Source organism: Indicator indicator, chromosome 31 (assembly GCF_027791375.1).
Source record: "Indicator indicator isolate 239-I01 chromosome 31, UM_Iind_1.1, whole genome shotgun sequence".
Taxonomy (NCBI): Eukaryota; Metazoa; Chordata; class Aves; order Piciformes; family Indicatoridae; genus Indicator; species Indicator indicator.
This window is the reverse complement of record NC_072040.1, coordinates 5633349-5777527: the sequence shown is the minus strand read 5'-3', so window position 1 is coordinate 5777527 and position 144179 is coordinate 5633349. Positions and strand designations below refer to the sequence as shown.

At 37.9% G+C, this 144179-nt stretch overlaps 1 protein-coding gene across 2 annotated transcripts; it reads left to right on the top strand.

The window, feature by feature from the left end:
- Positions 1-22994: 22994 nt before the first annotated feature.
- SNTG1 (syntrophin gamma 1) lies at positions 22995-133891 on the top strand. 2 transcript variants are annotated; one of them, XM_054394718.1, is made up of 17 exons: positions 22995-23021; positions 31219-31353; positions 38925-38981; positions 42281-42338; positions 45595-45638; positions 45747-45788; positions 61802-61904; positions 63348-63430; positions 64579-64709; positions 67984-68113; positions 86866-86904; positions 98718-98834; positions 103204-103275; positions 115122-115274; positions 119709-119801; positions 128888-128998; positions 133733-133891. In XM_054394718.1, the coding sequence occupies exons 1-17, from the start codon at positions 22995-22997 to the stop codon at positions 133889-133891; spliced, it is 1554 nt and encodes a 517-aa protein (XP_054250693.1). The 2 variants fall into 2 exon arrangements, with proteins under 2 accessions (XP_054250693.1, XP_054250694.1); XM_054394719.1 differs by lacking the exon at positions 128888-128998.
- The last annotated feature ends 10288 nt before the right edge of the window (positions 133892-144179 follow it).

Here is a 144179-nt window from a genome sequence, read left to right as displayed (position 1 = left end):
CAGGTGCCACTGATGTATGATGTATTTAATACTGTTTCTGGTGTTCTAAATAGGCATTCAAAGGTATCAAGTGAAGCAACTTCTCTCTGTGAAAATACAGCTCAATGTACTTGTGAGAGTAGGAGAGGATATTGTTACCTTTTCATCATGTCTCTCCTACAGAATCACATCGACTACAGTCCACTGAGGACTTTTTATGCTCACACAGCTGCCATTCTGGGAGATTTCTCAGCCTTCTTGCAATACCTAAGAAGTTTCTCTGAGTGAATTTCACAGTTTATTCAACTGCTGAGACCTCCTGTGTAGTACTAGTTGAGGGCCTGGTACAAATAGTTATCAGTAGTGTATGCATACATGCTGCAGAGTTGAGGATTCCAGATCACTGAGTTGCTGGGTGTGTTTAATATATCCCAGAGACACTGAATTTACCATACATGAACCAAATGTCTTTGGAGGAGATACAGAATGAATGTAATCCAGCTGTTACACTGTGTTTGCATATGGTTCTGTCTGAAGAAAGATGATTGTTGCTGTTCAGGTCAACTAAATCAGCTTAGATGCCTGCATACCATCTCTAGTAATTGTCTCCTCAAAGCAGTTTCTTTCTGGTTTTCAGTCATTTTGCCATAGGAAACAGGAAGCTAACATTTTTACTTCTTCTGCCCAATAGGTGGGAATTGATAACAAACTAGATTGTTACTGGAATTCTTGTTAGATGGACTTTTACTATAATTAGAAATAATCTTGATCTGAAACATGCAAAAAAACACCCCAAAACATTAAACTTATTCCTAGTTGCAAAATATTTGTTGTCAGTGACAGAAGTTGTCAGCTTTGGATGTGGCATATGAAGACTGGGACTAACTTAAGTAAAAGTACAGATGGAACCACAGGTCATCCTGCATTGTCCTTCTGCACACTCTCCTCTCCAGGACAGTGTTAATTGGCCAGTTATAAGTTTTTTTTCTGTCTTATCTTGTGAGTTACTTCATGAAAAGATCAGATTCCAGAGAGCTGTAGACTTCTGCAGCTTTGGGGCACTCAATCCGTCATCTAGGCCAAAAATATTACAGTGTTTGGCTTGCTGCATATAAAATAGTGATGCTCTCAGCATCAATACCAATTAATTTCTGCTTTCTCCTTTTCTCAGTTAAACTGTTGTCTTCAGATTATAAATATAATGCACTTGTAATCATTTAGCCAGTGATTATGGACTTTTCCTTTCTAGACTTCTGCTACTCATTTAAAAAAAAAAAAAAAGGTTACTTTATAATGGAGTAAGTGTGTTATTTTTCATAATCTTTTTCTATAGATGCAATTTTCCAGGAAAAGATCATGACTGGAAATAATCCAGGCCTGCTGGTTTTGAAGGTTAAATGTTTTCAGGGGAGATCATAATTAGAGATACTGGATTCAGAATTTTATGGTTTTGATTTATTTTCCCTTTGAGCACTTCTGTCTTTTTCTCAGGCTTTGTGAACTTCCTGTCTAAATCAGAAATTGGAGACATTGGATGGTGAATATGCATCGAGGCTCCTATATATCAAAACAAAAATCTGCTATGTCACCATTACTAATGAAACAGTGGTGATAAAGCAAATAATTTGTATTTTTGGAGTATCTAATGAAGCAATTTTTTTCTGTCATAACACCCATTTTTCCCTTAAGTGTTTTTTTTTGTTTTCATTCCTAGTGAATAATTGCTAACTCCCATGTGAAACTTCTTCAGCTCCAGTAATGGATTTATCTTTTTTTTCCTTCTGAATCACAGTAAGAGTTACCTCTGCTGGAGTTCAACCCTGATACATTCTGTCAGCACAAGGTCTGTGCTATGTGAAAGTCCTGTTTCAAGGGTGAATTTCACTCTTCTGGATAACATTTACATCTTGCAGCTAAGAAAACCTAGTCGTACTTGAGTACCCTTGTACATCTGAGTCATGGCACAGAGTGTTTGATGGAAACCTGCCAGTTTGATGAAGAGTAAGGACCTTGCTAAATGTACATTTTATAACACCACTTAAGCAAAAGACAGGAAGCAGAGGCTTAATGAAATGGTTTATCACTGCAGAAATAATTACACAAGTATTTCCTACAAGATGGGCAAGACCTTCCAAATGCACTTAAGGCTTTGCTTTTTGTAGATATCTCACCTTATTTATGTGAATGAAGCAAGAATAATGTAATCATCACCTCTTATAAATTGTCCAGAAGTCTTTCATCAGTGTTCTTCGCTTTCCTGTTCTCTGTCAGAGCAATGGACAAGAAATGGGCACAAATGGAACAAAAAATTGACACTGCCATGACACATCCCCCCCCAGAAAGGAACACAAAGCACATGGTGATGGTCTGATGTTAACACAAACAGCTTTGCTTGCTTTGAAGAGATGGTCAGTTCCTGGTTTTGCTTATAGGAAGTGAAACTTTTGGCAGCTTTAGTTGAACAGAGTATAAATATTCTCAAATTGCTTTTCAAAATGCTCTGTAGCTCCCTGCTTCGGTTTTTCTTCTCACTTTTCTGCATAAAAGCAACACTTGGGAACGTGATTGATTACTTTTTTTTTTTCAATTTCTTCTTCTCATGGAAATGAAAATAAAAAGATAAATCTGTATGCACAGCCTGTATAGAGAGTGTAGTAATATTTGACACAAAATCAGTGTATCACATAGTCATATTTTGAGGGAATGTAATGATGGATGATGTAATGATTTGATTTATCTGAAGTTTACCTTTCAAGAAAGGTAATGCTCTAGAAAAGAGAGTTGGAATGAACTTTGAGAGATCATTGTGTCCAATCCTTCCCCAGAGCATGAGATCAGCTGTACTTGAACCATTCCTGGAATATTGTTATTTAATTGCTGCTGTCACTAGAGGCGTTTTGTTTTTTCTAAGAAGTTCACAGCTTCCTTAGGCAGCTGATTTCTCTAAACTGCTTAAGGGTTTCTGCTACTGGAAATCTCTTTTTAGAGTGTAAGCTTAATCTTTCTCACTCTGAATTAGTCCCAGGGCAGCAGTTTGTTTCCATTCTCTGTTCTTTTTATGTGTGCATATATGTATTTGTGTGTATATGAAAATATATTGTTTGCTCTGGGCTAAAGTGACTTAAATGCTCACAGTCTATAGGCTATATTCTTTGGATGTGTGATCATTCTTATTTTCTCCCCTGAATCTACTCCATTTTGGTGTTTTTGATATATTGTACCCAAAACTACAAGCTATAGGACTCTCTCCTTGTGTTTCAGCAGATTGGGTGAAACAAATTCTCCTTTATTCTCTCAAGGCAGCCTCCACTGGCAGTGTAAGTCTGGAAAACCTTATTTCAGCAGCTGACAAAGCCTGAAATAAAAATGAAAACTTTACTAGTGACTTGTATTGAGGAGCATTAGAATCACACTTGAGTCTCTGGAGAACAGGAGATCTGTACATAGTAGCTAACAGCAGTGCCAATGGTATTGCAGGTGTTGCAGGGTTCTGAAGGTTACAGCGTCAAAGAGGAAAAAACCATCGCAGATATTTGGTACAGCACAGTGGGAACAGCTGTTTTCCTGTAAAGTACATTGTCTGTGCTCTCAGAACTAGTGTACTAGTCTGGCCAAGCCTACTGTTCACACATTCTCACAGATTAATAAGTGGAAGATACAGAGAGAGGTTTTTGAAGGTGAGATGGAAGCTAATGGAAATACCATCAGCTTTTGACCTTTCCTGCTGTCTCTCTAGGTCAGTTCACTATTGTGTCCATTTATTGAGATATTGATACATATGACAATAAGGAATATTTTTTTTCTCCTTGCAGTGAATGGATGGGTTAATTGTGGATATGGTTGTGTGACTGGCAGTGCACCCTCAGTAACTTCAGCATGTAAAATGCATCTCCCTTTGGCTTTATCTTGTGCTTTAATTTCTTTGTAGGTTTTCTCTAATGGATAAATCTCCTCTGCTGTAAAGGGCAGACATTTCTGCATATCCTGCTTCTATTTCTCAAGGACAAATGATATTGAGGAATATACAACCTCAGTGAGACTTTCAGTAAAGTCCAGCATTAAAAATCGTGATTTTGAGTCTATTGCTCTGATTTTTGGAATTTAGAAACCCAGAGCACTAAGCTAAGCTGCAAAAATCCACTCTGCTTGACATTTCCTGCTTATTGAAAAATCTCCATTGCTTTTATATGTCAAATATATTCCAAAATGGGCACATGTCATCAGAGTAATGCACATAATGTATTTTTCAAATGTGGATTTTTTTTTTCTTTTCTGTGGGTCTCAAAAGAATTCAAAGCTTGCTCCTAGGGTTGGAGGGAAACAAAACAAACCCCACAAACCAAAACACACACCCAAACCCCCTAAGAATAGTCACTTAACATTCTCTTCTAGTTTTTGCAGAATATCTTACCTTATAGGCACTTGTTTAGCAGCTTTTTGCACTTTGCCAGGTTGCCTTTCTTGATACCCCACTGATTTTGGTTGGACACTGTGCCAACACAGCAGCCTGCCAACTATGGGATCAGTGCTGCATGGAATTCTAGCTCTCTGAGGATAGGACTGCCTTGATAGTGTGTTAGGGAAGATGTAGAGAAACTGAAGTTAAGCAGGTTGCATTTAATGAGTTTAATTTAGTAGTAAATTTGGTACTCAGGTAGACTTCATGAATAGAAATCATTTAGTCTCCAGTTCTGGACCACTCAGTTCAGAAAGGACCTCAGGGTCCTGCTTGAATGAGTCCAGCACAGAGCCACAAAGGTAGTGGAACATCTCCCTTGTTGAGGAAAGGCTGTGGGAGCTGGGGCTCTTTAGCTTGGAGAAGAGGAGACTGAGGGGTGACCTCATTAATGTTTATAAAGATGTGAAGGGTGAGTGTCAGGAGGATGGAGCCAGGCTCTGCTCAGTGATGTCCAGTGATAGGACATAGGGGCAATGGGTGAAAGCTGGAGCAGAGGAGGTTCCAGGTGAACATAAGCAAAAACTTTTTCACTGGCAGGATGACAGAGCCCTGGAACAGGCTGCCCAGAGAGGTTGTGGAGTCTCCTTCTCTGGAGATATTCAAAACCAATCTGGATGTATTCCTTTGTGATCTGCTCTAGGTGATCCTCCTCTGACAGGGGGGTTGGTCTTGGTTATTTGAGGTCCCTTCCAACCCCTAACATTCTATGATTCTGTGAGAGGCATATGCAACATTAAAATAAAATTCTACAAACATCATTGTAGTGAAGTTGATTCATCATTAGTGGCCATAAAAATGTGAAATATTGTTTGGGGTTTTTTTTGTCACCTGTTCATTTGTGCCATTTCCTGATTTCACTGTCTTAATTTCTGGTTATTTAATGTGAGGGGGTAAAAAAAAGATAATTTTTAAGCATTTTGTTTTCAATATTGTTACATTTCATCATTAAAGACTCACAATGAATGACATTTTCTTTTGAAAATCAGAACTTGTTATTTCTGCTGAAGCATTTTGGCGAGCAAGGCTTTTTTTTTTGATGGGCTGTAACAGATGCCCATTCCATTTCTATGTAAAGAAGGTGTCATTACTGTCAGTTATATAAGTGAAAACATTAGTTATGTACTGTGATGTGCTTTGTATGAAGATAGATTGTGAGGCTAGTGGATTGTTAGTCTCCCAGTGAAGGACAAATGCAGAAGCCTCTTCTCAACATTAGTCCCTGTAACATGTTCTCATGAGGTGTTGGTGTAAGGAAAGCTGTTGGGGTTTGGTATGGTGATGATGCCACAGTGTAGAATGCCAATCTGTCTGGTGGAACCAGAGGTTTGGGGGTGATAGTAAATTATTCTTTGTGTAGAAATAACATCAGGGAAGGCTTTACAGTACCTGAAGGGGGTTGACAAGAAAGCTGGGAAGGAACTTTTTACAAGGGCTCGTGATGGTAGGATGAGAGGGAATGGATTGAAGCTTGAGAATGGCAGATTTAGACTGGAGATTAGGAAGAAATTTTTTCTTGAGGGTGGTGAGACACTGGAACAGGTTGCCCATGGAGGCTGTGAATGCAGCTTCCCTGGAGGTGTTCCAGGCATTGGGCAACCTGGTCCAGTGGAAGGTATCCCTGTCCATGGCAAGGGTTTGGAACTGGATGATCTTTAAAGTTCCCTTCCAAGCTAAACCATTCTATGAATCTGTGAATTCCTAAAAAGATAAATTTGAGACCAAATGAAATAGAGAACAATTTAATTATCAGTTTCCAGTTGTAAGTTAGCCAGGCTTTCTCCTGAATGTCTCATACTTGACTATAGATTTTATCTTAACTTCATCTGAGTTCATAAAATGGATAGAAAATTATAAAGCATGATCATTGCCAAAGCAGTATTTCAAAGCATTAAATAGCCTCTAATGTATGAGATGTACCCAGTTTGTTCCATATTCACACTCAGTCTTATTCCTTATGAAAATTTGGATATATAAAAATAAATGCCTACCAGTGTTAGACAATGCAATATAGAACTTGAAACCTGGCTATGCTTTCAGCTACCTTGCTATAAGAGACAGAGCTGCTTTATTTTTCATACTGAATGCTCTGTTTTACAGGAAACTTTAATATACAGCATCTATTTATAAAGCAATATTAACACTCAGCTTTGGGTTTACTGTGCTCAGTCATTATTTTCCCTTACCCAGTGAAACTGGGCAGTGTTATTGGAGTTGTAGGTTTCCATTTGTGAAAACATTTTTCTTCACGTTGCTGCTGCAGGTTTGTTTTTTTTTTTTTCCTTTTTAACAGCGGTCACAGAAGTCAGCTTGTTCATAGGAACAACTTTTCATCCAGTCACTTGTGCCACAGCTGGCTGTACTAGCCTTGCATTTCAATGGGGAGACCTCACCCCATTCAGCTCCACAGCACAGGGTGTAAGGGGTGATTATCTTTCTCTCTGGGGTGGTTGTTTCTGTGGCATATGAGGAAAAGGGCAATGCACTTGTGTAAGTTAATCTGATTGAACATTTGGAGGGGGAATGGAATTATTATGTAGCATTTACATTATACTGGTGCTAAAGGCACTGAGCCATCCTCTGTAATTGTAGCCATAACTCCAACTGCAGCAATATGTTAAATTTTATAGCATATGTGATACCTTCAATAAAAAGGAGAACGATTAAAAATACGCTTTTGGAACAAGCTGTATGATGCAGCTTGCATAGTTAAAAAAAAAGGTAAATAAATTTTGTAATTCCTAAATACAATTTAAATACTAGTTACTTTTTGTGTTGAGTAAGGAAGAAGTAGCCAACAGTTTAGTTTCTTACAGGCAACATAAAGAAATTTACTCATTGAGAAAGCTGTATACAAACATACATTGTTATTTGGTCTGGTTGGGTTCTCAGACAGATCCACGTTACTCCAAGTAGGAGTTTCTAGCTCGTGCTTGCTCCCTGTACACCTTAATGTGTCCTTCATAGTCAGGAGGAAAGGGATGGCTTTGCTGGGACACATGAGTGGTCTTCCCATGCTGAACCTTGGTGTGGCACTCTGTCAACCCTCTTTAAATACCCTATTTTGTCCCCTTGCTTTGAATATCCTCTATTTGAATTTGACAGTGTGGGAAGGAGGTGGTTGCTGGGGTGGTGCCCAGCTTCATATTCACCTCTGGATTGTGGCCCCAAGTTTGCTTGTTAAAAACCCAGCTGAATTAATTGGATTTTCATTAATAAAAAGAGAAGCTGAACCTGATCCAAATCCTACTGTGCCTAATTTCCTCTGCTGATTCCCTTTTATCTACAGCAGATGAAAGTGAACAGATTATTGTTCATCATAACTGAGATATTTGATAGTTGTAGAGCTGGTGGCCTTTTGCTATTGTTTAGGTGATTGTTGAGATAATTTAGTGTTGCTTTCAGTGTTCTAATGTTATCTGTTGTCTGCTTCTGATACGCATCAAAAAGCATTGCTCATTCTAACTGTATTCAGTGCAGCTATGTCCTGAGACACTTCTGCACCTGCTTCACTTGCCTTTTGGCATTTGGATTTTGAAGCTAAATGTTACATGCAGAGAGGAGTTTCTAATTATTGATTTGGAATTTATTTAACAAGGGAACAGCAGACAGAAAATGGAAGATATTCTTCTATAGCATATTAACTGAGATTAGAGTTCTTCACTCCCTGAACTCCACAGCAGAAACTGCAAGTGTTCTAAATAATGCATAAATGTTCATGTTATACTCTCTATATTGACCTTGTCTATTATGTTTTCTTTCCATAATTGGCTTTATTTTCAAGAGAATCTTCAAGAAAGCTTTGTTTAATACTAGCTTTTGCAAAATACTTTTATATTAAAAGAGCTATAGGTGATCCTACTTTGGCAGGAGGGTTGGACTAGATGGTCTCTAGAAGTCCCTTCCAATCCCTACCATTCTCTGATTCTGTGATATTTAGTTCCATTTGTATACTCTATGGATGCAGTTTCAGAGACTCTGAATGATCTTGAAGGACTTCATATCAGCCTGGATTCCCAGGGTAAAAAGAGTATTAGGTGCTTGCTGAATGTGAGTGACATCAATTGTTCTCTTCACCTGAGGATCAGGAAGAAGCAGTTAGACCTTGTACTACTTATTGCTGTAGAGCAGAAGTGTGGATCAGTTACACCCTGACACGGTGAACATTTCAGCACTTCACATCTTCTCTCTGGAATTCTAATTCTGCTTCAGCAGCCTAGTCCTGACATGGCTTTGGGAAATGAGATAGGAGAGGTGGTAAAGAAAAAATGAAAGAGTGTTAGTGCTCTAATTTAATGGCCCTCTGAATTTTAATCTCCAAGCAGCACATGTTTCTGAGATGCTTTGTTCTATATTTTAGAACAGCATCTCTGAAGGTTTCTACAGGGAGGGTTACAAGGGGGTAAAGCCTCACTTTGTTCCTGATTTAACCAGCTTGAGGGCAGTTTCTCCAACCTGTTGCACTGGTTAAACCACAACCAGCTGTACTGGGTCATTTGGCAATGTACTAGGTGAAGGACAATTACCTGCTAAGCATTTCCAGGTTTATTATGCATAATTGTCAAAGAAAGATTGTGGAAAAAGAAGAATTTGGCAAAATGCCTGAATTCAAATAAAGCTAATAAAAGCTGAGTACATGTTTATTTAAGCAATGATGTCATGTTAAAAAAAAAAAAAATTATCTATGAGCAATAGTCTTCATCCTGGACAGAGCTCATCCATCAAATGAGCTGCTTGTTGAGGAATGTTATTTTAATTACTTTACACAGCAGACTCTGCAATGTATCACATCTCACAGTCTTTCTTCCTTTTCTGAAGCAGAACTTTTCCCTGCTTTACAGGGCAGTTTTCAAACATCTTCCCACTAATGTTTGTTCACTTAAGTTGCCTCTCTCTTAAGGGTGTAAATTTTTCCAGTCCAAGCTTTTGAATGTTTGTGTACTGTAGTACATGCCTAATAATGCAGTCTAAGAATTGATGTTCTTAGGCCTATCATACACCACATTTAGCATTTCTTACATAACTTTCAGTCATACATAGCAGGAATTTGAGTTTAGGAGGAACACCTGCAGAAACTGGAGTAATATTTACAGGCTATGCATTGTCCTATGCAGCCTTGTAAATATGAAAGTTCCTGAGCTTTTCTCTTAATTGCTCTTATAGTGTATGCCAGCGGTTCTACTTTACATTTCTTATGTGCAGGGTGGGTTGAACTTAGATGATCTTTAAGGTCCCTTCCAACCTAAACCATTCTATGAATCTGTATGGACAATTTCTGATGCTTGAAGGTCCAAGGGTTTGTTGTTATTCCACAAAGGTGATGTGATATCTTTACAGCATGCACTGGTAACATTTATTTTTTTATGATATCAAAATTGTAATTCAAATATTAATATCAATTGAATAAGTTTTATGGAATCTACTACTTCTGGAAGTTGGCTAATCCCAAAATAATTTTAGCATTATAACTTTTCTACATATAGTGAGAAGAAAATTCAACTTGAGTCTTAGTAGATATGAAAGGTTAGTTCAGCAAGATATTTAAATGTGTCTCTAAATGTATTTCTGTGTGCTAGTTTCATAAAGCTGTTTCTTGGCTAGAAAAAGGAAAGAACTCCTTTGCTAAATCCTTGGCTTAAAGTGAACAGAAGGTAATTAAATGTTGTCTTTTTACCTACTTCTTTAGAAAATGTTGTAAAGCCTCGAAACAGTCCATCAGATACTATGTTATGGTTAGAGTAACACAAAGTAATGCATCTTTACCTTCAAACTTTATGTATTGATTTCCAATCTTTATTTTGATCTCATCATGTCTCTATCCGACTGTGATTGTATCAATTATATGAAATTCTCCCTGGCTCTGAAAGTACAGATCACTCTTTTGAAAGCCATACTGGTTTGTTAGGCAGTTTTGGAGTATGAACCCATATGTGACACAGCAGAAGGGCCAGAGTTATAAATCCTGTGTTGTCAGTTACAGTGGAAAGCAGATTTTTGAAGTGGAAGATCACAGTTCTGGAAAGATATATGGGGAAAACCCATATGTTCATCTCATTCCTGCTTGCTATATGAGAGGCAATGCATGAACTGTTTCCTGTATTTCCCCTAATGGCAGAGTTACTTGGTTAAAGAGTTATAGGACTCCAGAGATGAATATCAGAAAATGGGAGCAAAAGCTGCAGGCATAGCCTAGTTTTTCTATGTAAATCTTCTGAAAGTCCATGTGGTTTGTGAATAACCACCCCAGCTTCTCATCCTCTAGAACCTGAATCCTAACCCTCCATTAAAAGCTGGACAGACTTCTTTACATGGGAAAAGATCTCTGAATAGAAGTTATTTATTATCCTGCTGTGGTTGTGCAGAATTGGTGTTGGTGAACACACCTGGGGGACACAGCAGCTGTTTCCCAAGGAAATATGGGAAGATGGTCAGAAGCCATAGCAGAACAGACTTCTAGCTGGAGTGGTGTGAGATATGCACAGGCAGTGAAGGAGATCTGAGAAGCCTGACAGCGTAACACAGTTTGCATTGGTTATCACAAGGTTGGTGTCTGGAGGGTTTACAGCAATGAGTCTGGGGACAGAGGAGTTCTTAAAGCAGCTGAGTGTTGTCAAATGCAATGAAAGACTGAGTAGTCCCATGATTCTGGAAGAGACTTCTTTTTAACCTGATTTTTAGGCTTTCTAACGATGGGATAGGCAACTGAATTCTTTGACCGAGCATGGCACTGTGTTGTGTACACTGATGCTATTCTTTTTAAGTCAGGCTCAGTTATGCTTTATGAAGAATTCCTTTGAAATATGATCAAGTATCACAGATACAAGGAGTCCAGAACAATACTTCTGAAACTGGAACTGTCACAAAGGGTTCTCACTCAATGCTGGAATTTATACTTCCCAAGTTGTCTGTTTTTTGGTTTGTTTTTCTGATACGGTTTCAAGCTCAGCTAAAACTGCTTTGATACCAGGATTTCCTAGACTAGCTTGCACTTTGACACGTTTATTAACTGCCAAACGAATGTATATTTTAGGGACTCTGGGCAGCAGCGTCCTTGACCTTAAGTTTACAGAACTTCTGCTAAGCTATCATTTCACATTGTCCTGTATATGTCTCAGATTTAACTTGTCTGCTGTTTACTCTCAGCATGTCCTTGTAGCTTACCCTGATGGCATTGCTGTCACTTACACTGAAAGAGGCCACTCTTTTCCCTGGGCTATGTGGACGTCAACAGTTTCTAAAAATAGGCCTGTGTTTTGTTCTGCTGCACAATATTAATTTAGCTGAGCTTCCTGCCTTAATCATTCCTTGGTGACAGGTTTGCCCAATCCCAGATCCTCGAGCATGCCGTGCAGCCCCACAACACCCATATTCATTTCCTGCATCAGTGTGGTGTGCTAACATTGGCTTAATTTGCTTTAATTCAGTCTGTCACTTGACTTTTGTACAGGGCTTGTTCTCTTTGTATAGCCCTCTTTCACTTCAGTATTTCTAAAATGATAAGGAATGCTTTTAAACACTTGTGATTCAGGTGGTACTCAAAGCTCTACTTCAGTGATTTGTTTTTAGTAGGCATGTTGTAAAGCCATGAACTTGGATCGTTTTGGTAGTCTTATGAAAAGAAAATGAAAATACCATAGAACTGTTCAGGTTGTAAGAGACCCTTGAGATCAAGTCCAACAACTCTCCTAGACTTTAATCCCATCACTACTGCTAAGCCACTGCCACTAAACCTTGTCTCTATGCACCACTTCCATGTGTCTTTTAAACACCTCCAGGGACAGTGACTCCCACTTCCCTGGGAAACCCATTCCAATGCTTGATAACCCTTTCTGTGAAGGGTTATCCTTTGGAGGCTATAGGACAAAATCCAGCAGACTCTTCCCCACTTTCGCAGCACTGTTGGCCAGCCTTCTCTTCACTCCCAACCTCCTCCCACAAGGTGGTCAATGGCTGCACTTGGCTTCCTCCCACAGGTCTTCTCCTATCCAAACCATTCTATGTTTCTGTCATTCGCTGAGAAGTTCTTCATGCCAAAGCTCTCCTCCTTGATCAAGCTGTGATAGTCTAGAATAATTTTCCTATAGGATTTATCTGTAGCCAGATGCTTTAGATGAAGCTGAGGAGGTCAGTTACAGCAGAGGTATTCCAGTATGTTAATCCCTTTTATGCTGTCTTTGTACTTTGGTTACTGGCTTTTTTAATGATTATTGTAAGGCTGTTCTCATACTACAAAGGGGAAATGCCTTGCTTCTGCAGCTCAGCTCCCCAGATTTGTCAGGGCTGGAGCTTTAAGCTGTCTTATGCAACTACTCCCAATGTCAGAAGCTAGTTTGATAATGATAAGCAAAGAAGGAGCTGGAAACTCACTGAAAAGTGGCAATTACACCTGCTACATGAACTCAGAATGACTCTAAAGTTTCCAAACCACCTGTGAGACTACCAGAAGATACCTCATTATGGGTCACTTTTTGCATGAACTTTTTTTTTTTCAAGTGGCTTCCAGTGGAAAATTCAGATGGTGATTGTGTAAGTGGGACCTGAGTCGTAGTGTTCACTCAAAAAGATGGTGACTTAAGTTTGTGTAGCTATGCTTGGTTCAAATATTTCCTAACTTACCTGAAAGATTTTGAATGGAAGTCTTGAAATCAAATGGGGCTTGAGTTAAAAAAAAGCCACTGATGTCTCCAAAACTCATAGGTACAGTAGGTGTACTTCTATATTGGTGCACTAAACAGTGCCAGAGGACTTCTGCACTTCAGACAAAGTCACTGAAGCAAAGCAGGAGTTTTGCTCTTCCTTTTAATTTTCCAAGACAGTCAAGAGAGTAGGGAAGAGGACAGAGTTCAGGTCACAATTCGTTTAAAATCTATTTCAGGGAATAGAAAGGTTATAGTTTAAAGACTCTGTCCTCTTACCCTGTGGGGATAAGGAACTAGAGGGAGGTATTTTGAGCATGCTTTTTCCGCCAAGGTAATGGAAGTAGAGAAGAAAAGTCCAGCCACAAAGTGTGTGTTAGTGAATGTAACACAGTGCCAGTCTGAGAAAATGAAAGGGGGGGAGGGAAAGGCACAAAAAGGGGAGAAAAATACGTGATATGAGAGAAGAGATTGTTGATAAGAAGGGTAACAAAAGAAAAAGATGGAGGTGGAAAGATGGAAACGTGTTTAAAATCATTTGCCTTTCCCCTTTACACACTGTTTTCCTAAACTGTTCTCATACCAAACTCAGACATAGAAAATCTTATGTACTAAGATAAACTCTAGGGTTTTGTTTCATCAGTACTATTCTGTATCCTGACTATGACTGGTAAGCTGAAGGGAAAGTGTTTTAGGTATATGAAAAAACCCACAAATTTCTCCAAATTACATGGAGTGTTTTATCCCTCAACCCTCAACAGACTTGGGAAGCAAAAGATTAAATTTAAAGAAAGAAGTAATATAAGGTTTAAGGATAAGCTGACTATAAGCAGTAAAGTTGAGAAGAGAGGGTCAGAGATGCATTGAGAGAAGCTTCCTTTACATCTTCAGCCCCCTGGTTATGGTTGTGCTGCATTTTTTCTTTTGGCATAAGACCAATGACTTTTTCTTTATACAAAATATTATTAGTCTTCTTTGTTGCATTGTTTTCAAAACCAGATCTCTTTTGGCTATATTATTGCATAAAATCTTACATCCTAGGAAGTTTGTAATGAAGAGGTTCAAGCCAAGCAATTCAACTGTCAAAATTAAAATTGAAGGGTTGGGATGTGAAAGGCAATCATAGGAGTTGCTGTTATTAGTCCCAGCCATGTTATTAGAGAACATCACGAGTGTGTCCAAGATTTTACAGACAGAAAAATTTCTTCCAACCTCCCCTTTTTGCCATCCTGACTCTAAATGAGCTCAAGAACACAAGTAAGCAACAGTGAATTAGGTAGAAAATGAGATAATCAGTCACCTCATGGGAATTACTCATTTTGATTGTGTAGGGACGACACCTAGAGCTGCCCACCTATGTCTGCCCAGCACAGGTGGCAGCTTGGTGTTCCTGGACCAGCATCTTTTACCAGTAGCCAGGCTTTGCTTAAACCTACCTCAGTTTCTGGAGTTGCAGAGCAGACTAATTGGTGTCTCTTTGGAGCTTCCTGCTGTAGCCCTGTGGCAGGAATAACAACCTGTATGGACAGCTGGGATGACCATTTCACCATCCCAATCCAACCCTGTACAGAAAGGTTTCCAGGAAGAGATGCTTCTCTCAGAGGGGTGTTTTCTCATTAGCTTTAAGTGTTTTTCACTGGCTACTTAACTTTGTTTATTTTAATTTTACAGTACTGTAAGTGCTGTGTTTTCCTATGTGGCATATTTTGCATATCTCAAGTTCTCTTTTTATACGTTTTGACAATGTACTACTGCAGGAACAGTTTGACAATAAATAAGCTTGACTTGATGATATTACAACAGCACTGCTACAAATTCCTGCTTTCTGGATTCCAGAGGAGTTAAAGAGGCTTTTGCTGCAATCATATAAAGATTGAAGTGGAAGATCTAATTATGTTGATTAATTTTGAGCCAAGTTATTGGTGTTTATTTTCTGTAAGTATTGCTGAACAACCCCAGCTCCCTCAGCCTATCCTCATAGCAGAAGTCCTCCAGCCCATGGATCATCCTTGTGGTCCTCCTCTGTACTCACTCCAACAGTTCCATGTCCTCCTTATGATGGGGACACCAGAAGTAAATGTAGTATCTGAGGTGGGGTCTCACAAGGGGCAGAATCACCTCTCTTGACTTGCTGGCCACATTCCTCTTGGTCCAGCACACTTCTGGGCTGCATGTGGGCACTTGCCAGCACATGGTGAGCTCATCACCCAACACTCCCAAGTCTTTTTCTTCAGGGTTACTCTCAATCCTCGCTGCATCCAGCCTGTATTTGTGCCTGGGATTGGCCCAACCCAGATGCATTTTGACTTGTGCAACCTCATGCTGTTTGTACTGGCTCACTTCTCAAGCCTGTCAAAATCCTTCTGGATGGTATTCCTGCCCTCAAGTGAGTCTACCACATCACACAACTTGGTGTCATCAGCAAACTTGCTGAGGGTGCAATCAATGCCACTCTCCATGTCACTGAGAAAGATGTTAAAGAGCCCTGGACCCAGGACAGTGCTGAAGACTGTGCAAACCATGGCCATAATAGCTCTGCAGGCTAGAATTTCCTAGTTTGTGCACAGTATTATTCTGCCTTGCTTCACTGACAGTTATTTGAAATAAATAATGTATTTTATAATTATTTATGCAGGATCTTAAAATGTCAAATATGTGGTATTAGACTATTTCCATTTACTGAAAGTGAAAACATGCCTTTTTTTTTTTTTTTTCCAAATGGCATGCCATGTTGTGGTACTTGGCAATTACAACACTTTGTAGTGTCATGTAAGTGACATTATAATGTTCCTCTTTTGACAGTTAAACAAAAAACTATTCACAAAATGCACTGTCCACACTCATGTAGTCATTGGCATAAAAGGACAATTTTCATATGCTAAGTGGATGCAAACATTTGAAGAATTTCTGGAAGGATGAGACCTTCTAAGAATTCGTAGAAGTCCCTGTATTCAGAAATTCATGGAGTAGTTTGGGCTGGAAGGGACTTTGAAGATCATCTAGTTCCAACCCCCCTGCCATGGGCAGGGACACCTTCCACCAGACCAGGTTGCTTGGCTTTGAACACCTCCAGAGAGGGGACATCCACAGCCTCCCCAGGCAACCTGTTCCAGTGTCTCACCAGCCCCACTGTAGAGAACTTCTTTAATCTCCAGTCTAAATCTGCCCTTCTCAAGCTTCAATCCTTTGCTCCTCTTCCTGTCACTACAAACCCTTGTCAAATGTCCCTCCCCAGCTCTCCTGTATGCCTTTCAAGTACTGGAAGGCTGCTCAAATGTCTCCCTGAAGCCTTCTCCAGATTGAACAGCCCCACTTCAGCCTGTCCCCACAGGGGAGGTTCTCCAGCCCTCTAATCATCTTCGTGGTCTCCTCTGGAGCTTCTCCAACAGTTCCATGTCCTTCTTGTGCTGGGGGTATCAGAACTGGATGCAGTGCTGCAGGTGGGATCTTAACACGAGCATAAAATCTAATACAAGGTTAGGAGCTTGAGTTTCCCACACCAGTTTCACTAAGTGTATTTCACTGCTCTGTTATTACACATGCTGTGTATGTTTGCCTTAATATGAGCATCTATAAAACCCAAAAATGTTTTGTGTGCTTGTTTTAATTCTGTGGTCACCCTGATATTTTGCACTTTTGCATTTGGCCATCAGTTCAGCTCAGTTAGCATCAATCCAGCTTGCTTTATGTAGGAAAGATTTAGGAACTTTTGTGTTTATTTAAGTATACATAAAATGAGTTATTACTGTGCAGTTCTGAAGTCTAGTTTCACAAGGCTAAATATATGTTTAATTATATTAGCTGTTAAATAAGTGTCCTAACTTGAGAGTAAGTCAAGGAATAAACATTAAACTATGACCTTATCAGTAATTGCTATGTTACCTGCTTGTTAATTTGAAAAAGCATGTTTAGTGTTTGAAGAAGTGGAAGCATTTATTCCTGTCTTTAATATCCAAGCAATTTCCAAAGACACTGCAAATTAAATTGTGCTGACTATTTACAACTCTTAATTTATTTCCTGACTTGCTCTAGGAAAGTGGTGCAATGCCTTTTTTTTTCCCCAAAAAATCCTGAAGTGAAATCAACCTATGATATGGAAACTCTCACTCTAAACTCTTAGCATTGGGCATCATGCCAGAGACATGAAATTTATATTTGACTGTGAAACAATTGTATTGGCAGAGGAATGCCAGTACCTTTAATAAGGAAATTCTGTTTTGAGAGATAATGGAAAGAAAAGCTGGACTGCAGTGCCAGATAGACAACTTCTGTTTGCCTTTGCTACAAGGCAATGTTATTTATGTGGAACTGAGAAATTGTCTAAGTCGTGGCACAGCTCCTGCAGCCTCCAGAGCAGTTAAGAATTTAAGGAGACATTTAGCTCCTGCTTGGACCCCAACAACTGCACTAGCTCTCTTTGAAATTCAATACATAATCATACTGAGACACAGCTAGTGAATATTCAAAAGGTCACTTTGGAAAAGCAAAAGATGGGAGACCAGATTTTATTATTTTCAGTTGGGTTTTTTTAGCATTCCAGGCTTTGACCTGAAGTCAGACTTTCCTGTTCCCCTTTGCCATTTGAACATTTCACACAAAGACATGCAGTGGTAGCCCACTGGCACTTAACCTCACCATTTTCAGCTGAGTTTCCTGTAATACTGGTTTCTCCCTTTGAAGGACTGCATGTTCCTTTGGGTTTTTATTTTGCTATTTCCATCAGTTTTCTTCTACCAAGCCAGAACAGGCTGGGTTGTTCATTTAGTCATTTTGTGGGCATTTGTTTTGTGAGGGACCAGCTAATGTTAAGTGCAGTGATGGGTAAACAAAGAGGAGCCGAGGCTACATTCATTCACTCCATACTGCCTTGTGGCTCACTGGTTCTTAAAAATAAATAAATAAAAATGGGTTTGTACAGTGAATCCTTAATTTGGCTTGCTGATTAAAAATGGTTGCAATTGAAATTACAAGTTATGACTGGCAAGTAAATATCATTCTTGTTTTAACCCAAGTAAAAAATGAATTAAACATTAAAAACCCCTTGTTAGCTCCTAATTGCCAACTTCTTTTTTTTTTTTTTTTTTTTTGAAGCATGAGCTTTGCTAAGGGGTGGTGGTTAAAAAGCTTTTTCAGGTGATTATTTTCCTCACTGATAAAGAAGAGCACAGCTTTGAGTTCAAAGTTCCTCTCAGTCCTTGAACTGCCATGTAGATTGAAGTCCTTACAATGTAGGGATCTCCACCTTTATAAGCATCTTTCAACTTCAGTTTATTAAAGATGTAATTCTATGCAAGGGGTCAAGAGATCCCCCTTCATGCATTGAACTCAGTGAGGGAAGCATGAGGCTGTTTGGATCTAGAAACTATCTGTTCCCAACTCATTGGGAAATTTCTCAGCAGATGAGTCCAATTACTAAAAATCATTCTGTTGACTGGAAGTAACTAACTCACTGTTCAGACAAAATACACTTCAGGTGTGATAGAAAACAGTAACTGAATGGGGCTTTATTAATCTGTGGTTACAAAACTGCTCCTTTGATTTGTTGTGGGATCTGCATGCCTCTGCTCACTCTTCCAGTACTAAACACCTTGTGGCAAGCTGCATGGAATTAATGTGCCCTCATGGATTTTGGAATTCTTTTTTTCCCCCAAAATACTTTTCTTTCCCTTAAAGCACAAAGGGCCAGATGTCCTACATATAAGGATAATTTCAAAGCCTTTTCCCCCCTGTTTCCAGTAGAGATTGTTTTGGTAGGGTTTCTTTAATTACTGCTTAAAGAAAAAGAAACGCCCTGCAGAGTTACATATCTCCATGTTTCATTTCCTAACATACACCAAAATTGAAGATGTTAATTCTTTCAGATATCTCTAAAATGTAGAGCACAAAAGATGTCATTAAGAATGGAGGCAGGAGGGACTTGATAAGGCAAACACAACGTTTGGGTGTGGTGGTGTTGGGTCAGTGATTGGTCTTGATCTTAAAAGTATGTTCCAACTATAATGATTCGGTGAGTTTAGTTGTGAACTGCTGTCAAAGTTAGCTGCAGATCTGGTGCTTGTGCCTTTGAAACCTGGTTTTAGTCTGTTTCCCAGTTAGCAATTCATACACTTCTCAGGCAATAAGGATTCCTTGTGACTTCTCTCCAGCAGTAGGTATACAAGCTGCAGTGGTACTAAATCACATTTGATCATGCAGCATTTCTCCATGATTTTATTTGTGCATACAATGTTGTGTTCTTATTTTGCACCAGTAACCTTCAAAATTAAGTATTCCCTACTGTTGCTTCAGCTTCAGTTTTATTTGGCTTGTGGCGTTCTCAGCACTTCACGAAGTGTCTCCTGTTCCTGTTGTGTGCACATGAAGTTTGCTTTTTGTTTGCTCTCATTTTATTAAGCATACTGGAGTATTCAGTGATGGAAGTATTTTGAAATTACATCTATTACACCACTGGAATATGACCTGATTTATTATGAGAAGATCACAGCATAGTTGAAGTGCTCAGTGCATTATCCCAAATGAAGCTTTGTCTCCGAGGGCTGCCATAGCCTTCAACTCTGCCGTTAGGTTTTAGCCATTGATTTCCCTTTAGAACACAAATGCCACAATAATATTGCTTGGTAAATGTTTCTTCACAATTGAATAACTGCTTGTTCTGTCAAGGGGGTGTCAAATTCTGTTCCAAACCTGCCTGTCATGTGTTACTTCCTTTACGTCTGTCAGCAGAGATGAGCTAAATGAGCTTGGTAACTCAGTTGTGGGGAAAGTGCAGATTGCAAATCAACTCAAAAGGAAGGAAAGTAACTTTTCAAAGCTTGCTTGTTTACATATCTTTGATTTGCAGCAGTTCCCAGCGCTTTCGGAGGAAGCCTCACTGCTATTGGAGCCATTCTATGAGCAATGCATGCTGCTCATGCTACCCCTGTGCTTGCACATCCTGCTCTGTCCTGACACTGCTGTTTCCTCTGCACATCCTCACATGGAAAACACAGGCAGCTCCTTTCTCATCTCCTGGGGTGCAGTTTGTCCCAAAACAACCTAATGATAGGGAGGGACAAATGAAAATCAAACATTGAGGCTGATGGGGGCTGTGGGCTGGTAACCAGTGTGCTGCCTAGATGAGACTGAAGGAAGCTCTTAAGAGCTAGAAAGGCTCTCAGCTGGAAAGTGTGAGCTGGGAGATAAGGAGGTTGCAGAGGCTAGCTAGAGGCTGATAAAGGATGTCTGTCAGCAGTGGGCTTCACAGATTATCATTTTATAAATGTTTTTAAAATTATTTGGTTTTATAGTTCCTGCCTTTTTTTATCATCTGTTACAGGAGGAGGTAGTTACTAGCAATTGGGGCATTTTACCAGCATTAAGATTGTAAAATTTCTGTATGATGCTTAAGATGTATTCTTGTAATTTGATCATCCATAGTGTTTGTTCAGGGTGTAAATGCTGGGAACAGTGGCATTGAGCTGATTTATGAGGTGCTGCACTTCTGCAATCAAACCTTCTATGTGCTGTTTATAAAATATCAAGTGTTATAGAACTGCTGATAGAAAAAGAACATTGATAATGGGCTAAAATTTGCTGTGTGCAGCTGCAGACAAGAATTGGTAGGGAACAGAAGATACAGAAGCAGTGGCAGCTATATTGCAAAGATAAGTAACTGAGTGATTGGGTGCCTGAGAAACAAACAGGTACACTCATTGCAGTGAGTATGATTTTGTGTTGAGAATGATGTAGTTCCAACTTTGCATTTCAGACATTTTAGCAGTAAAAGCTCTTATCACAGAACACAAAAAGTTGCCTCTAGCCAACTTTTCTAGAGGAAACTCTGTGTGTGACCTTTCTGTGGGAACCAGTGAAGTTAGTTTAGTAGGATCTGGATGTCAAGAGAGTATTTGTTGTATATTCTGTGTTACCTATTTGTAATTAAGCATGGAAAGGGGAAAAAACAAGTATCAGTAAAGTGATTGGCAGGTAGATTCTTCAATGATCAACAGGTAGTGGAAGACAACATTTAGAGGCAATCAAAGGCAACAAAGATGGTGAAGGGTCAGGAGAACAAGTCTTATGAGGAGTAGCTGAGGGAACTGGGGTTGTTTAAGCTGGAGAAAAGGAGACTGAGGGGAGATGTTGTTGCTCTCTACAATTCCCTGAAAGGAGGTTGTAGTGAGGTGGGGGTTGGTCTCTTCTCCCAAGTAACTAGTAATAGGACAAGGAGAAATGGCCTGAGGTTGTGCCAGGAGAGGTTTAGATACTAGGAAAAACTTCTTTCCTGAAAGAGGTCAGCGTTGGAACAGGCTGGCTAGGGAAGTGGTGGAGTCACCGTCCCTGGGAGTGTTTGTACACCCACCACTAAGAACTTGGATGATGCCCATGAAAGGTTGTTGGGCACCAAAGGTGGTGATATCTTTCTTTTTCTCTGCTTAACTCACCACCCCACCCACTGCCTCCTGCTGCCCAGGTTTGGCTCAGGACACCAGACTGTGACATTGTAATTTACTTATCTGGAAAGAGAGTTCATAAGAATTATAGGGAAATGTTTAATTCACAATGACTATCCCAGCAGAGAGAAAAGTCTGTAAGATTGCAACAGAGACCTTGTTTCTTCTGAGCACTTGAAGAGCAAAGATAGCTCTTTACTGGATTTTGGAGCACTAGTGAAGCTGGTAAGAAATGGATGATGATGGGTCCATTTTAAATTCCTGCTTTGTGACCAAGGCAACCTGGTCTCACTCCACTAGGAATTCATCTAGAGCCCAAGCTGTGAATCAGGCAGAGCTCAGGAAACAGAGAACATTAACCTCATACATGTGCATGGGCTTGGGTTTAACAAAACTGCATCCAGGGCAACAAAACAAATTAAGAGACTTAATTAAGACACTAAGAGGTTTTATTATTTTTAGGATGTACCTTTTTGTATTATGTGAGTTATAGTTTGTAGATTTTAAATTAAACTTGGGCAAATGGTGAAACTTTTGTGTTGGAGCTTTGACTACTATCTATACAAATAATTGTAAGCACACAATTAACACAGAATAGCAATAAAATGCTTGATGGAGAGGATTTTGTTGCAGGTTAAATTTCTCCAGCCATTCAATGAAATGGTTGTTTTGCCCAGGAAGTGTTTCCTGGAAAAGTTATTGGCTGATGCAAGAGTATTTCTATTGCAGAACCAGCAGCAGGACACTGTTATTATCCTCTGATAACAGCCTGTTCCAGTGGCTTTATCTCATAAATAAATGAATGCATAAGTGTGCACTGGGATGAATGCACTTTACTAAAGGCCAGGCAAAGTAATAATCACAGGATTTGGTGTGACATTTTGCCAGCACTCACACATCTCCCTGACTTTTCTAACATTTGGGTTTTTTTTTTCAACTCATAAATATCTCTGCAAAATGGGCACACTGTTAAATGACACTGGCTTCTTTGCAGGGATTAGGTATGTTAATAAAATGTGAGACAAAAGGTATTGATGCATAAGAGGCTTTAACTAGAGGAGGGGAAAAAAAACCAAAACCCAAGAATTTTTTTAGAAGAGAAAATGTATTACAAAGAGCAATACTTCATTGTCTCCATTTCTGTTACTTTATATTAAAAAAAAAAAAAATCCCCAAATAAGACATTTACATTTGCAGTAAGCAAAGTGGAAGGGAGGAGGTTGTGGGAACATAAACATTACTTTGAGTATATTCAGTGTAACCAGGCTGTGTACTTCATAAGAACCAGGAGCAATTTCTAACACTTTACACTTACTAATCCTGTTATGACTTTTATAATTTCTCTTTTTAAGCAATGACTATAACTGGACTTAACAGAGAAGTGCAATTGCTCAGCTCAGACATACAACTTTTATAGTTTTGATGTCTTTTTCATTCTAATGAAATCTTTCTCTCCATTTTAGACAAATATCACTTGCTGTGTCATAGCACATGGATTTCAGGACCACCTGTGAAGAGGTAGGATCAGATATTTCTTCTTCTCAAACAACAGTAGGATCAAACTTGGTGAACTTTTAATCCTTTTTATATGCAAAATCTTTTTTTCACACTTCTTTTTCCCCTGAAACACGATGAATTATATAATCAAATACAAGTTATTCAGCTGATCACTTTGTGGTTACAGACAGACTTTGTAGTAGAAGATGAAAGAATTTGCCTGGGTGTATTCATCTCTAGCCCTCACCTCTGTCCCTACCAATTTGCCTCTTTAGGCACAATGTAGGTGCAGGCAGCTGTGTTTTGTGTGAGCTTTGCTCTTAGTGAAGTGTTTATATCTGAAAGCCTGTACATGGAAAAAAAATAAAAATCAATGGAGTCAGAAACCTGTCTGGCACCGTTCAGCAAAATCAAGGGTGAAATGTAGAAGTATGGGGAAAAAGTGGGTGGGGAAAGCAGGGAAGCTATGAAGATGGCCAAGATGAAAAGCAATTCCATTCTGATTTGATGAGGTAAGAGAGGTTTTTTTGCCTTAAAATAGGTATAGTTTCATAATGTCAATGCAGAGTACTTCAGTCTCCCTCTACCAGAGATGGGGGAAGTAATTTGCTTTCTGTGTTCATAGTAACTTTGCCTGAAAGCAAATGAGATGGATTTGTAGATATTAAAAGCGACATCTAATTTACTCTGTGATTGTATGTGAACAGATTGGGTTAGTGCATTTTCACAACTTCAGAACCGTTTACACCAAACTCTCTCCTGAACACCTCCAGGAACAGTAACTCTACCACTTCCCTGGGCAACTTATTCCAATGCCTGATAGACAAGGGAAGGAGAGGATGACTGAACCCATCTTAAATACCAATAATTTGAGTATTGTAAGAAAGCTTCTTTAGCTTTTAGATTAATACAACTAAATGAATTCAACCCAGTTCATCTGCTTTGTGTAAAATGAGCTGTGTGCCACAGAATCAGTGGTGTCACTTCCAAGAAATTCTGGGATCTGTTATCTACATCTTTCCTCCCAAGCTAATCAAAGTTAATAAAATATGGACTCTTATCCTGCTTTCATCAAAAACCAATGTCTAAATAAATCAGCAGCAGCCTTATGCTTACACATGCTGTCATTTCAGCACTGTCATTGTTTCATCTACTTTGAGTTTTGTTTTGGGGAAGATACATTGAGCTGCATCTGAAAGCCCAGGAGAGGGAGGGTTGCTGCAGCTCCATGTGCTCAGATCCAGTTAGTAGTGAGAGTGCAGATGCATCCCTGATACTGCATATGTGTGCTCTGTGTGCATATCAAGAATCAAGAAGGTTGGAAGAGACCTCAAAGATCATCGAGTCCAACCTGTCACCCTAAACCTTATGACTATCTAAACCATGGCACCAAGTGTCACGTCCAATCCCCTCTTGAACACCTCCAGGGATGGGGACTCCACCACCTCCCTGGGCAGCCCATTCCAATGGCCAACCTACAGGAATCCATTTAGACTGTAGATGTGTGTATTTATATCTTTCAGGACATGGTCTCAGGACAGGACTTAATGACCATGGTGGTGTTAGGTTAATGATTGGACTCAATCTTAGAGGTTGTTTCCAATCAAAACAATTCTATGATTCTGTATGTATGTACTTAGGGGTGTGACCAGCCACATAGGTGACTTACCCAGAGAGCACCTGACTCACACAGACAGCACCAGCAGCCTCATCCTGCTCCCTTCTCTGACTGAGCAGGATGGAGATCCCCTTGGGAGAATACATTGTCTGTGTATGTACGGTGTGGATGCTTCCAGCAGAAGGGTTTAGACAGTCAGCCCAGCTATTAGGGCCCCAGTCTTCCCAGTTGCTGGCCAGTACTGATGCTCTCAGTCATGCCTTATTTTTTATTGGTGTCTGCTAGTGAGATTTGGTTTGCAGTTGGGACCCTGAAGTGGTCTGATCTGCTTCTAGGTACCTGCTTGTAGCCTTTGTGCTCAAGTTCCTACTGCAGGTGGTACAGTCAGTGAAGCCCAGTGAGAAATTTGGTTCTCCCAAAACCTGCTGCTCAACTCAGTTTCTCTTCTCTTGTTGTTGTTGTTGTTGTTGTTATAGGCTGTTGCCTGTAATAAGCATAGACTATAACCACCTATGTGTAGACTTACACCAAACTGGACCTGTCTCAAGATGATTCCAATGATCTTAATGATTATTTTCTGCTCCTAGGCATCTTACCTGTAGGATGTGCTGCTTTTCAAAGCACCTTAAAGTAGTCTTATTCTGCAAGAAAATACCTTCTGTGCTAGAAAATTCAAATGGACTACAAAAAGATGAGATCTTACAAACAAATAGATTTTTTTTTAAGGGAAACTACCAGATATCCAACAATGGGAACTTTATAGTTGGTTTGGATTCTGTGCTCTTTTCCTCACTGATCAGCAAAGGTATCCATTGTACTGGTTCTAGTACTTCAACAATTTCTAAACCAGAAGACTATCCAGCTCCTCTTTTAGCCTTTATCCTGAGCTTTCTGAACTTTACAAGAGCATAAATCATAGAGTCACTGGGTTCTTTAAATGCTTTCCTGTACTCACTTGACCTTATTCTATATTCTGAAAACTATCTCTTGGAAGATAGCCTCAATCTCTGACATAATACTGTCCTCTGCAGTGAAAATACTCTTGTGATGAAATTGAAGACTTGGGATGATTATAAAGCATTACAACACTTTCCTTCTTAGATACTGGAAGGTTTGGGGTTTTTTTTAAGTTGAAATTTTCCATGTATTTTATGAACAAGCTTCATGAGCAGCTTTGTAACTTTTGAGATCTTAATCCTTTTTTTGTATTAACTTGGCTGTTTTGTTTTTTTTTTTCTTGTGTAACTTCAAACTTTCTTAAATTTGTAAATGTCCCATTTATTTTCATGCCTTTGAAGGATTATTTTGAATTGATAAACTGTTTGTCCTCTGCCTTATGAATCTTACGGGCATTCATGTAGCCTTCACAAGCTTTGACACATTGTTCACAGGTCTAGTGACCTCTATTTCTGCATCCATCTTGTTGGGGAATTTTTGCCTGCCACAGATTGTGTGTTAATTTTTAAGCAGTATTTTGACTTCCTTGTGACTTTCTTTCATGTATTTAATTTTTTCTTTTTTTCTTTTTTTCTTTTTTTTTTTTTTTTACTGTTTCTAGTCTCCTTTATGTCTTTTTCAGGTCTTTTTACAGCCTAAAGCTGATCATTTCCTTTGTTTATAAATTCTATCCAAATGGCAGTGCTGGGATTTCTGATACCTTGGATTTGTGGTTGTTTTTTGTTTGTTTGTTTTTGTTTGGTTTTGGTTCTTTTTTTGTGTGTGTGTGGTTTATTTGTTGCTTGTTTTGTTTGTTTTTTAATTCCTTAAATCCATGTTTAACTCAGAATGTAATCTCAAAATGGAAAATGACTGGCAATTTACAATGTCCATAAGAATGTCATGAATTAAATCTGAAGAAACATGCAATGTTCTTGCAATAGCCTTCAATTTTCTGATGTCTTGCTTCTTGACCTTGACTTTAATAGTGATATAACCTAGTCCCAGTAAGGTCACTGGCAATTCAGACATAAAAGCTTGTTTCCTTTATAGCATTAGAAAATGAAAATTTTAGCTCTAAGAAAGTACCTTAGTTCAGTAAGAAGCTCATATATATATAAAAAGATGTCTATTTTCCAAATGTCTAATTTACATATTGAATTAATCAGACTGTACCCAAAAAAGGGAAATCCTCTGTAAGACTTTATTCTTTCCAGAAAATCCACTTGTGAGGAATACCATAGCCAAATACCTACCTCCAAAATCAACAAAAAAGATGAAGTCCAAGTTCAAATTTCCCTGCAGTTCATTCAGGCTGGAGTGTACTCATGTGCAGGAGTGAGTTTTCCATCCTTTGTATTGGAAAAGTTGGTATCTGATAGAAGAGGCTGTGAGTGACAAGCTGCAGGCATCTCTGTGTGTCTGGGCTGCATTCCAATTGTTGACAGGGTAAATGCTTTTCACTTATGCTGGCGACACCTCCACAGAATGAGTAGCTGGACCAGTTAAGAAACATCCTTGATGTGGTTCTGACACATTTCTACCCCTTGTATTCATGGCCATTACCACCTTAAACCTCTGATTGAATTTCCCTTTTCATTACTGTAATTGTGATTATAAAGCAGTGGCAGGCATGTCTCCAAGTATTCAGAGGTCAGCCTCAGGTGAAATTAAGCATCCAAAAATGTAGCTGTTCATCTGAAGTGAACTACATTACATACATCTAAGGCAATTTCTGCAATCTTCTCTTCTTACTGGTATCAAATTCTGGATGGCAGAGATGCATTTCAGGGCTTAAAGCTAAATTGCAGAGGTTTAATTTCTTTTAGGACATAACAGCCAAAGCAGGAAGTAAAAATTCAGGCCACTATGAATGAAAGAAAATGCGTTGAGACTTTTTTTTTGCTTTTCATTCTCTTCCTTTCTCCCACTCATTCATGGACTAAACTGCTCTGGGATATCTGTTGAAGCCTTCCCACTGGTGTTAAGGTAGAAGCAGCAAAGCTAAACAAATTGGCTTACTATCATAAGGGAAAAGAAATAGATACACTAACACAAAACAAAAAAGATGCAGTCACCTCTTGAAAGCTTCTAATGCTGAGTATTTAAACCTGCTGAATAAGTTTCCACCAGAACAAACTTTAGAATGACAAGGAAAACACAAATAGGAAAAAATGTGAATAAAAAAAATTCTTCAGCACAAAGCTTGCCAGTAGCCTTAGTTAGGCCAGATAAACAAACAAAAAAAAAATTATGTTGGAAGTCCTGCAGGAAATTGACTTTAAAATCAACAGGTAACTTTAAAGATGTTTCTCACATGGTAATAATTTTGCTCAGTGATTGGGAGAGACTCTGCTGCTAGCATAAATGTACAAACTGTAGTTTCCATGTGTATTTTCTCTGAAATGAGGTACTTGTGAAGGGCACAGATACTGCACCAAGCTGTTTATGGTATGCAGTGTTTCTAAATTCCTCTTAGGGATGTTATTAGGGCCAGAGCTAACACACAGTCAATATGCACAAATGTGCTGTAAGTCAGGGTAAAATGGAAAAAAGTTTTTAAATGACCTTTTTCACTGCCATGTTGTTGCTGATGGGCTGAGTGTGGCCATGCTCTTTGTAGAAGCAGCCTGCCTTGAGGGCTCTGCCAGGCTGTGCTGTTCTCTGATAGTGATCTGAAGCAGGGAGTTGAACACAGACTGGTGTGGCAAAGCAGCGAGGGCTCGGTGTTCAGCCCCTCTGTAGTTACATCAGCTCAGGAACAGCAGGCAGTTTCTAAACTCCTGCCAAGGACATCAGCTCTTGCTGCATCAGCATCCTTGTCTAACCCAGCTTAAAAAGGTGTAGAGTGAGATGACAGAGACAGAACTGTGCAGGTACCACATTCACTGCCTCTGTCGCTTAGGTACTGCTACCTTCCTTCATCACTGCTTGTGCTTGAACTCACTGACTCCTTCCCCATGTGGAAACAAATTCTTTCACCACTGCTTATTGTTTCCATAGCTATTCCTTAGCCTGCCTCATCTGCTTCATAAACATGGGCAACTTCTGACAGTTTTCTTGCCCTCTTTACAACAGCTGCCAAACTCTTATCAACAGGATGAAGAAAGTAGAGGTACAAATGTAAGCAGGGCAAAGTTCCTGGCCATTTGGGCCGAAATAAAGTCAAGGTTTGTCGGCTTAGCAAGCTGTTACCATCTGAACTGTGCTTCTTCATCCATGTCTGCTGTAAGGTGATACAGTTTTTCATATATTTAAGCACAAGAGGATGCCTTGCATGACCTCACACTGACAGTTACAGTGGCTTGGCTGACATGCCATATGCTGGTTTATAGCTGTAAATCAGAAAGAAAGGAAATTCTGCAATATTTCTTCAGGAGAAGAGATATTTTAGGACTGGTAGATGTTGATAGACTAGCCCCTTTTGTTTGACAATAGTTACTCCCAGCTCACTTTGTTCAAGTTCCATTGTCACTTACTGCTCACTTTAGTCCTTTTAGTCTGTAAAGCAGAAGTTGTAAGGAGTGGGTCAGGGGAATTTAACTGTTTTACATTCCCTTTATTTTAATGTCATAATATTTTCTGTACGATGTGAAAAGAAATACTTCAGTGGTACTGAAAACTCCTTTCATGACCCATTTGTTTGATTTGTCTGTCCATGCCGATTGGTTCCTATCTCATAGAATCATAGAACTGTCAGGGTTGGAAGGGACCTCAAGGATCATCCAGTTCCAAACGCCCTGCCATGGGCAGGGACACCTCACCCTACATCAGGTTGCTCAGAGCCACATCCAGCCTGGCCTTAAACCTCCAGGGATGAAGCTTCTACCTCCTCCCTGGGCAACCTGTTACAGTGTCTCACCACCCTTATGGTGAAGAATTTCTTCCTAACATCCAATCTGAATCTACCCATTTCTCTTTTGGTTCCATTTCCCCTAGTCCTATCATTACCTGACACCCTAAAAAGTCCCTCACCAGCATTCTTATAGTACAAGGATGTATGATATCTTACGACCAGAGCTTCCACTGACCTCAGTTTGAGTTCAGTATGTGGAACTTGCCATTTGTTCTTCTTTTTACTTAGTTTGAAAAAAAAAGAATAAAAACAACTTCAGAGCCACTTTCAAAGTTATGGCTGAGTTACACACATTTGCCACTGGTGTCCAAGGGAAAACAATTTCTTAAGTTCGAGTGTTGAACGTGGAGCAGAAGTGACAGAACAGTTTGTCAGTGGAGAACATTGTACAGAGCTATTTATAGATTGTCCTCGACCTTTCCACCTCTTCTAAAGCTTCTTGAGAGAGATTTAAACTTTTCTTCCGCCAGTTGCCTACTGGCAGTTCCATATTTGTGTTTGTTCTCTCCACGCAATGGATGTACCAGAGCACATTATGGAGAGATCTTCCAAATCCTCTTTTAACCTCTTGTCTGAGAAAGAGCCCTCAGATTGAGCCAGGTCAGTCTTGGCAGTTAAAATTCACAGCTAGACTTCTGTTTCCTTGATCTCATCTGACCTGAATGAAGACGATGGGAGTTTTGATATTGACACTGAGTCCAAGATTTTAAATACCTTTTTATGTAGGATTTTTTTTCCTGAGATACATGCAGACAGATGTATCTGTAGCCATGCAAATAGGTATAGGTGTCTAATAGTAGTAAACCACACATTTCTAAGCACAGTTCTCATACCAACAGTGTTCTACTGACATAACTTTCATCCATTTTATGAAATTAGATGAAGAGTGCTCTTTTTAACACAGCTTTCAGGGGCAAAAAAAAGGTAACAAATACTGCAGGTGCTTCCATGTACAGACTTTTTCACTGCTCAGCCTTGTGTATCATGTCCACAAAAGGTAGCACAGATAGGTGCCACCAAAAAGACATGAATTGTTGGAAAGTCATTTGTTGTATGTTGAAGAATCCTACAGATTTCTTGAGCACTTACCATAAATGCAAAGTACAGAAGTGGGGCAAGAAGCAAGTAACTAGAGGAAGTTACGTTTTTTCTCTCTTTTGTCTTGTTCTTAGCTTCAGCATTCTCGTTTGAAAAGGAACTTAAAGGCATAAGTCAGTGTTATACTCACTGCTGTACCAGAGAGAGCCTACAGTCAGTTCATAGAATGGTCTGGGTTGGAAGGGACCTCCAAAGGTCGTCCAGTCCAACCCTCTCTGCAGGCATCAGGGACATCCTCAACTAGATCAGGCTGCCCAGAGCCCTGTCCAGCCTCACCTTGAGTATCTCCAGGGCTCTGGGCTGTTAGTGCCCACATCAGTCTAGCTTGGAAGTGTTACTTTATGCACTTCTGAGTTAAAAATGGTGTAATATGTGAAACAGTAGCTTTTATTTCATGTCCGAGTGAGGCATCATCATGTAATACAATTGCTCTGAAGCAATTGAAAGGAGTTTCACAAATTTATCATGGGCAGAACAGTTTCTTATTATTGCAAACCCTGCCTTCACCAGTTGCTGCTCTCTAACCATTGTTCTCTTGTAGTCTGACACAGTAAATGGATACAGTGATCTTTGGTAAGGGTTTGGGATATTCTTTGATGTATTTGTGGTAACTGTACCTATTTCTCAGCTGTTCTGTTTCAAAGAATCACTTCTAGCAATGCAAAGTGCTAACTGAGAAATCTTTCTTTTCTTTATTCCTTCCTTTGAAGACAAAGACAGGGATTTGTTTGCTGCAGGATGGTAACCAGGAGCCTTTCAAAGTGCGACTGCACTTAGCCAAAGATATTTTGATGATCCAGGAGCAGGATGTGATCTGTGTGTCTGGTGAGCCTTTCTATTCTGGTGTAAGTAGTTTTTATTTTTCCTTTAAGATGTATTTTATACAAAGCAAGAATGCTCTGTGTGTATGTGTGCACAGCTACCCCCATGCTCTGCTATTTCATTTGATCCTTTTGCCACTAAGTGTGTTTTAATACCATCTTTTGAGAGTAAAGCTTAGCAATACTCATCTAAGAAGCAGCAATAAGTTGTTACATATGTGACCACAATATTTTTTTTCTCTACATTCACCCTTGAATGCAGTAGGAGAGACAAAAAGCAATGATTGTTGCAGTGAATTCAGACATCTCAATGTACTGACATACCTGAGTATTATCTGTGGAGCTGATAAAGACACCTGATGGGTAACTGTTATGGCAGATGAGTTATCTACTATCTTCTGTTGCTTAGGTTGCTTCATGTGGTAGCACAACTCCAGACTTCAGCATGCTGCAAGGGTCACTAGTTTTGCCAGCACATCATGGGAATAGTGTGATTTCTGTACTACTCTTTTGCGTGATGTGTCAGATTTCTTGTTCAGGCATCATGCTATATTTTGTGGATAAAAAATTAAGCTTTGTAGACAACTATTTGCAAGATCTGTTAAACATTATCTACAACAATATTGGAGGTTTTGGACTATTGCAATGCTAAGTTTTCATTTAATTCGAGGAGATAGCTAAGAAAAACAGAAACCATTTAGTCTTAATTTCTATGGACATTTTTATAGCTGCCGTAATTATATTTTGTAGAGATATTTTTAAGATTTATGGGAAGCTATCGTAAACATTCTGCTCTCCATTTGAGCTAAATAAAATTATCATAGAATTTCATGTTAAATCTTGTGCGGACCAGGAGTGTAGTATGTTTATGCAAATGCTATGTGACTGCTATTCTTTGTGTCTGCTTTATTAATTAATTGCTGCTGTTACCACATCCCTGTATCTCTAAAGACAAGTATAATAAAAAGATACAAAGCAGAAACCAGAAATAAATTGGTAGTGTTATAGCAGTGCTAACAGTGTAGAAGATTAATGGAAAGTGTATAGAAGAATCCATCTTATTGTTATGAATATCTCAAGGTGAACAGCTCTGAGTTTTTTCTCTGATACAAGAGGAACAGGCTGCCTGCACTGTCTGCATACAGGCTGGGTTTATTTGCATGACAAGTCTGATGTTGCCTTTTGACAGTTTCATGCTGTATAAATACAACTTATTAATAAAGGTCTGTGTGCTTTATATAATATAAAGATGCTCCTTTTACCAACCAGACTGTAATGTCCCTCAACATACAGGACACCTAGCAGCCGAGATAAAAAGAAGTTAGGAGTTCAGGTTCAGGCTGTAGTTGTTCAATCAGCAACACACACTGTGGCACCATTACTCCAGCAAACCCCTGCTGACATGATTCATTGAAAGGTTTTATCACTTAAAACTATGACTGCCATTATTGTGCTGTGGTGGCTAGTAGTTCTGCTGAAGCTGTTACTTAAAAGTCCTCCTGAACTGCATCTTTATTTTTTCCATTTCCCAACAAGGCTTGCTCTTAGGAGTTTTACCCTCTTTAGTTTTGCAGTGGCACTGTAGAAAATAGTGAAGGATTTGCTTCACCAAATACACTCCCTCTCCTCCATCTCTTGTCTGCATATTGAATGCATAATTGATTGATATTAGTGTGGTGATTAGTTTCTTTCCTCTTGGAGGTGTCATTGTTAGGTTAGTGACTTCTGAGCACTTTACCCTGATTTCCTCTAGGATTAAGACTAGGTCTAGAATCAGTAGGTTTATTCCAGCTAAGGATGGTTGACATTTCACAGCCAGTTAACTGTTCTTCAGCCACAGACAGTTTAAATCATCTGGAGTCATGTGTTTGATTGTACAGTAAGATCAAACAAGTCTCACAGGCTTTTTTTTGTTTTTTTTTTTTTAAACTCATTTCTATTCCTGATGTATTAAAGGCTTTTGTTTTCCTTATCTTTTACATTGCTTGATTGCCTTTATTTTGCTCTTTCTGTCATTCTGATGACTGATCACATCTATTTTTCTTACATGCATTCTGTGGAGCAAGAGCAAGTGTTTTTGTTAGCAGCTGACACTGAATGCCTGATGGAATAAACTTTAAGGAATAAAAATGAAAATTTGTAACTCACAAACAGTAGGTTTGTTAGATTTTCTAGACAGTTATTTTTAATCTGTTTAAAGAAATAATCTTCAAATCATTTGATTATAAGCTTTTTACTTAATCACTTCTGCACTGCTAAGGAAGGAAAGGCTATTACGATGTTTCTAGTTCAGAACAGTATCTCCTCTGTTCCTTGGGTCTGAATCAATTTGCATGCTCCTCTGTGCAGGACAGACTTTAAACAGGCACTTAACGTTCCAGTGGTATCCTGATCTGCATCCTAAGGAATAATCTAAATTAAATCAATGGCTCCTTAGGAATGAGGTGCTGCTTAATGTGGGTGGATGGGATAAGGACCTAGTTCTTAATTTAGAACATTGCCTTCTCAGTGGAAAACAGTTCTAGTTTTCCCCAAATTTAAAGAGATGCAAAGGAACCTACTTTCTTCTTTCATTGTATATGGCTTGGAGTATGAAAACAAAATGCATAAAAGATGGTAAGCCACATAAACAGCGTTAAACACTAAAAAAAAAAGGCAAGCATCTGTTTCCTTAGCAGGCTGAACAAAATGACAGTGTTAGTGAGGGACCTGTGGCAATTCCATAAAGCTACCAAAGATCATTCAGATGATCAGAGATGAGATTAGTCGCATTGGTAAGTATTGCAGAGATTTCTTTGTGTGCAACAAGGAAGAATTGCTTTCCAAGAGATAAACACAGTGAGTTCTGCATTCTGCTCCTAATGGATGTCTGATGCAGATCTGAACTCCAGGGTGAACTGTCAAACGTGAGGTGAGAATATTTTGTGAAACTCGGTCTAGAAGGCAGTGACCAAATTAAATCAAATGATTTTTGTGTTTTATCAAGAAAAGTAATTAACCTGTCTAGAGACTCATTTGTGGTTTGTTTTTTTTCTTTCCTTCTTTAACGGGTTTTATTTATTTGCTAATTGAGCTTAGAAATGTTTCTACCAGTGTATTTGTATGTGAGATGCATGAACCAAGGATATGACAGTGTACTATCTATCAAGATGGATGATTTGAATCAGCTACTGTTTTTCTAAAAGACTGAAAATAAACTATGAGCAGCTGGCAAATTGCTAAGTTCAGCTATTAGGGCAGTTTGCTTTCTCACTAAATTTTCTTAAAGGTCCTTTTAGAGAGTCACAGAGATGTTGCAAAATACTGCTAACTCACCTGGTGATGCCAGAGAGATGATTCTCCTTTCTTTCAAGTAATGTAGTTCTATGCTGCTGTGTAGTCATGCATTTTTAAATTAAACCTTAATATATTTCTTTTAGATTTGTTTGTTTGTTTGTTTAAATTATGAGTGTTTTTGGAGGACTGATCACAGAATCAACCAGGTTGGAAAAGACCTCAGAGATCATCAAGTCCAACCTCTTACCTAACACTACTGCCAACTAAACCGCTTTTTAGGAACACCTCTAGGGATGGTGACTCCACCACCTCCCTGGGCAGCACATTCCATTGACTAATTACTCTTTATATAAAGAACTTTCTCCTCACCTCCAGCCTAAACTTCCCCTGGTGCAGCTTGAGGCTGTGTCCTCTTGTTCTGCCACTGGTTGCCTGGGAGAAGAGACCAACCTCCACCTGTCTACAACCTCCTTTCAGGTAGTTGTAGAGAGCAATGAGGTCTCCCCTGAGCCTCCTCTTCTCCAGGCTAAACACCCCCAGCTCCTCAACCTCTCCTCACAGGGCTTGTGCTCAAGATCATTCACAATTCAATACTACTACAAAGTGCATTCAGGTTTTTGTGAGTTCATAGAGCAACAGCTCTCCAAGTACCATGGCTTTTGTCCAAGGATTTAACTGAGGTTGGTACAAATGTGTCTGAAAGTAACCTGTGGGCTTAATTGGGTTTTTGATAGCGAAAAAGCCTTCATCAATAAACACCTTTTCCAAGGTCAGAAAGTAACACTGACTTAAATGGTTGAACTGCATCCAGCCCTGAGTTCTGGCATTACTAATCACACAATCATTCTTCTTTTTCTTGTAAAGATAAGACCGTATTACATCTCACTTTTTAAAGTTGTCCTCTTGCTACTGCAAAAATCAAACTCTGCTGAAAGATTTATAGCCCTATACAAAGCCCATATGGTGTTAGCAAAAAATAAGTTGTGTTAGGGATAGCTTTTCAACTTACAAACTTTGCACAACAGCAAATAGTGATAAAGGTATTATTAGTTTTGACATAAAAGTTTATATTGAGAATGTATCAGTTAATTGTGACTTCAGATAAAGTCATGACATTTCCCTTCCTTGAGCATTTTAGAGTTTTCTAGACTTTCCAAGAATGAATTTTACATCTGTTCCATCAGATCATTCTCTGTTGAGAGTTTAAAACTTTCTTTTTGTGGTTTTGGTCTAGGGAAAACAAGTTCAATTAACATTAGCAATGTAAAGAAGAAAGTGAAAAGCTTACATTTATAAACATCTAGGGTTTACTTATTTTCTATATTTGTATTTATTTATTATTTTGATGTGGGATGGATTAGTATGAACAGTGCCAAAATGAAACTCCCTGTGCTGGAGAGAATTGCAAATATGTGGACAAGACAGGTCACCTTTCAAGCATTTGCCCATTCTTGTTACAAAGCTACCAGTAAGAAGTGTTTTGTTTTTTTTTTTCTTTCTCTGTCACATTGGTATCTGTCAGCTATTCAGTGGAGTGAATCCATTTTTTTTTTTTTTTCACAGAAGTCGTCAAATATCTATCAGATGGTAGTAATTTTTTTTTTCCCCCTGCCAATCTGGACAGCTGATGAACTGACAGATGTAAATATAATTATTTAGGGACAACCTAAACCAGCTTATTTTTTCTGCAGCTACCTAAAAGGCACTGCAGACTACTGAGGTTCAAACACAGGACTGCTCTTTGTAAAGCCAAATTTGAAAGAGCAGAATATTTATTTATTTTGTTTCCAGTGGAAGAAGGTTTTCCTCCTAGAAGAAGAAAAATATTGCAAGCCAAAAAACATTTTGAGGACCCAAAACACTGATCAATGGCAGGGTCTGATGTGAGGCAGAAGCTGGAAACTATAAGCTGTCATAGAACTGCAGACAGTGTTCATGACCAAGCTGGGACCATGGGAATTCAGATCATGCTGATTTAGGGTGTGGGTTTTTTTCTCTTTTATTTCTATTTGAGATTAATCCTGAGTAGAGTTTTTTTAATAAGTAAATATTTAGGTGAATGTTTCATCTTTGGGGCACATGCTGTGGAACTAGGAGTATTTTGAAGCGTGAGCAAGAAAAGGGTTGAGTGTTCTTGCTCGTTCCATCCAACATTAGCACTTTACACCACATGGCTGTTTGCTGTCCCCAGTCTCTCCAGCATGGCTGTAGAGGGAGGGGGACTTCAGCTGACCAGGCATTCTGCTGCCATCTCTTATTGCCAACCTTCTCCAGTTGTGTGGGAAACTGAAATAAACTTTGAATGTCACACAGCAGAGGTAGTTAGCAGAGGAGCAAGTTTGCTGGCAAGCCCTGTTAACACTATTAATTCCCACTGGAAATGTGACTGACTTGTGTCCTCTCTCCCTTGCACTCAGAATGAGTTGTAAAGTTTGACTGTTCATGTCAATTAGAAACAAAACCACAGCAAAACAAACAAAAACCAGTGTGAAAGAGCAAAGCACTGCCAGAAAGAGGACATTAAAATCTCCCTTCTTGAATATGTATGAAATAATTAGTTGGGGAAAGGAATAAAATCTAATGACATTTTCTCATTTCAAAATGTGGGATTTCTAATGGATGATAAACTACATGAGAGCATGGCCTGGAAGATGTTATGGCAGCAAATGTTGACAGGTTGATCTGTGAAGTTGTTGCCAATGATTATATCTTTGTATTTTATTTATGTTAAAAGAAAAAATTCATATTCTAGCATTTTCCTCCTTTTTTCTCCTCCACTTTTTTTCATGTCACTGTGCCATGCAGATTCCTTTCTGTGTCTGTTCCTCTTTTCCCATCTACTGTTTTCTTCTGCACCCATTTAGCTCTTTTCCATGTTCTTCCACATGGGCTGCACCTTGCTGTCCCATCCACTATGAAGAGAGGTCTTCTTTGTCTGGACTTAGACAAATTAATTCTTCTTACCTTTACTCCTGTGAGATGAATAACCACAGACACTGGTGTCTCACACTGAAAATGCAGTATTTAATATCCTGGTAAAAAAGGTTGACTAATGGACTAGAGAAGTTTCACAAGCTGTTAACTTGGTTTTATGAACAGTTGTAAAGTTCCTTTGTCCTTTTATTCAACTGCTATTTGGCTACTTTCATACAGAAATTTTTAGATCTCATTAGATTACTAAGCCTTATTGCTAAGAGTCAGCTTAGCAATTCTAAAGTTTCTTTTACATCATATGACAGTCAGTATAACAAATCTAACCCTTTACTGTGCCCTAAGGTATAATTGTTCAAAATAACATTAACTCTTGACTAATTATAAACAGTTACTGATTGCATAGGATTCTGATTTTTCCTTTCCTGACTCTTTCCTGTTGCTGTGTGCTTATGTGGTCATTCTTCACTTCTAACCTCATTTTAAGGTGATATTTCTGATCTTACAAATTTTATGTGTTTTTCTTTAGGTGAAACTTTAATACCTTTTAATGAAAGCCTAAGACCCATTGCTTCTGTTTTACTGAATAGCTTTAAGAATATTTTTGGCAAAACTCTTAGCTCTTCTTTCCAGTCAATGAACATATGTGTGGATGAGAATTTTCTGAGTTAAAGGCATGGAAAATGCTGACAGCTTGGCAGCAGCTTTGAGTTTTTCAATAAAATGATAGCTACTTTTTTTTTTTTTTCCCCCTCCTCCAGGAAGCAGCTTCTAAAACACTGCTCTGAATCTTGCATTTAAGGATCATAGGAGGAGCTCTTCTGACTTCTCCTCTGTTTGGTGTAATGTAGACAACAAATGTGATAATGGGATTCTAAGCTGGATCATGTACGCTTAGTTTCCTTTGGCTCACATCACTGAGTGGTCTTGGAGTACCCAGGCTGTATTCCTTTTGGATTAAAAAAATGGAGAATGTGCTACAGCAGTGCAGTTTATGTGCTTTTATGAGCAGGTAGTGTTCAATGCATGTATGGGACTAATTTGGGACTAGTTGAGATGCAGGCTTCTGGTATGCACTAATTGTTAAACTCTACAGTTCTGTTCTTATTTCATTGCACTACTTGCTAGTATGTTACAAGTTGAGCAAATGAATTTTGGTTGATTCAAGACCTCTGTTTCTCTTCCAGACTTTTTTTTTTTTTTTTGCTCTGCAGCATAGGTTTCATGGGATTTTCACGCTCAGGAATTGACAAGGGTATTAAAACAAGAAAAATCAATGTAGGATGGAAGCACAGAAACAACTTCATGAAGTTTGAATGTAGATGTTATGGCAAAAAAAAACCCCCAAATGTTAAACCTAACAAAACTTGGATTTATTTCATTTCCAGGAAAGAACAGTAACAATTAGAAGACAGACTGTAGGAGGATTTGGATTAAGTATAAAGGTAGGATTTTTTTTTTAATGGTCTATTATTGTGTGTTATACAGAAAGCATCTTTGTATGTAGTTAATGTTACTTTTAATGAGGATAAGGTATAATTTAGGACCAAAAACAAGAGAGCAAACAGTCTAGGATGTTAGATATTGTCACAGTAGGCAACCAGCAACTACACTGCTCTATGGAATGGAAGACAATGGAAACAGCATTTGCTTAAGTTTCAAGCTGAGCAATTGTAATAAGATTTGATAGGAGCTGAAAAGTGTTTGCAATTGCATAGACTACTTTTGTTCAACATCACTCTAAGTGGTTATTAATGAATGCTAAATTATAGTGGCAGGCACGTGGAGCAGCCAATAAATTCATCATCAATTCTCCTACCACCATCACATTAATTCACTGCAATTCATTAGCAGGCCAGAAGCTGTTGTATTGTTTTCTGTTATTGTTTATTTTACTGTAGATAAGCAAAGACAGAAATTTATCATGTGTGCCATATTTTTTGCTTTCTTCAGAACATGTGTTAAGTGTAGGTGGTGCTTTCTGAGGGAGAGAGGGGAGGAAGGTCTGATCTCAATTCACCTTTAATTTTATCTTCTAAACACAGCAGTCTTCAGTCTCAAGATAGTGATGGAAAAAAGCAAAGTGTGATTCACATGAATGCAAAGAGGCTTAAATTATGCATATAAAGTGGAAGTCTAGACTTTCCTGTGAACATCTGCTAGTACTGACCTTACAACAACTGACTCAGAAGAGTGATTAATGGGCATTTGTGTTGTCAATGATAAGAAAACTGCTGAATAGAAATACCAGTCCTTAAAATATGTCTTGGTGACCTTGCTTGTTATCTTGTTGACCCTCTAAAGACCTCAATTCAGGGAAATCTTAATAGCTGCTTTGTGGTCAAATTTGCTCATGAGTTTAGTTCACTAACACCCAAGTTATTTTACTCCAATATCATTACAGTTCACTGAATAATGATGAAATAGTGCATGTCAGAGTAAAGTCAAGCATAGGAGTGAATGAGGTTTTATTTAGCTGGTGCCAGAGAAGTATCTGGTTACACTAAGGTCTTCTGAGATTTTTGAGAGCAAATCTGAGGACTTTGGTGGTTCTGTGACTTGCAGTGGTGTATATCAGAAGGTGCAGTTTATCTGAGGTGTGAATTACAGCAGTACAGTGATTAATGATTCTCACTCTAAATATTTGCTGTGCCTTGATATGAATTTGTTTAGTTTTGGCATTCAGCCCCAGGCCATTATCAGGCCTTTTTTTGTGCTTCTTTAAATACTCATTAGGACTATTAGGACTCTCACATGGTCAGTCACCTTTTAACTTTCTCTAGAGTAAATATTGGAAGTATTCTGGACCCTTGGGATCTTTTACTCCTTATTAATTTTTTTTTCCCTTCCTCACCCAGAAAAGCAGAAGGTCAAAATGTTAATAATTCCAAAATGAAACTAATTATCCTTTGGTGACTCATCTGTGAGAGGAACTCTTTTCTTCTGTGTTACAATCTGAGTGTTCCAACTTGAACTGTAAAAATCAGAGATTTAGGTAACTGCTTAAAAAAAAAAAATCTGCTTGTGAGATTGATTGTTACACAAGACCTGAACTTAAGCCCTTTGAAAGATTGCTTATAAGCCACTCTTTGAAGGACTGAAACAACAAAAATCCTTTGTTTTATGTTTTGCTTTATTGAAGTTAATGATAAAAGTGTGACTGAATTTGAAGCAGAACTGATCTGGTTTGCACTCTTCGGAAGGAATTATTTTCATATTCATATAGTAACGTCTCCTTATGTGAAGGAATAGCCATGGAGTTAAATGGGGAAACTGATAAGTGTGGTGTCATATTTCAGTCATTTTTCACATCTATGACAAATTTGAGATGCCAAGATGTGGCAGAAGAAGCTGCTGAGTGCACGACCTCTGAAAGAACATCATGTGTCTCAGTATTGGAGTGCAGCATTCTTGCAGCAATAAAACTAATAGCTCATTAAATAAATTAAGGCCTGCAGTTACAGCCTGACTCTTGGCTACCAGGATCCTGTATAGTGCCATTTTGCTGCCTCTGTTTTGTTCATTCTTTTTAAACAATTAACAGCATCATAAATCTGCTGAGGTTTGGGTTGACTTTTCAAAGTTTGACTTCGTCCAAAACCAAATCTTTAAAGCAAGCATGTGCACCTGTCCTGCTCACATTTATGTGCATACCTAGCTGATTCTCTTACTCTTCATTCATCCTGTGATTTGGTTTCTATTAACACAATTTCTTGTGTGTAAAAACAAAACAATTAAAAAAAAAAATCTGAGGATGCTGAATTCTGACAGTTAGTCTAATTTTTTCTAGACTGTCCTGGTCCTTACACCAATTATAAAGGACCATGTTCAGTCCTTTATACATCCTGAGACTGGATGCCTGGACCCAAGAAAGCTGTTTCCAAAGAAAAATTATCTGCTGAAGAGTAAACAAACCCTTAACTAGAGTTCCTAGACAAAATAAGTGTGGCAAACTGTCATTTCTGATGATCTGAATTTGTACAGGTTACCTTCAAGCTCACACTCTGATGCTCTGCACAGATATAAAAAAATATTTGTCTCTGTATATTTGCCTTTTTCTTCCTTTGAGTTTCCTTTTTTATTATTATGCCTTTTAATACTTTATTCTAAAGCACCATGAATGTTTCCAGTCCCAACAGGATGAATTGAAAGAAGCAACAGCATTGAATTGTTGTCTAACTGTTGAAATACCTTCCAGCCTTCCTTTCTTTCCCCTGAAATACTGAACACCTACTGTTCCATTTCTTAATATTTTTTCCTGTTTCTTTTCACTTATCCAACTGCTTTGCTCACACTTTGTGCTTATGTGACAGAGATGGAAATAAATAAAGGCTGCTTTTGAGATGAAAAGTCCAAACTTGCTTTTCTTGGGCCTTTGTTTACCAGTTTCTTGCCAGTGTGAAAGCTAAGGGGTCACAGTGTGGCTGCCATTATACTGTGCTGGCCATTGTGCTTTTGTGGGACAGGATTTCATACCTTAAGCTCTCCAGAATTCAGAGAAACTGATGTCCTTTTACTTCAGGACTTGTAATTTTGAGCAACATTCAGTCCACTGCTTGAGCTGATGAGAGGTTATAAGGAATAACTCTACTTTTTAATTTTTTAATTTTTTTTTTTAAGGAGGAAATGCAGAATCAATTATTTTCTCAGTCTCTCAACTGCAGTTAGAGAAAGGGTAAACTGTAATTTTAAGCAAAAAGGTGTTTCCAGTGACTGACAAAACTGCCATTTCCTCTGTTTTCAGGGTGGAGCAGAACATAATATTCCAGTGGTCATTTCTAAGATTTCCAAAGAACAAAGAGGTGGGTGTCAGACTATAATACACTGTGTTTTAATGTGCTCTTTCGAGCAAGGTGCATCAAGCCTTGAGATTCTTCAGGAAGTGCTCAATGAATGCTGTTAGTGTTCCATTTCTCTCTTCATCTTGATGATCTGAGGACTGTTCTCTGAAAAAGTACAGAATTTATGTATGGAATATTTTGTAAATATTTTGTAAATATTCCATACATATGGAATATTCAGCATGGTTTTTTTTTTTTTGAAGAAGGACTGTTGTAAAGTGTTATTTGTAAGGAGGGGAAAAATATGAAGGTTTTCAGAGAATAAGTTTTTTTAACAAAAGTTAATGATTTTGTGGCTTTTAATTCCAGATGCTTATTGCCAGGAAGCTGTAGCAGGTCAGATGTTTAGCATGGTAACACTAGAAGAGAATGCATGTCCTTTTTTAGTGCTTGGTACTCAGGCAGGGGTGGGTAATGGCAGACCCACAACAACTTGATAATGCCTTTGCCATTTCAGTGTTAGGTGATGTGCTGTGTAAGCCATTGCAGCAACTCCTGCACAGCAAAACTGGCACTGCGGAAGATCTTTACCATTTTTTACTTTTAATACAAGCAGAGCTGGTGCTGAATCTCTGCACTGCTTTTAGCTGGAAATGTTTTGAAATTATTTTGAAATTATTATATGTGCTAGGGAGATGGATAATGGTTAAAAAGCTCATGATGTGTGCAATGATAAGAGATGGAAGTTGTGAATCAGTAATGGCATGGTGCATTTAGTGTCTCTGTTATGTTTGTGTACATTTATCTACTTTGTGTAAGGTCAGAAATGCAAACTTGGAAGCATTTCCTTCCATCTGTAAGGCAGTAATTTTGGAATGCTGCCTCTGCACAATTAAAACTTGCCAACACTGGGAAAAAAAAAAAAAAAGTCTCATCTTCACCCACGCAAATAGAGAGAGGTACAGGGGAGAGAGGTGCATTAAGAACTGAAAACCAGTCCTGAAAGGTGGATATGAGAGTTGTGTGTAGGGAGGTTATGGAGTAGCATGGAATGAGCCCCTAAGGAAGGCAGTAAGATTAACCTTAAGAAGTTATAGTTGTGACTCCATTTGTTTCATTCTGCATGTAAGTATGTAATACATAACAATGTGGCATATATTGCTTACCCTGGCTATTAAAATACTATTAAGCACTGCAGGAAAAATAAGAAAAGATAGACTTTAGTTTAATTGAGCACACTAAAGTGCACACTGGTTTCTTTTATTTTGGTCATTATTTTTTTGCTGTAGTAGCTGATGCATTATTTCTAACCTCAGTACCTCACTGAGATATAATCTCCATTACTGCTTTCAGTAAAATACTGCTGATTTTTAGAGAGCTCTTGGGTAGGAGATCAGTCTTGAAGTGTAGAAGGTGGCATGCTATGTGTCTGTAAAAGGGATCTGATACGTGAAAAGCTGTCTGACCTAGAGCCTGTGCCTCAAAACCATGCAAGGTTGATTCTTCCTTCCTTCCAACTGACTCCAGCTCATTCTTTGCAGCTTTGACCAGGAATGTCACATTTGATGCATGTAAGGTGCTTGATGGCACGTGAGGTAATATATGAGTTAATAGCACAGGCAGGCCCAGTGTCTGAAGAATATTGGAATGTGTACTTAAGAAAATAATAATAATAAAGTCTGTCCTCCAATAATTTAAGCATTCTTTGTTACACCTAGCTAATGAGAGCAGGCCTTCAAAAACATATTGGAGTATCCTAATTTATGTCAATATTGAAGACAGTTTTCCAAGTCATGTAAATGAGTTTTTGGATTGAGTCCAGTTCTAGTCTTTTCTAGACAGTGGCTTCTGTGATGTTTTGGAATGCTACGGATAAATGATCCCATATAATCTGTTACCATTCCTTAGTTTTCGTGTTAGGGATTATTTCTTTATAGATACCTTGATAATCTTTGTCACATTTCTTGTGTGTTTATAAAGTATATTTTTATTAGATAGCTCTGTAACACAACGTAGTATTTAAAAATTTCAGCTGCAGACTTTGTAAGGTCTCTTGTCATTTAGAGGGTATGGATTTGTTTTAAGAAGCAAATTGAGTTTGGCTGGTGATTTTCTACAATATACTGGTTGTCTAGCTCTCCAAGCATGTTGTTATCCACTGAATTTATCAGAGAAGTAAGATTAGAAGTAGCTTTGGTAAAAGCTTACAAGTTAACTTTGTCACTCATATGTAGCTCTGGAGTCTCCATGGTGCCTTTTTTCCTCAGAGCTTGTAAGAAATGATCTCCTGCAGGCAAATAAGTCTGAGTCCTGCTGTCAATTTCTATTCAGAAAAAATACTCCATAGCTTGCCACAATGGCCTGAAAGATGCTAGTGACTGTTTCATACTCTTGTGCTGGGTAGATATGCCAATATTTTGAGACTATTTAAAACAAGAAAGAAAAAAAAATCCAAATAATGCATTTAAAAAGTCATATAGATTGTTTGTGGTTTGTTTTTTTCTTTTATTTTTCTTTTCTTTTTCTTTTCTTTTTCTTTTCTTTTTATTTTTCTTTTATTTTTCTTTCATTTTTAGTTTTCTTTTTAGTTTTCTTTTTTCTTTTTCTTTTCTTTTTTCTTTTTTTCCTTTTTCCTTTTTCCTTTCTTTTTCCTTTCTTTTTTCCTTTCTTTTTTCCTTTCTTTTTCCTTTCTTTTTTCCTTTCTTTTTCCTTTCTTTTTTCCTTTCTTTTTCCTTTCTTTTTTCCTTTCTTTTTTTCCTTTCTTTTTCCCTTTCTTTTTCCTTTCTTTTTCCTTTCTTTTTCCCTTTCTTTTTTCCTTTCTTTTTTCCTTTCTTTTTTCCTTTCTTTTTTCCTTTCTTTTTTTCCTTTCTCTTCTCTTTTCTCTTCTCTTTTCTCTTCTCTTTTCTCTTCTCTTTTCTCTTCTCTTTTCTCTTCTCTTTTCTCTTCTCTTTTCTATTTTCTTCTCTTTTTTCTTCTCTTTTCTCTTTTCTCTTTTCTCTTCTCTTTTCTCTTTTCTCTTCTCTTTTCTCTTTTCTCTTCTCTTTTCTCTTCTCTTTTCTCTTCTCTTTTCTCTTTTCTCTTCTCTTTTCTCTTCTCTTTTCTCTTCTCTTTTCTCTTCTCTTTTCTTTTTTTTCTCTTCTCTTTTCTCTTTTTTTTATTAGGGTTTTGCTTAAATTTTTTAAAAGCTTGCATAGAAGCATTGAATCAAATAGGAATGTACAGGAAATGTAAGATGGTTTGGGACAAAATGAGTGAAAAATATGCTTTCTGTTTTCAGCGGAACTTTCAGGTTTGCTCTTTATAGGAGATGCAATTCTACAGGTGAGTCAAATTGCAAGTTCCTTTGTTTCTGTCTTTTCTAGAAAAGTGAAATGAAATCTATACTTATGAAATGTAGAGTAAGTCTTTTCTTTATCTTTTTAATAACAGATTAATGGAATTAATGTGAGAAAATGCAGGCATGAAGAAGTGGTGAGCTTTTCTGTTTCTTTTAGTCTACTTTTTGTCTTTTGTAGTTACTGAGATGACAGTGTACTCTGATAGCTGGTATCAGCTGTATTATTCCTAACCAGATATGACTGTACCTTCTAGCATGGCAAGCAAGATCTTTGTGAAGTCTGTTGTTCATAAATTTGTTGTAATTGCTGTTCTCAGGCTTTTTTTATATTAAAGATGATTATTTTATTATGCAGATTTTCTATTGCATATTCTATTCCAACGTTTCTTCTTCTGGCTTACAGCTATCAAATTTCAGCAGTGCTACACCTTTCTGGCTGTGTGAGGTCGTTATAATTTCCAAAGCTGTGGTTTGCACTATGTTGGAGTTTTGTTGTTTGGTCGGTGTTAATCCTATTTAAAAAAATGAAACAAAACTTTGTCTGCCTGTCATTCTATGGGTGTTGCTTATGTGGGTGCTCTCCTCCTTCAGTTAAGCTCTTATCAGTATGGGTTTAAAATAACGATGTGTTAAGGAGATTCCTTCTAGAGAAGCAATGTGTATTTGAGAGTTGCTTCCCTTGGTAAGTCAGCTTTCTACCTGTAGTTTAAAAATAGTGTAATGCTCTTGGTTTTGAAGGTTTACCTTTCTAAAATTTGCTTTGCCAAGCCAAAGATACTCATACAGTAATCTGTTATGTGATTGGCATCTTTGAACATAAGCCATTCAGGTACAGAAAGAAAGAGTTAGTGAAGTTCTAAAGAACAAGTTAGGGCAGGCTGAAAGAGTAGATCTCTGCACTGCTCCTCAGTGTGCTTTTGTGCACTTATTTTGCATTGGAAGTTTGTACTGCAAGTCATACTTCATGCTTCAGAACTTTTCATTGTACCACCCTTCCATAGAGTCAGGCTGACAGGCATATTTTTAGAGCTTTTAAGTCCTGTCTGTGCCAAAATGATCAGGTTGTAATCTTCTATAAACTTAGCACAGTTGTTTGGTTTAATATATGGCAATATGGTAAAGAGGCTGTTACAATTTCAAGACATGAGAAAAAAATATTGCTTAAAGTGTAGGCTTGCACACTCAAAGGCATATTGAAAACTAGTGAGGACACCAGGATATTTTTCTGCTGGGACAGTCTCTTAACTGACAAATTTATAATTGTAATAGTTATTTATAAAGTCATGGAATCACAGAATGTACCAGGTTGAAAGGAACCTCTAGAGATTATCTGGTCCCACCTCCTTGCAGTAAGCAGGGATATCCCCAACTAGATCAGGTTGCTCAGAGCCGCATCAAGCCTGACCCTGAATGTCTCAAGGGATGGGGCCTCCACCAGCTGCCAGGGTCAACCCATTCTCATGTTCCACCACCATTATAGTAAAGAACTTCTTCCTAATGTCCAATCCAAACCTATCCTTCCCTAGTTTAAAACCATTGCCCCTTGTCCTAGTGCTACATGCCTTTGTAAGTAATTCCTCCACTTCTTTCTTTAGGCCATTCTTCAGGTACTAGAATTTCAAGCTTCAATACTTTCACAGAGGAAAAAAAGAGATTTTTGAAAACTAAAAAGGTGCAAATGTCATCACACCTGGAGGTGTTCAGGGAGCATCTAGATGTAGTGCTTCAGGATATAGTTGAGTGGTCATGGTAGTTGGGTAACAGCTAGACTTGATCTTGGTGTCTTTTCCAACCTTAATGACTGTATGATTCTATGTTTATCAATGTAATCTGCTTCTCAGACTCCTTAAATATAATTCTATCTGAATTAAAAAAAAACAAAGTGTATCTTAGCAGTTTTGAATGTGCGTTTTCCTATGTGCAAGTGTTTTAGGAATTTAAGAAGCAGATAAATTTTAGGTAAAATCTTTATTCTAAGAATTGATAGTAAATACTGAGCCATATTTAAGTAAGATAAAATGTCCATATGTCATTTTATAAACTAAAATATGCAGAGGAGTTATAAATATGAAGTACATATAACCCCCAGAGTAAATGAACTCACAAAATCTTTGTTTGTTTTCAGAAGCACTCTAATATGTTATATATTAGTGGAATGACTCTGTTGCCAAGCCTGCTATGGTAGTGATAGATGTGGTTGTGTGCTGTGCAGTAATCTGGGGGTTTAGGCATAGCCATGAGTAAAGGCTAAGTACATTGACTGGTTTGCCAGTAGGAGTTATAGGTGGGATTTTCCCTGCAGCATGCCCATTGCAGGTTGAGTTGTTCTGGCACTTCTCTTTTGCAGAGTCTGTAACTCTAAGGACTACAGGATCTGTAACTCTAAGGTCAAGGTAACAGAGAAAATAGGAAGTGTGTGTAGCATAGTTGCTCACAGCAGGGAGTCAAACACTGGTGGAAACTTAATTTTCAATCCTTATTGCCTCTAGAGACTTCTCAAATGGCTATGCAAAGTACGTGAGCTTGGTGCTTTGTTTCTTTCTGATATTTTTTTTTTCTGTAAGTAATTAAGACTTTAGAAGGTGTCATATTATGTGAGAATATATTAGTGTTTTGGGTTATCTTAATGTCTTAGGAAATATTCCCTGTAAACCAGTATGGAATTTCTTTCCTTAGTGTGCTCCTATGGTGAAATAAATCCATACTCTCTGTGGTGAGGTATCAGAAGGTGAGGGGGGGGGGAAAATCCAAATCTAGCACTTCTCTTAAAAAAATCTCTCACCATTCCAGTGGAATGACCTGACACAGAATGTCCACATGCTATGTTCTGGTTTCTTCTTTTCTTTTGCCTCTGTACTCATATCATATATGTTCTATGAAACAGACACTTAGGAACTGCAGTTGTGTAACCGCAGTCCTGCGTGGCTGGTGAAACTCTTACCCTGATTCTTCGTTTTAAAGCTGTGGTTTCATCCAAACTGATTTTTCTTTTTCTTTCTTTTTTTAAGTCCCTGTTGTGAATAATTTTGGTAATGTTTTCATTGAAATGTGTTCAAGCAGAGTGAGTATATTGCATTTGTAAGACAGGACTGGAAAGCAAACGATCTGCAATCTCACTTCATCTTGACTTTGCAGATGTGAGTTTTGATAAATTCTGGTTTTATGTTATCTTTCTGGTTTTATGTTATCTTTGTTTCCTTAGTGGTGAAACAGACATAGACTATGATCATGTTGAGCTCACTGAATTTATATCAGGTATCAGGTACTTCAGAATCTGTTAAGGGATCTTTACATTAATTTTGTGCTGTTTGGTGATAGTGCTGATGACAAACTGCAACTACAGATTACTGCCTTCTGACAGTATGTGGCCAAGGTCCTGTACTGTATAACAGCACAGACATTAAATCTTTTCCCCTCTAGACTGACTGGTGACTTCAGACACTGAAGCTACATACTCAGTGCTTCTAAAAGAAGACCATAATTGATCTGCAATGTGTAACCTTTGACTTGAAAAATGAAATGTAAACTTTCTAGAAATCAAATATTTACTTCTTAGGAAGAGGACAAGTTGTTACTTTCTCCCATGGAGCTGCTGTTTTCTGTTTGAGGCTTGGATAATAGAAAAGTGCTAATGACACCTGGTACAATTAATGAAAACATCCTGTGACAATGTATTTGCAATGTCCTTATTGCTCATAACATTGGGAGGTAATAATCTGTCAAATATTTCAGCACTGATTTCAAATAAATATCCATCAAGTGGAAAAGAAGTTAGTGGGTGTAAAAGAACTTAGTGGGTGTAAATAGTTCACTGCCTTTTTTTTTTTCTTTTTTCCTGTGTGGAGAAAAATCCTTGTGTTAAGAATACTGCTCTGGGATATATCTTAACACACTGTTCTTATTTCAGTCACTTCCTTAATCTGGGTTCAGCTATGTTTTCTTCACTGTTTAAAAAATTAATTCTTTGTGCCAAACTCAGTAAAGACTTGCATTCATTCAAGCACTGTGGTGTTAGACTTATTTTAAAATAAGTTAGTGTGTTGCTTGTCTGCCTAATTGGTGTTTTCACATCTTTTTCTCAAGACACTTGTAGATCATGGTATTAAGATTTCATCTTTTAATACCACTTATCAGTACTACTGAGTTTTAACACAAGGGAGTAGAATATGCTGGCAGGAGTAATGCCAGGTCTATGTGATTAATATTGTTATTTTCTTATTACATAGCTATATTCCTCCAAGAAAAAATCCATTAGGATTTAGTGGGATACAGTGAATTCAACTGAATCACCAGTTAAGTTGGAGTGTCCTTCAAAGAGCTGCTGTTGGTTCCTCCTTTTTCATGCAGCTCTATTAAAGCTGAAAGCCTGAGCTGCAAAGAAGAGAGAGTTGAGCAGTGAATTTCAAGTGTGTACCATCAGACAGGCTTTGTTTGTGACCTTGTTACATTGATATTTTACTGTAAAGACTCAGATTTCTTTTCTTCCTTAGGAAGTGAATAGAATATTTTCATTTTTATTTATACATTTCTGTGTCTGACTCTCCAAAAGACTTTTTGAAGGATTTCACTCTTCACAGCATCTTCCATTTATGGATCTATGCCTCAGTTTGACTTTATAGGGACTCCATTTTGCTTCACTGTGCATAGATGTAATGTAATGTTCTACAATAGTTAAAAAGAAATAAAGAAACTAGGCTGGCTTTCTGGTAGAGGAGCAGTTGTAGTTGTTTTACATCTGTTTCTGTGTGGTTTGTATTTGAAAAAGCAGAGTCCACTTTGGCCAGGTGTTTGAATTTTGTGGTTTACTTGGATTGCCTACTGCATGCTAATGTAGTGAGACTGGACACAAGAATAACATAGAGAACATCCAAAAGGCACAGAAAATAAACATACACAAAACACTCCAATTTAAGATAGGAAAAAACAAAACCTACTACACCTTGAAAATTATCTTCTTTGGACAGTATTACAAAAACTTAATTTACTTAAGAAGGATTAGAAAATACTGTCCAACTGGCATCACCTCTGTTCTGTTTAAACAGATAACAGCCATGTGATGTAGACTGAAAACAAATGGTCACCTCTGAAAGGCAACCTCTTTATTTCTCATGGCTTGACATGGGCCCAAGAAAGCACATTGTGAACTGTTGTAGCTAGCCAGAAGGAGTCTACACAAAAGGTGTGCTGAAAGAAGTGCATATGTGCACATGCATAGAGTCTTCTGCCATCTGATACGGCTCTTTGGAATTGTGATTGTTTGGCTGTAGTAAGATCAGGGGGGTGCCAGGAGGAAATTTTTTATCCAGGGGTTAACACCTGTACATAATTACAGGTCTTTTTTCCTTCTCTACAATGGGTCTTTGTCTTTTGACAGTTTGCTCGGTGGAGGAGGAAGAGGAAAGGAGAATGGACTCTATATATTTTTCAATAGTATCCAGTGTTGGACTGTTCCAGCCAGATACATGGAGGTTTCCAGATGGCCCATCCCATACTTCTCAACCACTAGTATGGTACAGTATGGTACTGGTGTTTTGGTATCTATTTGTCAGCACTGGGCCTATTTCTAGATGTCAAGCTTCTTTCTTTTGCCCTGGGTAGTGCTGGTGTCTCTCTGCAAGTTCAGTTTGGTCCTACCTGCTTCCCGTTTGCCCTTTTGCAAGACTGCGGCCAGTAAAACAGCTTGCAGTAGTGAGAGAGGGTCACAGATGGCAAGAAAAACTTTGGTGCAGGTGTGGTTAGAGAGGAAAGAAACTCTTCATTAAAAATTACAGAGGTTACTCATTCTTTCTATCTAGTGCAGAGCTGTTGCCTTCCTGTGCAGTGAGTAGTTTTGAGAGGCAAATGGGAAACAGTCGCTGCTCAGGCTTGGAGCAGTGTTAGCAGCATAACGACGGATATCTTCAAATGAGCTCTAGCAGATCATCATAGCTCTGTTCCACTTCATGTGCCCTTGTCAAGCCACTAGTGATTCAGAGTCTTTCAAAGCTTCTAATTATGCAGACCTGTTAAGAAAAAAGTTCAAGGCAGTGTTCTACATCAAAAAACGCTCTGGTGTTTTAACGTGTTGCTGTGCAGTGTTGAGGATACATCTCAATCCTGCCTACAAAGTGTTATTTCCGAGTCACTTGATAGCAGAGAGAAGTGTGGGTGAGAACTAATATTTACCCTAATGAATGCTAACAAATAACTTGTTTTGGTTAAGCATCATTCACCCTGAAAGTCTGCAAGCTTTGACAGACTGTGTAAAGCATCTTTCCACCAGTCAGCAAGTGAGGTTGGAAAGTAGAATGAACACCTGCAAAAGAATGGCAGCATCAACAACTCTGTAAGACAAAGTAGTATTTTTTTTTTCCTGATTAAAACGCTTGGCAGTACATTTATTTTTTTTACTTCTTCTGCTATATCTATAGCTTCTAATACCCCAGAAGGAATCTAAACCAAGATCTTTCTATTTCAGCAGGAAAGTGTTATCTAAATGGGAGCATAGTTTTTTGAATTATCTTTTTGTATGGATGTTCTGTAGATAGCTTTGAGTTCTGTAGCGTCAGCACTGTTTTACTTGCTTTCTGATTTTTTTGTAGAAACCAGCAGCACAGCAAATTGCACAGCCAAAATTCTTAAGCTTTGAGGGACCTAGACTTTGTAAAAATGAAGCCTGAATTTTGTGCATTTGTTTGTGGTATTCTGATATATTCACTTAGCAGCAATGTAATAGAGTTCTATGAAACATTTTGTTCATATTTATTGTTGATGTTACAATTTTTGCCTCGGGAAACACGTCCACTCTATATACCAGTCTGTGAATTATGGTTTTATAGGATTTTGTATTCTCAAATGGTAATTAAATGCTGGCAAGAATGGTTTTCCATTGGGTTATTGCCTAATTAGGAAAACAAGAAAAGGTAAAATAAGGGTTGCAGTGGAATAAGTAGCCTGATCATTTCAGATGAATATATCAGGTTTATGCTTAACTTTGAAAGCCATGAAGACCTCTTGCTATGAACTGATTAAACCCATAATTCAGCACAGTTTTGTTGTTATGCTGAAATATAAATTAGCTTTTTTGCTTCATTGGAATTATATGTTAATCTCTTTTATTTCCAAAATAGCTGTGAATGTCCTCCAGTTAATTAATATCCGTTATGAGTACCTCCAAACTCAGCTTTGTTAAGACCATTAAAATTTAAATGCTGATGAAAATGATCCTTAATGTGTTGAGCCAATATTATTTCTGAAAATTTCATATTAGAGGATGACTGTGCTGGCTCCTAGTCCAGCAAAATGTAGATGCACTTGCACGTATTTTACTAAATGAGAGACTTCATATTTGACAAATATTTATGAAGAACAAAGTAATTTTTTCAACATCAGCTAGATGCAGTAAAGTTATTCTACAGCAGAGAGGCTGCCATTACGTTAAGTGGCATGAAAATCTGTTCTTGCATGTTTTCTCAGCTGGAAACTTTTACCACTGTGCATGTTCCCTAAAGTATCTTTTTCAGAGATTAGATCCTGAGCTTCCAAGAAGCTTAGCAGTGTTCACCACATGTATTGATCTAAAACATTGCTTCAAATACAGATTTGTCCAAGAATTATTCTTTGTGCCATTTGGAAGTTGATGACAATCAGAACTTGAACAAGTAGGAGTAGGCTTGTATATTAATATTTATTCAAATTTAGAATTAAAATTTGATTTCAAACTCTTTAAGACCATGTTGTATTCATTTTTCATGAGCATTTAAATGCTAGTGCTTGATTAGTGTGACTGTTATGAAAAGTAAATGTTAAGGTTGTATTTGCCAACAGCAGATTTGATATTGAATATGTAAATGTGAAATTTGCCACTGGCTATGTGTTTGACCCCAGCCTAGCAATGGGATTAGTGGGAGCAAATTCTTATTCTGGGATTGGTCTTTTTTCACCCAAAGCCAGGGCTCTGCTTAGTCAGAGAAAATGTTCAAGCCATGTTTTCAACAATCTGAGGTTTATCTCTGTTCATAAAAGATTTAAAAAACAAAAAGGGACTTAAATGTCTTGTCAGCTGGATGACTTTCACTCTTCAAGCATTAGGAACAGGAACAATAGTTGGTGTTGTGTAGTTTAGTAGTGCACATGGATTTTGAACATCACTGATGAGCTTTTCACAAATTGCCTACAAAAAGCTGTTTTGGTTTGGTAATTGTGTTAAAAATTTCTTATAGAATTGGACTGTGAGAGCACCTATTCTGGTACATTGAAGTGAGGGAACAGTTTGACTGAAGGAGCAGGAGATCCTTATATATTTAAGAGATAAGCAAGCAGCTTAATTGTTTTGTTAATAATTAGGGCTGGAAAATTCAGGTCCTGCAAGTTCGTTGCTATAATCACAGTATGATCAACTGTGAAAAGAAAGCCCTCAAAATCCTTTAAAATTAATAATTTGATAGGAATTATTTCTTCCAATTAAGGAGCATACACAGCTGCAAAATTTGAAGACCTTAATTCCAAGAGAATCTCTCCTGTTAAATTTATCTTTTCACAAGAAGATGGCTTTCTGATGCTGTCTGAAATTCTTGTCAGAGAATAGCAGTGCCAAGAATTGGTTTGTATCCTCCAGAGAATTAGTAAATCATGGGTTTGGCTTATTCTTATAGTTTTGCATTATGTTGAACTAAAACCTACTAAGATGATGCTGTTTGCATGAGCAGTAATGGTGGAGTTCATAGAGAAGTTGTGCAGATAAAATGAGTAGGAGGAATTTCTGTGTATTACTGGTTTTATAATATGGCCTAGATTTTGCTGAAGAGAAAAAAAAAAAAAACAAAACAAAAACAACCCCCCCAAAATTTTAGTCTTTTTTTTAATGTCATGGATCCTTAAAGGTAAAAGTGCAAAGCCTCTGGAGGTTGCTTCATGTTCTACAGGGGCTGACAGCTTTTTGTTGAATATTCTCCATAATGTGTAGTTGAAGAGAAAAATCCACCATAATCTCAGCATAGTTTCTGGTCACAGTTGGTTTCCAATGATTATGAAGTCCAAAAGCCTTGTGTCTTAGATAAGAAATCCTCTGCAGACTGATGGGACTGATTTCATTGCTTTGGTTGTACACACAGGATGCTATGCAGACTTTTGGCAAAGCTATGCAGAAATCAGTAGATTCTGTTCTAACAGTGGTGTATGTGCTGCTTACCCTTCAGTAGGAGTTTGGTGTAAGAGGATTGCACATTTCTTCCACAGAGGCTTCAGTCAATATTTGATTTGGACAGTGTCAGTGACAAAATCTAGCTCCTGTGTGAATTTCTGAGCTGTTGTAGCAGTTAGGGCTTTACCCAAATATCTGCAATTGTAATGGCAGTGTGTAGTATCAGTAAAGATGAAATACAGGTGTTGATACAACAAGTTGACATCAAAAGTAGGCTTCTGGAATTATAATATTTGACTGATGATGGGGTTGAGCACTTTACCTAAATACCTGAAGGGATCCTATAGGAAAAGTGGAGAGAGACTTTTCATAAGGGTGTCTAGCAATAGGACAAGGGGGAATGGTTACAAGCTGAGGGAGAGTAGGTTTAGACTGGAACTTAGGAAGAAGTTTTTCAGTATGAAGGTAGTGTGGTGGGAATCTGGAATAGGTTACCCAGGGAGGTTGTGGATGCCTTCTCCCTGGGGTTGTTCCAGGTCAGGTTTGGATGAGGCCTTGAGCAGCTGAATCTAGTTGAGAGACATCCCTCCCTATGGCAGGGAGGTTGGAGTAGATGATCTCCAAGGTCCCTTCCAACCTAAGCCATTCTGTTTTTATCAGTCTCCTGGAGTTGTAATTTACAATTTGAAAAGATTTGTGTTGTCCAAGTGAATTCAAGTTTCCTATTTTATATATATGTACACACACATACACACAAAATATATGAAAAAGAGAAATGCTGTTTACTTTTCAACCTCAATAGGAACAGTTCTACAGATATTTGTAATATTTTCAATGATATTTTCAATATTTTTAAGGTATTTGTCTTGTTAATCTTAGCTAGTGTTTTGGAACTCATGTCGTAAATGTTCACAAAAATGTCTGTTTGTGAATTAGCTTGAAATGATAGGTTCCCAGCAATATATATATATATATATTACTGAATATATATATACTATATATATATTACTGAATATATAACATTCGAAAACTGGAACAGCTGTGAGAGTCTGAATGTCTTAGAAGTGTATAACTGCACAGACTATTTAGTATATCTGAGTAATCCTGAAGAAGCAGAGCCTTACACTGATAATGTGAAAACAAAGATAAGCATTTCTGAACTCTAGCATGTGCTCACTACCTCTAGATGCACTGGAAAAGCTCATGAAACTCGGCATGAGTTGGAGTTGAAGTCTTCTGGTTCTTTGATTAATTTATGGGGGTGTGTTTTCATGTATATTTTCTTGTCATGAATAACTGCATGCCATGTAGAGCTAAATGCATCTTTGAGTATGTACTACTTCTATGGGCCACAAGACCAATAGTAGTGCATGGAACATAGGTTGGGAAACATTAACAAGACCCATTGTTTGAAATGAAAATCAACCTTTGCATTAAAATCAACTGTCTGAAGCTTAGCTGCAGTGAGTGAAAGAATATCCCCATAGACCATGGTAAATAATGTATTAGAGTTGGAATTAATCTGTTTTATTTTTCAGAATTGTTATGAAATGTTTCTGTTCAGGGACCTATGGTGACCCCTATGACCTGTGGTCAGACTGCAGGGTATGGTGTTCCTAATTTTGATGCATTTAAAATTTTAGCATGTTCTAATTCCTTGTTTTTCATAGTTCCTTTATTGAAGTAATAGCTTTCTAATGATTTAATACGAACTGTGGTGACCAGTAAGTGCAATCTTCAATGAAGCAGAATTCAAAATTAGGGTACATGACCTAAGACTGCAAATGAAGCAATATTTTTTTATGAGTGATATTTATAAATGATGGTAAATTAAGGAAAGAAGAACAAGAAAATGCTGCAGACCCTTCCATATTTTTTTCTCAAACCCTTCCATATTTTTTTCTCAAATGTTTGCAATGATATTTTTTTGCTGAGGCACTCCTATATTACTTTTGAAAAGACAAGCATGCAACTAAGCAGTAATTGCAGTCTATTAATATTCCAATTGAAAGATGGCTAAACATTTTAGTGAGGACTGAAGTTTAAAGATTTCCAGAAAGTTGTCGTCAGATCTTTTACACAAGCTTGTAAGTACTCCATCCCACAAGTGTTAGACTTCAAAGTTTACATAAAGATTGTTTTCTAGATTTTAAATGTATCACTGAAGTGACAATATCTTCTTTTCACCTTGGAATTGCATTGAAGAAAGAACTGACAGAAGTCTGTGTCCTCTGTGTATTTGGTCCTGGTGCTCTGATGCCTGATGGGTTTTGTGGGTGTGAGTTAATTACATTTCCAATAAACTGTTTCTGAAATTAATCTCTTTCTCCTAGCTTCTCATTACACTTACCCATGTTGCTTGCCTCTGATTGTTTTATTCATTTGCTGTGAAGGAAATGCTGTAGATATTGCTAAGTGTCAGCTCAGATAAATGGCCTCCTTTGTATGAAGGCTTGAAACATGATGAAATCTATCTGTTTTTAAAGGTGGATCTCTTAATTTTCTATCAGTGCTTCAGACAGTCTTGAGGTTGCAGGTTCTGGTACCTTTGTGTTTAAAGCCCAAGAGCCTGTGAAAAAAGGGCAGAGATCAATGCAGGAAGCCTGACTAGAGCTGTAAGGTGACTGGTACAGCATTGTCCATCTGACAAACCACCTGATGGTCTATCTTAAACAAGTGCTGTCACTTGGAATCAAGAGAAATTTTCTTTCTTAAGTGGTCAGCCTGATGGGAGTTGTCAAAAAGCATCAAGCCCTGAATTTTTGTGTGTGTTGCTCTGAAATGTATTTTGTATTGTGCCTTAGCTACAATATTCACTGAGTAACTGCTACCTCCAGTCAATCCCTGTGTCATCTTGAGAAGCCTTAAACCTTTATCTGCCACTCTTTTCAAAACAGTTGCTGAGTGGTAGGCTCAGTAGGGTATCTTTGCTGTGTCTGCTAATCTTACTGCATCCTCCTGCACTGTTTTAAAACAGTGCCACTACCAAGATACATGCAGAAAAGAGTTCTGAATAGAAGGGCATCCCCCATCCTTGGCATGTCCACCATTCTGCCCTACATTTCCTTTTGCCTTCTTTGAGGAAGGTCCCAGTTCTACTACTGTGCAGCTCATTCAGGTTTGGATCTAAATATCTAACACAGGTTCTGGAACCAGACAGCAAAAAAATTTTAAAACCTCCAGTTAAGATACTACCAAACTATGATCTGAATTATACTTTGAGTTGTGCAGCCTGAGTAGGAATTGCTGTCATAAAAGGATGTTCTATCATAAATGGGGGTCTCTTGCTGTATATCTGCAAGACAAATTTTCTGAAAGGGAAAAAAAAATACTTTTATAGCTTGCATTATTATATTTGTTGATTAACTTTCACTGTTGGCAAATATTGTGGAACACAATTCACAGGAATTAAAAGCTCCCCATACAGTGATGTGGTTTTGATGCAAATGTTCTGTATTAACTGCATGGCTTTTACTGAATGAATCATTGTGGTTGTTTGGTTTTTTTTAATAAAGATAATTCAAGACAGTTGAATTGAGCCTTCTAGCTTTGGGTCTTCTATGTAGCAAAATTTGTGTTGTAGTATCTGGTGATGGGCTTGACAGTACTGCACTGTGTAACTTCACAGTGACTAGGATTTAAGTTATTCATCAAAAAAATGCATTCTCCTTTAAAGCAAATTGAAGAGTGGAATTTACTCCAGTTCATGAGAACACAGATCTTGGGGACTATATAAGTTTTCTCTTTAAAATCTTTACCACTTTATTGGGGACTAAATTTTAGTGATCATTTAAGAGGGAATTTACAGTCTTATTCAGGAAAGAATCCTTACTGAAGTCAGAGAGACTTCATGCTTCAGTGCTTTCCTGAATATATTGAGAGAGACTTCAGCATATGCTCAACTGTTTTCTTGAACTGGGACTGCAGAAGGATTTATAAAATTAAAAGGCTGTATCATTACAGACATTATTAAAATTTCAGACTAGTGTTATTATTATGTAGGGATTTTATTCACCATTATCTCACATTTCTATAAAATTCACTTCTTCAAATGACTCTCCTGCAGTCATTGCAGTAATTTCATGGAAATATAGGCTCTGTTGCTCCAGAAACACTGGCTCTCCTAATTCCACTATTTCACACAGCTACTGGTTCAGAGAAGCACAAATTTTTTTTTTTTTTGCCTGTCTCACTTCACTCAAGAACATCCTAACTTTATATAGGGCCCTTTGTGGTAGAAGTAAATTAAATCTTGATCCCACTGGCAATTACCAATTTTCCATTTGTGAATGTGAGCTGTTCTGGTGTACCACCACAAACAATCCTCAGACAACAGATTTCCTGTTGTACCTCATTCACCTTCTGCATGGAGGGACAGTAGTATGACATGGTGTATGTGTGGAATGAGGACACAAAGTAAATGCATCCTGTAAGGCAGGTTTGATTTAAAGCAATTCAGTAGCTGTTCTTTCTTAATGTGAAATAAAGACAAGAAGTGCAAAATAGCAGTAAAGCTTTCAACTGAAAGCTGCCAAAGGACAATTAATAAATTTAATTTAAAATCAGATTTTCTTCAACTAACCTTGTTTCCCAGAATGGCTTTGTCAGCAAAAAGAAAGTAAGTGAAAAGGATCGATAGCTCATCTCCTTTGTTGTAATCATTACCTGGTAGTTTTCTTTTTTAACCTTTCACCTCTCTTTAGCCTTTATTCTTCATGCCAAAATGGAGTCACTTTCTGCAGTATGTTTCATACAACTCCAAAATGCACTTCAGTGAAATAAGTACTGCTGATTTCAACTAAAATGTGTGCTAGCTTAAGTTCTTCATCCTATGAGATAAAGAAGTGAGAGAGAGAGGTTAGAAGGAAAGGTTGCAGTGGAATACTTAGGGCAACTTGGAGCCTTTGCAGAACAATGTATTATTAAATGAACTCATGCAGACTCATAGCTTGGTTAACTCTTAAAAGGAGAAAGGTTCAGGGGCAGAGTTTACTGTCTAGGTTTCTTTCACAAATGATATCCACTTATTCTCAAGTATCTTAAAAGATGAATTCAGAAATTAAAGTTGTGCCATGCTGTAACTTCTCCAGTTGCTTCTTCCCCACTCCTGAGTAAAAAAAAAAGATTTTTTTTTTTTTTTTTTTTAAGGCAGAGAATAGCTGTAATTTGTCCTGCACTTTGTCTTTTCACATCTGTCATTTCAATAGAGAATACATGGCTGTAAGTTTCTGCTTTGTCTGTGACTGTTCTGAACTGTGTGGCTGCTACATGAGGGAGGAGAAGGATGAATTTTCTGTAACAGCTGAGGAACCAGTATGATTTCTCAGATGGAATTCAGGACTTTGGAGTCTTGATCTACTGTTCTACAGATTGCAAATCATGTTCTTTCTGTGAAATAAGTGCTGGTTAGGAATTCTAATGTGTAAAACCTACCAGAATAAGGAAGTGCTTGTCAAAGACGCTCATGTTACACATCAAATTTATATAATACACAGTTTAAGTTGATGAAATTTCTTGTGACATGTGAGTGTTTATTTGCAGACATCCATATAAATACACACTGCACTGTAAGTTGTGCCTTGAAAAATCACTGTGCTACTTTAAACAAGAGTCAGAAATTTCAGGGTGGATTTCAGATGCTGAATCAAACATTCTGTCATCATATTGTTACTACTCTGTAGCAACCAGTATGGAGTAGAAGTATTGTGTTTAAAGTCAACATTTGTTTTTTCTTCTTGAAGAATTTCAGTGTAATGATTTAAGGTATAAGCATCTCTGCATATAGTTATGTATGTGTGTAACTAAATGTGCAGCATATGTTGTTGAGAGGCACACAATAAAGAACCAACAGTCCTCCATAAATTATTCACAGGGCTTTCTCTCAAACAGTAACATGACAGAGAGGTTACCTGTGTGTTCTTCAGCTACCCTGAAAGCACAGGAGAAAAGGGAGCAGATATATGCTAGTTTTAAATGTTTGTCTAACAGGTTGCTGTGTAGCAGCTCTCCAAACCCTGCTATCAGCTTGTGGCTCTCTTCACAGTGTGAGTCCTGTCACTTAGATGGAGGCGTGGAGCAACCTCCTCTCTCCATAAGCCCAAATTGAATCAGCCCTTGAAAAGTTCTGAAGAACAGGAGATGGTCATTTTCTGAAACCTGAAAGCATTTTCTGTGTGACCTGATGCTTCATGGCTCTCATGTTATAAAAAGATTCAGATGTTATTCCTCCTGAGCATTTTGCTCAGCTGCCTCTGTGCCTCCTTTGTGCCACTCCAAGGAGGTGCCTGGTATGTCTTGGTGTCTGTCAGCCCTACCATGCAAAAGCTAGAGGTATGAACAAGAGCCACAAGAATTAGGCTTCCAGTTATGGGAGAGTACAGAAAGGCTGGGTAGGGGATTTACGTGTTCCTGTGTCCAAAATGCAAACTGCCCTTTGGCAAAAACCAACCTTGTGCTTATCTAAGACTTAGAGCTTAAAACTGGTACTTTTCCTTTGTGGCTGTAAGGAAGATTAGGTCTCTCATCCATGCTGGAGTGCTTCAGCTAAATTTAACTCAAATGCCTGTTGGAAAGATTTACTCATAGGATTATGGCACAGCTGTGGAAACTGCTGCTGTTGTTTTGGTTGGAGCTTTGAGACAACCTTATCGAGGCGGGGGGTGGAATATTGAATTTTTATTTTTCTATATTTACATGCTAGTGTGTATGATGCCAGGGGAGAAAGAAAGAGGTGCACAGCTGAATGGTGTCAGGCAACAAGTTGTGCAATAGCACTGGGCAAAGGCAGTGCTTTGATAGGAAGCCAGTTTCACCCTCCACATTTCCTGCGTGTGTGGCTAGTGACACATCAGAGAAAAATTTTTTTTTTTTAAGCAAGATGCAAAGCTTAGAATAAAGTTCATTGCAATAAATTTCTAGGCAGTTCTCTTCTGATATGTGAAAGCTGTGTGGCACTGCTCACATTTGCTGGTCTCATTTTTGGTCAAACGTTTATTTCAAGGCGTCCTGTCTGTATTTCTCTTCCAGGTTCAGGTCCTTCGTAACGCAGGGGAAGAAGTGACCCTAACTGTGTCCTTTCTGAAAAGAGCACCTGCTTTTCTCAAACTGCCTCTGAATGAAGATTGTGCATGTAAGCTTTTATTACGTGACCAAAAGAAAACTCAATTCAGTGCTCATGAACGCTTGCAGCTTTCCAACCTGCTGTGCGTTAAAGGGTGATTGACAGCAGCTTTTTTGGTCACCATTGCTGCCTGAATGCCTGAATCCTCATATTGCCAGGTCTTGTAGCAGCTTTCACCTCAGGCAATAAATTGCTCTCTTTGCTTGAAAACCAGACCACCATGGCTGGCGTGAATCAGCAAAGTTGCAGGTAAAATAGGGGAACTGCATTTGTTTGCAGTAGTTCACATCCTCATGCAGAGTATTTAAAAGCATTTTTTTTCAGGCAGCATCTGATAATATTTTAGTGTGAAAGAGTTTTGTCTTGTAAATGTGGAAATGAGATTGTGTCTATTTAGAGGACTTAAATTTCCTGTTTAAAATTCAGAGGCTTTGGTGGAGGTGTCTGTCTACCTAAAAATAAATTAGTCTGGATGATTTCTATTTTGTTGAAGTCCAACTGAGTTTTAGTCAGCTAGCCCCATGAGAGACATATGGAGACAGCTGCCTTCCTTTAATTATATTAAATTGTAAGTGTGGGTGCATAATTATAGACAGTTACAGCACATCTAAGCATATTTATATGTCAGCTTGTGCCTTTTGTTACTGCTGCTTTCCTTCTGCTTCTTTCTCCTAGGAGGGTAAAATACATTATCTAATTTTTAAGAAAAAACAAAAAACAAAACAATAAATATTTGAATACTTTCAGTTTGTCTTTTGAAGTTGGTAGGAGTTAAATAAATTACTAAATAATATTTTATATAATCATTTGTTGAAGTCCTAACTTTATCTTCCATCTAGGTATTAAGTTTTAATGAAACAGGGAGAAAAAAATATTTAGACCCCCATATTCTTAATTGTTTCCCACTACATTTGTCCCTTTTATGGGAGGTTGAGGTACCACAGAGTACCCCAGGTAATGCACATTAAACATGCATTTGCATTGATCCTGTCATGTTCCTTTTGAGGTCTATCACTGTAGTTTCGTAATCTCTTAGGACAGTTAGAATTGTCAATGATCATAACAAATGCATTATTTGACTTGTTCCTTCAAGTAGAAACCAAATGAGGAGGTACACTTACCCTTTTATCATTAAATTGACCAAAACCTTTGCTGTTTTGTTTGTTTGGGGTTTTTTTTTGGGTTGTTGGTTGATTGTGGGGTTTTTTTCCCTCACCAAGCAGATTATTAACTCTTTTAAGCAAATAACCAGAAAAGAGATTCTTGAGCTCCCTGCTCCGATTAAAAAGGTGCTCCAATCAAACCATTTTTACTTTCAAACCAGAAGACAGCTAATGGGTATGTTGGATATGATAAAACTAGTGTGGGGAGAGGAATAACAGACACAGACAAATTTGAATTCTAACATTATAGATTAATGAAGATTTTTTGGTATCTTTATGTTTGCATTAGGTGCCCCCAGTGACCAAAGCAGTGGCACATCCTCTCCTCTATGTGACAGTGGTTTGCATCTCAACTACCATCCCAACAACACGGTAAGAGCTCAGTTCCTTGATGGAATTGCACAGAGTAATGATACTATAATAGCTAAGTGGAGGTAACTAATAAGGGGCAGCAACACAGGAGGAACTCTAATTAATATTGGAGATAGAGAGTTCCATAGGGGGCAGATAGAATTGCCATATTAATATATGGCTGTGAATTAAACTATGAGAAACCATACCAGCCTGGGTAGATGTAGTTACTATTTTTATCTGGGCAATAGGGATATTGTTTTTTCTTCTATTTTTCCAGAATATAGGAGTTAAAATTATTAAAATTAAAAGATATCTATTTAAAGAAGAAGTAGAAAACTTTTTCTGAATATTTTTTCATGATGGTGATTTTATTTATTACCTAAAACTCCTGGTGGAGGAAGATTTAGATGCATGGGTTTGCCTGGTTTTAAGGTTGAGAGCATTTTACTTCTAGTAGCTTCAAATCTTACTGAAGAATGATAGCATTAGGAGGCTGAAATACTACAGATGTATGATCAGATTTTTAAGTAAAAGCCACTGCTGAAGTGCAACAAGGGGTTTCTAACCTTTGTGTTAGCCAGAAAATACAAAATTTCCATTAGTTTATATAGTTCTAAAGGTTTATTTGCTGCATTTTTGGCCTTGTGATAGCTGAAAATAGATAACATAAATAAATCAGTAGTAGAAGTATCATATCATTTTTGACTGAACAGTTTTAACCATGTGTTAAATCCCATCCACAGTTATCATGTTTTGAGGTGGTGTCATCAGAATAGGTGTGTGTGGGGCCATGGAAAACAAATGGGTACCAGGTATAAAACTAAAACTAGTAGCTGATGATGTGTGATATGTAGTAAATATTTGCTTCTATTCATGACTAGCCATTTTAAAAAAAGCACAATCTGTTTCCCCTAGGTTTTTAGAATACTGTTCCTCACGCTTCCTCTAAGCATATTGATGTGGAGGTTTATATAGTTTTGTTGTCTTTGTGAGAAAAAGTTCAGAATTGCTCCAGTGCAAGGTAAAACGGACGACAAATGATTTGGGGAAAGTGGGACACAATGCCAAAAGAAATACAGTCTTTGAAGTCTATCTCTCTCTTTTCAAATCTGCTGAGTACTTAGAGTGAAGCTCAAAACTAAGAAGGACCTTTTGATGTTTTCCAGGATACATTATCATGTTCCTCATGGCCAGCATCTCCAGGACTTAGGTGGGAAAAAAGGTGGTGTGATCTCCGATTAATTCCACTTCTTCATTCGCGGTTTTCCCAGTACCTTCCAGGATCAGATTTGTGCAGGTAAAGACATTCAGAAAGCTAAAACTTGACCTCTTGGTTGACAGATACAAGCCATAGGGACTTGCCTTATTAGAAGAATGGCTTATTAGTTTGACTGTAGTTGTCAGAGACATGAAACATAGGAGCTTTCTAAAAGGTCTATCTAGGGCCATGTCAGCCCAGTTTCTGCTCTGACATCAGCCAGGACCAGGTATGTGGGGAAGGTGTGATCTTCCTGCTTGCACCTACTGGTCAGCATGCTTCTCAATTCAGATTGCATGTAGGTCATCATATTTAATAACTGCCAATGCTTCTGTCCTCAAAAGCTTTCTGCCATCCTCAAAAGCTTTTTTCCTAAGCTCCTCTGTTTTTGTTTTTTTATAGCTTAGGTTTTGGCAATACACTGTGGTACTTAGCTTTGCATTCTAATTAGGTTTTAAAATCTACTTGCTTTATTGAAATCTCTCACCTGGTAACTTCATTGGGTGAAACAATTCTGTTATTTGAAACGATGTCCCCATGGGAACAGTGAGCCAAGAGCAGAAGGTGACAGCAGGGCTGGATGAGGCAGTGTCCAGGCAGATAAGGGCTTCGTTTGACTGCCCCCACTGCAGGAGCAGAACAGGCTTAAGGGCGGTCTTCAAGTGAGTCCATTGTTGCTTAATTTAATATTTTCCTAGTAAATCAGAAGAAATCCTAAAGGAAGGTAAGAATATTCTGGGATCATTATTGTTCTTCAGATTAAAAGTAAAAGAAAGTAGCTACAAACTATAGCAAGGCATAGTATAAGATTATGATCATGCTTGTTAAAAGGTTTAAATACCAAGGTGTTCTGTGGAGTAATTTATCATCTGTGTGTATAAGAATGAAGTTCTAATACTAAAAAAAAATCCTCTGAGTTCCAGCAGGTAAGTCATTAACTAGAGGACAGCTGTCTGCAGTTATAGAGCATATTTCTCCATTACCTCTTCTTCTAACCCATTAGAAACATTAATTCTTAAAATAAGCTCAAAGGATGTATCATTTGTGAGGCGGTGAGCCCTTACTAATTGAGATAAACTCTGAATGTCCCGTGTAGCCTTCATGTCTGCCAGCTTAGATGTGTCAGTGTGGAAAGACTTTATGCTGTATACCCTCATGGTTTGTCAGGCATTAGCAGTTCAAAACAGCCTGTTCCTCTGTTCATACACACGTAAAATTACCCAACTGATACAGAAAAAGCTTCATTAATATTTCTGGAAGGACTGTTTTGTGACAGCACCTCCCCAGTGTCTTCTCTCTGCTGTTCTGCTCACCCTTCCAGTGTTTCTGTGGGTCCTACAGTCAGCTGCTACCATCTACCCCATGGTGGCTTATGATGTCCCCCAGAAACTAAGGAAAAAGGAGTGTTCTTCAGCCTCAGTTTGGGGTTGTGGGGGTTGAATTTGTATTGTTTCTTACCAGAGCCTGCTTCCTTATCACTGCTTCTCAGCAAACATTTGATAGTTCTACAAAAGCCTCCTACAGCCTCAGTTAATTCCAAGGGATGTTGTTTCTTAGAAGTACACTGCCTGGATTGGCTTTGGTTTACACAATAGGCTGAGTAGAAAAGAGCCCTGAAAGGAATGCTGCTATTTTTCCTAAAAGAGATAATAAGCAAATTTGTCTGAGCATCATGCTGTCCTTTTTCTGTAATGACTTATTCAGGCTTCTGGTCAGGAAGAACTTTCTGTGTATGTTTACAGTCATTTAAAATAAAGGATATGCTAAACAAATGTTAGCTACGTTATCTGAAGATGCTTTAAATAAATCTGCCTCAAAAAGCTGACCTAAATTACTGTGAAAATGAGTCACTGAAAGTAGTCCTTAGTTTGTACCTTTGGGTTTTAAGGAAAAAAATCACTACCAGGCAACTAAACTGCTGTTAACTGATGGATTTAGATAAACCACCACTCTTAGCATGTTCGTGTTAGGACACAAAAAACTTATCACAGAATCATGATTATTATATATTTTTACACATATATATCTGAAATATTACATTTTATTCATTATTCTCCTATAAGAACTGGTTCTTGTGATGGAACTCTCAAAGTAAAGGTGTGTCCTTAATTCATTTTTAATGCTTGTCCTAACTGAAGGAAAAAAATCTCTATTTGACATGAATACAGCAAAGGCATTTATGGTAGAGATAGATATAAGCTCTGTGTTCTACAGAATCAGAATATAATTTCAAGACGTAAAAAAAAAATATATTTTGCAGATTCTCTCTTCAGATGTCAGAAATTGTCTTCAGTGACAGTTTTACCTTGAAAATAACACTCAGTTTGCCTGAACCATTCTCAAAGAATCTAAATGGCTATTTAATTTTTTGTAGCAGAGTGCCAGAAGGGAAACTTGATATTCTCTGTGTTTAGTAATCTCTTACTCAGAGATACAGATTAATATTGAAGGGTTTTGGTTCTGAAGCCAGAAACCTGTGAGCTTTCCAAAGGCTGTTAGCCAAGGAGGCTATTTACTGAAAAATTAAGTTTGCCACTGCTTTAGCATCTGAAAGTTTTCTCGTGTTCTCTAATGGTTCAGCATTCAGCTGTGGAAAGTCAGTGCATAATGCATGACAGATTGTTGTGTAGATGCTCAGATTGGTACTGAGATAGAGGCATCCAGGTTGGCCATTGCTTTTGTCATTGGATGTCTCTTGGCATTTCAGTGTATTTTGCTAGTGCTCCTGTATTCAGAATTGCAGTTCAGAAAAAAAATAATGAATGCTACCTGTTAGATTTTGAATTTTCCAGCTTTTCTATCAGTAGTTTAGAAAAGGATCAAAATTCTATAACCAAGAGTAAGTGATGAGAGGCATCCAGAAAGGAATCTTGCTGTATTTAAACTATGGCTTAGAAAAATGAAGCAAAAGTTGTTGAGAAAAAGGTACTGTATTCCACTGGATTCTGCATTGTCCACTGTGCTCTTTCTCTGGGATCTGCAGTATTAAAGTATTAACCCTTTCATATGTGTCAGCTATTTGACTTGCTTAGCTTCTGAAGTCATACAGTGTTGGTCAAGGTTCCATGGAGCCAGTCCATGGAAGATGTTTTTATAGCTTTATAGAAACTTAACATGGTCTGAGTTGACCTTTTAGCATGATCTTTCTAATATGTCAGGTATTTATGAAACAAGAAAACCAGCAATTAATCAGTGTTCAGTGGCTGACCTTCATTGTAGTTGAAAGAAAAGCATTTCTCCAAGTATTGTTAAGATGATGTGCTAGAACAGATGAAATTTTCTTCTGACCTGATGTGTTGTGACATGTCTATAGGCAAAATGCGTTCCAAGTAATTGCTGTGGATGGGGTTTGCAGTGGAATAATTCAGTGTCTCTCTGCTGAAGACTGTATTGACTGGCTACAAGCAATAGCAAGTAACATTTCCAACCTCACAAAGCACAATGTAAGTATGGATCCAAGTAAGCCAGAAGGTTTCCCAATCATATTTGATTATAACTGTCATAAAGGCCTAATGGGTTCACACACAGAATTATCTGCATATAAACAGTGCTTGAGGCTGTCTGAGAGAAGTCAACTCAGGTTTGTCATCAAATCAGACTTTGTGAGAAATCATTGAATGGGAAAACATTTTCCCCTGCAGTCATATAGTTCACTTCATCACTATCAGAGTTATTCATTTCTTAGCAATACCAGCTAGCATTAGAATCAAAGACCAGACAGGCAGGAGAAAGCCCAACCTGATGGATAAGCACATATCAAAGCAAAAAATTCTGTGCTTTCTGCACAGTTTGAGAGAGTCCATCTGTGTAAAGTCTTGTATAATCATATCTGAATTACATATTAGGTATCATTTAACTCAAGGTGATTCTGTGGTATAGGTATGCTTATTGTCAGCAAAGTTTAAATGCATTTATGCTTCATGCACTGTACTTCTATGATCTGATCTTGTGGGATAGAGTTTTCTTTTTATTGGAGCAAGGATGAACCTTAGGCAAAAGTTTTGCCAAACTAGTAGCAGCTTGATTGAAAGATCTTCTGGACCTGCCTAGGATGTGTTTTGCATTTGTTAGATGACATTTAGTTTTTCCTGTAGAAGCCTATATGTTATCTTTCTTGGTTTTGCTCAAAAAAATAAAGCACACATGGGTAACTCCACTGTTTTGAATTGAGTTATAACAAGGAAGCCCTTGAGGATTCAATTTATATTCTCTCAGTTTTCCTGAAATCTGCTTTAGCCTCCCAAACCTACCTCTAAATTTGCTTTTGTTTCAAACACACATCGAAGGAAGTTACATTTCTCGGAGATTTATATTCAAGATGCAAAACTATGTTCCATCTGGCAGCAATATCTAAAAGTCATTGTCTTACAAAAACGTGACAGACATGAATTTATCCACCATCTGCAAGCTTCCACACAGTACAAGCCAACTTTATGGCTGTTTATTCATCCTTACAATGCAGTGTTGATGTATAGAACCTTTCTTATCTCACTAGGCATCCTGAGAAATGAGGCTGCTGATTGTTTTTTTTTTTTCCTCTTGCCATCTTTGCTACCTAAATTGGCATATTTATTAACTTATAGCAATAGATAGATGAACCTAAATTTTTATCTGATAGTACTATATGTAGCTTTGATGAGACTGTAATTATGATTTGGTAATATAAATTGAATTGCAGTAATGCACTGCTGTTAGGGTTTCAGTGTTTCAAAAATGAGTAGAGGTAATTCTGCACTAGTTTCCATACATACAGAAGCACTGGATCTCATGCTTGATGATATGGAGACAGTGAATTCTACAACTATTATGCCAGTCTTTGCATTTACTTCATCTCAAAGACATCCTGCAAAGTAATTGTGAGAGTTAGGGCTTAAGACAATTATCCATAAATCTTTTCTTAGAACTGCCCTAATTGTTCACAGCCTGTGTGAATTTATGGAAGCCAATGAGGCTTTCTTTTCTGTAATGTACTTTTAAATTGTCAGTTGCCAGAAAGAATTAGTTATTTGACAGCATATGTGATAAGTGGATATAAGAAATGGTAGAAACACAGGGCTGGGGGGAACCCAGCAAACACAAACTGTTGCTGAGAACAATGATTGGATGTGATTAGAGGTCCCTACATTTTCTTTCTTTACAAGATGGTTATTGACATGCACATACTGTTGATGATAGCATTTTTCCTCCAAGGGAGGCATTTTTTCACAGTCATTCTCACTATTGTAACTTTGATAAAGGTAACAGATTCATAGATTCATAGAATTGTTTAGGTTGGAATGGATCCTAAAGCTCATCCAGTTCCAACCCCCCTGTGAGGGCCAGGATACCTGCCACTATCCCAGGTTGCAAACTGGCCTTGAACATCTCCAGGAAGGGGACATCCATGACCTCCTTTGGGCAACCTGTTCCAGTGTCTCACCACCCTCACTGTAATCAATTTCTTCCTAATGTCCAATCTGCATCTCACCTTCTCAAGCCTGAAGTCATTCGCTCTTGTCTTATCACTACAAGCCTTCATAAAAGGTCCCTTCTCAGCTTTCTTGTAGGGCCAGTTAGATACTGTTCAGCCTTCTCTACTCCAGATTGAACAGCCCCAACTTTCTCAGCCTGTCACCATAGGGGAGGTTCTCCAGCCCTCTGATCATTTTTGTGACCTCCTCTGGACCTGCTCCAGCATTTCCATGTCTGTCTTATGCTGGGGTCATCAGAACTGGACATGGTACTGCAGGTGGGGTCTCATGAGAGGAGAGTAGAGGGGGAGAATCACCTCCTTTGTCCTACTGGTCACCCTTTGGGTGCATCCCAGGATACAGTTGTCCCTCAGGGCTGCAAGCACACTTCATCTGATTGATGCAGTATTGCATGGAGTTAGATTAAATTCTTGCCTTGCACTAATATTTACATAAAAGTAAAACATCAGACTAGTGAGAACGTTCTTTGGTTTTTGTAGGATTTAAATTAAGCTCTGAGACTCTTTCTCTTCATTCCTTATTATTGAAGTCTTCAGTTGACATAGTGTAATAAAGATTCTACTAATCTGTTTAGTTATGAGACACTTTGGAGGGATGTCATATTTGCCATTAAGATCCTACCCTGCTGAAAGGTAAGGAACCTGTAGTTAAAATAAAAAAAAGGAGGCAAAAAACCCATCTCTTCATGGCTTTAAATCAGCAAAGAAACAATGACAAGAACAAAGAAAGTAGGAGCAGTCTAACTGGGAACCCAGGTGAGCCACTTGGGTTTTGCAGACAGGCAGCACATGGGAAAAAAAGTACTCATTATAAGTTGCCCTTTCCTGCCAAAATACCAAGCTGCCCTTTCAGTAGCAGTTGGAGACTTCCAGCTTACTTTAACCTAGTTTTTTATTGTGTAGTAAACTGTTCAATATTCCACAATTGGTTTATTTTAAGCAAGAGTGTGTTGAAAGTGGCTGTTGAATCAAAACAGCAACTGGGAACTGGCAGGCTAGGCAATAATAACCTTTCTTTTGTAGCCCTCCTCTTGACTGTCTTAAAAAAAAAAATCCCAAGCAAACATTTATATCATGGTGTGTGTTTTAAAGTGAGGTTAGGTTGTTTTCACATCTCTTTACCCTTTTCCCCTTATGGTTACATCTTCCATATCCAATTAATTTAAAAAAAAAAAAGAGAGACGAAAAGAAGAATAAACTAAAAGAAATTGAAATGCACTCAAAACACCATGAAGCACCTCAGGGAATACATTATCAGTAAACTAATGTTTTGAAAGCACTTTCTCCATTTGGTTGTCTTGCTTCATAAAGTGCCATAGACATAGACATCCAGTGCACTCTGATAGTGCACTGCTTATATCTGCCTGAGGAAGAGAATGGAGTTGGGAGGAAGAGGCAGAGGGCGGTTTCAAGAGATTGGAGCAGCCAAGCCCAGTTGATGGGAAAACAGATAAAACAGCAAATTACCACTAGGCATAATGTACTGCAGTGGAAATGGCCCCAAATCCTTTGGACTTGCCATTTCTCTGCTAACAAAATGTGTTAGGGAACTGCTCCACAGCTTTCTTATCTCTTGTAAATACCTGATGTAAGTGGCAGGCATTCCTGGGGGGGAGTCTGTGCTGATTGTGAGTGTTAACATGATTGTAGGGTTGGTTTTGGATTTCTTTTTTTTCCCCATTTTGCTTATTTCAGAGAAATGAGGTAATTACATACAAAACTTACTTCAAATGCTGTCGTTGAGGTCATGAAGTCAAGCTTAAAAAATTGATGCACCTTGTTCCATTCTCATCTCCCAGTGTGTGGTACTCTGTGACTTACCTCACTGAAATATTAGTTTCCTGAAGGTGTTTTTAGCTTTTTGAACTGTTTATAGTGACAATATGAGAAGTGGGGGGTTTCTGCCTTTTTTTTTTTTTAATTTGTTTTAAAATAGTTTTGAAGCATTTTACCACATGATAAAGGGCATTTTCCTAACTGTAACAATCAGGAGCTGTCATACAGTGCATGTATTCACTTGAGACAACTTTGATCTTTAATAACTCTAGCTTACTTAGAAAGTAACAAAGCACAACTTCCATTGACTGCTTTTTCAAATTGTCTGATTTTCCACCCTTTCTGATAGTATTTCAGTTTAGGAATCTTATAAATATTATTGTTCATGAAAGAAAATACTTAGTTAAGTAGTTTTCTGGAGTTGATTTAGGAAGTTGCTGGCAAAGTATGTATGAAAAATAGGTTTGTTGGGGGAATGCAGCTGCCTTAAATATCAGCTACTCTTTGCTTTTCTGTATTTGTCCTGGTTCTTAAACACAGATAGCTATGGAGTTTACTAATAAGTGAAACAGATGTCCCAAAGATGCAGTGTTCTTCATAGAATCCTGAATTTCCTAGAGTCATAGAATCAGTCAGGGTTGGAAGGGCCCTCAAGGCTCATCCAGTTCCAACCCCCCTGCCATGGGCAGGGACACCTCACACTAGATCAGGTTGCTCAGAGCCACATTCAGCCTGGCCTTAGATATGGGATGAGGCTTCTACCACCTCCATGGGCAACTTGTTCCAGTGTCTAACCACCCTCATGGTGTAAAACTTCTTCCTAACATCCAATCTGAATCTACTTCTACAATCTATTTCATTGGGCTTATTTCACCCTGGGGAAAGAACAGTGTGAGATCATAGAATTACACCCTATCATTAAACTAAGGGGAAAAAAAGAAGTAAACTGCTTTAATGTTACACTTGTGTGTGCATGTATGTGTACAAACAAATGCAAATATGCACATAGAAAAGAAGACTTCATATGTGTTAAATGTTAAGAAGGAAAAATACATTAAATCAGTCTAAAAAAAAGAATGTATTGAACATTTTTTTGTTGCTCCATTTCTTTCTGAAATCAAACCTTGTGGTCCTTTGCTGTATGACATAATGTCTCAGAAGGTATTTGTTGCATATATTTGATAGATATAAAATGGTATAGCCTCTTTAATATTTGATGCAGGTGCTCAGTTCTTTATTCCCCAGTTTTGCTTTTTATGAGGCAATTATCAGGTATGCCTGAGTAGTCTGTCCAGAGAGCACTTTATGAACAAAGTATCCATAGAAGAATCCTAAATTCTGTTTTGATATGAGCTCTCCTGTGGTAGGAACAGTAGTCACTAGTTTTTACATATAGAGAATGAGGAAAACACTTTTAGAAAGGAAGCAACCAGGTAGTTAGAGAATGCCTGTTCATCTCACCTGTGACTACTTAATGGTTCAGAATCATAAAATACAACATAAAATGCAGCTGTGAAAGAACCTGGTGCCCATTAAATCCTTACACTCACTTCAAGCTGTATTAGCAGAAAGATGATGTGAGGTCAGTGCAGGTACACAATTCAGCTCTTTAATATGATAAATTCCAGGTGTATTCGTGAGACTACTTTTTGAATGTCATTTGACAACTTTCAAGTTACTGATAGCTAATCTACTAATATTCCAGCCTGAAAAATGGAAACCACAGAGATCAGAAAAAAAGTATGTTTGTAGCCCATTGTGTCAGTAATACACTAATTAAATAACAGGACAAAGTGATCTTTTTTTTTCTTTAGATGGGATTGTTTAGAGGTGGTTTTGAATATCTGCAGCTAGTCTATGTAGGGGTTATTTATTTGCATATTTCATAGGTTCTCTGTTTGTAGAGAGTCCCGATAAAAAAAAGAGTACAGTAGTATATGTCCAGATTTCACAGATGTTTGTAAGTCTGTGGGTGAATGATCATGCAAGTTTACAGCAGTTCTCTCCAGGGAAAACTCTCTTACCTGCCTAGCAGAAAATATTGTTTCCACTGTGTTTATTTCCTAAGGTGATTCTGTAAGGTAATAAAGGGATGAAAATCTTGCTATGGCATGTCAGTATGCTGTGGCTTCTCACATAATTCAGCCAATTTAACATTGGCAGAGGAGTTTTAGCAGCTCTTCCATGGGATCTGACAGCCAAAGAACAAGCTTTCTCTTTCTCTAACTACTTTTTTTTTTTTTTAATAAAATCTGTCTAGTTTTAATTAAATGATCTCACAGAAATGTTAGGTGTTTGTTCCTTAGATCTTCTCCGCCCAAACTCCCTCTGTAGTCCATACACAGAAAATACCTTTAAGACATGAAGACAATGAAGCAGTCCTCCCAACTTCTTAAGCACTTCTATCCCATTGATCAGATAAAGAATGTAGAGCTCTCAAGGGGGTAATTAAATCTCCTTGAATTAAGTACCTACCTCTCCCACTTCTAATAGGAAGAAGGTACTTTAGCATAATTGCTTACAGATAGGAAGAGTCACCCTGACATGACAGGCAGGAGCAATCTGTACTGCTCAGCCTGCAGACCTGGTACCATCTGTCTCACCACTGGACAAAAGTGCCTGGAGTCAGAGCAGGCTTTTCTCCTCCTTCCAGAGACTGTTCTTTTTGCTATCCATTGAGCCACACCAATGCTGTTTAGCAGGAGGCAGGGCTCTCATCCAGTAGTATTTATCCAGTAGGAGTACTGCTGAAGTGCAGCAGGTATGTTCTTCTCTCCTGCAGCCTGAGTACTGGATGTCCCATGTAATGAGTGAGTAGTCTAGTGTTTCACCTACTGTGACCAAAATGAACACTTCACAAAATGCTCTCACATCATAGATTTCTTAATTTGGGACATGATTTTTACTGCAGAACATTGCTTTGGGGAAGGCAGGCTGATGCAAAGAATATTTGCTGGCAAAGAATATTGTTGGCTGTTGGTTGTATTTTTTTTTTTATAAGCAGTGGTCATTGCTGAATAAAAGGTGTAAATGAAAATATTTGTTGTTTTCCATGTCCAGTTCACCTTCCCATTCATTGTGACTTCTGCTTTCTCTTCCCAGGTGCAGATTGTAGAAAATAACATTCTAAAAGGGTCTTGACAAGCTGTGTTTTAAACAGATTGTTTTTAAAGTTGTTTGCCTAATGAGATAGTCAGTGTACTTCCCCTGATTTTTTAGCAAAGTATGCCTGCACCTTAATTAAGCTAGCTCCTCTTGCTGCAGCAGCATGGAGATTAGCACATTCATGTACCAAACAGTAGCCATAAATAGCATTTTCATCTCAAAATGTAATGAGCAGAAGTCAGGAGAATGCAGAATGCAATTTGAATAAAAGAAGAATAGTCTCTAGGTTTGGATAGCAACTAGAACTCTCTAAGGATTGTAGATGATTCCAGCAGTAAATTAAGTTTCCATTTACATAGCTGGCTAGGTTGCTGACCAAACCTTAGCTTAAAGCAATTATCACTGTCTGACCTCTATTTAGTCTTCTGGTCCAAACCCCACTTCCCATTAGCTTTGTAAGGTCATAAAACAAATCACAACAGATTACCACTTAATGTGTTTTGTGCTTACAGGGTTGGGGATTTTGTCCACCCTAGAGTCAGTCACAGAAACTTCCCACTCCTATTATAATTCCATTCATTCTTTACAATGCAGTGACTTCAAAGGCAGTTTCCATCTAGACCAAATCATCAGCAAGTAACAACACCACCACCACCACAACTTCATTACTGCTGTGTGTAGCCCAACTGACCATGATGTTTTGATCAGAACTACTACAACTCTGAGGCATGTTTTGGTTTGGTTTTGAACAGAGCAGAAACCTTTAGCTCCAGAAATATTACCCTTTCATCTTAAAAAAAGCCTTTTGCATATTGATGTCTTCTATACCAGGTTTTAAAAGACAAGAAAAGTTAATAATGGAATTATTGTCAGCAGCACCACTCCTTTTATCAGTCTCTTATCACCTTCTTAGCAGTTCTTTGTGTTGTTTTTTCTCTGTTGATGAGTGTACTACTGTCATTTCACTTGCATTTCACTTGCATTTTTTCCATAAGGCTTTCTCTCATTACTCTAATGAAATTGTCATGTCACTTGCATTTCCCATGGAGCACAGGTGAGTCTACCAGTGCAGTGTTACCAGTACCAAAGAACTGTTTGTACCGCTTCATACATGAATATTATAAAATAGTAATTAAAAAGCATCTATAGATAGCCATACATGATGTCAGATGCATAATGTACTAGTTCACTGGAAAGACACTGCAAGAAGGGAGATAGCTACAGGATGAACTTTTCATTAGCCTAAAACAGCAGAAAAAAAAAATTACAGAGTAGAATTTGTCACTAAGGGTGGGCTTTGGAAGTATGTAGCACTGGCAAAGGTGGTAGGACTAGATGAGCTTTCCTAGAAAGGTGGTAGGACTAGATGAGCTTTCCTAGAAAGGTGGTAGGACTAGATGAGCTTTCCTAGAAAGATGGTAGGACTAGATGAGCTTTCCTAGAAAGGTGGTAGGACTAGATGAGCTTTCCTAGAAGGGTGGTAGGACTAGATGAGCTTTCCTAGAAAGGTGGTAGGACTAGATGAGCTTTCCTAGAAGAGTGGTAGGACTAGATGAGCTTTCCTAGAAGAGTGGTAGGACTAGATGAGCTTTCCTAGAAGAGTGGTAGGACTAGATGAGCTTTCCTAGAAGAGTGGTAGGACTAGATGAGCTTTCCTCAACTGGGAAGCAGTAAGGGTGAAAAGAAATAATTTAGACATACACTGGTTGGTAGCAGAGAAAAGTGTTGCTTGACTGCATTTTGAAAATAAAAGTAATGATAGACAATGTCAAGAAAGTCAAAGTATTGAATGCTCTTTTGGATATGAATTTACACAAAAGGTCTGTTTTAAACAGATGATTGTCAGCATTTATAAGTGTGATATGCTCTTGAATAATGTTGGAACATGCTAGAGACCAGACAGGGGACTAGTCATAACATTAATGCAAAGGTTTTAAATTTATGATTTCTCTTTAATTCCAGCTCTGTCCTAATTGCATTACTTATAAGCCACAAAAGATTAAACTTGTCTGCTAAATCCATTTGCTGAGTGCAGGAATTTTCTAGATAAAATAGAACAATGGTAAAGTAGAATTGATAAATTTAGAGTGTCTTAGAACACCCAATGAATATCTTTGCTGGGTAAAAACTGTCTGTAGCTATGACTTCATGTCATTGCTATTTTTTTTCTTTAGTCATGACCAGCTTAAAGTTAATTCTTTTGCAGTATTTTTGTATGTATTAGCACCCACTTAATGACTGCTAAGAGCAGTCCCTACTCTTAGTGAAAGAGTAATTACATATTTGATATAGGAATTTCTGCCTTCATCTTTGAGGGGGTTTTTTTTCCCCTTCTTGGGCTTTGAACTTAACGCTTGCTGCAACCTGTGCTGTATGAATAGGCACAGGCCTATTTTATTGCTTTGTTCAGTTCTAAATTCTCCAAATAACACATCATTCTGATATATATTACTATTTTAAGTGTTGTTATTATAATAATGTCAGGTTTATACAGCTAATTCCCCTATTATGACAATATATGGTAATGTAACCACATAAGTTTTACTCGCTCTCCATCATCTGGTTTTGTTGCAGCTTGACAAATGCATCTCAATTGCTGTAAATTACAGCTTTGGTGTTCTTCTGCTCCTGCCACTGTCTCTTCATGGTTCATTATACCTTTGCTGAATAATTTTTCTCTCACTTTGTAGCTTTAACTAGAGTGGTATACTAATTTTCTGAGACATGTGCTGATATCTTGAAAAAATGAGATACTATTATTTGCATTTATTAACTTCTTATTTTCCTTTGGACTGCAAAATCTATCGACATAGCAAAAATCTACACTTGACTAAGCAATCTCTTTTACTACTGAAATGCAATTAGGCAGTGAGTTGCTGTTCTGAAATCTATAGACACAGATGCACTTCCAATGCAAGATCTTACAAATATTTCTTGACCTTTATGTGCCATGTAGCAAGTCTCACTGATGCAGAAATATGTCATTTAAAGAAAAAATTATCAAAGATGATCTTTATCCCAATATAACACAGTGAAATTCACTAAAGGTTCATAGTTTTCTGATAGGCAAGTCTGAAACGCAGGTTGAAGCAAAAGTCATCTTTAAATTTACTTGCAGTATCATCAGTGCTTGCCATAGTCATTCTTAATGCCAAGAAATTGGTATTTATGAGAAGTTGGGGAGAATTCTGTTGATTCTTAATTATTCAAAGCTCTTGCTGTTTAATGATTGCAAGGTCATATACAAGGCAACCAAAATTACACCATCTATGACCTCTATGTCAGTTTAACAGCATGGTGGTCAAATTTCTACCTATTCTACCCCTTGGCCTGCCTTTCAGCCATGGTCTCACAGATACACAGCACTTGTGTGACCCTATTGCTCATCACTTGAACATTCATTTTCAGAAATACCAGAAGATTCTTGAGAAAAACCCAAATGTACAAGGAATTCTGCTTGGTGTTTTATTATGAATTCATGGCTATGAGGTGAAGTTGGAAATAAGTAGAAGGAACTGCATTCTTCAGAAGGGAACTACATACAAGACTTCTCAAGCTCAGGAGCTTGTTAAGCAAAAGAAGGTTAAGGAGAGTCCAATCTTCCCTACTTAGAGCAATGCAGAAGCTTTATTGCCAAAGAGTTCCTCACTGAAAACCACCTGAATGCAGTGCTAGAGAGTCTGTGGTTCATCTGAATGCAGTGCTGTGAGCCCCATTGTGTTAAAGGAGGAGGAATCAGATGTACTTAGCAAAATATAAGGGCATGACCTTTGAATGTAAAAGTAATATTAAGTAATTTTGTAGTATTTCAATGAAACTTACTTCTACAAATGAAAGATGAGATTTCAACAGAAACAGGTGCTGAAAATCTAAGGTTTTTATACCTCAGAATGACTAGTGAAAGTTGGTAGTTGGTTGTTTTAGTATTTTTTTTCCAAGTTTAGCAATTGTGTTAGTACCTGGTTCATTGTCGTGTGAATTTAATGTCTCAACATATTCATAATAGTTCCTATTATGTCAGCCAAAGTATTTCAGTAATGTAATACCAGGTGATTTTTTTTTTCTAGCTTATTCACAAGTGGTTTGTTCTCTGGTTCTATCAGCCAAATTGTCTCAGAAATACTGCTCTCATTTCCTGTGAGCTCCAAGAGAAGCGTATGATTCTTTTAGACAGAAAAAGTGGAATGTGACAGAATACCACAAAGACTAGATGTTCCTGTACTTTTATTTTTAATCCACTCAAACGAAACAAACTTGGGTTGGTGGCAGGGTGGTGGAAGATGTAATACCTGTGAAGACTCCAGACAGCCTCTTTAGTTTCATTGCCTCAGGTGAGGGTATTTGTCTATGCCACTGGCAAGTGGCCAGTTTATTGAACCTTGCCAGCAGGAACTCACTTAGATCAATATGCTGTGGTGTAAGTATTAAATGTGTTTTTAAAACCACTAGCTACGTTTCTATGGGGCATTAGGTTCTGTCAAGAGGGTAAATTGTCCCATGTATTAGATATAATCATGTAAAATTCCCCATTTCTTCTGCCATTTTACTACCCTCTTTGTCTTGTTGAATGCCAAAGTGTGAAGTGCAAATGCTGTTATCTCTACCAAAGTGAGAAGTCCAGAAATAATGTAAACCTTGGCAAACTGTGAACTCTTCACAGGCAAGGTCAGAAGCCAGCTGATAGATTGAGAGCATAGCAACAAACCAGATTAAAGAGCAGTCTTAACCTATCTGCCTCTTGTTCTGTTTCAGCCAAGTCAGAGAGAAAAGACCAGGTTGGCAAGAGGGACCTAAAAGGCAAGGTGCCATGTGACTGAGTAAAGAAGCAACTCAAAAGCTGAGATTAGGATTTTTTAAGTGGAAGGAAAATGAGGAAGCTAATGAGCTTCAACAACTATGCCATATACAGAGAATACTGATGATAATATGAATTCTGCCATGAGATATTTTTCTTCCAACATCTGCTAATGGTGCAAATAGAAACCTTAGGTGGGAAGCAGAACTGTAGATGTCTCAATTGAAACCTTAAACTGCATTTGTAGTAGTTATGGTTTGCATTTCCCTTCCCAAGGAAGGTGGAGGAGGATGCTTCGATTGGAGCATAACTGCTAATGAAATCCCTTTAGGATTAGGTAATTACATGAGGAAGGTGTCAATCTGAGTGAAATCTGGATGGTGTGGATAAGATGATTTGCAACAAGCCACAAGGGCCACAGTAGCCCTCTCCTGTGAATGAGGAAAACCTGGCTAGCAAGAGGTTTCTACTCACAGGTTTTCTTCACAGAGAAATGGTCCCATCACAGGCAGTGAGGCATTACAATGCTGTTGGCAGTAACTGAAGTTTTAAACCTAATGACAGAGTAGGAAAAAAAAAAAAAGAATTAAAATCTGGCAGGCTGGAAAAGCTGTGAGATTAATGATTACCCTTCCCTTGAGGAAGAGCTGTGTTGGTCATGAGTGACTCATTCCTCCGTGTGATGTAAAATGCAGTCTAGTGTGGGAAGCCTGCTGTCTCCCAAGAGCTGAAGTCTGAGGGTTGTTGCCAAATCCATCTAGCCAAGTGACAATTAACTGGGACTGCTCATTCATGCAGGCTTGACCAATTTCCATGTGACTCCAAGCAGATCACAAGTGACTACAAGACTCTGGGAGGAAGGCTGAGGAGGTCAGAGCTGTTGTAATGGGTTAGTCCTCCTGGTCATGCAGGAAAAATGTGTCCTAGAATGCTGGTATGCAGAAGCAGTGTCACCAAAGAGGGCTTTGGCTTCTTTGACAATACTGTGAACTTGCAAGGAAATACAGGGTGAAATGGAACTGCTTAGCCTGAAGAAAAGAATAATGTTTCCAGTTAATGCTACACAAAGAGCAGGCTGTTTGTTTGATTCTGTGATGGATTACATGAGAAGTAATGGACTTGAACTGCAATCAGAAAGAGTCTGTTTTGATATAAGGAGACCTTCCAATGCTAAGTAGAGCTGTGCTTGCTGATGGATTTACTATGAGTAAATGGCATGGAGAGTGCTGTCATGACCAGGACTGTACAAATGGGTTGGGCACACAGCTTTGATCTGTTGAGTTGCTTTTCAGCCATACATTAAATCTTTTATATTATCATGGAATGAAAATATTCCCATCAGTGCTTGCAGCTGCATTTAGGGTAAGACAAACGACAGCTACAGTTAGTCTAAAGGCTTTTCTCCATTTCTATGGTGTTTGTGAAAACCTATGGAAGTGAATACCATCTACTAGATAATACATTGCCTAAATGTTATGTTGTAATAAAAATATTAGTGAAAAGTAAAACTGAAATTTGAATTGTCTACGTTATTGAATTTCCTTGAGATATCAGAAAGTTTGAAATCTGCTATTTTAAAGCAGGAGAGAAATATAGATCAATTTTTAACAATTTAATTATCTGGTTTCTACTGGAAGAATGACATGAAGTTGCTTATTCTGCAGTAACAACTAGTGGACAGAAGGGCTAAGAGCTGTAGATCTGTTAATCAACCATCTCCACCAGATAATCAACCATCTGATTGATTATTTGCATGTAGATAATTATTCCCATTGAAACTTCTGCTTGTTAAATACTAATGTCATTAAGTGATGTGTCACTCAAACACTAGGTAGCTGCAGGACATATTCCTGTTCAGATTGAATTTTTCCTTCATGACTTTAACTCCTTTATTAGCTGCTATGAATTACCAAAATCTTAACATACTTTCCAAATGACAAAAATACTCAGCGTTGGTTTTTTCCTATATGCATATTGTCTTGTTTGTCATCACCCAAGTTTCCTAACAGGCACAAATACTATGATGTGTCACATAAACATCAGTCTTGCCTGCTATATTTACCCTTGTAAACTATCTATCAACTGAAAAAATTATTCCACCTCAAAAAAAAAAAATCTTCTGAGTAGATCAATACCATCCCATCAACATATCTGGAAAAATTGTTTAATTAGATTATTTTCCTCTTCAACAGTTTGTATATTCAAGCATTTCTCATGGGTGTTTTACAGACAGATGTGTGTTACTGCCATGTTTTGTGAAGGAGAGTGATCCAGGGCTTTCACTGTGCTCTGACTTCAAAGTCTAGTTATTTTCTGTGCTTTAACCTTGTTCTTCTGACAAGTGCAGGTATCTTGAAGCCCTTTTGATCTAGTGCTGTGTTGAAAATGTTGCTGCTTCTTTTGCATTGTCTACTGAGCCAGTCATTATGACCTGCTACTCCTACTGCATTCTCAACCTTAGATGTTATTTTAGTGAGTTCTCAAGCTAAAGTGTAACAGCTCAAGATATGATTTTTAACTTCACTCACATAGTGAGGTTTGGAAGCTTAGGATCCTGCAATGAGTCAATAATAGCCTGTGGAAATGAATTGTAGATTTCCAGTGCCAACCACTACCCTCCAGTTATTAAACTTGCTTCCTTGTTGTATCTTTTCTTTTACCAGTGAGAGTTTGGAAAGTTTAGAATTTCTTTTATTTAATATTTAAGCTAAGTCCTAATCACTGTGTGGCATAGGGAAAGTTTAGAATTTCTTTTATTTAATATTTAGGCTAAATCCTAATCACTGTGTGGTATAGGGAAAGGATATAACAATACCTAAGCAAAATGTTAGTGAAAAATAGGGTGAAATTTCAAGAATATTTTTCTTGTCCATTGAGAATTCACAGCAAAATAACAAAATAAGTATTCTGGAGGCCTCTGATAGCTTCTAGAGTCCATTATTTCCAGATATGGATGATACATTAGGTTTATATTTATAGTATTTTGAATACAAGTGACTCAGAATATGTAATTTTAAAAAGGTTAGCTAGGAGAATCTGAAGTCATTACATTTCAGAGGGAAGTCCTTGATACCTTCTGCATTGATAGTTGCTAGGGATGCTACATCTTCACCCAGGAATCTATGTATGCTCTCTTAACAAGAGGTAAAATGGATTTGACTACCTATGAAGAAATCAGATGGATTTCCATTGCAAATTGTTTTTCTTTGGTGGATAGTGAAATTGTTTTAAATTGCAAATGAAAGAGGTACTCAGGAGGAATATATTTCCCTATTTTGTGAGTAGATGTTTTACTGATGATTACCTACACTGGCTTTTTTACTCTTAGTGTGATTGATACTGCACTAATCATACTCCAATGAGCAACTACTTTTATGATATAAGCCATAATTATCCAGTTGCTTCATTATCTGAAGCAATGCTCCTCGTATCTCCTTCTGGTTTATCATTTTTTTTAATTCCTGTTGTTCACAGTCTTTTCAGTAACTCTTCTGTAGAGAGATGTGTTTTTTTACTTTCAGATGGGACAATAATAGCATTTTCAGACACTTTCAGTTGTTACATTTGCCTCCTCAGTAATCTGCCTGTTGCTGCTGGTATTTTAATGATGAAGAGTCACAAGTATCTTCTTTTTAAAAGCACAGTAGCAATATTATCATTAAGCTAATGTCCAAACACGGGGAATAGCTGTTGAATATTTCAGGATTAAATGAAGTCATTAATCTGTTAATTTTTTTCTTTTTTTTTTAATTTAAGTAAAAGTAATTGCAGCCCTGTTATTGGAACTCTGCAGACTGGGTTTTGTGCTTTTGTCCTTAGAACTCCCAGTGTACTTTCACATAATAGGCACAAATCTGGTAGTTCTTTGTAATACCCATCCCTTACCTCTCTGTGGGTGGTGTTCAATGCATCACTGAATCCTATTGAGAGAGGAAGGAAATTAGTTTAGCATGCAGATTTGCAGTCATAGTTAAGATGGCCATTTGTCCTTCAGTGGTGCTCTTAAATGCCATAAAATGATAATAACCCTCAACATGCAAATCTTTTATTTCCATACATCAGTTCAAGACCTCTCTTAGGGGTCATTTTTGTATTCAACACACCTGGGTGTTTTTTTTGTGGGAGCTTTCCTGAGTCTTACTCGCCACCCCTTGTTTTCTCTAAAAGTGTTTATCAACTATCTGCATGTATGGGAGCTCACTGAAACATGTAAGCTCTCAAGAGAGAGTCTATAATGTTTATTATATAAGTTGAAACAGACCATCTTGCTTCTCACTTTTGTTCTCATCTAGAAAACATAGTGAGAATGATTCAGCCTACAGGAGTCTATAGGAATAGATTAAAACAGAGGTCCTGTTTATGCTTATGAATTATTCATTGTTGTATCAAGCCTCTATATAAATGTTCATATATTCAGCTTTTTCCCTTTCTTCCTTCAAGGAACTTGATGCTGACTTCATTCAGGCTGAATGCATTTGCAATTGAATGCATCTAGTCTTAAGAAAAATCGAGTTGGGCAATAAAATACTAGAAATCATGGCAGTGATCACAATATTTCTCTCCTTTGAACCATTTAGCTTGTCAGATGTGATCAACAGAGAATGGTGTCATCCCTGGTGGGTCAGGAAGCAGACAGAAACGTTGCATTAAATAGGTCCTATGCTCCCATATTTTCCAGAACACATTGCCAGATCCCTTTGCATACTGTAGTTTGTATGGATTTTCAGCCTAAACTCTTAAGATCTGCTGCAGCTTGTAAAACCAGCATCAAGAATTCCTACATTCAGTCTACAGGTAGTTATAGACATATTTGAATGTATTCACCAGTCTATGATTTTTGTATGAACTCTTGCATGCTTCTGTCACTTTTTCCTCTGATTTCCTGCTTTTCTCAAGGCATGTGTGCTGTTGGAGAGCAACGTGTCACAACATTACCACATTGAGCAAACAAAAGGTAAAAGTAGGGAAGGATATTGGTGAAAGTAGGGAAGGGTATTCTGGATTATTGCTTTTCTGGCATGAGGACTATTAAAGGAAATGAAATAAAAGAAAAGAGAGAAAGTTGCATATCTGAGGCCAAAGCCAGCTCATCTGCTCACCCTACTGAAGAGTGATGTGTTCCATGATCTTACTTGTTTCTTCTCTTGAGCAGGTACAGCAATCACTGTGAAAATTATCCATCTGTGCAACATCTATTGCACAAAATAACTGACCTCTCTGTCCAGTGTTCTACATGGCCAGCTATAATTTTTGGAACATACCTGGTCAGAGATGTTTATACCCTTACCACAATCAATCATGCTTCAAACCATTCTTCTGTGGTAGCTTCTGCTAAAATGCATTCTTCTGTTGTTGGTCTCATACCATCATCACTTTGTCTGTTTACTAGTTAGGTGCAACATTCTTCAGAGACCTTATTTTTTGTGCCTTCCTCTTTCCACTTTCAGGTGATCACCAGTTTCTAAACTACTTTCTCTACAGTTTTCTTAGATTGGTTAACTTTTTTTTCCTTAATGTTCATTCATGGAAGTTGAATGCTTTCATAATGCTTCCTGTATCTTTCCCTTCAAAACAGAATTTGTTTACTGGCTTCTTGTTTTGTCTCCTTTTGTGCCACTCCTGGGTTGTGAGGTTTTTTTATTGCTCTGGATAAACACATCTTTCTAAATCATGCTCTCAGAGTTGCCAGTGTTTTATTTAAATAAAGTGTGGATTTTGTTTTAACGTCCTAGTTCCCCTAACGTTTCCTCTTAACTTACATTGAAGAAAGGAGGAAACTAAAGTTAATGTACGTGCAAGAAGGGAGGGTGGAGATGTTCTTCCGACACTTTTGCTTCAGGGTACATTTGAAAACCAAATGAAATTGCTTGCCAGCATGTTCTTGACAATGAGAATTATCCTTTGATGGCAAAACTGTGGGATGTCAGTAACAGACTTATAGACTTGCTCAGTATTTGCATGAAGAATGCAGAGAGGTTACCACTGCAGCAAACAGTCTGGTTTTGGAGTCTGAAAACCACAGTGCCACTCACATCTCTGCATATAGTAGTTTAAAGAGGATGTTGTAAACACTGGAGGAATTCAGTGGTGATTCTTCTTTTCTGCTGAAGAAGTGTTAATATTACACCATGAATTTGGGGCTTGATTTCTAGGTGACAATGTTTTAAATTTTAAACGTGTTTTGCTCATCTGCAAAAACAGTTGTGAAAAGTTAACATAAGAAAGCAAAAAAAAAAAAAATGCATCCTGGGCATTATTTGTCATGAATACACTTGGCAGATTTACTGGATTTGCTCAGATGCTTTCAGGGCTTATGGTGACAATAAAAAAGAACATTTTTTGTCCTACCAGTGATAGGAGTGGGTGCATTCCACATCATTCTCCTTGCATTGGACACTTGTTTGCAGAAAGCTGACAATTTTTATTTAGGTGGAGTCAATGATCTGCAGGGCTAAATACAAACTCTTCATACCTCAGGTGTCTCAGACTTTGTTTTCTCTTTGCGTTTAACCTAGGGGTATTATTGAATGTTTATAGAAAGAAATTGCTTGAACAACTATCAAAGCTGATTTTGCACACTCGTATCTTAGGTGCAAAGCCAAGAGTAGAGGAAGGGATGCTTCAAAGGCTATCCCAGCCCAATTTTCTATCATTCTTTAAGGAAAGGAATTTGCTTCAAGCTTGGTGACTTTGATGGATGGCAGTAAGTTGTTCTAAATTACCGATGGAGTTAAATAATTGATGTAGTAGCTACTAATCAGAAAAAAAAAAAATAATCCAAAAGACAGTGTACTGGATTCAGAAATAATTTGGCATTTATTCTCCTTTCCTCTATTCTGGCCAGCAGAATGAACCACACAGTGACTGCAAAAGTATCTTGTTATTACCTGAGCCTGTCAAAGATTTCAGTCCCATTACTGCCGGAGCTTTTCTCAAGTTTTTACATACATCATTTGGAGTGTCTGATCTATGTCTCTAAAATCCAGTGTTTTGAGTTGACTTTTGTCTGATGACTGAGCATTAACCTATGTCTTTATTCATTTTTGTAGATTAAAAAAATCAACAGGAATTTTCCCGTAAACCAGCAGGTAAGAAAAATGGAGGTTGCTTCGTTTCTAAGTCTCATTTCAACTGTGTTTAACGATGTGGTAGCTGTGCGTTATTGTAGCTCAGGAATTCCCAGGAGATTTTGTTTAGAGTACCTTACTGCTTCAAAAATAGTGTGGTGGGTTTGTTTTTTTTTTCCAAGTCAAAGGGAATTGGAGTGTTTGGTCAAAGCAAGATCATGACTAATGTTTTCAAATCATCTATATAAGGCATATATATGTGTGTGTATCTATATAGAAAGGGTTTCTTCAGGTGCTTCTTACCCATTTTATTGTAAAAGGAGGAATATGTTTTACTGTATTCATCCTAAAACTCTAAAAATATGAATTTTATTGTCTAAATAAAGTCATAAAATAATATTATTTGTGCAAGGTTATGGAGCAGGCTGGTAGCAGAATTTGGAACAAACTTCAATCATCTGACTGTCTCCAAATTCGTCCATTGGCAGGCTCATTGCTGAAGGCACTGCAATCTCAGTACAAAAGAGAGTAAGACTCCTTGAATAGAGATGGTTTCTTACAAAATGCATCATGAGCACAATGCTGTGCTCTACAGCTGTGCATCAGGTGATTTGATCTATGGGATGAAGGGAAAGAGCTGTATGTCTTGAGAAATCTCTTCTTTCCATTATTTTTTTAAAGAATCAGGCCTACAGGTTGTTATATTAGAATGAGACAGTGTTTCCATCTTCACAGCTGTGTTTAAATCAGTTTTTAAAATCATAACTTAAGGAACTGGTGCCAGACTAATGCAAGGAGCTGGCGTAAAATTGTGCGTATCAGATTCTGCAGCACTCAGCTGTCATCATCCCAGTATTTTGTAGGCATATGTGTGGTCTTGCTGACATTCACAAACGCATGGATATCCCCATTTGTCTTGTTTCTGATATAATTTCATAAAAACAACATGCAGCTGTCCAACACCAGCTCTGTAAAATATTCTAGCTTAATAAGCTGTGGTTCAGCTTGATTAAGGTTACACAATTAGAACAGTCTCCTGGAAAATAATTTCTAAACATTGAGCTCAGTGAGTGTTTTAATAAAAACTAACTTCTAAGTGCTGTCTAAAGGTGAATACACTCAAATGTCACAGTGATTGGCTTGACTGCCACTCAAGCCAGTATCCTGTTTTGCTGAGATGTGTTGCATCTCTATTACACTGAAAAAGGTGAATTGCATTACTCAGGTGGATTGATAAGACATCTGTTGTAGTGCTCAACAGCTGTGTGAAGCACAAAACATTGCCATCATTTTGTTGTCATGTTTTCAGTTGTAGAACAGTAACTTCCAGGATGACTTTGCTATTGGAAGAACATTTTTAAAGTGGAATGATTAACCAGTGTGCTACTGAAAGGTGGCATGCCCTCAAAATCAAGTCATAGAATCATAGAATCGTTTTGGTTGGAAAAGACCTCTAAGATCATCTGGTCCAGCTATCATCCTAACACCACCATGGCTGCTAAACCATGTTCCACAGTGCTATATCTACACATTTCTTCAGCACTTTCAGGGACAGTGACTCCACCTCCCTGGCCAGACTCTTCCAACGCCTGACCACTCTTGCAGGAAAGAAATTTTTCCTCACATCCAACCTAAACCTCCCTTGGTGCAATTTCAGGCCCATTTCCTCTCATATTATCACTTGATACTAGAGAGATCCCCACCTCATTCCAGCCTTCGTTCAGGGAGCTGTAGAGGGCAATGAGGTCTGCCCTCAGCTGCTGCTTCTCCCAACTACACAACCCCAGTTCCCTTGGCTGTTCCTCACCAGACTTATTCTCCAGACCCTTCATCAGCTTTGTTGCCCTTCTCTGGACACATTCCAGCAGCTCAATGTCTTTTGTGAAGGGCCCTAAACTGAACCCAGTCATTACTCTAGAAGTACCCTCTCCTTAGGTGTATTTTGTTTTCTTCTGGTTTATTATTACTAACTGGGGAAGATTTCTGATTTTTCTTTCTGATTCTGCATGACTGTTGAATTAATTATTTTTCAGTATGCCATTACTGTAGTTCCTCAGAGTAGCCATTCTGCATCTCTTGACTGACAGTTATTGAACTCTCAGTCCTATGGTACATCTGCTCTTTCACCATCTGTTGTCACAGTCAGGATTTGATCAGGTTTATTTTGAGGGAAAATCTCTAGAATGAAGCTTCTGTTGTTAAATGTTTATAGAAGCGCACAGGGGGAGCTGAGTTCTTGCTGTTAAATGAAGCAGAAGTGCACAACAGGGTGTAAATTATGATCTGCTAATTCCCCACGTTGTATTGTCAGCCATCTATGGCACTGGGCATGGACTGCTACTCTCTAACATAAACCCCTGACAGGCTTATATTGCTTATTAAGCTTACTGAGCTTTCTGAAAAAATAAAAGGAATATCTGTCTTGGAATATGTTTGGTTCACATGAAATACTTTTCACTGAGCAGTTCCTTTTACTGTTTTAGAGGTTTCTGAAACCCCTTCTGTTATAAAAACTTAGGCTTTCAGTGGCCACTGAAATGCTTTTCTTCCTCTTGCATTGTAGTCCAGTGTAGCTTATGAACTCCAGGACATCAAAAAGTTTTAGGACCATAGACTGTTAGAGGAAACTATGTAGACAGATTGCTTCCTGAAGATTACCTGATGAGCTGGATAACATTCATGTTGTGAGACACTCAGTGCAGTTATTGGACTGCATTGCTCTTATCCTAGGGCTGCACACCCTATAGTTCCTGAGAGCATGGAAGTAATTTGGACACCTGCTGGAAGTTTAGATGATAGAATGGAGTGATTGGATCAAGTTCTTATTTAAATCTCCAACTATAAGTCTCAAGCTGTGTATCAAATTATGTCTGCATGTCCAGCAAATTCAATTTTGCCTCAAGGATAGAAGTCATCCTCATTTACATATTTTTCTCATTTATCTTCTTGTATATTTTTTTCCCTAACACTAACTTACTAGTATAAAATTTTAGCTTCTGCCCAAGGAGGCCAACAAAAGCAGGAGGACAGGAAGAAATCTGAGTGAACTTGTTTAGCAATAGATCTCTTGAATGTGTATGTTCTGTAACTTTCTACTCTCTGACAAGTTCCTGAAAAGTGAGAATGAAGAGAGGAAATAAGAAAAGGAGAGAAATTGAATTACCATATTCACAAAAGATATAGGTCATAGCTTTTTCTACAGTTCTACTTAAAGGATGGGGGAAACTTTTTTTGTTTTCTTCTTCAACCTCTCCTTGAAGCAGGAATATCTATAGCTTACTAGATACAAATTTGTTCTGCCTGCCCATTTTGGAATTTTCATGGGAGGCCAAGGCTGGAAATAAAAACCTCACAATGCTTTATTGTAATGTCTCTTTTATTGCATCATGTTGAGCATAAAAGTTCCCAAGAATAGCATTAATTTTGGTAGATTAGAGTGGAGGTGTTCAGGAAGCCTATACACACATTATTCCCTGGGGAACTGTATAATCTAAATAAATTAATTGGAATCAATGAAGCATATACTCTGACTGTAGATCTTCCATTGAAGGAGCACATGGGACACAGAAAGCTTAAACAAAGTATTTTTAATTACAGTTTATTTGAAGAGGAGAGGTGAATAAGCATTTTGGGTTTTCTCATTCACTTAAAATTTATTGTCTTCATAGATGATTGGTGCTTCTTTATCATACCTTGTGAAAGGAAAAATATTTAGTCTCTTGATCTTCTAATAACAGTGGCTAAAGAGAGTTCTGTGGACCATGCTTGGTTATTGATCTTTTCCCTTCCATCACAGTAATAGTCCATGTTACTGGTGATACAGCTGCTACCTCAATTTTAGAAAATAGCTGATGTGTATGCTACAAAGCAATTGAAAATTTGAGTTGTCTACAAATGAAGAAGGGAAAACAAACAAACAAAAAAAAACCAACAAAAAAACCCAACAAAACAAAACAAACCATGAAGTGCTAATCACTGAAAATGTCTGAAGGGATAATGACAATTAAAATGATAAAAAAATGTGTTAGAATGTTGTTAATGGCAAATACAGAAACATCTCTTAGAAATTCATGTCCTTTAAACAGTTATATTTCCTGGTAGGGAGGCACTGTTTTGTGAGCACTACCTGTTAAACATTAAGCACATTAGAGAATGTTTGCTTTCAATCTTACTCCTTTGGGAAGCAAATATCAAGTCCATCCTATTTTATGACACAGCAAATAGACATCTCACAGTGGCAAACAGACAAACTATACTGAGGAACTGACAACTGAAAGAAATATTTATTTTTTTAGTAAGAACCATTTTCCTTGTTAGAATGTCTCTCAGGGATGGGTGCAGAACCAGAAAAAGCTCACTCTTTACTTATGATGAATGGTTCTGAAAGATGCCCTGTCCCTGGAAACATTCAAAATCAGACTCAGTGTGGCCCTGGGCATCCTGATCTAGTTAGATGTGGCCTTGCTGACTAGAAGAAGGTGAAACAAAAGATGGCCTTGGGGGGGTCCCTTCCAACCCAATGCAATCTGTGAATCTATGGTGCACGCAGGTCTGGAGACACAAAAGTCTCTGGAGCAGCAGATAGGCAATGCTGTGGCCAGGAACTTCTGGCCAGGGTCTATGCAGACATCTGGCTTTGTTCTCTAACCCAAGTGGCTGCCTGCTGGCCCTGGTGGTGTCTAAGTGCTGAGTGCCTAGAGTCATTGGATCCAACTGTCATGCTCAGAGTGCCCCCAAATTCCAGCAGGATCAAGATAAAGCATCGTGCAGTTTCTAGCTGCTTTCTTTAGATACCCAGCCAGAAGTCATGCTGCTTCCCATTATTTGTTGAACAGCCTACTCTTATGGTGCTTGCTTAGTAGAAGTAATAGTCACTCATCACTCCAACCTACTGCTCCCAGGAGCCTGCCCTGGTGGTGGTAGGTGCAATAATATGGCAGCCTCTCCTTCCCTCCTGCTGAAGGAGCCTGCCATGCAAAAGGCAGCCCCAGACAGTGGGAGAGAATGCAAAAAGGATCCAGACCTCTGAGACTATGCAAAAAGGCCTTGAAGGAAAAATGCTTTCCGTGGGAGGAGTGACTTCTGGCTAAGTGTTAATTATGAGTTTTCATCCATCAGTTCTTTTTATAAAGTTCCTGGGGGGTCACTGTCCATTCTTCTCAAGGCTTTACTATTCCATCAGGATCTCTTGTCCAGCCACACAGTGCCCACAGTACATTAGACAGTGTAATGCTAGCCTAAATTTATTCAAATATTTTTGGAGATTTTATTTATACTTATTTTTTTGGTGTATGCAAGTACTAATTGTGTTCTCTGAGAGCCCTTAGCCTTTAGAACACTTCAGGATTGCAGAAGTCTCTTGATAATCAGGACAGAAAATAATCGTTTCTCAGTAGAAATAGCAAAAGAGATTTTTCCAAACATTAATAGCTATTTTCATCAGTTTGTAAGTACTGTCATTTAAATGACAGAATGGAAAGTAAAGATTTGGCTCCCTAATAGTTGTCCCCCAGTATCCATGAGTAGCATTATTGCTTAGAATTTTGATGTTAGTTTCATCAGAAGTTGAAGTATTTAAATATAATATTTGAAGTGTAAACAGGCTTTTGAATACTTACATATATATTTGCATTGCTGATTTTTGTGATTAGTTCACACTTCAGTCTCACAAATGTATAAAAATATTTCAAAGTCAGGTCTTGTGAAGATATTGTTACCAAAAAGGAGGTTTCTGTCACACATCTTTATTTTGCTGTGGAAGCAGCAATATCAGAGACTTAAAAGATAGCTTCAAGTGTGCACTAAATATTTGCAGATTTCTTCTGGCTTTATGAGTACTTGGAAATATAAGCATCTAATTCTATAGAAATGTAATTTTAATGTTACGCAAATTCAAAACATCTCTTGCTAAAATTAATTTCAAACAAGTCTACCCTGTTAACCATCATCTATATTTTCTGTATGCACAGTTGTTGGGGATTTTTCTTCTTCTGTTGTTACCTTTTCCTTCAGACGGAGCTCAGCAAGCAGAAATGTATCAGGCTTTCAGGATGTTAGCAAAGCAGCAACCTGAGTAGTATGATCTTTCAGAGACAGCCAGGTAGCCTAAATTGCACTAGTCCTGTCCAATTTCTGTTTACCAGTGCTTGTCAGAGATTAAAAAAAAAGGCAATCAAAACAGTATTGGGAACCAGTCATTGAAATCTAATTGAAAACTGCTCCTGGGGTGAGTTAAGAATGATAATAAATGATCTTAAGTGCTTCACTCACACTGCTACATGCGAAAGATGAATATGTCAGCTGTTTGTTAGGTGGCACTGTGAAAAGGCTGGAAGCCAGTATCTGGTGACTTGTAATGTGCTGATCTTTTTCTTCATTCAGCACGTTTCACTACTCTAACCTGAGGTGACACAGATTGGATGTGATGCATTGTTCATCAGCAGGGAGAAGACATGCCCTCCAGCTTGATTAGCTGAAATAGTTGTTTGATCTTTTTTATGTTTCTAGAGTCTGGAAAATATATTTCTGTTGTGTACATTTATAGGGGAGGGGGGAGGTCATTAATCAAAAGTCCTAAAAGTAGTCAAGCTGCAAGGCTCTAAAATTGATGATGCTGCCTTTCCTGCCACCTGAGTGGTGAGCCTTCTGTATTGCACTGTTATCTGTTTCAACCCTCAGAAGCCCATCCTTGTGCTGGCTTGTAAATTCAGTAGGGGACACATGAAATTCAAATATGACCATATATCAAACATTTTCTCAGTTAAAAAACCCTAGACCTCCTACTGGCTGTAGTTACACAACAGCAAGAGGAGGGGGGATTGATGGCAGCGTGATATACAGTATTTTTTATAGTCAGGATGCTTGTAAGACCTGCTCATTATCAAAGAGTTTGCTGAGAAATGCTCTGCTGAGAGTGTCAGAGGAGGTCTGAAGCTTCTCAGGTCAGCTGTCAAATGCCTGTGATGGCAACAGAACTGTCTCCTCAGTGATAAACCTGGCAGCCAAATGAACCTTTTCAAGTGATGTGCTAAATTGCTCCGAAGGTGAGTTGTGTGGCAGGTAAACAGGAGAAGTCTCTGCAAGAAGAAAGGAAAGCTCATTTAAGTGAGGAAGGCAGATTCCTCTAGATAGCACAACATGTATTTTCTCACCATCCAGCTACTACACCTGTAAAAAGCAGGAAAATGCTTAACCCAACCCCATGTAACAAAAACATAACAGAGCAGATGCCTCATTAAATTATTTTAAATTTACATCTGAAAAAATATGTAAAATGACCTTTTGTTGCCATTTCTCTTCTGTTTCCTTGAGATTATTCTTCCTCTGCAGACTGCCTTGTTGCAGTGGACTTTATGAAAAAGATATAAAACAATTCAAAGGAGTAATAATTGTAATAACAATGGAAAAATTGACATTCTTTTCAAAAACCTGGAAAACAGGATAGGAGAGATTTTGGCTATCTTGACAGTAGAGCATAATTATTCTTGCATTCATTCAAAATTGCATAGGATTAGCTGACTTTGAAAAAAATAAATCTTACTCAGCAAAAAAAATCCTCAACTTTTTAAATGCAGAAGTGATTTTGCCAGTGATTGCATTACAATCACACATTCTGTTCCTTTTTAGTGTGATTTCATTGGGTTTCTGCCAACAATTTACTGTAATGGACTTTGAGAGTATGCACACAGAGATAAGGATATTAAAACCAGGCTAGAGAGCATTACCTGAGTTCCTCATCCCTCATAATTTTTCCCCTGTGTTGTCTGACATACTCATTTGTCTTCTGACACCATGTTTATCCTGTTGCCCTACAGCAGTGTTTCACATAAAGTATGAATATGAGACTCCCCAGATAAAAAGCTGTCAGTGCATCTGTTCTGGTCTTGGAATTGCCTCCATCATTTAGTGTCACATATATTTTACGTTTTGAGGAAAGTTTCTTGTGTTTTAATCTTACTCTTCTTCCTAAAAGATAATAAAATCATATATTTAATAAAATCCCAAACTTTGGAGAAGTCTCTCTGAAAGTCAAGGCTGTTTTAAGTCATTTTACCAATATGACTGATATGAAATATGGAAATTTATGGCAATTTATCTTGCTTGATTAGGACATCTGTGTGATGTAGGTACCTATTAAATTAGGGGATTATGGATTTTTGACTGAAGAAGGTGTTCTGTTTCATTTATCACTGTGATATAGATTTTTTTCTTTTAAACTGTGCTTGATTTAACTCATAAACCTTAATAACTTATTGAATCTTTGTTACTGAACCAGCAGAGCCACTAAGTTAACTAATTTCTGTCAGCATTTGAGTTTGAAGAATGAGCTGCTTCAGTTAAGTTGGAAATCAGGACTTCAAAAATTGTCTTTTAAGTGGAATGTTATCACAAAATTTGCTTCCCCCCTTCCCCCCCTCCCCCCCATTGTTGGCAGTGGTCAGGAGTTTATAGGGATTCAAATAACATTTTCTAAGGTTCAAAGACTAATCTGCTTTTTAAATTCTAAAGGGCTATGCTGTGCACTATTTGTGATTAACACATTTATTTTCAAATAGAATCATAGAATGGTTTGGGTTGGAAGGGACCTCCAAAGGTCATCAATGTCCCTGCTCAGTGCGGGGGGGTTGGACTTGATCAGGACTGGATCCATTAGATCAGGTTGCCCACAGCCCTGCTGACCCTGACCTTGAATACCTCCCAGGATGGGGCCTCAACTACCTCCCTGGGCAATCTTATGAAATTCCCTAATTTTGGCCAAGTCCACATCTGTGGCATTAAGATGTTCCAACACTTACAAGTCAAATGTCATATTCATTTACTGTTTCAATGCACATCTACACATCAAATATTAACTTGAAAAGTGAAGATTCCTTTCCAAATAAATAGTTTTCTTGAAGTTGTTCATAATCAAAACTTTTTTTGAAGTATGCTTACCAGTAACAGAAATGTCTCTAGAATGCAGCCTTTATTTTGTCCCACAAGTGAAGAATTTTTCAAGAGTTTCTCAGCCCCATTACATAAAAATTGCAATATTTTATCTAACTTTACATGTTCAGTGTGTTTAGATAAGTGGAGATCACTTTATAAGTAAAATAGCTATCATGTATTTGTTCAGCTTAGACCTGTTTTCCAGAATCTAGCCCATGGTATTTCATTCAGCTTCACATGCACTCTATCAATGTTGCAAGTGGTCCTTATTCTAATAATGCAGCCTTTGCTTAACAGTTCTGTATGTTGAAAAATAGGTATTTAATCTGAAGGAGAAAGGCCTTTTGTTAATAAAACCTTTCTGCAGCAGGTTATCTGAAAAAATCAATCTAATTTCTCCTCATGATGTGCAGAGGCAAGGAAGGGAGAAATACCTAAAGGAGCAATTGCCTTAAATCTCATGGCTGCTTTAGTATTAAGGCAATCAAATGTGAAATATCAATACATCTGCACAGCATGAGGGACTGCATCCTGTTCTCCTGATGAATAGCAGAGGTACAAATGAGGAATGGGAAAAAGAAAAACTCTAACTGAAATTGAATTGCATACATTGCTACAGTGATATTAAATATCATTGAGCAGATTGATATCTTGCTGTGTGTCTGATTTCAATGAAACAAACCAAGAGAGAGTGAAATAAATTCAGCTTAATTAATTTAAAAGCATAGACGTCTCAATTCCTAAAAATTAGGGTTCATCAATTCTTTTTTGCTTACATGGAGGAATATGTGGCAAACTTCTGTGTGTAATAGTACAATTTTTTTTAATACTAATTTAACTTTTCTGTATAGCCCCTCTCAGTCACTGAGCTCTACAGATTCCTACCAAGTTAGAGGAATGGAGATCCACACACATCCTGCATTGGATCACATTAAAAATAAACAGAAATGAGGGAAATCTGAATAAACATTGAATTGACATAATGTAAATCTTTTCTAACTATACCTGTTGTGTGTTTTGAGGTGTTGGTTGGGTTGGGGTTGGTTGGTTTGTTGGTTGGTGGGGGTATTTTGGGGTTTTTTGGGGGGAGGGGTGGGGTTTTTTGGGTTTTTTTTTGGGGTGTTGTTTGTTTTCTCACTATACTTTTAGGAATGGATGAGATTTCAGAGGATGTGGCTTTGTAGGTATTGCATGGCAACGTATCATTGAGCACTCTGCTTGATTCTTGAGTATTGTGGTAGAGGTCTGTCATTGCTTTGGCTTTTATAAACTTGTTTAATCACTAATACAGCAGATACTTAAACACACCTTATTTGTTTTACCCAGCATTAGTGTTTGCTATTGGCAAAAGAATTAATTGCTGAGGTTTCACTGTAAGTGGTTAGAGGAATGAGCCTTCTCTCTGTCTGTCTTTATAGACCATAAAATATCTCATAAACTGTGATGCAGTAGATTTAGTGGATGAGGGTTTGAAGAAACCATTAATTTCCAGTGTGTTACAATAGAGTCCAGCAGAATAAAAGAAAAAAAAAAACACACACCAAAACCAACCAACCAAAAAACAAAACAACAAGCCCAACAAATACCCCCCACACATTTATTTTATTGTCTGTTCTATTAAGAACTGTTGATGAAAATCCTCCTCCCAACAGCAATGAAATGAACTTGTGTGAGTTGGGTTTGGTTTGTTTTTGTTTTTTTTTTTTTAAGTGCATGACATAAAAAATAAGTCACAAAGGGTAAAACATGCAGTACAAATATTCATTTTAGGTACATTTATACTGTTGGTAAATGACTATCAATGTGATTGTAATTGTTTTTCCCTCAAGTGTTTTCCTTACACTTTAGATTTAGTGTTTACCTTTGCACTTTCCTTACACAAAGAATGCCCCATGCCTAGCTAATGTAGAAATCAGCATCACAAAGAGATTTAAAAATAGATCTGTTCCATTAGCAGCACTGTATGAAGTATGGGTTGCTCTGTTTTCCATAGCAGTAGTGTACCAGTGGCACAGTGGAAATTACATTTTATTACTAATGTTGTGGTTATAAATCAAAAGTTGCATTGATGTATCTGCTCCCTGCTTAGATGTTCTCTGGAAGTTGTCATAGTGGTGACTCATACTCTGTTTCTCTTTAAGGGTTTGATATTAAATTACAAAACCATAATAGCTGGATAGGTAGGGAATGAAATCCTAAAATGGGTTTGAGTAAGTTCTAGTTCATACATCTGTGCTGGAAGATCTGCAAGCAGTGGTAAGAATCAATGGCATTCTGGTTACTTAGATAAAGTCTGTTCAAAGGAATGTCTGAAAGCAGTCTGTTAATTTGCTATTCGTAAGCAAGGAGGTTCAGAATTCCTGCACAAGGATATTTGGAAGGTAAAAATATTTAAAAAAAAAAACAAACAAACAAAGCTTGACATTATTTGGAAGCAAACTTGGTAAGATCACATTGTTTAAAACAGTTTTAACAGTGAACTTTTCTGTGGAGATTGCATCTCTGTCAGGGTGTAACAACAGGAACTTGATTTTGTATTCCTGCCTCGTGCTTCCATACACACTTCACTTGCATTACGTTTCTCCAACGTGATCTGTCAGCAAATATGTAGCATTCCTTCAGAGAGCTTTTAGTGATATATTAGACCTTTAAGAGCTACTGAGTCTGTTTCAGCTTTTGTTGTTGCTGTTGCTAGTCAATATTTGCTCTGATCCTTTGGAATTGGTATTCTTTATGCAAGTCTGTGATCCTACGTGACCTGCCAATACACGGTGTATCGTGGCTGTGGTTCAAGGTTTATGGCTGTGTAAAGTTTGACAGACATTAGCTTATTTGCATGGAATATTTGCAATTCATTTGAAGGCAGTGTCTGAGGAATTTGTCAACACTATTGATTTTTCTGTCAGATAGTCTACATGGGCTGGACGGAAGAACGGGAACAAGACTCCCTTCAGGATCGAATGTACACACCAAAGTTTCTAGCATTGAGGGGATCCTCCCTATATAAATTTTTAGCACCTCCAGTAAGTATATTTCTCATCCTTAATGTGGGTAAATAGCATTCAATGTGTTCATGTAATAAGTATAAAGCTTTCACAATGAGATATCATCCATTGAGCTAACAGGATTTCAGCTTACAGCACTGAAAAGTTCCAGGGTATGTGATGTAGAAAACAGCTGTTCATCAGATAATTTGCCATCTAAAAGGTATTTCCTTACCTGAGCATTTACAAAAATACAAAAGAAATCTACTAGTGCTGAAAGGGGCTTTTTATTTTCCTTTAGCAGAAAAAGCCTGAAGCAAGATACTTCATTTTAAACTGAATTATCATTACAGTAAAACTGCTGAGATGTGGGGAAATATCAAAGCTTTTGCATGCTGTGGGAATATCTCTGTATTTAGACTTTATCCTGAATGTAACATTTTTGCTGCTTGGAAGCACCAAAAGGAAGGTGAGGAAGCAAAATAAATTGTTGCTGCAAAATATATTAATAGAAATCTGACTGGCAGCACTGGGCAAAATGTAGCTGTTGTCTTATGCTTAGCAATTTACTTTCACAGTTCATGGTACGTCTAAGGAGAGTAAGTAGAGATAATCCTCTAGCTAACTTTTAAGCCACTACTAAGGAGTGAGTAGCAGTCACATACCAGCAGCAGGGAGAGGCATGAGGAGTCATTTAATCTATTTATTGGGACACCTTTCTGACTGCTGTTAAGCCCTGTGTTGCCAGATCTAGGCTGTTGCTCCTTCCTGTCTGTATTATGGTCTAGTTTGGGTTGGCAGCAACAAGGTCACAAATCCAATCCCCCTACAGTGAGCAGGGACAGCTTCAACTAGAGCAGGTTGCCCAGAGTGCTGTCCACCCTGACCTTGAATGTTTCCTGCAATGGGTTATCTACCACTTCTCTGTGCTTCCTGTTCCTTAGGTAGTTCAAAGCCAGCTTGCAAAGGCTCTGAACAATTCATCAGTCATTATTGATGTTTGTTTAGCAACATGTTTAAGAACATGTGAAAGACATGTGAAATGGATGCTAAGTCTGAACTAAAAACTTTGTGTGCTTAACTCAGTGGTATGACAGTTTGGCTCTCCCATGGATATTATTTGGAGTTTGGCTGTTGTTGGTGGATATTTTTCAGGATCAGATTAAAATGTCAGATTATGTGGGCAAGCATCTTGGATTCAAAAGCAGCTCTCCTGGCTTTGTCAGACCTACCCAAATGTGTGCTGCCCATCACATAAAGTCACCTGCATTCTAGACAGTAGATAGAGGCAGAAACAATGCTAAGAGCTCCTATTCAATATGAAAAAGGATGGTTACTCATTTGTAAGCACTATGAAAAGAACCACAAGCCTCTTTACTGAGGATTCAGTCCTAAGTTTTCAGGAGTATTATGCTGCTGGTGGGTAAATGTGTGATAGGTGATGAGTAATAGGTGTGGGAGGAACATGTTTGTAATAGGGTTGTGAACCATGATGATGTGAATGAGGACAGTTTTAGCAAGCTGTTGCTCTATGAGACAAGCCACTGATCTTTGAAGTCTTTATAGGGCTCATTTCAGCTGAGCTGCAAGCACAACATGATTTTGTTTTGCCAGATTCTGGTTCTTACTCTAAACTAGAAAGACAGCTCAAATGTAGAGAAAAATGTTTTCTCTCTATGGAGTAGGAGGGAAGCATAGTGACAAATGTGCTTTGTAAAGGATAGAGGAACAGTTCTTATAGAGCTACTTTAAAACATGTAATGTATGGAATGTTTGCACACTTATATACCCAGCAAAACTGTCTTCTTATCAAAGGCTGCAGTAGGACTTTTCTAGGAGGACTTCTAAAATCCTCTTTTCTCTGTCCAAATTTGCACACATGGAGTTGTTTGCTGTTCTGCAGGTGTACATGTTCATCTCCTCCAGGGACTACAAAAGACTGATGCCACAGTTTCAAAGCTTCTGTTTGTGAAATCTGGAAAATGTAGTTACAACAAAAAGATTTTTAATTATGTTTGCAGTCTAAGCCCCTTGAATTAAGTTGTTTTCTGAACAGGGAGGTGCTGCCAACTTTTTAACCAGAAAGTCAAATGCAAGTATTTTCCTGGTCTCTGCCAAAGTCTAACACATTAAGGAAGTGTGTGTTTGGACAGCATGTATCTTATTTTACCTGTTTGATCAATAGTGTTTCTGCTTTTCATGCTCAGATAAATGAGCAATTCTAACATATCTTATTTGCATTTTGAAAGCTTTATAGAAAATGTTTCTCTTTTTTTCTTTCCCCTCCCCCCCCCTGTTATTTCTTGGTACATTTTCTTCTTTACTGTGTCAGGTCTGGTGGGTTTATACTTGGAAATCTCAGATAAAATGGACTTCAATTGAGAAAAAGCTGCTAACACCTTTTTTTCTTGCTGCTCAGGCTTTTAAACTAGGACATTAAAAGTAAACAGGATGAGCAGTTTCTATGGATGTCTTAATTCTACAGTTGCTTTTGCTTTGCTCATATCTTTATAAAGAAACAGTTTTATTTTCACCTGAAACAAGTACAAACAAAAGCAGGTAACTAAGGTGAAAAGGGGAAAGGGAACTGATTTTTTTTCTTCCCACCCCCACCCCCCCCCCAAAGCATGGAGCCTACAGTAAACTTTTAAGCATAGCTCTGAGTGGCTTTGTGCTTCAGCAGCAATAGGAACTACTTTTTCTGATGGGGCAATATGGCTTTAGCTTTATGTGGCTGTTGTTCTGGGTTCAGTGGAGCTAGGTGTAGCAAGACTCCTCTCCTCATTTTCCTGTTCATGGTGATAAAGTGATTTTTTTTATTTTATTTTTTTTTTATCCACAGTAGAAAGAGCAGCTTCTTTTATTTCCCCTTTCTTTCCCTGAAAAAGACATTTTACCTGTTGCTTGTCACATCTCTGAATAGCTTCTTAAAACTTAGGCATAAAGATTGTATATTTCCAGTGTTTCTTTACTTCCTCATTCAATATCAAGCAGTTGATTGAGTCTCTGTATTTAGTCTTCTTAGAAATATGGTTTAATACCATTCTTCAATAAGGTAGTGAAAACTGAGTTTGACTGCAGATAAGTAAAATGCTAATAGAAGAGGAACTGTGACACTGAATTTTTGAACCTCTCATTCTTGGCTGTGCTTTCCTCAAAGGAGTTTCAATTATATTAGAGTCTATATCTAAAAATCAATTAGAGATAGAATTTTCTCATACCACACCAAAATAATTTTGATTGAGGCAGTTTTATACCAAGGCATCCAAACCCATAGATCCCTTCTCAGCCATGTTGTGTCTGTTAATAATTGCTTTCTCTCTAGATAAAAGAGAAGTTGATCTTATGTAATACTTTTTTGTATGCTGTGAATACCATTTTATGATACATTATTCAGAGAACTTTATATTCCTTAATCTTCATCAACTTCTTCATCTTGCCTAACAATTGTAACGATACAGCTGTATTCCTTTGGAGCTGGGCCCCTGTTCAATTCTTCTTACCAATAAGACTATTTCTTCTTTTGTATATAGTCTCAATTTTCATTCTATTTTTTGTGTTCTTCTGTCTTTTGAGACTGTGAATAATTCTCCTCTTTCGTCCTCACAGTTGCCTTGGAAAGTTATTTTTAGATCACTGTGATATTGCCTTGACTCTTCCCTTAGTGAATATATTCATCTATCCTTTTCTGTCTTACTTAAGGCTTAACCCTTACTCTTGCATGACTTTACTGAACTCATTTATCTACACAATTTTTTTTCCTAAAATAGCTACTTAAATTTAGTAGTTAAAAGCATTTGTCAAATCTTAAGACAAAGAGGGGAAAATTATTACTCCTGAAATATTTGTTAGAATTTAGGAGTAGATTAATCTTGGTAAGAAAATTTAGATGTTTGCTTCTTGTCATGTTTTTCCTCCTGGATTTCCAGGCATTGCAGGGTAAGTGTGTAGGACCTTGCAAGGTTGGAGACTTGAGTGGATTTGCAAAGAATTCGAGTGACTGGGAGCAAATTGTGGCATGCAGTTAAGAGGAGGGAAGTAGTGAGAAGCATACCCTCATTTAGTCAGGGCCCTTCAAGGGGGGATTCAAGGGCTGCATCCTCTCAGGATCTGAATGCAACCCTCACCTGTTGCCAAGGGAAGGCTTATTCAGCATAGATCAGCCTGGAAGCAAAGACACTGTGTTGTGAGCACAAGGACAGAGGCACCTGAGCAGTGCCTGGGTGGAACAGTAGTTATTGCTCTGAGCCGGAGCTTGATCTTTCTATATACATTATACTGGATAGGAATGCTTTAGGGATAGACTTAGTTATTTTTTTAAAAGCTAAACTTAGTTCTTGAAACAAAAATAACTTTCATTCTTTTCCTGTTTTTTTGTTTTGTTTTGTTTTGTTTTGTTTTCTCCAAGGTCACAACCTGGGATTGGACACGAGCTGAGAAAACATTTTCAGTTTATGAGATAATGTGCAAAATTCTCAAGGTATGATGAGAAAGCATAAAATAAATTACCACTTTGTCAGATCAGTTGACAAGCCCAGAGCATAACACTGCTACTGGAAACTACATGTTACCACCTGGCAGAAAGAGATCCATTTCTTTCCCTTTGAAATCAGTTTCAGAAGTCCTGGTGTCAGTAGGTAGAGATCCAAACTAGAAGACATGGCAAAACTGGGAATAAAATTGATTTTTGACTAGGAAACTATGTCTTTGTAATGCTGTGTGGATGTTATAGTTTTACTTTAATGTCACATTTATCCAGTATAACATTTAATTCTCTGAGAAGCTAAAGAAATGATGATCAGTTTGTTTGCTTTCAAATATGTTGATGCAACTAACAGTGGCTGCAGTGTAAGATTGCACTAGGACTGAAAGCAGAGTAAGATTGCACTAGGACTGAAAGCATTAGAATATGTAATACTGTTCTAAAATCTTTTTTTGTCTTATTTTTTTCCATTTTCTTTAGTTTGCCTTAACTGTAATAAATGGGAAGAGATAATGAAATATGTTTAAAAAGCTGTCTGTGGGTAGCAAATTGAATAGGGCCATCATTGTACATTGTATTTAATAATTAATTGTAAAGTCATTCAGAATTTTTATGTTTTAAAAAACAGTGAAAACCAGTTTCCCAGCATTTCTGGATCTAAAATGTGAGGAGAGGAAAAGGAGATGAAAGTCTAAAAATTACCTCTTTCCATTTATCTGAAGTGCTCTCCTGTATATGTTGGGTTTGGGGGTTTTGAGTCAAAATTGTGTAAAATGTAATTTGGTCTTTTCTGGAGTTTTATCTAGGCACAGATAGACTGGCATCAAGAAGTATGAAAAGTCATATCTTAAGAAAGTGTTTTCCCTTGGGAAGATCTTAACATTGACATCCAAGGTGCATTTCCTAGTGTTGGTAGTTCACATAGGTGTACTTCACCTTTCCTTAGGGAGGCAGCTTACAGATGGAAGGGCTCAATAAATTTCAGAAGCTTTTTACATTAAGGACTTCAAAAATAAGAAGCCAAATCTATAATCTGGAAAAAAAAACCCCAAACATTCCTAAACATTAAGCACCAAGGTTACACTAATTTGAGAAGTAAGCTCTTGGAGCCAGGGCAACCCTTCCTTCTGATTTACCAAAGATTTTACTGTACTGTTTGAGTAGACATGTAGAGAGTATGTGCCATATAGTTTTGTCTAATTTAAAGGTCTTTCTCCTTTTCATTTTTTCTACCATTATTCTGTGTTGATGCTCTTCTTGTTCACTCATTTTAGCCATTTTTCTTTTTTTTTTTTTCTCTTCTCTTTTATCCCTATTCTCATATACCAATGCAGGGATTTATTTGTTTTCTTTCTTCTCAGCTCTGTAGCAAAGGTTAGTTGCAGCCACAAAGCAGTAAAACCCAAACCAGTGCCTTCCTGCCACTTTTGTGTGAAAATAGAAGAGAGTGCAAAGATGGAGAGCTTTCTTATCAACAGCTTTCCAAATTGTCTGGGAAGAGGTGTAGACCTTCCGTTCTCAATCCATATTAACAGAGGACACCCCAGCAGAGAGGCAATTTCAGTTTAAGTGGTATAGGAATATCATTTATGTGTTTCTTTATCATGTTATTCATGTTCAGTTATTTCGTTAAATGTAAGCAAGCTTATAAAGTGGTGAAATGTTTCAAATGGGTTCGTTGGCTAAAACCTGTAAATAATAGAAAATGGAAGTAGAAAAAGAAATCATTGAAATGAAATTACAGCTTCTAGTGTTGGAGTATTAATCTTCACCTTCTTCTAGTTTTCAACACTAGGTACTATAGGACTTCATCTTGTTTTCACTAAAAACAAAAGCAATTAAACCCATGAAAAACAGCTTCCCATTGCTATTACTGCACTGAAGCTCTGTAAACATGCAAGATTTTGTTCAGCTTTTATGTCAGAATCATAAACATCTCCATTTTAACAGTGTGTGTTTCCAGACACGTTTGTTCAAGCCCCATGGGTATGACTGAAGCAGAAGCAACTTAACAATGTTATTCTGGTGCTTTGTGATCTCCTTCAATCTTCTTCCCCTCAATAGTACCCACACATGGTACTTCTATTCTAGATCTCTTTTACTTGGAGAATGAGTTGAATGGCAAAAAGGGCAGGCTAACAGGGTTTAAAGGGATTGTATTCTCAGGGATTGATGGATAGCATGATAGCTCAGGAGATGTAATGAAAAAAATGAAGACAAGAAACCTAGGCTCTTCTACCGCAGTGTTCCTTCTCCTGCATTTCCTTTTCTTCCATGGCAGAGACTGAGTTCAGGTCATGCTTTGCAGGAAAATTGAGAAGGTAGAATTGTTCTGTATTTCTCCTTCAGAAGAGACAGTCTCATGTTGTGCAGAGATAAATCCAGGAAGACAGTAATGCCTCTTTGCAGGACACTATCATTACTCAGTATCTCTTAAATGGGTTTAGTTCCATGTTTTCAGCTAAACTCAAATTGTTCAGTTCACACATTCACTAGGATTAAATATCATAGAATGTGGGGAGGGACTGTTTAGAAGGGCTTGCAGTGATAGGATCAGGGGCAATGATTTTAAATTCAAGTAGGGTAGGTTTAGGTTGGGCAAAAGGAGGAAGTTCTTTACAATGAGAGTGGTGAAATACTGGAACAGGTTGCCCAGGGATGTGATTGAGGCTCCATCCATGGAGACATTCAAGATCAGACTTGATGTGACCCTGGGCAGCCTGATCTAGTTGGAGGTGTCCCTGTTGCCTGCAGAGGCATTGAACAAGATGACCTTTAAGAGTCCCTTCCACCCCAATGCAATCTGTGAACCTGTGAGACGTTCCCAGGCTGTTTGCCTTGCCTGCTGAAGTTATTAATGTTCTTCAGCTTCATCCAAGCATCTCCTTTTAATGGTGATAAAATGCTTGCTATACTTCTTTCACCTGCCTTGTAACTTCAGTGTGTCACACAAAAATATTTGGAGATTTACAATAAAACCCACACTTTGTTCAGCATAAAACGGGAAGCATATTCAGGTATCAGATCAGCTGGGAAATGAAATGTGAGGATCATTGTGAAAGGCAGTCTGTGCCAGCAATGTGTCAGGATGGTGAATCATTGATGTTTATAGCTGGTATCATTCACATCAGTGCAGCTATAATTTTCTTACTATATTAATCAGGAGCATCATGGTGTCTCAGAAGGCTTGTATTTCATTCCTTATTTAGCTGCCAGCATGTGTAAAACCCTCAAAAGCAGTTATGTTAATTTTCCCACTAAAATTTCCTGTAATTTTGAGGTCCCATTTCCAATAAGTCAAGTGTGGGATAAGGATGATATAAAAAGCATGGGGGGAACTACTTAAAATGTTTATATATTCAAATAAAATTTAAAATTAATGCCAGTAGACACATAAACATATAAAGTGCAGGTACAGAACATATTTCAAGATCAATCATTAATATAGTTTGCTCAGTGGCTGACTTGCATCTTGATGTCTTGATTCCACTAAAGTACTTCACACATACTCAAAACTGCTTGGGAAGCAAAAGTAGTGCATCCCCTTTATGAAGAGGTTAATGCTGCATCCAGGGAAAATTAATTTCTCAGCCAGGGTTTAACCAGGTGACAGTTCTTGGAAAAAGTGCTAAGCTTTCGAGTGTTCCAGTTCTGAACAGCGGAAGTAATTTTCAGCCCTTGCTTTGCCTCCCATTTTAATGCTTCTGAAGAACAGAGAATCTGTCCCCACCTACTCCATATAGAATTCCAGTTGTCTTCTAAGATTAGGAAACCAGTAAATATAAATGATCCCCATGTCCACTCTCATTTAGACCATCATAAGTTGGCTCCAGTGATACAATAAAAAACCTTTTTAGGTGCTAGTGTCATTCAGTACTAAAACAGATCTTCTGATGAGACCATTGGATTTCCATCACTGGATTCCTCATAAGCATAAGCTGATGTGTAGCTACTCCTGCCTTGCACAGAGATATGCTGTAGATGGCTACACGTGGTCCCAGCAGTCCATCCTTGCTGTCATTCTCTTTGTGGTGTCAGTCCATTTATCTTCCACATGGACCAAGTAATAGAATCTCCAGTCTGTGCTGTGTTCATTTGAATGAATTTAATAGGCCCAGTGTGTTAAAGATGTTGATGTTCCTGTAATTGTGCACCTAAGAGTCTTTTTTGAGAGCAAAGAGGCAGTGTTATTGGATGTATGGCAGCTGCCACTGTATAAGGGCTTGTTAAATTTTATTTGATTCAGAAAAGGAAGGGCAAAAAAAAATACTTTAAATGTAAAGTTAGTAAGTTTTTTCTTTTTCTCTTTAACTATAGAGAGATTACTTAATTAAAAGAAAAAAAAAACTACACAAGCTTTTGACATTTTTAATGCAATATTAGATAGTATAAGCTGTCACATTTGGGAGGAAAAAAAAATGAGGCAATTATGTTGGGCTCGAGCTGCCAATTTCAAAGTCTTGATTCTTCTTCCTGGAAGAAATAACAAGATCAAGACACAGAGGAAAAGAAAAAATATATCAGATACAGACAATATATGTTTAAATGACTCCTGCAACCTCTGTTGGTTGGAGGCATCAGCTTTTCCTTATTCTAAGAAATTGCTTTTTTTGCTGCCTGTCTAGTGATGAGACTGACAGTGATGTTGAAACATCTTTGAAAGGCAAAGCCAAATTCAACTTTTAACATAAGGCAAAAGGAATGATGAAAATGAACAGAAGTAAAATGTGGAATATAAAATACTCAATGAGGATAGTCAGGGAAGACAATGACATGTCTTACATCCCAGTTGTTTGGAATGTTCAAGATTTATCCAGAGTTTGAGGTTTCCTTTCAATGACTTTAGACCAGTCAGGGCATTTCTCAGGATTGGAGTGATGCACTCTTTCAGTATTTTATCCACTAATATCTTCTGATACAGCAGTTTTGTTAATTTTTATGTAGCCTCTTTTCTCTAATTTATCAATTTTCTCTTAGTTTCTGGTCACATTAAGTATTTGAGATTCTTTTTTTCCTGTCTTTCTGAGTTTTGCAATAATTAATTTTAGCATAAGATCTTGCAGTGTTATTACATAAAGAATTTAAGACTACAGGCTTTCATGCAACAATGATCATTGTGTTTTTTTTCATTGGATCTGTGTCCAATTCCTTTTATGGAACAAATTGTTTCTGTCTCAGTGACAACTCTTGAAAATTTCCTTTGGTGCATTCTCTTCATGGTGGAGGTCTACATAGTGCTTAGTATCAACAGCCAGAAGCCAACACTGAGAACAGAAACATTCATTTCCTACAGTTTTGGCTGGTTTTATGATAGGATTTCCTTTCCATGAGCACTTTTGAATTTTTTCATGATTAGCAAGTGCATGTAAAGTATCTTTTTTTTTTTTTTTGCACATGTGCTGATGCAGATTTGCTGACATATTGGTACCCACCACAAATGCTTTCACTATGCTACCCTAATCTATCCTCAGCCTGCCATCATGTATTGGCAAGCTATTGGAGTAAGAAGTTCAGGTGGAAAAAAAAAAAAAAAAAGAAGAATGTGTTTTCTTTCAGAAAGAGAGCCTGCAGTCATGTAAGTAATGTTTTTATTATAATGAATAGGTATTTTGGGGGGTAACTTTCCAGCCTTTTTTTAAACCAGATTCAATTTTTAGCCTTGCAATGTTTATGTCCTTCGTGAAGACTTTTGAAAGACCTTTTCTCACCTTTAAAACAAATGCATCTAGAGTTAAAAAAAACACCACCAAGAAACCCCAAGCCCATAAAAATTTCACCATGTGAGAACTATGAGAACTTTTCTTCAACACAATTTCTCTGTCCACTTCTGCTTTTGAGAGCTTTTTTCACCTTCTTGAAGAGGCACACAGCATCTTGAAGGCGACATAGTGTAGCCTGTTCTCGTTTCCCATGGCTAGTAGCATAACATCCCCTAACAGCTGGGAAAGGTAGGGAATGTTCTCTTCCTGTACACCATGGGGATAGAGCATATTCAGAATGAAGTCTTCAAGACAGTTTTTGCCCAGAACATCTACATTTTTCAGTAGATCTTAACCTATTGGGTTTTTTTCCAAGAGTGGCAAAATTTTCCTCCCATCCCCAAAGCACTCATTGCTGAGGCCCCAGGGCAGACCAAAAAAGCAATTTCAAAGGGTGGTTCTGCTTGTGTGGTTCTTTGTTTTTAGCATGGACAAAACTATTTAATTCTTCTCCCTAATTTATTTCACAGAACTGATGCAGCTGCTTTAACTGTAATGTGAAAATAAAAAATATCCTCAGGCAGGCAACTAAAGTGGGGAAAAAAAAAAAACCCACAGCTACAGTTGTTTAAATTTCAGAAAGTTGTAAACAAGGGCTGAGAATTAAAAGTGAAGATCACTTTTTAGCATTGCTCTCTATTATCATTATGTTTACTCTTCTGAGATCTATTCTTCAGCTCAATTTGCAGCAAATAAAACACCTCAAAGTTTGGACAGCTACACAACCTTAATAAGTCTCCAAAGACACGTTCAGCACATTTTTTTACATCTCTGTAATTGCATTGGTCTCTTATTTCTCTTTAGTGGAAAATATCCACCAGTGCTCCTCTGGCAAAGTAAGAGAATAATTTCCTTCCCCAGAAGATCAGTCTGGTTTATGAAAGTTTTGAAAATTCTCCTCATATGACATAGAAATGAGCACATTTCTGAGTGGAGGTTGTTAAGAAATAGGCACAATTATGGTACTGACTCAGGAGAAACCTGTGTTCAGACTCTTGTTCTGACTCAGCTGAGGGTCTTTGAGACTGCATCATCTTTTAATCAGGCAGGAAATAGGAAATTAATTTTCCCATTCAGGCTGAAGAGGAAAGTAATTCAAGCTCTCTGCTGAACTTAATAGGTTACAGGGAACGAACATTTCTATTTTCTGTCAAGCAATCAGACAGATCTTTTTAATGGAACTTTAATTGAAACTAAAATTTGTGCTGTAATTATAATTATTTTTCCCCCTGAGAAAACTTTTGTGTTTGGTTGGTTTTTTTGTTGTGGGTTTTTTTTTTTTTCCCTTAATTTGAACAGGGAAAAATACTCTGTCCAGTTTTTGTTTAGCTGACATTCTGTGTTTGTTTAAATATATAGAGATACAGATGCAATTTCAGCATTTTTCTTTTTTTTTTTTTAACATTAAAATTCAAGAGTTTAAATAAGATGAGATATGTACAAACACATGCATGCCTGAATGGGTCAGGGTTTTTTTTTTCTTGGTTACTTGCTTGGTTGGGATATGCTGGAGAAGCTGTACCTTTTTCTTTCTCTCTGGAGTGAATCTGTTCCCTGTTGCCTGCAAATGCTATTAAAAACATCTCCATAGCAACTAATGGTGATGCTCAAGAGAAGTGTTCCCAAAGTTTCAGATAAAGAAATAGATCATTAGAACCCCTTAGAAAGAAGGATCTATGCATATGTAGGTAGAGCTGATAAGGGGAACACAAAGGATAAGATAATCAGAGCATTGATACCAGCAAGTATAAAGGCATAGAGTGATTAGTTTCGACAGTCACCTTGGGGTTATTACTCTTGAGTTGATGGGAGAATGCATTTTATCTTCAGAGACTTTAGTTGCTAGTTTGAATTTTGATTATGATAGGACAGATTTTGCAGGACTATCACTCTGTGATTCCATGGCTGTCTAAATTAGTCAACAAAGAAAACAAGTTTTGTTTGTTTTCTCATCAGTGTATTAAGAATGATAATCATTAGTAGCACAAACATTTATATTTACCTTATAGGAACAGCTGAAATAAAATGATCTTAAAAGTCAAAGGTGTATTTTGTTTGCTGAGGTATGCAGCTCCAATTAGGATGGTTTTGAACATCTTAGATGAATTGTTCGTATCAAAACCTGCTTGTCAGCATCACTGATATTTACTGTTCTATTGCCAAGTTTCTCTATGTTGCATATAACTTTGTGGTCAACCAGACTTCCAGACAGTTCTTGAGCATCACCTCGATGAAAATCATGCCAGGAGCATGAAACTGGTAGACGTAGCTTTGTTTTCTATTGCATGGACCTCTGTTAAATTGAACTCAACTCTCACTGACTAGAGTAGTTGTGGAGGCTCTCTTGTATCTTAGCAGGTTTAATTAATAGCCAAAATATGAGTACTTAATGCATTCATCATACTTAAAATCAAAAGACACAGGTGATCAAAGAGGAACAGTGCTGCTTCTGGAGAGGGCAGTCTTTCAGGAGAAAAGATTACCTCTGCAGAAGAGAAGGGGATGCCACTGCTTAGTGATAAAGTAGCATTCTGCCTTAATTTGAAAGGACCTGCCTAATGAGCCATGAATGGTTCCCTTAGACAAATTTATTACTTGCACTTAATATGGATATCATTATTAATTAGGCAAGCAGGAGTCATACCATCCTGTCAGCAGAGATGCTGGATTACCCTGAAGCTGGGTGTAAGCCAAGGACTTTCCTCTCAGCCCATCCTTCAGCAAGGCTCCTTTCCTTCCAGTAGGGAATTTGCATAGTGCTACAAGTTTTGTGGCTGTTCCTCTTCAGAGGACCTGTATTAATTCACACTGAGCACATCAGGGGCAAATGGTACAGCTAATCAGTAGCAGTAAGAAAGAAAAAAATCAACATGAAATTGGGTCATGTCCATCATTGACTAGGAAGTGACTATAAAACCACAGGGTGATAGCAGATTCTTAAATGAGTAGAACAACATTTCATATTTTAGCTGAAATAATTACTTGGTTAAAGCTCACTAATTAAGATCAAGACATGTTTTTTTGAGATGCCTGACAAATTTAGCTTAAATTTGCAGAGACTTTTGGACAATGCACACTTTGATTCCTAAGGAAAAAAAAAAACACCCATAAATATTTTAAGTTCCTGCCTTTACAAGGACATTTGGATAACTCCTTTTTAGCTTTGCCTGTATAATTTTTTCCTGCAGTTACCCATTGCATGTGGTTAGTTTTATAAACCTGGAATACAGATTGCACTTTTTTAAATGCCTGAGACCAAATGATAAATTAAAGGAAGACCTTGCAGCAAAAAGGAGTAGAAGCAGTACTAAAGGGAGCCTTGCACCAAATTATTTTTATAAGTAGAGTGAAATACCACTAAGAACCGAGAGGAATACCTCATATGTATGTCAGCATTTTAGACTAAAGTAAAACATTTAAATGTATTTGACTTGAATTTTTCCTACCATGAACTTAACTGTAGCCCTGGGTGTCAAAATCATGACTACATGCATTAGAACTAGTCAGAAAATTAAATTATTATTCAGTGGGGAAATTGCTAGTTCTGGGGAAATGCTGAATTTTCTTTTATTCCAAATAAGAATTTCACATGTCAATTCTAATAATAAATGAGTACATTGTGTTGTTTGTCACAATATCATGTAGTAGTTGAAGTACTCTTAATTTTTTTATATGTAAACTAGTGAGGGGAAATATTACTTAGTATTAATTAGATCTGTTCCAAATCAAAGAATATTCTCATTTCCATATAGAAATAGCAAACCCATGATTAATATTGTAGATCTCATTTAACTCTTCTTTCTCTTTTCATCCTCTCTCTTTGATGTAATGCTTAGTAAAATCTACTACAATTATTGCCAGCAATGTTGATAATGACATACACAAGCTTTTATGTAATCACTTCAAAGAATTTTCTAAGAGTTTTGTATTTTTCAAGCAGGTTTGAACAGAGATCAACCTCAGTAAATATTTTAACTTTGCATTTTTCACTGTCTGCATTTGAACTCCTCCCTTTTTCATAGCCAGCATAATTCTTCTCAACCGGAAAAATCCTGTAAGAAGGGGGGAGAGTCTAAAAATGTAGTTGTTAAGCTTCAAACCTTAACTGTGATCAGCTAAAGAGAGATGTACATTCTGCAACTGAGCACTGCACTAAAATTCAGAGAATCAATAAGGTTGGAAAAGACCTCAAGGATCATCAAAGTCCAACCTGTCACCCCAGACCTCATGACTACTAAACCATGGCACCAAGTGCCACGTCCAATCCCCTCTTGAACACCTCCAGGGATGGTGACTCCACCATCTCCCTGGGCAGCACATTCCAACGTCTAAAACTCTCTCCAAGAAGAACTTTCTCCTCCTGTTAAAAGCAGGGGCAACTGCTTTAATGACAGTGACTCCTGACATTCCACATCGTGCTACAGCCTTGTTTCAAATAAGGATCTAAGAGTTTGCATTAGGAATAATTAAACCATGTCTGGAAGTGCCATGATGACACTTTTTTTTGAATGCCTCCAGGGATGGTGACTCCACCACCTCCCTGGGCATCCTGTTCCAAAGCCTGACCACTCTTTCAGTAAAGAATTTTTTCCTAATATCCAACCTAAACCTCCCCTGGTGCAGTGTAAGGCCATTTTAAAGTCTGAGCAACTCAGTTTGGTGATGGTGATTGTAAAGAGAAGGTATATTGCCTCCATAGCTGATCCTTCTAGAAACTGTAAAGCAGTTTTGACCCAAGAGCATTCATGAATGCCTGCTGTACTGGCTTTCTTGAGCAGCTCTGTCATAGGTCTACAGAATGAAAGAGGAAAATAGAGCTTACTCTGCCATTAGCTGCCTGTCTGCTTGAGAGCAATAGTTTCATACAGATTCCTGGTTTATGTATTTCTAGTTCTTGGTCAGCTTTAGGTTCCTGGTTCTCTGCCTGAGTGAGAGCTGGCTTAGGCAATGTAAGGCACTCTTCCAGATTGTATCAGCTGGTTATGGTCCCCTTGGTCTCTTCAAGTCATATCTAACCAGAAGGTAATACTGTCCTGTGAGCCTCCTTTACTGATTTAACTGTGCCCTCTGCTACGGGGTAGCATTGTAGAGATTGTACCCGAGCTACCTCTACCCAAATTTCCAGATACATTTGCAAGGACAGCTGGTGATCTTGTGGCTTGTGACAGCTGCTCTGCTGTAGTAGGGACAAAATTAATTATAATACACTCTTTTGCATGTGTATTTTTCACTAGGACAAACCTCATGCCAGAATTTTAGCATAAAGCATCCTGTGTTTAAAAACAAAAAAAAAACCAAAAAACACCAAACAAACAAAAAACCAAACAAACAAAAATATAAATCATGGGAAAACACTTTAGTGATGGATTTCCTGATTAACTTGGGTATTCCTTGATTTAGTGCCAGTTTCAAATGCTAGCAGTCATTAAATATCATATATGGATGACTATTATGTGGTGGTGTGTTGAAAGTAAAGCCAAAAGTAACTTCCTCTTCCAGGTCCAAAGCCAGCGACTCAACCACTGGCAGCCACTGTAGTCTCTACTGGCAGTATGCAGCTATAGGCAAATTTTATGTTGCATTTTGTAAGCTACTGGAAATAAGAACTTGCTTTATCAAGCCTCTGTAGGGAAAACAGGACAGATGGACTTTTCATACTGCTTAAATAAATCTCTTCCTTCCTTTGGCTAACCTTCCAGAGTAGGGTGAGGGAGTTGAATAGGTCGGAGAAGCTGATATTTGTCTTCCTCTCATGAATAGAGAGTGGATGGCTTTTACAGAATTTATCTAAGAGTTTATAGCTAATAACATTTTTGAGAAGTGATTTGTGACAATATTGGAAGTTCTGGCAGATATGCTGTGTTGTTCTGTACCATTCTGAATATAGATTTCCTGTTTAGAATTCATCGAAATGTCAATTTTTAGACCAGAAGGCTAATCTTCAGTTCTTTGGCATTCAGTAGTTACTACAGTGTTATATCTTTTTAAATGCCATTTAAAAATGCTGGGTTTGCGGGATAGGTGTTTGCAATTAAAACTATTAATTGATGTATGCCAGATTATATAACTTCAGGTTTTCATCAGGACAGTGATCTGCTGGACCGGCGGAAACATTGCTTCAGCGTCCAGTCTGAATCTGGGGAAGATCTTTATTTCTCTGTGGAGCTAGAATCTGACCTAACACTATGGGAAAAAGCCTTCCAAACAGCAACTTTTTTAGAAGTTGAACGGATACAGGTGAGGGAAAAAATTATTACATTAGGGTTATATGAAGGAATGATTGATTATAGCAAATTTGTGAAGGGGAACAAACAGGCTGCTCATGGTAGCTTATTACTATGGGACTCGTATTTGTGATGTTCATTTTTTTCTTCATTTTCTTGGTTTGTTGTTTGGTTGTTTTTTTTTCCCCCATATCTCAATTTGAAAAAAAAATATTAATTTTTAATGTAACTGGTCTTGGCCTCCTCATTTTTCTTTCAGCAATCCTTTACTGCTTTCATCCTCCAGTTTGCTGATTTAGCTAAAGTCTGGTTTGGCTTAGTGGTGTAATATATCTCCAACAAATTCTTTCATTGCCCTGTGAGATAAAAAAAAAACCAAAACAAACAGGTATCAACTGTACATTCCTACTAAAACCGTGGTTTAAGCCATCATTCATGTAGATATTCATATTTCCTGTGAATGATAATCCATTTGTGTTACTGTGGAATCATATAATTTTGAAAATGTAACTGCTCTTTAAAGCTGTCATTTAAAATTATTCAAATGCATTGTATACTGTTCCATAATCATACCAAATAAAACAGAGTTTCCCAATGAATATAAATTGCCATTAACCTCCATGAAAGTTTAATCAGGGCCTTGTTCTGATGTCATTCTAAAGAATAAATCACAATTTAAATATATATTTTATTTTTATAATCCCTCACTGTAATTATGTGATAAATTCAGTTTAAACCCACCTCATAGCTTGTGCCAGGGGTATATCTAAAACAAAAAATTAGCCAGGTTGTATTTTTTTAGGAAGGAAATATCTTAGAGGAGAGATAATCAAGCTGATTTAGTTTAGCAATACATGTGGTAGGATATTGTAGTGGTGCTATTGTGATGTGTTACAGTCACTCTTAGTTTTGTTTAGAGAAGTAGGAGATGCTAATAATTTGCTTAATTAATTATTAAAAAGTGGAAATGGAGCTCCTTTTTCCTATCTCACATCATTATTTGACAAATCTGAGCAATATATGATTCTCAGGCTCCCCTTCCTCCTGTTTTATGCTAACATTTTCAGCACTTTCATCATGCATATTTTCCTTGCTTAGATTCCTGCCTGCATTGTAGTTGTTGCTTCCCTAATATAAGGATTATTTTATACTTTTTTGTCTCCATTTAAGTTGAATCTGAGTTTGAAAGTCTGGATTAAATCTTGGATTTATAGTATTCAGAGGTAGGTTTTAATCCTAGTCTAAGATATCATAACTTAAATTGTGCTTGTTGAAGGAGGAGTACAATCGAAGTAACAACTCTGGATTGTCTTCTCCAGTGCCTGCCCAACCTGCTGAATTACCCATAAAGCAGATTTAAGATTCTGTGTTCTGTGAGAGAACAAGAAATGAGTGCTGAAATATCTGCCTCTTTGGGGAGGAGGATGCTTTAGCTCTGATAAGGTTTTTGTGAGCCTTATGTCAGAAGTCAGTAACCAAAGCCAACCAGCCACAGTATATGTTATTAGTAATCACTTTTAATGATTTCAGATGGGTTTTGAATGTGTAAGAAAAGTCTTCTAGGAAGAATTTCTGCATTTTTTTCTCCAAGTGCCTGAATTAAAAGGACAAATTAAATAAAGATGAGAAATATCTGAGCAGATTTAATGAGTGTCTGTAAGCTGACATTCCCACTCTGACCCATGACCAGAATGATACACAAGTGCATACAACACATGCATAAAACAAGGCACTTTCTTCCATAAGAAAACAAAAATCTTGCTGGCCAGAGATTCTTTTGTTATTCTCATATTTTTTGCTTCGCTGAATTGTTTTGAACATCCTGGAATAAGTAAGGAATCAGTCCTGCTGGTGATCTGCACTTACAATGCAGGTTTTTTCCCCACCAATAACCACACTGAGCCAACTACATGCTACATCTCCTCAACCTGTGCACTGCCTTCTGTAGGAAGAACTTGTAGTCTGGGAAGCAAGTTGCTTTTTCAGCATAGCATTGAACCAAGACTGATATGTCCTGTATCTCATAAATCTTAACTTCTCAGTGAGTCTCATTAGCCCAGGCACAGTGCTCTGCTTCAGCAGAAGCAGCTGTGCCAGCTCAGTCTGGTGCTGCTATGCACGTTGTAGGTTGACCTCTGGTATAGAGGTGGGAGGTCAGATCAGCATAGATGGCAATATGTATTTGAAATCTACTGTCTCCTTGCTCTGTGTCTGTCCTAGGTGGCTTGGAGATCTACATATTAAAATGTAGTTTGCATCTCTGTAGGAAGTTAGTAAGGTGGTTCTACAGACCTGTGCATTTTTTGTTTTGCATGCAGAACCTGAACAGTTTTGCATATGTGAATTCATCAAGTAAGAAGTCACTGTGAAATATGTTACTTTACACTCTGCTAATGAGATGTTGCCAAAGGCAATAACCTCTCCTTTTCTAACAGCACTGATTTATGGTCTAAGCTTACATTTTCATAGCAGTTTTGTGGTATAGCTGCTACAGAAAATGCTACTTTTTATTTGCTTATGTAAACACAAATATCATATGACTGCAACACCACAGAGCTGAATCATTAAAAATGTGAGGAGTGTATGCATTAGCAGTCATAAGGGCCAAGTCCACCTCTGTATTCTGTGAATCCAGAGTTTATATTTGCAGTGACATACAAGAAGTTTTTTCAGTGTTGGAAGCTACAAGAATAGACCAGTCCCTGCTTTGCACCTCAACAGCAGCTGTAAGAAATCTTTCATTTACTGGCAGTTAGAGCTTTTGAACACATCTTTGATGGATCACACAGCAGCATAACATTGGCTGTTACTCAGCAAAAACTCAAAATCATCTCATGATCTCATGGGTTATTTTTGTTTCTGAGTTCTAGATGGCCATGCTATGTCTATAGACTGGGTTAAATGCCACACTTGTGCCTCATGGACAACTAACAGAGGCTGTCCTTCAGCTTCAGTGGTGGATGTCACTGTGTTTAAAACCAGGATTGTAAAGCTCCAAGGTGTGCATAAAGATTAGCTAAAAATTATTTGCATATAGTTGAGACCTGATCTGATCAATGAAAGCAATTCACTCAATTATTTCAGTTTCAGAAAAGAAATCTGTATTGAAGTGTACAGCAAATAAACTTTCCAGTAACCAAAGAACCTATATAGCTATGAACTTTTGAATTTTTCCTTCCTTACAATATCTGTTTCAAAGAAGTTAAAGAGCCTGTCAGCTTCTTGTGTTCTGGGGAAGACCCATTTAAAATCCAAAGAGCCCAACTATAAAACATGTAAGTGAAGACCTGTGATTTGTCCTTGATGATCAAAATGCCCAAGATAATAATACATACTTCTGTAACACTGATAATTTAGTAACTTACATTCTTCTTGTGTTTGCAATTTATCTTTAGGTTCTTTGACACATTATGATAATAATAATGTGATCATGGAAGATCAAAGAACCTAAAGATAATAATAACATGATCATGGAAGTCTTTGTTCTCATGTGTATTTAGTGGCTACAACAACATTTCATGAATATATTTCATTTCATCTGGAGGGTAAAGTTTCAGTAAAATAATAATGTTTTCTTCAAAGAAATTACATCAGATTTGGAAATGTTTTAATCTCTTGAAATAGTTTGTGATTAAAAATATGAGAGTTTCATTTTGTACCTGAAGTCAGCCTTCAGGCACAGCAGTAGTTTTGATCACACTAATGGATGCCTCACAGCATGTATTGAAGTGTGGGGTTATGGAAATAAATAGATGCATAGAATTAAAAATCACTCAACAAGGCTCTGAGCAACCTGATCTAATGGAGGATGTCCCTGCTCACTGCAGGGGGGTTGGACTAGATGGCCTTTGGGGATCCCTTCCAGCACAAACCATTCAGTGATTTCAAGGTTTCACGTAGAAACCTTTGAGATGCCTTGCTCCCCTTGAAGCAGCAAAAAAGGTATTTGATATGATTATGTCAGTTACTAGATTGTATGAAATAGTACCTTTATCACCAAGATTTAGGACAACACAAAAGCACAAAGAACAGCATACCAAAGGCATATTTTACAAATGCTTTTTTTTTTTTTCTTAAAAGCCTGAAAGGAATATATTAATGTTAGAGGAAGTTACAAGGTACCAAAACAAATAAGGGTTCCGAAATTAAACTTCCCTTTGAGCAGTTGTCATCAGCAAACCACAGAAGCAAGACTGAGTCTAATCAATTTTTTTCCTAGTGAAAGCAAAGCCTCTTTTTGCAGCAATTAGAGAACTCCATCACTGATATAAATCCTTGGAATGGAAATACGTTGACAGTAAATTGACCTATTTACACAAAAATTACTTATTTCTGATGATAACTTAGAGATACATAACTAGAATAAAGACAGCAAAATACTGGTCCTAGAAAGAATGTGAAGAAATGTGTTCTGTGGTAACTACCTTCTCTGATTTTTCTTTTGCAGTGCAAGACATATGCCTGTGTTTTGGAGAGCCATCTTATGGGACTTACCATCGACTTCAGCATGGGCTTTGTCTGTTTTGATGCTGCTACAAAGGTAAAGCTCTGAGGCTTGTTCCCATCATTGTTATTATTCCTTGTTATTTCTTCTGTTTTGGGATAAGAAGTACGTTTTTTAAAATGTACCTCTATTTTGTTATCACAGTGTATCATACCTTGTCAAATCTCTTGTACTTTAGTTGAAATTTTAGGGATGACTTCTAAACAATCAGGAAATTGTATTCTGTTGTGTGCTTGTTATTGAAAAGTCAGTACCAGTATCAGTCTGAAACAAGCATCAAGTCTTCATTCTTTAATTTCTCATAAAAGCTCAGACTGGTTCATTTGCTGTTTCTTTTGCTGATGTGTTCTTGGTTTTGAGAGGAAAGAATCTTCTTGGTTTCAAGCTCTGAAAACTGCCTTTCTCATCTCAAATTTCATGGGTGGGAGTATGTTTTGTTACAACAGTTTTCAGTTTGTGTTTTAGATATTTTTGTTCAGTTATCTGTAAAAGGAGAAAAAAATCAGCCATGATCTCAGTGTCTCATGCTTTTCCCATCAGCCCTAAAAACGCTCAGTACAGCTGATGAAATAATTTGCTGTATCAAGTGATAATATGCCATCAATTTCCAGGTTATATTAATGCAAGTCCAATCTCAGTAAAATTGAGAGCCTACCTATGTTTGCATGTGCACTAATTGCTAACAAGTGCTAAAATGTAAACAGGTTTTATTGCTACTACTTGACACTGCTCTTAGGGGAGAATGGGAGCTCTGAATCACATTATGAGTTCCACTTCTCTTCAGTACTTATTTTCCTTGGAGATCCTGCAGCATGGCCACCAGCCATTGCTGGGAATGCTCTTTTCTCAACAGAATATGCTTCTATCCTCTATCTGAATTCAGCTCTTCCCACCACATTACTCTGCTAACTAAACCCTTTGTGTTCTTCCCAGTTTATTCTACTTCATGTTTACACAAGCTGTGGTGAATTCGAAATTCAAATACTTATTTGTTGCTTTTTGTTAAGCAAATAGTCTTGTGTGAGTCATCAGGGAAATACACAACTGTCAGCTCAGGAGGAATTACAGAAAAATCAGTGCAACAGAATTAAAATGTAGTGGCTCAGGGAAAAAAAAAAAAAGTTTTGGATTCCCACCCCCCTCTCCAATAACATTATAGAAATGCTTCTGTGTGACGGTAATCTGCATCTCCTTCAATGCTCCAGCACATCTCTGATTCTTAAAAGTCTTTGTTTCCTGCACTTTCTCTGCTTTCCTTTTAGTTTGATAAAATCAATGTTACTGTGATGCTTGCTGATTTGTCGTTTAAAAGTGGATTTTATTTCCCTGAATGGAGAGAGGAAGCATGCCAGGAAAGCTCAAGAGTTAATTCATGGAGAATCCTGAAGGTTGCAGGGTTTCTTTCATTTTACTCTGCTAGAGAAAGACAGTGGTTGAAATTAATGGTTAAATACTGACATCTGTTGCTAAATGTATTTCAAGTCAAACACATCACAGTTTGATCAAAATACTGTTTCTGTGTCTACTTAGACTGATGACAAATATGAGTGCACAAAGTATTAAACTTGAGGTCTTCAGAACAAATCTGTACTGAGATGTGATTACAGCAGCACTGGCATAAATCACAGCCATCTCTCTGCATATCACCTGCTTTCTCCTACTCATTTTCTGACTGATTACTTGTGGAGCCAAAAGTTGTTTATCACTTGGAGCATTTAGTGTGTTGCTTTATAACAAACTGTTGTGATTTCCTGAAAGGAGATTTTGCATGGTTTTTAAGACTGCCTAGTTAAATCAGATTCTTCCAACATTTCAGAAGATAACATCTTGATTCAGCTAAACAGTTCATAAACTACCAAATGTAATTATGGACAAAAAGAAATTTCTTTGCCTGCAGATTAAAAAGAGGCAATGTGTGTGCTTGTGTTCTTGTTCTTCTGTGGCACTCTCTAGAGCCAAAGCTCCAGTGCAGGCTGTCTATTTTTTTTTCTTATTAATAATGTGTGGTTTGAAAGAGGACTGCTGCATACAGACCAAACAGACATTGGGAAAGATTTTACTACATTTAATCTCTGTGATGTAGTCCCTCATCTGTGGTAGTGATACACCAGGAGTGTGTTGGCTTGCATGGAAGTTTAAATCTGATCATTATTGAATGTCACCACAGCATCTCTTCCACTGGGGACTTCTTCAAAATGTGTCCACCAGCTTTAATGCAATTTCATTTGCATTATTAGAAATACAGGATGTCAGATAATGTCCTCTTACTCAACTTCATTCTTTATTCCTTGCTGGTATTCTGCTAAAACTGAATTTAATTAATCTTTGTCATTACTGTTTAGTTATTCTCCTTTTTCTTGGCTGCCTGATCAAGTTTTCCAGATTTTGTTTGTCTGCTTCTTGTTAGTACAAGGAGTCATAGAAACATAGAATCAACCAGGTTGGAATAGACCTCCAAGATCATCCAGTCCAACCTATCACCCAGCCCTAAGCAATCAACTAGACCATGGCACTAAGTGCCTCATCCAGTCTTCTCTTGAACATCTCCAGGGATGGTGACTCCACCACCTCCCTGGGCAGCACATTCCAATGGGCAATCACTCTCTCTGTGAAGAACTTCCTCCTAATGTCCAGCCTCTACTCCCCCTGGCAAGTCTTAGTATACAGCATCCACTCCAGGCACAACTTTGCTTTTGAGATGTTTTGGATGCCAAATTTTACTTTTCAAGTGCTACGAAAATTCCAGGATGATGCAAAAAAAAAAAAAAAAATCTGCTGTAGGTGTTAGAAGTTCTAAGCCAAATTTCACCCCATTTTTTCAGCATTGTCTATCAGTGTCTACTGGGGAAAACATTTTTCCCAAGTCCTGCACAATTACAGCACATTGATTCAGCTCCTATATTTGTCTAACATTAGCTAGTGTATAAATGTCAGAGGTGTATTGAGCAATCATAACTGTCTAGTGGACAATTTATGTCCACCATGGGCATACACAGACATTATGATAAGCATTTATAAATAAGGCTTTGCAGCCAATGTGGGTACCTTCAGAATTAAATATGGAGACTTGTAGATTAAAAAGCTTAACAAGATGTATCCAGAACTTCATCTGACCACCATTCTGAAAGTGATCTAATGTATAAAATTATTTACTCATCAAGTGGTCTTCAGTGAGTTCTTTGTAACAAAATAATTGTCCGCTCCTGAAGTATGCACATCCCAGACATTTGTATGTTCCATATATTTCTGCTTCTGCTGGCATATTCATTGAAGTTGTTTGCTGTCATGTGCATCTTTGCATCACAGTTTGTACAAATAATATGTGTGTGTGTTTGTGTGAGGGTACCTTGCCATATACCTACCTGTGCAAAGTGCTCTGTCTCTGCTCCATCACATTTACTGCTCACTAAAGCAGCAGTCAACGATATGTATTTGTCAGAAGAGAAAAAAAAATCATTCCTTACAGGACTGGAAATATATTACAATGTGCTGAATTATATGGTGATGCTAGAACAAAGTAACATCAGGCTCTGTAGTGGCCCAGGAGGTGCATATCAAGCAAGCTCAAGGTACCTGTCATCTATTCTCTTGTGGGCACCTCACACACTTCAAAAAAGAGAATACCCTGGGAACAATCAATAGCATTGCAAATATCTTTAACTTATTTTTCATGCCAAAAGGCTACTAAATAACACAGAGCAGAATTACTCTCTATTTCTTTAGGAACAAACTCCATGTTTTCTAGGGAGATATATATATATATATATATATTATATATATATATATATATATATATACACATACACACCTTAAGGCCCATCTCTTCATGATGCTAATACACATACAAAACATTGAAATAGACCAGAATGTAAAGAACCCCTTGATATCCAAAGTTCAGTAATAGAGAAAGCAGAAGGAAACCAGGCTTACTTTGAGGTGAAGATTTAATACTGTAACTCTTGTCAACAAATATTTATTCCATGCTTAGAAAATGAAATGCTGAAGAAATAGCTGCTACAACTTTAATATAAGCTGTTAGGCATGGTTTGTACAGTCCTAAGTGCTGTGGCTAGAAACAAACAAATGTTGGTAGGTCATCCATTGGTACTAAGCAAGTAAACTGCAGTCTTTTAGCATCTGATGTAACTTTCATAGTGGACAAGAAGAGTTACTTTATGAGGGCTGCTTTTCTTGCTTTTTCCTTTGTCTCATTTTTGTTCTTTTTCCTCTGTGTCCTCCCCTATCTTTCCTTTTACAGTTATAGAGCCTCAGCAGTTGACAAAGGAAATTGCCTTGGACCATAATTCTTTTGTAGTAAGACATCCTCTAGAGATTGCTAACGCAGTAGAACTGAGCATGAACAAGATCTTAATCCTACTCAGTTCCCTACTGCTGCTATCACTATGGACAAAGTGTCACTTTGCAAGAATTCAATCTTTCTCAATTAGGTATGAGTCAAACAGCCAAATTAAGGTGTATCCCAGGTGCCTGAATACACAATTACTGCTCTTCTTGAAAGTAAGGACCTACAAGGCATCTGCTCTTGATTTAGTTTGACTTGTAGGGCTTACCACTTATTTTATGCAAATGACAAACAACATTAGCTTTAAAGGTGCCCACTGAAATTTAGCATAATTCTGCAATATGTAGGGAGAGTATAAAAAAAAAAAGCCTTAAAACACTAGACAGAAGAATGGTTTAATCAGAGTGTCAAGAAAAAAGGAGACAAGTACAGCTGCAGGCTTTTGAAGATGCAATGGAAAACACAACAAAGGGATGTGCTCAACCTAGGAATTGAAAAGTGACCCCTGACATCCCTTCCATAATGAAGATGATTTCTTTATTTACTCCACCATTTACAGGTGGTCTGAGATGTAGCTGTCTAGTCGTTATAAAACACTGACAGATGCTTTCGGGGTTTTTTTCCTAAGCATCCTACTGAAAGCCAAACTTCTTTTGCTACTACACAGTACAACCTGTATGATTCATGCCAATGGAAAGGGTAGAGAAAAGCTGTATTTGGTGATGTGCACTGGCAGGTGAAATGATGCCCTTGCAGTATGTGGTACAAACATTATTTCACAAGTTCATTAAGTGTAATGAACTCTTTGCATGAGCAGAATTGGTCCACAGTGCATAATCCAGCATAGAGGAGGCAAGATTGTTTAGTAATAAATTGAATTTAGTCCATTACAGAAGCCATAGGATACAAATTAATTCTCTTCTAGTTGGAGGCTCTCCTGTTGACAAAATCCAGTTTTTTTTTCCTGGTGCCAAGGTAAAACACCCTGGATATCCTTGCTGAATCATACACCTATCACAGAGCCATGGACTAGTCAGACACTGTCATTTCTATGCATATTCCTTAGAGTGTGCTAAGCAAAAGTACAGACACCTATTTATTTGTTTGGTAATACAATCTCTGTTCAGGATAAATCCAGCTCCCTGACCCAAAACAAAACAAAACCCCTAAACAATGCTCTTGATCATACCCTCAACTAAGATAATTATCATGCATTCCCACTTTTCTGATGCCATTATTTAGAAGGGAAGTGATTTTGTTTGATGGCATCACATCAAAATTGTGTGTGGTTTAGTTCAAGATTCTGACATGAGGGGAATGAGTAGCAAATTGGTGTGTGATATGAATGTGAAACTATTGTCTAAGGTCCCTTGTAGAGTATGTGTTCTAGATTCAGTAGTAGCACTAAGAATAAAATCATAGATTAGTAGGAATTGGAAGAGACCCCTGAATATCAGGTAGTCCAGCTGCCCTGCTAACTCAGGTATGCCTAGAAGCAATCTAATTTGCTTCATTTGTGTGACTATGGGGAACATCAGCAAAGTATTACAGGTACTGAAGTCAATAGCTGCTCTTCCATCTGCCATTTATGTGTTGCATTTGTGTCCCATCTATAACATAAAAATATGCAGGCAGAGAGCATCCTTGGGTAATTAGAGCAAAACAACACTTAGCAGAAGCTAATAGGCAGTAATTTGGTCACAAAGACTAGAACAAATGAGTCCTAGATGACTGCTTATAAATAAAATATTTCTCATTAAAAAGTATTGGTGGAGAATCTTGGTCCCAGATATGTCAAAGGAGGAAAAAAAATCCTATTAATTTCAGTGAGGACAAGATTTTGCTTTTTTGATGATTTCTTATTACAATAATTTAATAGCATCTCAAGAGATGTCTTAAATCTAATTTGTCAACTGTTTATTTGTTTGCATTCTGGTGTTTTTGGAAGTTAAATTTATTAAATGCTATAAAATACAAGAAGCAGGCTAAGCCATCTATTAATAGTAATTTGGAAAGAGATTTATATCTTATTGGTTGCTTTCACTGTTGTGCCTGATAGATAATTTGCTCAATGAGATGATCTCCTTCCAGTGCATTTCTCAAAACACTGGTTAACTCTGTCAGATTTTCCAGGACCAGACTTGTGTAGGTAACTTGTGAAGCTGAGGTGAGGTTTTTTTCAGTACATGCTGTTACCTTTGTCCTCAGTTTCTACCTGGACTGCTTGCTCACAAGTTCTGGCTCTACTCATGGATCAAAAGTTTCCTTTTAAAGGCAATAAACAGTGCATGCTGAGGTCTCATCTTGCCTGGTGTTCCATCAAGGCATAATAAGGTTGTGTGCCTCAGCTTGAGAAGTGTCTCAGGGTCCTCACAAGTAACTAGGTGCCCAGCACCTAGCTCAGAATCTCTCTGAATTCGGTCACAGTTTGTGTTTTAAAAGGAATTGCCACCTGGTCCACTTGTCAAATCTATTTTAGGGTAAATGGCAATGTGTAAAGCTTCCTTAAAATGTAACATATAGTGCTGTAAAATACTCTCAGTGATGCAGGTTATGCAGAGTTACTGAGGTCTATGCAAAGGAGGCACTTGAAGAGAACAGGCTGCTTTTATTAAATAAAATAAGCTATATCAGAATATATTACAGAGCATAGAGCCCAGTAACACTACACCTCCAAGGCAGTAATTTCTTCTGCTTGTATTTTATAATTCATAAAAACTGGCTTAGGAGTAGTTTATGTGACATGTGTTTTTGTTGGGTTGTTGTTTTGGGGTTTTTTTGGGTTTTTTGAAACTTGTGAAAAAGCCAAGATGTTTTACAAAGGTACTCATTGCTTAGAAGTCAATCTGCACATAAATATTTATATATATATATATATATATATATATATGTTTGTATAAAATTATATCAGCCTACGTTAACTCTCTGGGGCAGGCATTCAACAAATGGTTCTGAGGAACTCTGATGTTCAAAAATGTGAAAATATCCTTCACTTGCCTTTGACAGGGGTGTGTAGATCAGTATCCCCAAGGATGCCTGCTTCTAATGCAGGAGAATTAGCCTTTAAAACTAGAATTTAGAACAGCAAGGATGGTGACATTGAAGTCAGCCCACAGGAACATGAAAGCTAAAGACATGTGAAGCTCTCTCTCTCTCGTGTTAGTGTCACTGCTGTTGCTACACATCTTTGTGAACTTGGTGCTTAGTGAGCAGATCCTGCTTCTCCTTTCTACTTTGGAACCATCAAGTAGTCATTGAAAAAGGATAGGTCTGGCTCCTGCTCACTGCTTGTGCATTTTGCACTACTGAAAATGAAAAGAACAAAAAAAAAAAAAAAAAAAAAAAAAAAAAAAGAACTTATGAAGCTACAGAGGAAGTAAATCAGAGATCCCCAAAATACTGTGTTTTAAAAGTGACCTGGCTGCTGATCACAGAATTCTGCATCATCTTGTACATCCCCTACGTGAGCAAAATTCTTCAGCTTCAGGGCAGCTTCAGCTTCTTTTGGCAGGAGACAAGGAATTAAGTGGGTCTTAATGGGCATATGCTTAATTAACTGAACCAGTTTTAGCTATCTATAATTTGGACATCTAGTTTAAGCTAATTACAGTCCTAATGTAGTGTGGTGCACTGAAGTGTAGACACCAAGTGCATCAAAGTGAACCACTATTCATCCTAGTTCAAACCTGGGTGAAAGAACTGTTACTCAAGTTCTCTAGAACAAAAGAAGTCACCAGGTTGACTAGGCTGAATGTTTGGAGTAATATGTATTCCTTAATTACTTAAAAAGCTCTCTGATTTTTTCCAAAAGAACTCTCCTTCATGTGGACATTTTGGGGGAAAACATGCAGTTTGTTGAAGACCACAGCTAGTTCTTTTGTTTGGGAATCATTGCATGCATTGTCTATGGTATATTTATTCCTTACACTTTAGAAAAGGGGGTTTGATGGTCTCTGGGAAGTATGCTGCTGTTCTAGGAACTGGTTTTGAGATCTGGATGGAAGAAGTGCAGTCTTGTTGGGATTAATCTCAAGAAGGATTTCATCGTTCAGTGCTATAGACCTCTTTTTGCAGTGCACTTAAGAGCTATTGCTAAGTAGAGCTCTCCTCAGCCAATGTTATGTATAAACTGAAGTGTGCTCTTGAATCGTGCCTGTGGTTTGCTGTGACTGTTGTTCTCTGTTCCTCTGAGTGGGAATGAAGCAAGCGGCAAAGCTGCTCAGGAAATGCCAAAGTTCTGCAGCTCTGAACATCCTTCATTTTCACTCAAACTTAATCTGATTGGGAATAAGGCCAGGTACCCTCGATTTTGTCAGCCCATCTCAGGGTCCTTGTCACTACTGCACCTCTCTCCTGGCCTCCCCATACATCATCAGAGAAGAGAAAGATGCTAGCTTGTTTTTTTCATGGTTGTTGTCCTGACATAGAGAGACCATCAGTGCCCTTTCCATTTCTCATCTAGGCAATGACATGTTTAAATAGATTTGCTGTTCCTGCAGAAAGGCAATACTCTTGATCTTCTGACAAGACTGGGTTAATAGGTCTGTAAAAAAAAAAAAAAAATTAAAAAACCCCTTTTAAGCATAGGTAGGAAGTATGGCCACCTGAATGCTGTATGAGGTTGTTCTGGGTTGTTTTGTTTAACTCCCTATCTACAGGACATAAATAAACATCATTGATCAAACATGGTGAAAGGAATTGCACACACTTTGAGATGAGGGAAGCTATTCTATTTTTCTGTAGCACAGAGTGGTCAGCTCAGGATGCCAGCATTTGTTGATTTGTTGGTGGTTTTTTTTTTTGTTCTCTCTCTCTCTAGGCTGTCCTTTGGAGGTACAAGTTTTCCCAGCTCAAAGGTTCTTCAGACGATGGGAAGAGCAAAATCAAATTTTTGTTCCAAAACCAAGATACTAAACAAATTGAAGCAAAGGTAAAAACAATATATTGTTTTATAAATAAACAAATAAACAGTTATGGGAGCTGGTAGGGGAATGGAAGAGTAACTTAAACTAAATTACTTCAAATATTAGATTCATGCACAAAGTCAAAGAATGCAAAGGAAAAACTGAGACTTTTAGAGTGAGCACTTTTACCCATTTCGATGTGTTTACACATGAAGTATGTTTAGTTTAAGAGCTGTAGATAAGTGTAGCTATAAACATGAACGTGAAGATTCCTGGGTCATATCTTTTGAGCTTTGGTTAGTTTAAAATTCTCTGCCTAGACCCTTTCCCAGTATCCTTTAAGCCTCTCTGGGATTTAAAGCGCTCTTCGGAAGAGGAGGAACAATCTCTTTTGGACTTGACTAGCTTTACAGAGTTAGAGATGTAGCTATTTGGGAAACTCTGGAGTCATTGGGCAATGTTAATCAGATTTTCAGAAACTCTGGTAATGCCATCCTGTATGCAGGCTTCAGCTGGTATCAGATGATGGGAACTTTGTAAAACATCTGTTAAAGGTTGTGATGAATATTCATGGCCACAGCTACCATCACCTGTTAGCTGCAGCTCTGTGCTTCAGATGGCCTGGAGACTCACTGTTGTAAGGGGAGGTAGTGTAACAGTGTCTTTACATGAAGATAATAATTTTTTTTTTACCAGTCATTGCATGAGCAATAATCAGAACATAGTGAAATGGCAGCTTGCAGCTGAGAACAAAACTAAGACTCTGAAGAGCCATTGTCCCATGGCTGTATGCTATGAATTTAGTTAGAGTTTAACCAGGTGTACATCTTTTCAGCTTTAAAATAATTTAAATATTTAAACATTTGCCTTGTTCTCTCAGATACTGTTAAAGTGCTGCCTTTTTGTGCTGGTGCTTCTGTTTGGCTTCTCTGTAAGTAATAGTGTGTTACTATGAAGATATATATAGGGTAGTAGAAAAGCAGTGTTTCTTTGTAGATTTAAGCAATTCCAGGATGAAAAATCAGAAGAGTAATTACCATAGGTCACACCTGTGGGCCCATGGCAGGGTGTCTGGATGCAAACACCCAGCTTTGAAGGTTTCTAAGGCAGAGTCTAAGTGGTTTCTGAGAAGAAAACCATGTAAGGGCAACGTTAATCACTGGTACCCCTTAGACATTCCAATCTGTAGGTTATTTCCCAGCTGTCACTCAGCAGGAGATAGAGCACAAGTTTGCACAGTCAGAGGGAATTTTTCTGACTGAGAGCTAGAAAATAGAGCTGTCAGCTTGGCAGAACTGGAGCCTGTGTGTCCCTCTCCTTTGCCTTACCAGGCTATTGGAACTGGGTTGAAAAAAAGGAGCAAGGAAGGGCAAAGCTTTCTCCTCATCTGTAAGACAAAAAGGGATTCACTTAGGCACCATCCTGTCTACTTCCTAACCTGTTTCCCTGTTTGTTTAGCTATAGCTAATGATCCATTAGTGTCTGTCAAGTATCACAGCAGCTTCCAGAGGCTGAGAGTGCTGTGCTCTTCACTATTACCTGGCTAACTGCTAGACCATTGCAATAGAAACTGATTTATATTTTTCTGGCAAAAATGGAGGATGCTAAATCTATGAGAGATCCTGTTTACATGTATGCACACACATATACATACACATATCTATTGATACAGATATAAATATGCTGATTTTCTTGTAACACCCAAAATCCATTTCATCCTTTTAAGTGAACACAGCAATCAGTAATTTCTGTCAGCTGGGAGCTTCTGTTCCTTGTAGAACATCTGTATAACTGAAAAGCTGCACTTCACTCTGAGCTTTCACCTTTCTCAACTTGCAGGGCTTTTTCACAGCTCAGCAGCTCTGTCAGAAAAACTCAGGGTAGGTCACACAGCTGTGCTTCAAAGGGTTAGCTTTTGTTCACAGACTGTCTGAATCCCTATGCTGAGGGATACAAAACCAAAGTGAATACAAAAATCAGCACATCAAGATGAAGGTTCAGGCAGTTGTGTTTGCTTATTAGAATATGGAGAATGGAAGAGGTCAAAAAGATGGTATCAGTAAAGGAATAAGTGTAAGTTCAGGGATTTAACATTAATAGATGTTAATTAACTGTACCTTAGTAGTAATTAGTGCCAAATTAATTTGTACTTGCCATTATCTTGTATAGAAATCTAATCTAAAGTAAGGCAAATAAATAGCCTGAGTGACTGCTGCTGTAAAGGGAACAAAATACTCTCAAGTGTTGCAAGGTGTCCTGATGGATGCTTGCACCATTTCCCACACTGACCTTGCTGCTTGTATCAGGTATATTCTCCAATATACAGTTTTAAATTAATCCTTGTTCTTATCCTTGAAGGGTTTTCTGTGAGCATCACAGTTCTCTTCAATTTCAGAATATCATCTTTAAAGGGGTTTTTAAGTGTACATCCTTAGGATTTTTTCCAGTGATTGCTCAGCTGCAGTGACTGCATTCTGAGCTTGGGTTTCTGACCTGTGTAGGTTTGTGTGATTCTGTTTTCAGTTTCCTCATGTCTTGTGCATGAATTGTCTGCATAATATCTGTTATCATCTAACACATTTGATGAACGAGGAAATATCTTCTCATATCAGTAGTTTGTATGTGGGTGAAAGGAAATATATTTTCTAAGCACAGCATGAACACTTGCTTGATTTTGTAGATGTGTTGCTGAAGTAGTTGTGTCATTAATACAATGCAATAAGAGTTGAAGTTTTTTCTCATCTAGGGGCACACTCTTTTTTCTGCCCTTTCAATCCAGACTTTCTTCATGGAAGGTTACAGAAACACCTGTGACAATTGTTGGTGATAATTGTGCTGATGCACTGTGAAAATTCAGTGTCCAGCAGCTGTAATTATAATAGCAAGGATTTCCAGCTCATAGGGTTGCCTAACTGTCTTGAACCATAAACTCTGATACTTGTATTAATAGACTTATCCTATTGAGACAGAGGGGGAAATGTAGGCTTGCTCCAGACAAGACACAGAATTGATATTAAGGATATTTTACTGTTCCTCTAAATATTTATTTTTCAAGCTTTAGTTTGATTTTTTGTTTTTTTTTTTAGTACCAGGAGGTATAATACTGTATTAATATAAATTATATATTATATAATATTGTGATTATATAATATTATATATTATATAATATTGTATTAATATAAAGGAGGGGGGGAAAAAAAGGAGATAACTGACTGATAGTTGTTACTCTGAAATAGCTTCCATAATTCCTTGTTTCCTCGTGTTTTCCTATGTATGCAACATTTCCCTAGATATATTAAATTTTCCTGCTTTGAAATTTAAGGGAGGAGCAAAACCCCTTGCAGAGTGATAAAATTGCCCTTCTCCCAGTGTTAAAAATGGCAATGTCTCTAAGGAGATTTTTTTTTTCAAATGGACACAGATGGCATGTTTGTGAAACTTGGCATAAACTTCATGTTCCTTATTGAAACTTGGTAGTTAGGAGAGTTTAGAGAAGCTCATGGGATGTCACAAATTCATTTCTGAGCATGTCTGATGGACATCTGCTCAGGTTATAAGAGTTGAACAAAGCTTCCCCCATTGAGTACATCACTGGACGCTGCACTTGCAGCTGTCTGCTTTCAGGCACTTGTTCCCTCACACTCATGAGGGATTTGTGAACATCTCCATGAATTACTTGAAGCAATTTCTTCCAGGAAACCTCAAGAGGTTGAAAATTGCAAGTTAATGTCATTTTGAGAGATTTAGCAATTTTTGTTGAATTTACAACATGATCAATATTCTTGTGAACAAAGATGCAAAGCCCTCAGCATAGCAGTGCTGGACAGAAAGACAAATGGAATATACCACAGGTATCTACTACTGGCTTCATATTAAAATGAAGCCATCTGTCTAGGTAGTGAATCAAAGCAGAAAGGTGACAACTCTGCACCACCATCCCTACACTCAGATGTATTCAAGCACCTCAGTATTTGCTTTCAAATACAAGAGGTATTCATTGATTAAATGTTAGCTCCAAAACCAGATACTGAAGATAATCTAAAAAACATTGATCAGATAAAGTGCATGAGACACAAAGCAGTAAATTCATATATGCTAAAAAAATGTAGGGTTTGTTTATTTCCTCTGTAGTGATGTCTAAAAGAGTCCCATACTGAGGAGATATAAAGAAATGTGAACTAAAGTAGAAAGAGGAGGACTTTAATGCTGCTGGACCTCCTGTAGTCAAACAACAGTAACCCACTCAATGAAAACAGATCCCAGATATCACTGTGTGATAGTAGCACTTTGGAAAACTTGTCTTTTGTTTATTTGTTTTTCTGTTGTTAAAGAATCAGCATAGATAAGATAATAGCTACTGATGTGAGCTGACATAAAGAACACAGGGAACATATCTGGAACTCAACATTGTTGACCTTCGTTGGGTACATTTGGTATACAGTTGGAGTCCAGAGATGTGTAGACTTACGGTGCAACCATTTCATTTTTATCTAATTGCATTAAACTGAGGGAAAAATATATGTTGTCACATTCCTTTCCCTATTTCTGTGGAGGCACTTAGCTCAGATATGTGTCCATCTTAGCCTCCAAACAATTATTTGCAGAATGGGATAGCTCAGTAATGGAGAATTGTCAAGACACATTAGCAGAATTACATCAAACTAGTAAAATTATTGCTGCTTGAAAGGGGTTTGTTCCTGGGTGTATCCTTGTGAGGTGTTCTTTTGTTTCTTGTTTAATCTTTTTGTTTTCACTTCCAGGAGCTGGAATTTTCCAACCTGTTTGCAGTCCTTCACTGTATCCACTCATTCTTTGCAGCCAAAGTGGCTTGTTTGGACCCTTTGTTTGTTGGCAGTCAAGCCACAGCTTCTGCTGCTCCCACAACTTCTGGTACTGGCAAATTAAAGTATACTACTTGACATCTCACATTTACAGCACTGCCACTTACCAACAAGACATAACAATGTATAAATATTCATAAGATGTAGACCTTTGGTGAACCATGTACATGGAAACCAATCCTGGAGGCAAGACATCTTGCAGCATCAGCAGATAAATGGTCACGTGGGATCATAAATTCATCTCTGTTCTGCAAGGCATCACTAAATACTCCTAGTCAACCCCCCAGAATAGGATGGATATGCTTTTAGTATGATCTATTTGTACTTACATAGTGCTTTAAAGCAACACTGGAAGCAAAGGAATAAATGCTGAGATGAAGCACTTCAGTATTTAATAACATTTTCAAATTGCTGTAATAATAAACAAATAGAATTGTCATTTTCCTGTTTTCAGATGTTTTTAATGACAATATACTAAACTCTGAGTATGAGCTTAATACCCTATCATTATATTATAAATGGCATAAGAGCAAGCAGCAAGCATATAGTACATGATGACAAGGAGATAAGCATGAAAAGGCATTTGTGTAAGTATCTCCTCAAATAAGAAAGCACTTTAAGCACTGTTGTAAATCCATATCTGTGTCCATACATGGAGTCATGCTACTTTTTCTAGTCTGTTCTTTTAGCCTAATAATAACAACAACAAAGATAGAGCCATATTGGATACATACATTAAAAAAAACAGCCCACAAAGCAAAACGTCCTTCTGTGAGTGAGTCCCTCTTCTTCAGGTAAAACTAATGTGATAGGAATTTCATCTCAATTGCAAAGTAAGTATAAAATACCATGTCTGCTATCTATTGCCTCCCTCCACTTTTGTCCAGAATTAAATTCTGTAAATCTAATAGATTTTGTTCACAAGTCTTAGATGTTGAATTTGTTGCAGGGACAATCCACTTAATATATTGTTTCTGTGTTTAACCTTGATTTCACTTCATAAGCAGAACCTCTATTCCACTCAGGCTCTCAGCAAAATAGATATTCTATATTATGCTTGAAAAATGAGTTCACCCTTTAAAGTCTTAACAATTTCTTTTTAGTTTATATTGCTAGTAAAAGACAGGACTAAATTAAGTAACCTGGAAAGAATGCATAATGTCTTTGTATGCATCACTCTGCACCACATAGGAGTTCCAGAGTATCCTGTAGTGATGAAATCTGAAGGAGTTGTAAATTTAAAATTAGTAACTTTATTTAAATATCACTTTGCAAGATAATTTAATTTTATGCTATTATACGCATCAGTGAAGAGGGAAAAGTGGTGGGGAGGGTGTGTGGGATAGCTGCAACAATAGGAAAGGTTGGAGGTGGGGTCCTTTGAGAAGAGAACCTAAAAAAACTGCAGGAAGAACAGTCACTGCAGCTACAGTGTGTGCATAGCATTTCAAATAGTAATTTGTTTTATTATACTGAAATTAAAATTTCCCCTTTTTATGTTTCCTATTTATTTTCAACTTAAGCTCATTATAAAAGCACAGAGCAGTTAAGGGTTATGGGCACCATCAGCCTTGTTTAGCAGAAAGCTTAGTTCTATCACATCACTTTCTACATATTAAAGGTAATTAAAGCTTCAAAAGTGAAGCCAGAGGAAGGCATTTTCGAAATGGGAAGAACTCAAAATGTAAGGCAGGGACAAAAGAGGAATGAACTGCAGGGACAAATCATATCTCTGGATTTTGTGCTTTGCATTAGATGTGTTTGGCTTTATGTGTGTGAGAGTATCCTTGCCTTGAAGCATAGCTGAACTCAATACTAGTTCCAAATAACCTGAAATTATACTTTCTGGGGACCTTTTTATTACCTTCAAATGTATTTCAGTACATGCTTACTTCTTATTAGTACACCTCCAAGTGTTATGCAGTTATTTTTCATGCTCGATGCTATGGAATGAGATCATAGAATCAGTCAGGGTTGGAAGGGACCACAAGGATCATCTAGTTCCAACCCCCCTGCCATGGGCAGGGACACCTCACAAATGAGGTCATAGTCCAGCTATGAAATCCTTTTAAGTGTCATCAAAATCCAACATTTTCATAGTCATCATTTTGTATTTATTTATATGAATTGTCCTCAAATAAGGGGGTCAAATCCTGGCTCTGAACAACACCTCAAACTAGCATGGCTGGCCATGGGAGCTTGAGTTTATCCCTGAGAGACTACAAACCCAGGACTTTGGATCCAAAGCTACAACAGGTTGTAATGATGGTAACTCAGGCACTGTCCTTATCAAGCAGGCATGTCAGAGCACTGGCAACACTGAACACAGAAGCCTGCTCTCTGTTAGTGACAGTTCTTTTGCTTAGGGCTCCCAAGCCATCTCCTTGCTTTCCCTGCATGGCTGTGGTGTTCAGCCATCACTGGCAAGTGCTGACACCCCAGTAAATGCTCTGCTGGTGATGGCAGAACCTAAACCAAATCAGCTGCCTGATGAATGCTATTCCTTTAGCTGTTCATGTTGTGTGCACAGTGGTACCACTGAAGCTGAGCCTTGTTGAAGGGATGTTGTTCGATGTGGTTAAATGAACACAACATTGACCCAAAGCAGCAGAAAGTGTGGCACTGCAAATTGCTGTAGGTGAAGAGACTCTGTGGTATGAAACCCTCCCCACTCTCCATTTATGGTTTTTTTTTTTTTTAGGATGCTCCTCATGCAGAACTCTGCTACTGACATGAACTTTTGGGACTCTACCAGAGTATCCTAAAGATCTCTGTCAAGTATTCTGTTTGTAGAACTGCTGTATTCATCAGTTCTGTAACCAGGCATTAAATGCACAACATTTGAGAGGCAAACATTAGCCTGTAAATTGATGTTTGGTTGGTTGGATTTTCCCTAAAAATCTATACTTCTAAAAGATAAACTGGCAGGCCTTAATCAATACTTTCATTTTCAAGAAGATAAAAGTGATGTTGGGAGAATGCAAACTGCTGTAGCCTTGCCTGCATGGCAGTGTTGGTGGTTAATGCAGCAGGGCTTATGGCACTGACCTCACAGGACATTCAGAGGTGACTCTGCACCCAGCCTTGCACTTCTAGAGCAAGCTGGTCAGAAGTTCAGTCTCCAACCAAAGAGGGAAAAATTTAAACTCTGTGCTCGAACTAACCCTGGAATATACTTTCCAAACATATTGAATGGTTGTATTTTTCATTTAGATACCTACAGGAGATTCCTATTCAAAGCATACTGAACTTCATATACCTGTGTCAACACCCAGGATTTATGTTGCAGCCTTGCATTTCACTTATATAATGAATGCAAGTGTTTTGTAAGTCAACACAGCCCAGTGACAATGAGAAAAGAAATAATTCAAATGAGCTATCAGCTTTTGCTAAAAATCCATATGCAACTGAAAGGAAAAAAAAAGAAAAAAAAAAAAGGAGCTACCAACCCACAGCATAAAAAAGTGATTTGTTCTCCTTCTGTCACAAAACTCTTCAATAAGTTTAATTTAAAAATTCTTTATAGTGCTGTGCCTAATGAAGTGATGTTATATAGTATACCAAAAATAAGTACTCTTACGTATAACTAAATGCATTTAGTTTGGTTTTCTTTGCTTTGTGATGGAAATTTTAGATGATCTGACCTTTACAGAGCTAACCATATGCTAGGGTATGGTCTTGGCATCATTTTGTTATGAAAGTGCTACTGATTTGATCTCTGTTATTCTGGATTTCATCAGTGAATGAACACATTTCATTTCCTGCATCTGTTTCAAAACACAATTCCAGATTTCCAAGAGAGCTTTACATTCCAGCAGCATGAAGGCAGCTTTGAAAATAAAAATCAGCATATTTTTACATGTTGGCCCTTTTATTTTGTTAATTAATTGCAGCAAGAAGTCTGTGGAGACAAACTAGTTGTAAGTGGGTTGTTTTTTAAAGCCTGGAATATCAAGTTTGTTTTTTTTTTTTCCTATTCAAATGAGAATTCCTAAGAATGCAGGGCAATAATACACAGTATCAATATGCTTTGAGATCAGAATTATGGAAAAGATTATTTTTTTTTCCAGGTTAGTCCTTGATTCTACAAAAATGTTTGCTTTGTGTGACTTTATCAGGACACCTCAAAGTGGACAGTTAATCACAAGTAGGGAGTTGTCAACACTTTAAACATGATTTGGTTTATTCAATGCCTTAAGATGTTTCTTCAATCAAAATACTAAAAAGACTGAAGATTTTATGAATGTACAGTTGATGCCCTTAGAAATTCAGTGTTGTCTCAGTACCCTCAAGGATTCCTTATGCCAAAAAGAAAGTCCAAGTTTTGTTCTGGTCTAGCATATGGCGAGTGTAATATTCTTAATATTAAACACTGATCTTTTGTGTTGCACTTTCCATTTCCTTGCAAGGTCTGGTCTCTGAAAAAGTGTAGTGTTTGAAAACCAGTTTTAAGGTGTTAAACCTCAGAAAGTAAGGAGGAGTCTTTGTTTTGGACCTGTTCAGCACAGTGGGAAATGTGAGAGACTGACCTGAGCTCCCAAAACCTAAGTACCTGTCTTAGATGCCTAAGGTAGGAGGATGCCTGTGCAGGGAGCCATGGCCCTAAGGGGTGGGCAGAGCAGAGTGGAGTGAGATGGTGGTAGCTGCTTGGGCAGGGAAATGCTCAGATGCTGGGCAGCCAAGGCAGGGAGCCTTGGTCATGTCACCAGGGCTGGCTGCCAGCAGCACTTTGATGGCTGCAGACACTCTTGCTGTACAGCACAGCCCCTGGTGAACCTCTCCTTCTGTTGCTCCTCACCTGAAAGGAAGGTTGGGCTTTGCTGCCAGCATAAGAGCCTTGCTGTGGGGAGAGGAGCAAGGAAATCCATTCTGCTTTCAATCTCTCAAAGGGGAAATACAAGGGAGGAATGTAGCTTAGGATCCTGGAAGGTGCATGCACATGTGTGCCTCTCTAAGGAGCTAGAGGTGCTTCTAGGGTAGTGTTTTCATCCTATCAGGAACGTCCTTCAGAAGCCAGGCCCCTGCTGCTGCCACTCACTCTGCTAGTCTTCACATCACAGAGCTGTCTTTGAGCATATGAACTTAGGATGGAAGTAAACAAGCACCACCCCTATAGAGTTCCAGGTCTTGATGTGCTTTCAGGTCATGCTGCCCAGCTGAAATGAGCCTTGAAATAAAAAAACCCCTCTGAGATGCTAAGAGTGAAGGCTGTCAGCTCCTGCTGCCAGCTGTTTCTGTCTTTGCAGTGGCTGCTGCTCCTGCACCATGGGTGCTTGAAGGACAGCTAGGCAGCTGAGCTTCACAGTGTAGCCTGACAGAGCAGGAGGATGCTGCACTGTGGCATGGGGTAGAATGGAGAGGAAAAAGTGTGATGGGTGCCCAGGGCAGGTTCTTCTGCATCACCTTTATCCGTCACCACACCAGGATAGCAAGCAGGCTACCTAGTGCTGCTCATCCCTCCTCCCACTGTCTCTTTCTTCCTGTCTACCACAAATACACACCTGAATATTTGCTGAGGTCCTCAACCACACTTCCCTTGCCCCTCTTGCTCAGCAAAACTGCTCTCAGCCACATGACAGTCTCTAAACCTCTTACAGGCAAGGGACATTATTAAGGATTATGGCAAGGGCATCTGTGTAGCAGTAAGGGTGCTTGAGTGTGTCATTAATGGTCAGGTCAAAGCAAATAAAGTCATATCTGACCTTAAGTTCTTTTCTGACTTGGAGGGTTCTTAAGTGCAATTTTAGCATTTTGCTGGAACGAGGTCTGTGGTGTTGGCACATTTCTGCTTGCTGTGCTCCATTTTCAGGACATTTAGCAGAGGTAGTAGTTCATATTCTGTTGGAATCAGAGAGAACAACCTAGGAACACTGAAATAAAACAGAATTTTCTGTTTAGATTCTGTATCTTATTACAGTACATTACATAACCTAAGATACCCTGAACAATACAAAACTAAAGGCTTTAATTGATATCACCTAAGCAGTTTTCACTATGGTATCCATGTTTTCCACTTCCAACAACTTGCTCTACAAGAATCCCAACAATGTATTATAGAAAATCTTTTATTATTCAGTATATACTAATATATAATGCCTTGTGTGTGTGTGTGTGTATGTGTGTGTGTGTGTATATATTAGTATATACTAATGGAAGATATCCAGTATATATTAATGACAGTTATGTATTAGGCACAACTATAGAACAGAAGCAGAAATCCATGAAGCTTTACATATAAAAAACCCCTTACTCTTATAATACTATAAAGAAAAATATGTATATTAGTTGAAGAAATGGCTATTTTTGCAGGATATGCACAATCTGGATATATGATAATGAATCAAGGAACATTAACCAATTTACTATTTCATACCTCCAGGAACTTTGACTATTTTTTTTTTAATTATTCTTATCCCTGTAGCATATTTGCAATATGTGTCATAAGTTTTAATTTGTTATGGATTTAAAGAAAAAAAAAGACTGAAAAATGTAATAGAAAGTGCTATATATTTTATAAATATTAAAAAAAAAAATTAAGAAAAACTGTTCAGATTATTTATTTCAATTTTAGTTATGGTTTTGTGGTTGTTTGTAATATGTATTTGTAACAAACATAAGTCACCTAGTTGTTTAAGCTCATTAATGTACCACTAATAAAATGCTATCTTCTGTTTTGTTTTTTGTTATGTTTTGGGTTGCTTCTTTTTTTTTTTTTCTTTTTTTTTTTTTTTGTAATTGAACATGACAGGAAAAAAAAAATAGAAAATAAATAATTTTTTTAACTAATCTGTTGCATTCAGTCATAGAGTGTATGAGTTTTGTATTGTTGTAAGCCAAGCCTGAGAGAGCAAGAAAATACTTTGGGTTTTGTGGGGTGGTAATATGATTTCCCAACACTACACTGAACTTTATTTAATAGACATTGTGATGATTCTTTGCTTGGGTGATGATTTCCACAAAGCACCTCACCCACTGAAAGTCTGATGAGGAATTTGGCAGTATCTACCTCTCCCCTGGCTATGGTGTGCTTCAGCTCACCTACAACCAGAGTTGTTTTGCCATGCAACCACCTCTGACATCTAATCACTTAAGTGTTTATGGGGATGGACTTGGTCCTGATAGTGCAGTGCTTGAAGGTATCTTTTTGTGCATATTTACAAATGACTTTCAAATGGTACTGCAACTATTTGAGTAAAACCAACTTTGATGAGTTTAATTTTACTTCCCCCCCCCACCCCCGGCTGAGGGAAGAGATGCTGGAAGAAGAGGTGCTCCTGATTTTATTTAGCCACCTTGGTACCCCTTCGACAGTTCAGGGTAAGAGTCTGCTGTGCACATCTCACAGGCATATTTTTGGAGCCTTTCTTTGTGCTCCCAACACAGAGAAGCCAGGTAGGCTTCCTTGTGACAGTTCTGCTGTCACATTTCTCTCCCATCCTTCCAGAAGCAGTCACTAGGATTTTCTTGGATCTCAGGCTGGGGTTGCCTTCCTCAGTTCTGTAATCAAGAAAATCTTCCTTGCTGGCTCCAGCTCTTGCAGCATCTTGAAGAGAAGGGAAAAAAAAATTAAAAAGGAAGTTTGTTGTAATTATGATGAACACTTTGTGCTGGGAAACTCCTCAGTCTTCATTTCCAGATGTAGTTCAGCAACTGGAAGAAGGTTATGGCAGCACTGCCACTCCTTGCTCTGTGATTTGGCCTTGTACAATTGTAAGTATAGAAGATAGTAGTGGTTTACCTGATTTCTGGTCTTCTGGACTACCTAAGGTGCAACCTGAACCTTTTTCAGACTTTCTGGGTAGAGAACTAGAAAGATTTTTACTAGCTGCTGAGATTGTCATGTGAAGATTATCTCTAGAAACTGGGAGTTTTAAAAAAAAGGCTAAAAAAGAAGCTCCATCAAGAGCTTCAGTGAAAAAAACCCAAGAGCTCAAGTTCTTCCATGGCCAGATGCAAACTCTCAACCTTGCTCTTTTGAACACATACAGAATATTTTTAGCTAGTTGTACTTCTTTTTCCTCTGTTCCTGTTTTGCTTCATGGGGTTAGTGAGGGAAGATAAAAGTTCTCAGGTCAAACCTTTTCACTGAAACAAGGGGAGAGGTAGTAGGGTGCTTGGCTGTGGTCTTTGCACGTCAATACCTCAAAGTGCAGCACAGGCTCAGGTCATGGCAACATTACAAACAGCTTACAGTCCTTGAACACCAGAAGACAGATCTTTGAAAGAAGCATGAAGGCCTTCCATCATTTCACAAGGAACAGACTATGGTTAATGTTGAAACTCAAAGGCAAGGGCAGCTCATTTTTGGGTGTTTTCATGACTGAGAGCAGCTTCACAGATGTGCATGGGGCTCTTCCCTGATGGAGTGCTGGTATAATGTAAGAGAGATCTGAGCTGTCTGAGGGGATTAGAGGAACCTAGTGACCAACTGTGAAGGACCAAGTGGCTTGTGAGAAGGTAGGAAAATGTTCAGAGTATAAATTTAGGAGGAACAGCCTGAGCCACTGAGTCTCATCCAGCTTCCTCAGGCAGTCATGTCATATAATGTTTAAATGTTTAAACTTCATCTTAAAAGAAATTAGGCTTTGGCTCTCTCCCTCTTGCTGGAAAGACTTCTGGAATCCCACTGCTCTGACGGCTTGAAACTGTCTTCTAATTTCCACCCTAAGCCCGTTTGTAACTAGTTTATATCTATTTGATTTTGTGCCAGTATTATCCCCTTATTTACTCTCCAGTCCTGGTGCCATCCCCCTTTCCTCTCCCCTTCTCAATGTATTTATAGCAAGCAATCACATGCCCTGACAGCTTTCATTTTGCCTGTACAATCCAAGCTTGTACAGAAGATGTCTGTGCAGTGCAGGGAAATTTGGTGCAGAGATTCCTGAGCTATTGCTGACTCCAGCTGATGTGTCTACCTGTTGTGTTGCAGCAATACCAGCTCAGGGCCAGGAGCAGTTCATCCACTTGAATGCTGTTTGAGATAATAAATACAGCTCATCAGCACCAGGCTGTGATATATTGCTTCCAGAGCAGATAAAGTCCATGGCAGCTCAGGGCTTTCTGCACTGCTCAGGATCCCTGCCTTGTTTCCATTCCATCCTAATGGGATGCAGCCTTACTCTAAATCTCTTCCAATTTCCTTCCCTATGACTGCTTCTGTAGCTTTGCTGTGCTCCAGGTATGATCTCCCTCATGTCCTGCCCTGTGGCCAGAAGATTTGTGGACTGTCTGTGAAGGCTGTGACTGGTTGCATGAGTTATTTCCACTGCTGCATCACACTGGTGACTCACAGGCATCCTGTGAAAAGCTACTACATCATGGACCTACTTTTTCTTCCAGTTGTGTGATCAGCTCTCAGCTCATCAGTAATGAGGATGGGGGATAGGAACAGGTTACTTTATCACCCAGAAGATATACTGGCAGCCTTTATCTTCTCTGCCCCCCTACATTGTGAGGAAGGAGAGACTGAGAGAAATGAGCTATTATTTTAAGAGTTAGCTTTCAGTGAGACAGCTCCAAGAGCTGTCAGGGTAGAGATGCAGATTTGGATGCAAATTCTTTTTTCTGGAAGGAAGGTTAGAGGCTTTATGTGCCAGTCCTCCCTTTTCCACATCTTTTGGCTTTCAGCCGTGGCTGAACAGAAAAGAATAAAAAGCCCTGTTAAGGGGAAAGGAGAAAGAATGAAAGGTTCATAGGAAACCTTTTCTTTATGGTCTTTCAGAGGTAAAATATCTCCAACATTTATCAAGTCTTGTTCCATCTTTACAATCAGACAGTTTATTTCTGAGTGATTAATCTTTTTTTTTTTTTTAAAGCCCTGTAGCTGGATTATATTCAGGCAGCCTTGATTGGGACAAAACTCCCATGACAAAATCAGCACTAATATTCTATAATATTCTTTCTGCTTGGGCCAAAGAAATTACATTTTTCAAAGCCCATTAGGTGAGCAGAAGAGGTTTCAGAACACCACACAGTGAAGAATTTCAAAAGTTTCAGTGTGTGAGGTAATCTTTCTATTGCTTTGGGGTGTTGTTTTCTTGTTTTTTTTTTTTTTTGGTGAAGGTCAACGTATCAATGGCATTACCTTTTTTTTTTTTTTTATCCTGTGCATAAATGAACCCCTGTGAGTCCATTTATTTTCACTGCTGTGTGATTGGCCTCAAGGACTTTTAAAAGAACAGAAGTGCAAATTAACAGATAATCAACAAAAAAAACCTGATTTGCAAGGATTTGCTAGAAGTCTGGGCAATGATCTGAAGTTGTTAATAGCTTGTGCAAAACAGCAGTTGTTTTAATGAATAGGAACATTGAATTTTAAATGTACATGTGTATTCAGCACTAGCTTTAAACTTATAAGCTGTTTCTA

Coding starts and splice junctions, on each gene's coding strand:
- SNTG1 (XM_054394718.1), top strand. CDS start 22,995: ATGGATTTCAGGACCACCTGTGAAGAG. Junction 45,789..61,801: donor AATGCAGGCATGAAGAAGTG/GTGAGCTTTTCT, acceptor TTTCTCTTCCAG/GTTCAGGTCCTTCGTAACGC. Junction 115,275..119,708: donor TAGAAGTTGAACGGATACAG/GTGAGGGAAAAA, acceptor TTTCTTTTGCAG/TGCAAGACATATGCCTGTGT.